We start from the raw sequence: 133,305 nt of genomic DNA, 5'->3' as shown, positions 1-133,305 counted from the left end.
TTTTCATGCAATATATTTTGATCATGATTCCCTTTCCTCAACCCCTTCCACCCCTGCCCCGCCCCACCCACCTTTGCATCTACCCGATTCCATGTCATCTTTCTTTCTCAGAATTATTTTAAAAATCAGAGTCTCACCACATAGTCCTGGAACTCACTATGTAGACAAGTCTGAACTCACAGAGATTTGCCTGCGTCTGCCTCCTGAGTGTTGGGATTAAATTAAATTAAATTAAAAATGTGTGCACCACCATATCCAGCCATAAGAGTGTTCTCATATAAACGTCACACTAACTACCATATCACAAAGCAATTCGATGTCAGATGTATTCTTTACCAATTTTCAAGCCAGCTTTAAATTCTCATTGGAGTCCTGTGGGACAGGATGGCCCACAGCATCTTTATATAGGCAGGAGCTAAGCCTGATGCACATTTACGACGTACACCCCCAGCTTCTTTTCAGATTTTGATACAGGGAGTTAAAAACAAAACAATGAAAAGTCAATGCAATCAAACCTATTTAACAATGCCTCAGAGACTGACTAGGGTCTCACTTTGGTTCCTTTTTTGTGTGTCTGAAATATACCATTACCTGGCAATGAGAAATGGGGGAAAATTGCTCCAAATGTTTCCCGAGAAAACTATTCTTGCTTTCAATGGAGCAAGTCTTGAGTGAAGCAGAGAATAATGAGGTAGAGCTGGGACCTGCAGTGACTGTGTATGGCTCCCCCTGGCCAACGCAATGTGTTACACACCTTGATCTCTTAGACCTCCAGGAAGATTGGCATCCTGCTATTTCCAGACCAAGTCAGAACATGTTAGTGTTGAATCATATATATGAGTCATTGAGAAAAAAAAAATTATTGGAGGAGTCCTACACAGCTCACACTGTCTGTGGCAGTGTATTCTCCACATGGCATATTATGGCCTGTCTCATATAGATGTGGTCACATTAGGGCCCCAGAGCATTCATGAGAACTCATATTGCTCCTTTATCTCACAATCCATTCTAGAGATGCCTCAAACTGCTGGGCATTTGGTTGATCACGAGGAATGAAATGCCCCTGGAGACTCCTTCTCTGCTAGTAAAATCTGTATGATGAACCAAATATTTGTCAAAGGATTTCCTAGTAAGTAAGAAAGCCAGGCAAGGGAGTGAGGGGGGGTGGAACAGAAAGAACAGAATGTTTACAGGTGAAGGTTACACCAGACTGGGGCCAGGCCTCTCATCTGTCCGCAAGAAGGGATAGGGTGAATTTTTACGCTAGAACATTTCTCCTCTGAAAATTTCCTGTTCTGTTTGACATGACTAGGTTGGATAAGCACTGAAGTACTTCCCCTAGTATCTACACACCCATCACACCACCACCACCACCACCACCACCACCACCACCGCCTCCATACCACCACCACCACCACCACCACCACCACCACCACCACCACCACCACCGCCTCCATACTACCACCACCACCACCATACCACCACCACCACCACCACCACCACCACTGCCATACCACCGCCGCCGCCGCCGCCGCCGCTGCCGCTGCCATACCACCACCACCACCACCACCACCACCACCACCACCACCACCACCACCACCACCACCGGACACTGAACAGACACAGAAGAACAAACATAGCCCAGAGTCATGAAATGCCTTTACTCTCACTTAGCATTTCCAGGAGGAAGTGATCATCTTTCTGAAATATGATGCCAAGTGACTTTCCCTTATTCATTGTGAAGAAATAGAGGTGATGTTAAGGTAAGCCACAGATAACGGGAAGAAAAAGGTATGAAAGGGGAGGAGAGTTCCAAGCAGACAGGCTTTGATGTTATTTCATGATTTCATGCCTTATTTGTATGGAAAAAAGCTTATTTATTTATTTATTTATTTATTTATTTATTTATTTATTTATTTTTGAGACAGGTTCCTGCTATATAGTCCAGGCTGACCTTGAACTTGCAATCCTCCTGCCTCTGCCTCCAAGTGCTGGGGTTATAAGTGTATCCCACCACAGTGGGCTCGCTGTGAAGTTTTTTTGTTTCTGTGTTTCTTACAACATAGATACTGTCAGCAAGGCTAAACGCATCTAATACTTATAACTTGGTGCAATTAAGTGAATTGCTTTTTTTTAAGTGAGATCTAATACTTGATTTACTGAAGCTGATCATGAGAATGTTACATAAGAAGCCCGCACAACTGGTTAGAGACAGAGGCACACTGAGCTCGCTCTCCTTAGCTCTCCTTCTGAGTCTCCCTGCAGGTGACTCTTCTATCATCTTGTTGACATTTGTTGACATTTACCGAATAATAAGAAAGTGCTCTGGCTTGGAAGAGAGAGGACCAAGAGGACCTGTGTTGAGATTGAGATTTCATTAAGTACAAATGAACCCACAGTGAACCCCGAGGACAAGCCCATCGGTACAGAAAGGACCACATTGCAAATCTCCATGTCTGCAATCTTCATAGATTTGGCTGGCAGCTTCCAGGCTGGCCTTGTTTTGGTTTGCCATTTCAATCATGTTGACTTTAAACACTTGGTTTTAGCATCTTTAGTACATGAGAGAAAAACAGGATGGAAAAGAAGGCTGGGAGACTCTGGTTAACGTATACCTTTGGGAAATTAGTGATTTTATTCCATATTTATGGAGCTGCAAATAAGATATACAGCATGTCTAGCCCAGAGGACTCAGAGATGAAGAACATGGTTTATGCTTTCAAGAACTCGTAGTCCAATAGAGGAGGCTTTAATCATGCAGTCACAGTACTGAATACTCCAGTGCATGATCCAACCATGTTTAAAGTGCAGGGACGAAGTAGAAAGGGGAGTATAATCCTACTGGACTAGCAAGAAAGCTTTGACAGAAAAGGTGTTTTATGAGCTAGAGGAATCAGACAGCATGAATATAAAGAAAAAAGAAAGAAAGTGCAGAAGGGGCTGGAGAAACGGCTCAGTTAAAAGTGCTTGCTGCTCTTGCAGTGGACCTGAGTTTAGTTCTCAGCACCCAAATCGGGCAGCTCGCCACGGCTCATAACTATAGCCCAGAGGCCCCCACACCCTTGTCTCACCCCTGAAAGCATCTGTGTGCACATGGACTTACATACACATGCATTTTTAAAAATGAAGCAAGGGCTGGGTGGCATTGGAACATGTCTTTAATCCCAGCACTCGGGAGGCAAAGCCAGGTGGATCTCTGTGAGTTCGAGGCCAGCCTGGTGTACACAGTGAGATCCAGGACAGGCACCAAAACTACACAGAGAAACCCTGTCTCGAAAACAAACAAACAAACAAACAAACAAACAAACAAACAAACAAAAATAAAGATGCATAGGCTGTTGCTACAGAGAGCCTCATCTAGATGAGCATTTTTCTAAAACCATCTCCTCCCATTGATTCCCTTCATGATATTCATGATATCCATGTATTCATCTAGAGATGTATTACCATTTATTGAGTACCTACTGTGTACTGCTCTGAGTGGTGAAAGGTAAGTCAGAGTATATGCTTATCCGGAGGCAGTCACAACATACTGCAGCCGCTCCCAAATGGAGTGGCAGCTCAGAATCATCTGGAGAACTAAAAGGTGACAGTGCCAGACACCGAATCACAAAACCATTCTGCCCAGGCAATGCTGGGACTAATAAGAGACGACTTGTATAATGAAACAAGAATATGTTAGTGGATGCTTAGGGATGGCCTTGTGTGATAGATGTCACTGAAGTGCCTTGGAAATAACAAGGCAGGAGCCAGGAGCATGAGGAAGGTTTTCGAGTGAGGTGCATTGTGTGAGTTGAGTGGAGAAGGTTAACTACAGAGTCTTAGCTAGACAGATACTACGGGGTTAGAAATAGTCCAGTCTCTTATCTAAAAGAGGCCGGGCAAACGCATTTCTGATATTTCTACCTGCAATCTCCCTCACCTCCTACCCTGTTCACAAGCATCCCCTTAGTATTCACAATACCCTGACCCTTGGTGTCACCAGGCTGATCTTACTGTTCCCATCCAGTCACTTGGAGTTTATAGGTGTCTTCCCACTTGTAGAAGTGGCCTTCCTCTATCCCTGCAACAAAACATACTTGTCCTTGGAGGTCTATCTACAGTCTCATCCTTTAAGGCAAAGGTCAGAGAACTCTACGTCTGCAAGCCAATTCTGACCACCACATATTTAAAAACCAAGGCTTACTGGAACATGGCCATGCCCATTCATTTAAGCATTACCTATGGTTGCATTCAAAGCCAAGATGAGTAGTTTCAGAGATGCCGTGGCCTCCAAAGCTGTGTGTCCCCGAGATAGTGGTATTTAACCCGATGTGCCCCAGTTTTCTCAGCAGTCACATGGTAATCATTTGCAGCATGTCTTAAAATGACTGAGGAAGTCCATTGTGTTTGGAAGATGCTGGGGTGTGCTAGCCTGATTATTCTTATTTCCCCAGTTAAAAGATAATGCTTATCTGTCAGTCTTTTGCCATGTTGGGAGAGAGTGTCACTGAAGTTCATGATTTTTCCCGAGTTGTCCCACTAATGACTGAGTACCTTAGGGGTGTGTAAAGATTTGGCTCCCTAGCGCTCAATACAGATCGCTTCTGAAGAGCCCTCTTTGGCATCTTGGCTCCCTATGGTTATGGCAACCCAGGCTTTCCCTGAATCTCTTCCTCACCCCTGTCTCCAACAAGAGTAAATTCCAAGAACACTCAATAATAAGAATCCTGGATACCAAGCTCCTTCTCAGGGGCATACCCAGTAATCCTACTTGTGACAACAGGTACCAGGCTTAATCCGTGAGTGCAGACACTGAGTGGCACCTCAGAACTAATAGGTGGACCAGGGCTAGCCCAGGCAGCTGTACAATTGTTAAGGTTGTCACCAGTGTTGACCTGGAATGCAGGTCCATGGAAGGAAATCAGCAGGTCAGACATTTGAGAAAAGGTTGCTATACAAATCACAAGGACAGTGCAACAGGCTACCCGCTCTTCTGTTCCACAGATGCCCTGGGAAAAGTGTGCAGAGCTCTCTCCTCTATAACACACCCGTTTCCCAACCACCAAGTCAAGAAATGGCAGTTAAATAATAAAAATAACTCTTCCAAAAATATACTGGGACTGGTAAAAGAGGAAAAAGAATTCTATTCCCTCTTGTCCTGTTTCCAGACTAGGTAATGGGGACTATGCCTAGGGCTGGATTCCAAGGGAAGCAACCAAGGTGAGTGAAAGATAAATTTGGATAAGAGAATGCCAAAATGAGAGTACTCTCCCATGACACAGGATATAGTAATGCCCTGACGGTAACTTGAAAGAGGTCTGAGCATGCTCTTATAAGCATGGGAAAAGGTCTGAGCATGCTCTTATAAGCATGGATAAAGGTGTGCGCACACTAAGTGAGGTGGAAATAATGGGTAGTTGACAGGTAGCACTGTGCAATAGACACAAGGAAGAATATGTGTGTCTTTTCCCATTTTGACAGTGACTGGCAAGTGTGGCATTCTTACCCTGCACTTGCTGTTGTATCACTCTGAAGATTTCCAGGCCAGTCAAGTGAAAACTGCCATAGGATCCAGAAACACAGAGAGATTCCAATCCCGCTGAGAGTGTCCTGGTGTTCTGGACCCTCAGTAGTAACAGTTCTTAGTTACCTCATCTTTCACTACCCCAACTCCAACAGCAACAATATCCCTGTACCTGACTGAGGTGTCCAGAGCTTGCCTTCACTTCTGAGTCCTGGTAATGCTGAGTGAGGTCTGCACCTGACCAGGCAACCAGGCCCATTGTCAGCAAGAACAAAGGGCATGTAGCAGGGCAAACACGAGGCAAATAAGCGTCTCATGCTGATCACCAACTTAAGGAGAACTATGGCTCTCTGATAACAAGAAGCAGTTTTTGCCTAGCAAGCAATCAGTGAGCTTCCTGTTCCTGGCCCGGTCTGTATTATGTATTGATTTCTAGGTTCCAGCGTTGCAACTACGCCATTGCACAAATTCCCATTCCAAAGATCAGCAGAAAGATCCTGACATGATGTGGACTTCTCTTATCTGTGCGAACTAGTGCTTGGGATTATCTGAAAATGCTTGTTCTTAAGCTGAGTGACCTCAGGCCATGGAACAATGATCCTCCAATCATTTGCTCATTTAAACTCCAAAGTAGTCCTTCATCCTGATTTCTCCCTGGCAGAATAGATGTTCACTGTAGTTACGGCAGCAGGAGAGCCAGGAAAGCACCCCCATTACACTGAATGGCTTCCTATCAATATCGTAAAGGATGCTAGAGATTCCACATTAATAAAACATGCTGTAACTGTGTGAATGGGTCCAAAGTAGTTGCTTTGTGAATGTGGGGCTGCTTTACTGCAAGGGTCAGGGTATGTGTACCAGGGTCTGCTGTGAGGACTGAGGTGACTTTACAATCCTATTCTAAGAGGATTTGTGCCCTCACAGGAGTGTGCTAACATTAGATTTCAATGTTCAGTAATCATTCACAACAGGCTAGCTACCATGGCTGACCCTGTTGACAGTTGTTAAACCTAAATGTATAATTCTGAAGACTCTAGAGAAATGCCCTTGGCTGTTGCTAGGTTAGTGTAGGTACACACACTTATTCTAGAGCAGTGGTTCTCAACCTTCCTAATGCTGTGACTCTTTAATACAGTTCCAGATGTTGGGGTGACTCCCAACCATAAAATTATTTTTGTTACTATTTCATAACTATAATTTTGCTACTGTTATGGATCATAATGTAAATATTTTTGGAGGTTTTTTTTTTAAGAGATTTTGGAGATTTTGCCTAAGGGGTTGAGACGAACAGGTTGAGAACTGCTGATTTAGAACATCATGGAAGAGAGACTGTATGGAGCAAAGCTGCTCACTTCATGGAAATTGAGAAGTGGGGGGGGGAGGGAGGAGAAGGAAAGAGAGAAAGAGAGGGAGGAAGAGAGAAAAGGAGAAAGAGAGAGATTTTCCTCAAAGATATTCCCCCAGTGACTCCCAGTCAGCTCTGAGCCCATCAGTGGGCTAGCATCCCTCAATGAACACCCTCATGATCCAGTGATATCTCATTAGCCTCACCAACTGGGACCAAGCCTTCAGCAAACCAGTCTTTTGGTGGTATACTTCATATCTCTTCCATGACATCTGGAACCACTCAAACTCACCTTATATTCCACAAGTCACTCATATCCAAACTGGTACAAATTGGAACACGGTTTTGAAATGCAACTTTTAGCTCAGTGTAAGATACAAAGCACAATTAAAACTAACAAATTAAATGACCATCACCTAAAGAACAGAGTTCTTTGCCCTGGAAAGCTGATAGCAGACCATTTTCCAAGAATATGCTAAAAAGAACCACAATAGTTGAGGGATGGAGTCTAATTTAAAATCCTTTATAACTCGTTGATCATTTTCAGCTCCATCATTCTGTAAGATGGCATGGTCCTTCTCATAGCTCAAAGATCATTAAACCATTCCTAGCCGGCAGCTGAGCATTATCTCCTTGACAAGGCTTTCTCAGTATTAACAAATGGACAACTACTCCTGGCAGGGCTGTCCTTCATCTCAGATCATTCTTAGCAGCATCACCAGCCTCTGTCCACCAGATGCTAATCACAATTCCCACTTGTGACAATCAAAAGTATTTCCAGACCCTACCAAGTGTCCTCTGGGGAGCAGATTCACTCTCAATTGGAGCCACTGCTTCAGATCTATCTCTGTCTATGCAACCACTCTCTTAAGATAAAACTCAATAAGGAATTTATTAAATATTTATATTGTAAGCATTACAAACTCATCACATTACTTGGTAGTGGGTGGGTGGTGTCTTAAAAAACATCTATTGTGTATCTACAGCATGCCAAGTACTGCATTAAGTTCTGTGGTCAAAGGAGGAAAGGCCGCACTGTGGTGGATGCCAAGATGGGGGTGAGGGATGGCAGAGGGGATGGGTCAAATCTTGCACACAGTTCCTCTTAGCTCCCCATGTGCCGTCCATTTTCAGCTTTGTTTTGGGAGCCTTTGAGGTGTGAAAGCTGTGACTTTTTTATTCCCAATGTCTAGCAGAATGCCCAGAACACAGAAAAGTGTTCGCTGATGGAATCTGTGAAAAGGTAAATGATTGAGAAATGATGGCAAGTGGAATAATATGCAGCACTGACAATAAATTGACCACATGTAGTTGACTGAGGGAAAAGCTGAATCTACATAATGACGTTTTCATTGCATCTTGCTCTACCTTCCTATGAATTTCACAGTATATGGTTTCTGTAGGCATACTCCCTCATGCTGACACATCTAAGTATATCTAGACCTGCTGTTCTTCCATGAAGCCCTTTACCTTATGGTTATCAGGGAAAAATTCCATGATCAGAAATGATCAAAGTCGAGGATTCTAATGTGGTTCATTCAAATCAAGCATTTTGGAGTAACTACTCAGTTAAATGCAGATTTACTCGATTTTATAGGTAGTTTGAGTTTGAATATAGTGAGAAAAAGAGGTAAAGATTGTAAAGATTGATGATAAATGTAAATTGACATTTTTCTACTATATGTTTCAGGGCATTGAATATTCCTCTACAGATATATGACGCTAGGGAATAATGCTGTTCCCAGAAGACATGGGTTATAAAATCTCAGGGCTGGGCACATGTCCCTCCCTATGAGTTTTTAGTCAGGGATATCGCAGAGTCACCCAAAACAATATGAACTTTTGTATTTGCCCTTGGTTGTCTGTGATAACTAGATGGTAAGACACTATTACTGAAGACATCACACACTTTGATTGCAGGACACAGAGAAATCGATCTTGAATCTGCCAGAAAACTCTCTCCCCTCTGGGTAGCTTTCATAGTGCTGGAAGGTGCTACTCAGGCTTCTGGGGGAGAAAATACAGTAATCCAGGGATGGACCCTGCATGCTATAAAATTAATATTGCAGGCAAGATGTGCCCACAGGCACAGTGGTGAATCTCAGCCGTTCGCTTGATTGGATGAGGAGAAAATTTGTGCCTGGTACTCTACACACCGTCAAAACCTAAGACAGTCATGAGCCCTAGGGGAGAAACCACTGATGTTCCTTTTCTAGATGGTCATGCTGTCAAACTGCCTGAAATGTTAGTGTTTATATCTGTGAACTCATGCTGTTCCCAATCTTGGTTACAGAAGTCTCTTACTGCGGAGACTCATGACTGTCCAAAGCGCTGAGAATAAACAGGACTCGGAGTGATCGCCGTAGATGGGTCATCTACACCACCTGTTCCCTCACACCAGGAAAGATGGGGTGGAAAGGAGGTAAAAGCCAAAGGAGGGGAGGAAGGCTATGAAATGCCATCCTCCAAACGCGACATGACTGTCCCACACATGAATCCACAGCAACTGTGCTTACCTGGACAATATCAAACTAGTTAAGCATTCCAGGAAAGGAAAACAAAGTTGTGAGTGAGATGTGAAAGGGGATCATAGGAGGGCTTGGAGGAAGGGTGTGGGGATGGCTACGATCAAGGTACATTACATACATGTATGACATTTTCAAAGAATGAATAAAAAGAGAACAAAAACAACAGTAACAGCACAAAGTAAAATGGAGAAAAAGGAAATAATCACATTACCATTTCTGTACACAGACAGTACTCTAACTCACCAAAAGGAAGCCCATGGCAAAATGAAGGAAAAGTTCCTCACATCACAGAAATGTCAGGCCTACATCTAAGCCACTGTGAATAACCCTCTTATCCAAATTCCCGTATTCATGCCTGAGATACAAAGGCAGGAAGTGTCTAAAGGTCCTTTAGGAGTCATTACACTCAGTACTTTTGACTCTTTTCTGGGGACTCCCTCATAATCAGTTTTATGTCTTACACAAAAACGCAGCACATTGCATTATACTTTCTAGACAGAAAATTCGATTTGTTGAGGGATAAAAAGCAAGTCTTGTAATTATTTTGTGTACTTCAAGTGTTCTATTAGACTTTATCAACATTTATGCTCATTTGACTTGTGATTGTGTGCAGTTAAGCCAACAACTTATGTTGTTAAGGACACCTGCACTCATCATACCCTAATAAATATTTGCTGGTTTTGGCACCTAGCATCTATCTTCAGAATATAGTATCCTTGTTTGTCTGGGGTAACACTCCCTTCTTGCTTTCAGCTCCTATACTTCAGCCCCTGGCACCCCAACCACAACTGATAACTGAGACATGAAGTGAGGCCACAGTATCACCATTCACATTGCCCTGCTGATAGAAGATTATTTTATTATTTTAGACTGAGTATGCAGTCCAATTGAGGCAAGTAGTGTGATGGCTAAAATAAAGACACAAGCAGAAACATACACACACATACATACTCACATACCCATATGCACACATACACATAAACACACATGTACACATACACATGCAAATATGCACACACACATGTACACATAAACACACACGCAGTACCTTGGAACTTTCGGAAGTCAATTGTTTCATTTATTTCCCTTTAACTTGAATTGGACAGGATATAAAGTCTGGTGCTGAGGCTGCCATTTTGAATTTATGAGGAAAACAGAGGTCTGGAAAGGGTAATGTTGTGGAGGAGAAATGGGAAGAGAGGGAGCAAGAAAAGAGAAAGGAAGAGGCACATGGACAGGGAGAGGGAGACAAGGACAGAGAGACAGACAGGGACAGAGTGAAAGACGGATGCAGAGTTGCAGATATGGATTGGAGCTGCACCAGGATGGGGTGGCCAGCATGCAGTGTGACTGTGTGTGCATTGGCTGTAAGCCAGCGTGGCGGTTTCCTGTCTCCAAGTGGCCTGCAGAGTTTGGGCTCATTTTCTGAGACTTTCGGTTCATTTCTGCCCCCAGTCACAATGACACATTCCTACTTCCCCAGAGTATTTCCCAGGAGTATTATGTGCACTGTGGCTATTTAAATGTTCCAGAGGGAAAATGAACCCCTGATTTGGAGTTTCAGCAGAGCTAAAATCGCGTTAACTCACCTACAATTTACTGAGCCTTTTCCCTACTATGCCTCACTCCACATTTCTGAAAACACACACTGAAATTAAAAAAGGCAACAACTAAAATTTCCTTTCAGAAATGTTTTCTCCTTTCCATTAAGGTTAGATTATTATAATTAACGACTTTTAAGTATAATGTGAAAGAGTCATCTGTAAATGACATTAAAAATCAAACCTGTAAAAATATCCCAAGAAGTCTTGAAATTCACTTATAGTCATCCAAGTTAGTTTGATTTAATTTTTTAAAAAGTAATAGTGTGACAACTCCTCAGATTTTTCTTTAACAAAACTGTCATGTGATTGGTTGGTCTTTACATTTTTTTGTTAATTTCCTACCTTCCTATGCATAGGGGGCACTGAATCACAGCTTCTACTGTGACAGCAGTGTGTCTGGCTTTCTGCTAGGCTGGAGGCCAAATTCAACGTGGTTTCTACGAATGTGAAGTTCAGGTGCATGCAGAAGCAACTCAGCATGTTGACCATCCCGGCTTGTTAGCTAGCTGAGCATCTTTCACTTCAGAATGACTGTTGTCTTGACCTGGTTGATGTATGTGCTTGAGCTGGTTAATAAAGTCTAACTGACCTCTCTCCACTGTCTCAAAACTTAGCACCAAGAAGCATTTGTGTCATCATGAAGAGTTTAGTTGTCAATGTGACACAGTGGAAGTGGATACATTCTTCTATTTTAAGGCAGGAAGATTCACAACTAGTCCCCAAAATGTGAGAATCCATGCTAGTGTCTTCCCTAACCTACTTCAGTGTTTATGGAACTAGTGTCCAGAATGCTGAGGAGGTTTATCGCATAGATTCTATTTTATCTATTTTGTATTACCTTCTTTGATGGACAACATGCTCTTGAAAAATAATGTCTGAGCCAGAAAAAGGAGAATGAGGGTCCCAGGGATGGAAGAAGTATGTGGAGCCAGTGGCAATGTGTGACTTCCAGTCTTGTAAGTACAGACTCCACTCGTCTAGCACATGGGATGACTTTCCCAAGTAGTACTGGCCAGTTAGAATGGGGATCTGAAGGTACTATTGATTGTTTGCCCCTTGTCAGTAGAAACAGCTCCTTATTGGAGCACAAACATGCACAAGGTGACCCTGAGCCATGACATTTACTTCAAGCTTGCGGTCATACTGGGAAAGGCAAAAGCAGAGCTTTGCCGAGCTGTCTCCTGAGCCTCACCAACAACAACGAGTTGGTCAGGAGACCTCTGTTTATTGAGTCCCTACAGCCCTCTAGCCTGGAAAAATCCCCTCTACTTGGGGTGAAATAAGTTTGAATCACAACTCAATACTCTCATTGAGAAATTTCCTTTCCTTTGTAAAAATTCAGGCAAATGTAGCCATTTCTATAACTTCATCGCCCTTCTCCAAACTAGAGGTGGCTTTTCCTCTAGTCTACTTTCCTCTTTCATGAACTTAAACTGTGTTGTCTTATCTTTTCTGAGAAAGGGATGAGGGTGCTAACACAGATGGGACATCTGGGTGGTGAGACAGTGGGTGCTATCTTTTATACTCAACTCTTAAAAAAATACACACACTCCAATTTGACAAAAGTGACGAAGTGACTCCTCAAACATCAGACTTCTTTAAAATGGTAAAAAGCACATGTCTACATTGTTATCAGTATGCCACTTCAGCTCTAAGTGCCTGCTATGGTCATTATGTTCACGTCATTTAGAAGTTGGCACGGAGGCATTTCTGATATTACACCATCCTCCAGTTGTGCTAGAGCAATGCTATGGTGACATGAAGAAAACCACTCATTTTCCTTGTGGAGACGGCACAGAGAAGGAAGGCTAGTGGACATTCCGCATGGACAGGACAATATTGGGAACACACAGGTTGTAGCCATATTACTTAGCAGCACTCAGGGGTAGGGAGGCCCCATAAAGGCTCCCTGAACAATATATTTAGGCATTTGTACCATTGTCTCGCAAAAATCAGCAAGGTGGAGATTGGGCCACCCCTCTACTAGCAGTAACCAAGCACGTGAGATAGATACTGGCACATCTACTGTCAAATACAGCAATGGGGGAGGGCTCAGGATAGGTAAACCTGTGCTCTTACTTCAAAACTGGAAAATCAAAGGCATTATGATTCGCTCCTCATCAAAGCTTCCCACTCAGAAGAATACAGTTTTAAAAGGAATCCATTTATCCCACCTCAAATTTTTTGGTGTATCTTTTTTTTTCCTCCTTTAAAACATAATGAGCTTGTCAGAGTTTCCATGGTGACCACAGGGTGCCATGGAAACTGATAGATTTAGCTACACTAAAAGAATAAATAAAATAGGCAGGCATTTACTTGACCGCGATGGCAACTCTCCTAGATAAGAGAAGAGATGCAGCTAACATTTGACCTGCTTGCTCTTCTCAATCTGCACCTCATGAAAACATGAATTCTTCTTCCTGGATGCTCCTACTGACCTGTGCTGACTGCAGTGCTGTGCTCAAGACTTAACTGTTCACACATTCGTTTCCCTTCCAGCTAGCTAGCTGTGTGTTACCAGTAACTGGTAGAAATGCAATACAGTGTGAAGCCTGGAGATGGTACAACATACCACAGTGACCAAGGGAACTTCGGCTGAACCTAATGTGCCATCCCAGAGTTGACCACAGCAAGTCTGTGGGAGGAAACTGGGAGTCATCTATGTAGGTCCATTCTGTGCTAACTGCATAGCAACCTCCAGGTTCCCCTGTAACATGTTCAAACATGTTACATGTCTTGATACTTCACAGGGTTGTTGTGAGACCCAAATGGGGTAGCAGAAGGCAAGCCTTTCTGAACAGTCAGGCTCTAGCTCCCAGGAGGGAGCTGCAGGGATAATCACACAGCCAGATGTCATATTCAATTACGCTTCGATCTAGCACTTTGCCTGCACAACTTAAAGGTTTAGAACACACTTAAACCAACTTTTGAAGATTTTAGGGGAACATCTGACTCCATGTAAACTAAGGAGGATTGTGATCTTGAGAAATGATGCATTTCAGTTTATGTGTTTGAAATTTTTCATTATGAAACGCTAAAAAAATGAATAAATGAAATCCAGGCGTGTCTTAAGTGGTAATGATGATAAGTTGCTCACCATTAGCCTGAACTCATTGCTTTGCCTGTTAACATTTAGTCACCACAACATGGGCAGCGGAACCTTCTTCAGACATTCACATACTTAACCTTCTGAGCACTTCATATTGACCAGGCACCATTTAAAGGAGATCAATGGAAAGGACAGAAGGGCAGAGATATGGTCCTTGTTTTCTGAAGATAGTGAGGAAAGAAAAGCAACATCCTAAAGGGACCACTTACCATATGAGAGAGCAGAAGTACAGATGCCCTGGAGGAGAGGGGTTGGGTGCTTAACTCAGTGGAAGCATTTAGAAGTGGGGAGTCATGAGCCGTGATGTCAGCTGGGAAAGGGGTACAAAAAACAGGGGAAATACGAGCAGGGCAGATCCATGACCTGTGGGAGAGGGAAGGGAAATGATTCTGAAAATGTGACCAGTGGCTACTTCAGGAATGTTCCCTATCAATGCAGAGGACTTTTTTTTTTTCCTGAAAGGAAGTGAAATATGGGACTGTCTTAGTTAGGTTTCTATTGCTGTGATAAAACACCATGACAAAAAGCAGTTTGGGGATTAAAGGGTTTATTTCAGTTTATGGTTCCACATCACAGTCTGTTATCAAAGTCAGGGCAGGAGCCTGTAGTCAGGAACTTAAGTAGAGGTTATGGAAGGACATTGTTTACTGGCTTGCTCTTCATGGCTTGCTCAGTTTGCTTTCTTATACATTCCGAATGTCCAGGGATGGCATCACCCATAGTGGGCTGGGCCCTCCCACATCAATCTTTGATGGAAAAAATAAAGCCAAATAGACTTTCCCACAAGCCAATCTGGTGAGGGCATTCTCTCAACTGAGGTTGCTGCTTCCCAAATGACTCTAGCCTATGTCAAATTAACATAAACGCAGTCATCACAAGGGCTTGGACCCAGAGATACTAAGACTATGTTCTGAAGGCAAGTAGGATATTTTTGTACTCCTTTCTTCCTCCAAACCTCAGTATCCTGGAGACACCAGGATGAGATCCAAAATTGCAGGGAGCCCCCAAGTCTGAGGGTGGAGAGTCAGAAATGAGTGGGAAGATCATGACTTCTGGGCTGGCTTTTGGGTTTCTGCATCCTGAGCCTGTGTGCCAACAACATGCCTGAGAATAGAATGGAACCATGCACTGCTCAAGGAGCTAACACTTAACTCATCTTGTAGGATGATAACTCATGATACCTAGGGACCCATGCCATTCCTCTGTTTAAGATTCACTGTGTATAAAGCCACCCAAAGTTTATTCATCCTATAAAGCACATGACAACGGCATGATGAGTGTCAAAACAAAATGCTATGTTGATTCTATTATCTCAGCAGAATATTTTCCATTGTTCTGATGTTCCTCTCCAATTCTACATGCTCAGAGCCTTCCATGACTTGAATTACAGCACAGACAGCATTTTATAAACTTAGCATGGTAGTACAATTCACATGTGATTACATATTTACCTATTATATTAACAACTGTATAATACATTGTATTTAGGCTGGTCTTGAGTTGAGGAGTTCAAAGGATCCTCCTCTCTGGGATTGCAGGCTTGTGTCCTTGTGCCCAGCTACAGTGTATATTACATGATAAGTTACAAATATAGTCTTAACTTTTGGAACTGAGGATTCTTTCACTGAAAAACTAACTGATTTACTGTATCTGTTTTAGGGAACAAGTGCATGTGTTGGAAACATCAAACAAACCTTATTTCAAACTAAATCCAGACATTTTCTGCATCTTTCCTGCTGAGGTTTGTGTTTGCACCAGCTTAGGGTGAGGGAATGTTTCCAGTGTCCTAGATTTTGGGACCCAAGGAGGCCTGGTGGCTTTCAGAGTGAAGAGAAAGTAAGGGTGCCATAGCTGGAGTCCCCAAGAAGTAGGCATAAGGAGTGCGGCCTGGAGGGTTCTGAATTCTGAGTCTGCTGAAGTCCACCTTCAGAGGGGTTTGGTTTAGGTTCTGAAGAGGAGGTGTGGAGGCAGAGGAGGAAGAAGTGGATGGCCACATATCTGAGAGTTCAGCAGCTCTTGCTCCCAACCAGAGACACTTTTTGTTTAGCATATTTACAGCATAAGTCATTTTGGCAAGCATCATGTGTTTCATCTATGATTCCAAGAAAGGGAGGTTTCATCTAACAGAACCCCGGATCCCCTTTTCACTTCCTCATTAAATATCCAGGGTGAAAAAGTAAAGTACAGAACAGTCTTATCTGAAACATCTTCGGACAGCATCTGTCAATTCAGAAGTTACAAGTTTCTCAAAGCATAGACCTACTTTTACAGCCGGTGTTCAAATGGTTACAATGTGTTAGACAGTCTGAAACTTTTTTTTTAACCTTAACCAAGTTACCTGTAGAATCATTTAATGTCTTCCAAAATGCCAGCCTTACAATATGTCTTATAATAAGCATTTAACTGGCTGACTATAACATTTCTCTGTTCCTTAGTTTCACAATAGGGGCCTGCTTTTTTCAGATGCTCCCAGAAAGGAAGATCCTGGTACTGATTCTTTTTCCATCAACCCACACCATTCTTATTTCCTCTATATAGGCTCCAGTATAGGGCAATGGTGCATCCAAATCAGGAAGATGAGCAACTGAGTTTTTTCCTCTTGGAGGAAGGAACCCATACCCTGCCATCCATCTTACATGCTTCATACCCTAGGTAAAGGGGTTTTATAGTGCGAACAGGTTTATGGGGGCCCAAGCAGCCCATGGTGACATTTCTGACCTAATTGTCCTTGTCAGCTCCACAGAGGAGGATATAGTTGTAACATCTTGTATCCAGAAATGAACAAGAAATTTCTCAGAATCGACCTGATTGGTATCACAGTCCTTGGGGCATAAGGAAGACTCTTCTGTGACTTTCCTTTTAGGTCACGACCCTGTCTTCAAAGTTTCCCCCAGGGCCTGCATAAGCACAAAACTCCCCATCATGCAAGCAACTTCTCCTAAACCTGAAAGCAAAAGACTTTCACTTTTAGAGCAGTTGCAAACAAGGGCTCCTGAAAGTGAAAGCATGCAGGCGACTGAAGTTTCAGTTAAGTTTTCCCGGAATTTGTCAAGCAGCATCCTCTGCCTCATGATTCGAGCGGTCCCTTGTGCCACGGCCTGCACCCCGAGTCATTGGCAGGTGACCAACCATCTCCATGTGCCTGGAGCTGAGAGTTTTCTCAAGTCTTAAGACTTCAGGGACTGAAACCAGGGAAGTTCAGTGTAAGTGGGGATGAATTTGTAACTGTTACCTTAGTGGAGAGGAAGTGAAGGGACTGAATAAATAAATGAATAATTTCTATGAAAGCCAGCATCATGTCATAGAAAGCTCACTTCGGTGGGAACCAGCTCAGGCGCTGCAGGGAGGGCTCACCCTTTCTAAGGGAGTCAGAGTAGATACGTATCTTCACTGGTGTTCTGCTTACAGGAAGAGGAAAGTACATCCATTCATTTAATAAATATGCAAGGAACACCAGCCATCATTCAAGCATTGGACAGTCCCTTTGTTCTTCTGGCGGTTTCTGTAATGTGCACCAGTACACACACATGTGGATGGTAGAAATGGAAATAAATTACCAGGCATGAGAAACCTCTTTTCAAGTTGTTGTTCAGGGAGTCCAGGAGACCTCATAAAAGCCAAAACAGTTTAGGCTATTGCATTGTTCCTGGCTGCCTCCCAGATTTGAAGTTAAGTGCCTGTTGCTAAAGACACTGCACTGTTTGGACACAGGAGCTGAAGGGATAAAGCTGGCTTGACCTGGAAGCCTTCTCTTTGAGGACTGCCTCTCATAGTACCAAAAGGTGCTGTGCAAGCTGCCGACTGAGAAACAGTCCTATCCAGCTGTGATGCCCACAAACTACAACAATGACCAGCATGACAAGATATACCCGAAGGTGCGAAAGTGGCACTTGTATTTTGGAGACAACCAACAGCTAGCTGTCTGATAGGACTGAAGGCCCACTCAATAGGAGGTAATTCAGGTTTGATCCTGTAAAGCTGGCCAAATATTGATTGCTGGGGAGGCCATGTACCCTAGAGGAGAAGCTATTATCACCACTTTCCTAAACCAGTAAAATTTTTAACTACGTTCTAAATACTTATCCTTATATCCACAGATACGCATAACTCTCACTTTTCATCAAGGAGGCTTCTTCTTGCAGCAGAGATCATTACAGAAATCTACAACTGACCATAATGCAGAGAACAATTGTGGGGTGTCCAGCCCCAACTAATATATCCACAACACAACTCTTGCATCAATGATTCAGGGAACATGAGGGAAAGGGGATGGAGAGATTTGTAAGAGCCAGAGGAGCGAGAGGTCTGCTTGAAGATCATGTCTTCTATATTGCAGGAAAGTTGCACCCAGGAGATTTCAGCAATATAGTAGCCTAGGTCAGACCTGAACAACAACATCAGTTATTGGATGAGCAAGCTTGGATGGGGAACATATCAGAAGGCCTCTCCTCTAGATGAAGAGCTCCAGGCAATTAATGGGAGCTGAGAGGGAGAGTCAGTCTTTCCCAGGGATGAGCCTGTAATTAGTTATCTAGTACCAAGTAGTCACTCCTAAAAACATATACATATGAGCAAAACTAAATGGACTCATAAGGTGGAGGACACTGCTTTATACGTATATACACACATAGCAATAATATTAAAGAGAAAAGGGAAACAGAGAGGGCATGGGTAGATCTGGGAGGAGTTAAGAGCAAGAATGGGGTAGTGGGTAGATATGATTGAAGTACATTGCATGATATTCTCAAAGAAATAACTATATTAACATTAAAAAGAGATGGCGACAAGCAAATGAAAATAATATGAAATTCCTGAGGATGGATATGAAGATTAAAGTAGTAGGAAAACCTTCCGGGTAGGAGGCAGCTATCTCTTGGGTAGGGACAGTCACTGCATGGAGCTATTATTTGAGGCAAAGTCATGATAAGACAGCTCCCCTTCAGGTTCACAGGAAGCCCATTGCTGTGGGGAGCAGCAGCGAGAACTTAGTATCCACACCCTCCAGGCAACCAAATATCCTGAGCCTGCAACCAAACTACAAGAGCCTGCTCCTGTCTGAGGAGGGAACCGGGACAGGCTTTCTAGTGACTTGCCCCAAGTCCTGTTTTCACGAAAGAGGAATTGAGGACCTCAGGCTCACAGCCTTGCAGATGGTCTCTAGATTCCTATCCACGCACTTCAGCTCACAGCTGCTATTTAGGCTGGGAACCTCGTTTTCTCCTCTTGTACAACTGAATAAATCAAACGAGTCATCTACCTTAGACGAGAAAAGTTAGCCTGGATATTGTATGTGGGTGGGCGCAAGGACTAAAATATTGACCCCAGTTGAAGAGAGGGACTTTAAGATCCAGATTAACTCTTGGTGGTAGGGTTCCCTGTAGGGTTCTGTAAGACAAGCTTCCCGAACCCCAGCAAAGAATGAACACATCCTGCGTCCTGCAGACTCGGAAAAGGAAACTGGCCACAAGGTAGACCGCTCCAACCGACCTTTCACTTATCACCGCGTTTGTGCCAGTTCAGAACCTGGTGCTCAAGTTGAGGCTATGAATGGTCCTACGAGTGTAGAAGGCTCATTGATGACTCTTAGGTGTGCCATGAAAGCGAGGTAGAGCAGCTTGATTTCGGTAACTCAAGGAGTTAACACATCCAAAACCAACGCAGGGGTGGGGAGGAAAACCACACCCCACGGGGAGCCGGAGCCAACTCACAGGAGAAAAAATCCTATTGGCATCGAAGAGGCAGAGAGCCAGCCCCTGGGCGCGGCCTGCAGGGGGCAGGCGATCGCCCGGGGAAGCGGGGGGGGGGGGGGGGGGGGGGGGGGCAGGACGAGGGCCCGAGCCCCAGCAGCTCCCGCTCGCTCCGCAGTTGCAGGGACCGCTCTGCGCCCGCCCGGTGCGCTCTCCTTGGCCCGTGGACTCGCGCTGCCCCGCCGCTGCCATGTGTGCGTCTCGGACGCCGCCGCTGGCGCACATCTTCCGAGGGACTTTCGTCCACTCCACCTGGACCTGCCCCATGGAGGTGCTTCGCGATCACCTCCTCGGCGTGAGCGACAGCGGCAAAGTGAGTGGACGCGGGGTCCTGCGCACCGCGGACAGGTGGAGGGACCCTGGCGCGATGCTGCGCATTCTGGGTTCTTCGCTCCGGCACAGAGTGACCACCATGGCTCTGGAGTTGAACTTGAGAGTTTGGCTCCTAGGGAATGCAGACAGCCTGGTCACTAGGTTCGTAGCCTGGCTAGGGTGGAATGACACCCCGGAAGCCAGGAGCGGTGGAGTACTCGCACCGCACTGTAGGAACCCTTAGAAAATGTGGTTGGATTTCTTGCCATAGAGCTGACAGAGTGGGGGTGGGAGATATCATTGGATTAGTGTTGTTTACTGAATTCAGCAGGTAGAATAAGCAAAAACACCTGGTTTCATTCACAGGCTCGTTTATCAAACAATGCATTAACGCTACAGGCTACACACATTTAATGCTGGAGAGGATAGAACTGGAAAATTCTCTCTCTCTCTCTCTCTCTCTCTCTCTCTCTCTCTCTCTCTCTCTCTCTCTCTCTCTCTCCACACACACACACACACACACACAGCCATATGCATCAAAACAATCGGTTTCATTTTCAAATTCAAAATGCCTTCTATGATTATAGGTTTTATAACCCCCCCCAATTAGGTTTCCACAAGTGTTATATGATGTCTGATGCCTACTTCCTTGTTCATACAGATGGTAACTATGTACATTAGCAATGTCCTGGACAGTTTGGTAGGTAAAGTCATTTCATTTTGGGGAAGAACGGGATATGTTTAACTCTTTCTGAAAGTATACCAGTTTGTGGTCTGCCAGGTTGAAGACTGTAGGTACCACTGAGTCACTGACAGTATTGAATTATAACTCGTATTTGGGAATAACAAGATCTGATATTCTTAAAAATTTGTTAGCATTAGTTTGTGTGTGTGTGTGTGTGTGTGTGTGTGTGTGTGTGTGTGTGTGTGTACATGTGCCAAGTAGAATGTGTGGTCAGAGAACAACTTGTGGGACTTGGCTGTCTCTTTCCTCCATGTGGAGTCCAGGGACTGAACTCAGGTTCTCAGGCTTGGTGGCATGCACCTTTACCTGCTAAGTCACCACACAGGCTCCTCAAACCTTGTTTTCTCATGGTACTTGATTTTGTTGTTGTTGTTGTTACATTGAGAAGCATAATGTTGTGTTTCCAATGTGATGAAAGTCCCAGAGCTCACCTAATGGAGACTCCGATAAACCTGGGGACCTGCACATCCGCTCCACGTATAGGGCCATGACCCTCAATTTCAGTGAACTCCTACCTGGTATAAGCCTCAAGAAACCAAATACAGGCGCTGGGAGACTGTGACAGGGAGGAGATGCTAGTTTGACCACAAGAGCTTTCGGTTAGCTTTCGTTTTGCAATTCACCTCCTATTTCCTCAGTTCTAATAGATGTGTAACTGATGTGGTGAAAGTATGGGGACATGATGGAAATAAGGAGGAAAAGGGAGTAAGCTATCAGAAAATTAATCTTTCCGTGAGTTTATACAGAAGAATAAGTGTGTCCTGAACATGCAATTAGTGGTTGAGTCAGAGAATGTGCTTCTCTTGGAGCATGCTGAGGCTCTCAGTTTGCTCAGGGTGCCATTCTCACATGAGACAAAATGAACTAGCAATCAGCCACAGAGCAAAGCCAGTCAAGATTTCAGGTGAGCCCCCCACCCCTTGCTGGTGGATTGTTAATTGTTGGTCTCTCTTCTGGGTGCAAGACAGTTACTTACCCCTTCCCTAGCCTATATCTGATTCAAACAATGTCTGCACTTAATTGATACTGATCTCGAACTGTGGTCATCTCGGCTCCTTCCTTTCCTCTGCCCCTAGTAAACCCTAAGCCTCTTGCTCAGCGTGGCTGTTTTGCCCCTCTCCCCGTGGTGACACTTGTGCAGCTATGTGGTAGAGAAGAAAGCTGCAGCCTGGGGCAAGCCTTGTGGGAAGAGGCACAGTTGCTGGACCTCAGCTGTGCATTTTTGTGATTGTGTCAGCCATCATGCATCGTGAACACATAAAGCTGTACCTGGGAAAGGTCCCAGGATCCTCAGCTGCTAGGTCACTGGGCCATTATTGTCAATGTTACTCCCACTACAGTGAAGAAGCTGGTTAGAGAAATTGCACATCAGAGGATGTGATAGTTTAGCCAGATTTTGAAACACGGACCAAAGATAGCTACAGTGGTTTAGCAGTAGCAGAATGTTTCATGAACTCCTAAGACTGCCTCTGTTACCTACTCCTATGTGAATCTGGTCAACTCAACATTTCAACTTCTAGGTCTTCTTTCTTTCTTTCTTTCTTTCTTTCTTTCTTTCTTTCTTTCTTTCTTTCTTTCTTTCTTTCTTTCTTTCTTTCTTCCTTCCTTCCTTCCTTCCTTCCTTCCTTCCTTCCTTCCTTCCTTCCTTCCTTCCTTTCTTTCTTTTTTGTTTTTTGAGACAGGGTTTCTCTGTGTAGCTTTGTGCCTTTCTGGATCTCGCTTTCTAGACCAGGCTGGCCTTGAACTCACAGAGATCCACCTGCTTCTGCCTCCTGAGTGCTGAGATTAAAGGCATGTGCCACCACTGCCCGGCAGGTTTTCTTATATATAAAATAATTCATGAGGTGGTGGGAAGTATTAAAATATTTTATAAGTGTAAACTATGTGGAATAATGCATGACAGAGCAGTTATCCAGGGTCAGTTTACACCAGCAGTTATCATCCAAGGAGGAGGAAGATGTGGACAGAACGAGGAGCTATTTGGCTCTAGTCAGCTGGATTGGATGATGGCTTGTGCATATAGTCTTATTTCTAACTTCTGGAGCCCAGAGTGGTGTCTATAAATGCATGTGAACCTCACATAACCAGGTTACCAAGCATATGCACATGTGTATGAAAATCAGGAGGCAGCATCTACCCAGTCATGGAAGGATTGTTGAGCTGGATCTGAAAGAAAAGAGGATTTTTCTGAACATGCAGAGAAAGGGTCAGTAGCCCTGGCAAAGGTTTCTTCAGTTCCCCAGATTGGCAGGATGAGGAAATCCTACTTCATCTGAGACTGCTTTGCCATCTTGCTTTGATAGAGTTCTTGTTCTAAATAACAAATCCCTGGCTCTGAGTCATCCATTCTTCCTGCTTGGGAGGGTGAAGATCCACCTTCCTGCCAAGTTCACAAATCCAGAATATTGTCTTAGTCTTGAAGGGAGAAATTGGACTTAACTACCCCTTATGAGGCTGCTGGAATAGGAATATGGGTTTCATAAAATGATGCATTCATGCCCAAGCATCACAGGATTATCCTCTGATTTCTGTAGTCTTGAAAGCCATTTTCTTCATCTAAAATATTCACAGCAGGGCTTGTTTGCCCAAGTTCAAATCCCCAGCACCTACATAAAAATGTGGGCATGGCTGCACGTGCCTGTAACCCCAGCATTGGGGTTGGGAGTAGGGTAGAGACAGGCAGATCCTAGGAGCTTGCTGACCAACCAGACTAACCCAGAGTGGACTTCCAGTTCAATGAGAGGACTTGCTTCAAACAATGCAATGGAAAGAGATCAAGAAAGATACAACTTCTTCTATAGATCACATCTAGAGCATGCTCCCACATACTTGGCCTGCAACACTTAATATAACACACATGGGTATGTACGAGTGTGGCGCACACACACACACACACACACACACACACACACACATTCACACACAAAAAGTATTTGTGGCAAAAATTCAAGAGCCACGACTACTTAAGGTTTAACTAACACCTCCTGAATTTGATCAGCCTCTAATGTACTTGGCTTGTGGATACACCATGGTGGTAGCCAGCAAGGGAAAGTCTGTTAGCCTGGAATCGTGGTCCCCTTTTATGGATTCTTGGTCTCATTGATAAAAAACAAAATTTTTTTAATGGGTTCTGAAGGGAGTTCAAGGACCATGTTATTAGTTTGAGAGGAATGGAGCAGTCAAGCTGTGAATGCCGGCAGCTGCTGGGAGGTGAGGAAGGAGAGAGAATGGTACCTTTTGAATCAGGGTCCAAGAAAGCTGCAGACTCAGTAACGGAGATGAGCCAACAACTGTTTTGGAGGAGGGTGGGATGAGTGTCTCCAGTCAAACTGTGAGAACATCTTGTGTGTCAGGGCAAGTGTGCTTAGGATCTTGGCCTGTATCAAAAGGGATGGAAGGAGCAAGGGAAAGTTTATGCCCTTTGGTTAGAACCCGGAAAGTAGGCGAAGGGTGATCTGTGAGCAGTAGCATGGAGAAATGGGTTCTTGAAATGTGTAAGTACATTATCTGGTCAATTATTTCTCCAATTTCTTTAGTAGGTTGCTTGGCTCTTAAGGAAGTACATTATGTGCATGCCTTGGCAACTGGTTTGAGCCAATTTCCTCGACCCTATGGGCCTGTCCCACTACAGTAGGTCTTCAGGGTGTGCCAGCTTTTGTGAATGTCTCCTATGGAGGTCATTGTCAGATTCAGTTGGGTTAATCTCTTAGAGGAGGAGATAGTCAAATGCAATGTTCTAAATTTGGGGCCAGTTTGGAATGTCAAGTCTTTACCCAGAGCTAGAGGTAGAATTCAGTTCTCCTTCTTTTGACCAATAGATAACAACTGTCTCTTAATTGGCCTTAGGAAATCCCTGGTAATTCCTCCCTCTCATATAGCATTTTAAATCTCAAGGAGGAGCCATTAGGATGCTTCTCTTAAAATTGATATTACCCAGAAAAGGGGCAATGAAGTCCAAAGCTGACTCTGGGCCAAGGGTCCATCCTTACTGGCCTCTAAGCCTGCTGATACCCAGGTAGCTACCTAACAATCCTATTTCCAGTTATCAGGTCCTTATTTTCCTGGCTTTCTTGGTAGCTAAGGGTGGCTGCTGCTGATGTCCTGGTACATAGGAAGTGGACCCAGAAGTTTCCAGGATGTGGGAAGAGAAGCCCTTTCTTTCTTTAGATGCTCTCATGTGAGGAAGGATACCTGGAGATGTTGTTGCCACCATCTGAGACTATGACTGTGCTAGACTATTTCATCACTGTGACAAAATATCAGAGAAAGCCAACTTAAAGGGAAAGATATATTTGGTTCATGGCTCCAGAGGTTCAGTACATGGTTGGCTAACTTCATTGTCATTAGGTCCATGGTGAAGTATACTATGGTGGGAGGGGCATGAGTTAGGTAAGGCCAGAAGGCTAATCACCTAGTGGTGGCAGTGAAGCAGAAAGAGAGAGAGAGAGAGAGAGAGAGAGAGAGAGAGAGAGAGAGAGAGAGAGAGATTGATTCCCCCCCCCCATGGTTAAATCTCCAGAAATCCCCTCACAGACACACTCAGAAGGCTCTGCTATCTTTGAAGAGTTAACTACTCTGAAACTCCCTACTTTCCACTTCCTTTGTGAGCTAGTGAAGTGTCTTCATTATGTGAACCTCTGGACACTTTATTCTTTACTGAGCTATACTCCTCAAAGAGTCATATTATTATCACAAGCAAAGGTCCAGACTGTCTTGGGAGGCAAGTGTTGGAAGGAAGGCAATATGAAGAAGCTAGAGCGTAGTTACTTTCTCAAGTCTCTGTTCTCCTGGGCTCAGGGACCCTAAGGTCCTTTACTGGGGTGTGGGGGAAAGGAGGTCCAACAAGGTTTGGGGAGGAACTAGTCATCTGGACTATGTGCCTTCTCCCAAACATCTTAGGTGACATCTACCTCCTGGGGTCAGCTCCCAAATCTGCTTCTCAGACAGCTAGACACAAGTTCTTTGTTTTAGAGAGTGAAACAGTGAGCAATTTTTGTCAGAGAGATAAAGAAACAAAGAACTAAAGAAGGGAGGAATAATTGGCCTTTGAGATGGCTAAGTAGGTGATGGCATCTGCTGCCAAGGCTCACGACCTGAGTCCAATCCCTGGGACCCATACACTGTAAGGGAAGACTAGAATCCCCTACATTGCTCTCTGACCTTCACATGTACAGTGTCATATGTGTGCATGGGCATACATGTGTACAGATACACACATGACAATTAACTAAAAGCGTATTTTTTTAATGGAAAGGCATTTCAGGGCTCATTGGATATTCTGAAGTTTAGAGAGAGGTCATTCAATAATTAAGATCTTAACTCTCCAGGCATAGCCTCTCTGTAGATTTAGAATAACAAGCAAGAGAGGGGAGATGTTAAAGGTTAACTTGAGGACGGAGTCTAAAGTACCCACTTCTAGAAAGTTCACATCTCTGGTATTTAGAATGCCAGTTACACTGGGGGCTGTTAAGTAATCCTGCTAAGGACACCTTCCTGAATAGGTGGCTCTGTGGCATTACTTTCAAAGGATTAACAGTTGCTTTCGCCACTGTCTTCTTCTGGCTGGCCCCAACATCAATGTCTTTTCAGGCATTCATACCCAGTCATGCCCAGCTATGTTTCCCAGGGCTGTTCATTCATATCCATTTCGACCACTGGTCTCCCAACTCTTCTTTGTCTCTTGACTAAAACATCAGAGTATCTTGTTTTTCTCCCTATTCTAGTGTTTCCTCCACATGACTGACTGCTATTTTCTTGGATCATGGGTAGTTCTTCTGCAGCCATCTGTGGCTTACTATTTATTGATTGTAAGGTCCAAATGTCTTTGGAGGAATTCTAGACATGGAATTCTTTCTAATATTTTTCCATTGTCATCTCTCTGTAAAAGGGAATAGAATGAGTATGACTTGCTCACACCATGATGCATCCCTGAGCTGAGGATGATCAGATAAATTTCCCATGGTTCCCTAGCATACCATGTCCTTTTATGTCTCCATGTTTGGGGCATTGGTCTCTCAGTCTGGAATCACCCTCCTTTTTTATATCCCATTTCCCCTCTACCTGTGTCAAATTGAAATCACATTCTTTTAAAGCTCAGCCTTGGTATCTCCAAAGTTTCTCTGGCCATCACTTCCCAATGGATAAAAGTTTCTGCCTCAGCCCATACAATTTTTCATACACTTTAAATAGGTATTTTCTTAGTAATTAAGAGATACCTTCTAAAGCTAGACTGTGAATTCAACTCTTAGCTCTTTCATTTACCTGGAACAAATGTCCTTATATACCTAAGCCCCTACAACCAAGGGTTTATATTTTGAAGTTTAATGCCCATTGTGAGATACTGAGAGGCAGATACTTGATGTGAAGATGAGGTTTAGAAGGTGGGGTCCTTGGTATGTGAATCAGATTAGAGTACAGGTCTCATTACAAAACTGGTGTCTTTATAAGTAAGAGATAACATGCACACACACACACACACACACACACACACACACACACACACACAGTCTCACTCTGTGGTGCTCTGCACTACCTCAGGACTCTGTCAAGTGTGTTTTTTTAATAGCTTCCATATTCATGGTGATGCGGAACCAGCAGCAGAAATGGACTAAGCTGAAAGGTATGTCAGCTCTGAGCTGAGCTGTTTGTCTCCCTTCTGCTTATGCTCAAGGTTCAACTCAAACACCATCACAAATCTTTTCATCATTTGTAAATTACTTCTTCCTCTGTTTGGTGGCCTTTATTGTCTGTTTTTCTGATAGAGAATTCATGTGAATTTGCTGTATCTGATTTGTGTATGTTCTAGTTCGAATTTTAAATTTCTGTTCATGTTGCATCTGTAAAAAGCAGAAAGTATCTAATACTTCCTAGCAAACCCAGCCTTTTTCAAATAGTATAGGTGTTCAGTAAATATTTATTCAGTGTTCTGAAAAATTGTAGCAACCGTTACACAGTTTGTCTTCCTCTTGTACCTTAATAAGAACAACATCGGATGTAATTTAGTATGGTCTCAGAAGTGATTTTTATTGAACAAAATACAAATGTTCAGAAGCTGTGATGATGATTAAATCCATTCTGCTTTGGAAATGATGTTGTTTTTAAGAGGATTTTGTTTTATGGTGAAACATAAGAATTGAAGATTACTTTCCTTAATTCCACTACCTATAAATATATTAGACTTTCAACAGTTTCTTCTGCAGATATTGAGTGCCTGCTGTATGTATGCTACATGGTCAGGACACTAAATAACTGGGTTCTATGGCTAATGCCTCAGAAGCAGCACCTTCCAACTTCAGTGCACTACAAATTTTCCATGACAGCTCAGGCAAAAGCCTTACCCTTTCCTTTGATGAAAGTTAGACTTCAACTTCAATACCATCATTGGGGACCACGGCAAGTAACATAAAGTCCAAAGAAATGCTGTGGCTTTCCCAGTGGGATACAGAAGGAAGCTGTTTGAATCCAAATCCGTTTCCTCTTCAGCATTCAGATCTCTCTGGGTCTGATTAAAAGTCCCCTGCAGGGCTGGGTTATGGCTTCACAGTTTCAGCACATGCCTCCTAAGCCTGATGACCTGAGTTTGGATCCCCAGAACCCAGGAGAAGCATGAAGAAGTAGCACAAGCGTCTGTAATCCCAGCCAAGTCTCTGGGATTCATCTACCTAGAGATGGCAAGTCCCCACCAGGAGAATGGACATTGGGCTTGCTTCTCTACTGTAAACAGCAGAAAAACAAGAGGCCCTGTTCTCAAACAAGGCTGAAGACAAGGATACCTCAGGTCACCTGACTTCTACAACCCCTCCCTGTATCATGACATGTGTGCACATACTCACTCATAAACATGAACACACACACACACACACTCACTCATAAACATGAACACACACACACACACACACACACACACACACACACACACACACACACACAAGCACACACTACCCTAGGTATATTTCAACCACTGAAACATTAACCTTCTCTTTCAGCTCTGTCTCCTTGGTCCCATCCCTTTGAACTCCGGACAGAGAGATCCATCCTTTATTCTGCCGTGGTGTCTGAGACCTCTGACCTGTCATTCCCCTTCTGGTTCCTTCTCCTTGGAACTGTTTCCTTTTGTTGTCAGTAAAGATACTCCTATTCATCTGTTCACAGACTTCATCAAATCTAAGTGACATCTGGATATATCAAAAACATCCACAGCCTTCTCATGGTCTTAGCCTCTCTAAGCCATGCAGAAATGATGGCCTTAGACCAATCTAACTGTGGCAGTCTTTATCATCAACTGTCTCTATTGAAAATCACCCAGGAGATACACCTTGAAGCATGCCCATGAGGAGGTTTCTGGAGAGGTTTAACTGAAGACCTATCCAGGGTGTGGGTAGCAATATCCCCCGGGCTGGGATCTTGAACTGAATAAAGGAGACAAAGACAAGAAGTATGTTCATTTCTCTCCTCTGCTTGACTGTGGGTACAGTGTGGCAGCTCCGTGCCCCTCTTGCCACTGTGAATTTCCATGTCCTCTGTTCTTCTTTCATTTCCACTGCTGTGGTGAAATACTGCGACACAAAGCAACTCAGGGAAGAAAGGGTTGTTTCGCAATTCCAGCTTATGGTTCATCGCTGTGGAAAGTCAGAGCAGGGACGTGAAGCAGCCAGTCACATCCACAGTCAAGAGGAGAGAAGGAATGTGTGGCCCACCACTCAGCTCATCTTCCCCGCTTTACAGTCCAGGACCCAAACCTAGGAAATGATACTGCCTCCAGTGGGCTGGGTCTTCCCATATCAGTTAGCTGTAATCCAGACATTTCATCAGTTTGTTACAGCAACAAGTAAGTAACGAAAGCACTAACCACAATGCACGATTGGTTGAGAGAATGTGTGTGTGTGTGTGTGTGTGTGTGTGTGTGTGTGTGTGTGTGTGTGTGTGTTCTTTATGGAAAAGTTGATAAGAAGTTTCTTAAATAGATGAATTGAGCTAGATTCAAAGTGGGTCAAAAGGGAGACTCAGATTCTTCTTGCTTTTAAAGCCCATTCATCTCTATTTCTCCTTTGTCCTCTGCTCCTGCCTGTGGTGATATATTGTGTTCCCCAATATATAGTGCTTCCTAATAAACTTATCTGGGGTCAGAGGACAGAACAGCCACTAGATAGACATAAAGGGCAGAAAATGGTGGCACACACACATTTAATCCTATCACTTGGAGATCCATCTGGATCTCTGTGAGTTCAAAGCCACACTGGAAACAGCCAGGCATGGTGACTCACTCCTTTAATCCCAGGAAGTGATAGCAGGAAGCAGAAAGTTATATAAGATGTGAGGACCAGGAACTAGAGCCTGGTTAAGCTTTCCGGCTGTGAGTAGCAGTTCAGCTGAGATCCATTTGAATGAGGACTCAGAGGCATCCAGTCTGAGGAAACAGGATCAGCTGAGAAGTTGGCAAGGTAAGGTGGCTGTGGCTTGTTCTTCTTTTCTGATTTTTCAGCATTCACCCCAATACCTGGCCTCGGGTTTATTTTTATTAAGATTTGTGTTACACCTGTCTGCATAATTATTCCATTGTCCACAGGTGTGTTTTTCCTTGAAATGAATATTTTCACCAACTCTTCAAAGACTGGCATAAAATGACCATAACTTCTAGACTAATGCTCAACCCCATATAGAGCTCCTGCACCTGTGTCCTGCCCCTGGCTCTGTCTGGCCGCCATTTCACTGCTTTGATAGCTGATACTCATCATTGTTAGCTTCAGCTGTCAACTTGACAAACCTAGATCACCTGGAAAGAAAGAACTTCAACTGAAGAATTGCTCAGACTGGGCTGTGGGCACATCTTAAAGGCATTTTCTTGATTGCTGGTTGATGTGGGAGGGCCCAGACCACTGTGGACAGTGCCATTCCTGGGCAATTCTTAGGGCTCTAAGAAAGATAGCTAGGATAAGGGAAGCAAGCTGGTATAAGCAGGGTTCCTCCATGGTCTCTGCTTCATTTCTGCCTCCAGATTCCTGCTTGAGTTCCTGCCCTGCCTTCTCTTGATGGACTGTGACATGTAAGCCAAGTAAGCCCTTCCTTCTACTTGCCCTTGGTCATGTTATCACAGCAACAGAAAGCAAACTGGAAGGATACACTAGACGTGTACTGCTAAACCTAACTGAGTACTAATACTTCCACTTTTTAAACATTCCCCAGTGTTTAAGGGAATCAATTTGAGTTCCTATCCAATTGCAATTATTGGAAAATTAATGTCACTTGCTTTGGAACCTTGATTTCTTTTCTTTCCATGTGACAAAGATTTCTGGGGAATTTTATAATCCAATTATTCATTCATTCATTCATTCATTCATTCCATCCTAGGAAGTGATGGACTCTCCATGTCTAGGGTGCTGCTCTTATTTTAGGGCTGCATTTGTGAGCAGGATAGAGCTGCTACTGCCAGGGAGCTTTTCTTCACTTTTGAAAAGGATCTTTCAGTCATTTGGTTCTAAATGAGAACAGCCCCTTTCTTCTAAGTCCATGGTAGTCACTGCTGCCCATGTTCCTCATGGTCATACACATTCTGTAGCCACAGCATATCCCCATACATGGTCATATTAATATCTAGCTTCCCTTCTAGAAAGTAGAGCAATATTTCATCCTTTCCTGGTATACTTAAGACATTAAAAACAAGAATGCAAGGTAAATTCTCAGTTGATGATTGACCACAATGGAAACTTTTATATTTAAGATAAGATTTAAGAAATAGATCAGTTATAATATTAGTATCACATCTCTTATCTTGGGTAATTGTGCATTAAGTCACATGGTTAAAGACAATACATTCCATGCACACATTAGCTTCAAACATTGCATATAGTTTCTTGCTCATGACACTGGATGGCAACTCACAGGTACAAAGCAGACTGATGATGGTACAAATAATGTTAGCAGCAATAACATGTGCATGTTACCGAACACACATATTCTGGACTAGTGCTGAATGCTTTCCATGTGTATCTTAGGAGTCCCCATGACCACTGTCTGGGGAAGAAATGATGGTTTTCATCTTTTCTTAAAAAAGAAAAGACACAAGCTTAGAGTATTGACTTTACTTTTGTGATAACTGTCCAGTGACAGTAATTTGATTGATTTTTCTTTGTCTTGATATGGCCAAGCAATAGACTGACCTATGCTTCCTTACTTAATTCCAACATAGATCCATCTATTCTGATATACTTTCTAAAATTGATCAATATGTATGAATACTCCTCAAAGGAGCTTTCTTCCTGTAGCTTTGACCTTATGTCCTACCTTCCAAAGACCTTCCCCCCTGCCCCCTCTATCTTCAGTGGAAGCATTATTTAGTTACCTTAATCACATTCACTTACTAAGGTGAGAGGAGAAATTATATTAACTTTAACTTTTAATTAATATGTTTTCCGAAACCCTTTTGATTGTTGAAGTCTCTGCTTGTGAAGTGTTACCTTTCTCTGGTAGTGTATGACTGGAAAGTTGGTCACATGGAGAGTAATTTTAAGTCTTTGTGTTGTCAAACTGTTTTATTTATTTTTGAACCCTTGTATTTTTACTTTAGTCTTTGTGTTCTCTTGGTTTTTTAAATTATAGTAAAATATATGTAACATACATTTTAAAGAATGTTTAAAGTTTTGTTTTCTGTATTCAGAGCATTGGACATTTATCACTACCATCACCAGTATTTAGTTCTGTAATTGTTCACTCCCCCAGGGAAACTCATGACCTATTGAGCAGCTGCACCAAACTAACTTTCCTCATTCTCCAAGAGTCACTAATTTGCTTCCTTTATATTTGTATATGTGGGATTTTGTTAACAAATGAACATAAATAATTAATGACCTTTTGTGTACAGCTTTATTCACTTAGCACAGTTTCAAAGCTTATTGTGTCATGGCATGTGTTAAAAACTCATTCCTTTTTATAGCTCAATACCATTCCATTGTTTGGTAATGCCACATTTAAAAAAAAATCTGTTCTTCAGCCAAGGGACATTTAGATTGTTTACACCCTTTGGCTACTGTTTCTATGAACATTTTATCCACACGTTCTGAAAATCAACTTGTATAATATTATTTTAAGGTGTGTTATATTTGTTTATGCTGTGGAACATTTGTTTAATGATGCAAAGATGTGTTGCATTCTTTTGTTGCATTTGTTCAACTCTGTGAAGCTGTGTTACTTTGCCTGTCTAAAACACATGATGATCTAATAAGGAGCTGAATGGCCAATAGTGAAGCAGGAGAAAGGATAGGTGGGGCTGGCAGGCAGAGAGAATAAATAGAAGGAGAAATCAATCTGGGAGAAAGAAGAAAGAGGAGAGAACAAGGAGAGAGGGACATCAAGGGCCAGCTGCACAGCAAGCCATGGAGAAAGAAGTAATGAGAGCTATACAGAAATAGAGGAAGATAAAAGCCCAGAGACAAAAGATAGATGGCGTAATTTAAAGTTAAGAAAAGCTGGCTAGAGACAAGCCAAGCTAAGGCTCAGCATTCATAAGTAAGAAAAGCCTCTGTGTATTTATTTGGGAGCTGAGGGGTGGGCCTCCCAAAAGAGCAAAAACAACCAACAACATTTTGGTGTTACCATCATAGGTTGTATTTCCATATAGGGCCTGAGAAAGCAGAAAAAGAAAAAGAAAAGAAAAAGGATATGGCTCCTTTAAGAGGTGCTGATGTTCAATTGGTAGCACTAAATAAAAATGGCAAGCTAAGTAAAAAACAAAACAAAAAACAAACAAACAAACAAACAAACAAAACAAAACAAACAAAAATGCTTGTGGCAATGTAGATACCGACTTCCATAGCTAGAAAGATTTAATGCAGTTCTTGGTCACAAACCTCCTCCAGTTGGACCGTGAGCTTTAGGTCTGACTTTCCCAACCCCAAGAAGTATTTGGGGCCAGCCTCCAAAGCTGCGCAGAGGTCCTAGCCTCACTGCTTAGGAGATTTTTGCTCATGCAGAAAAAAAAATGCTGAAAGATACGCAATAAAAGAGGTCCAGACAGAATAACTCTGAAAAGGTCAGTGTTTTGCAATGTGCATAGGCTTAAGAAAGAAAAAGGGTATGGACAGTCATAGAAAGAAATAGTTCAAAAATAATAAACTCAAGCCGGGCAGTGGTGGCACATGCCTTTAATCCCAGCACTTGGGAGGAAGAACCAGGAGGATCTCTGTGAATTCAAGGCCAGCCTGGTCTACAGAGCAAGATCCAGGACAGACACCAAAACTACACAGAGAAACCCTGTCTCAAAAAAAAAAAAAATGAAGTCTTTAAAGAGAGAAGTTAAATAATAAAAATGAATAAGCCATGTAGAGACAGGAAATATACAGGGAGTCTGAATCCTGCATGTTATTCTGTTGATTTTGAATATTTTAAATGCTGACAAGCAAATGATAGCTGCTAAGAGACATGGGATTGTGAACTAGACTGTTAAGTTCAACCAATCTAGATATTTTAGAAATGTCTTAACTTTAAAAAAGAAGTTAAAAAAAAATCTATTTATCAAATGGAAATAAAAAATGTTTTGGAGTTTTATTTCCACAGAAAACAAGAGGCTGTGGATCGTTGCAGGTTAATATGGATCAGGTTTGATCAAGGGAGACCTCCTGAACCTTGACAGGTGATATTTATCAACAAAGGTTATAGCTGGTCTTCCCAGAACTTGGCCATTATCTCAAATTTTCTCTCTGGGACTCTAAAGATGCTTCATCTGCAGACAGCAGGAAGCAATTTAGAGAAAATGATGTCCACATTCCCAAGAGTTGGGTTGTAGGAGGCTTTAGGTTATTTGGTGGATCATGGATGTTTGTTATATTTAGGGGAATATAGAATAAAAAGACAACTATTAATCTCAGATATTTTGCACTGGCATGGATTTTGGAATATTGATACAAATTCAAAATTAATTTTGTTATACTGTATATACGTTTCTACTTTTGTTTGAGGTATTGTGCCTATACAGCTGATTTAAAAATGCAATGTATAAATAAGAAATGAGGTTAGTAGTTAATCTATAATAGTCAAACTTATAGTCACAATGGGTATGTTTTCTAAGTTCAACAGGTATATTTTAGATAAATAAATACTCTTCAAACACTTCAAAGACCACTAGATTATAGCATTTAAAATGTTTTGTTAACCTAAGGTTTTTCATGGCAATTAGACACATCTGCTCCTGGCAGCACCAATTTACTTCAGAGAAGATGATGGGATGGGCAATGAAGAAACTCCTAATGGAGTTTGCTTTCATTGTGGCAAGATTAGCCACTGGGCAAAGAAACTGCTCTTGCCTTTGACTGCTGACATTGTGCTGTGCAGACTTGATATGCAAGATATACAGGGAAAAGACTGTCAAAATTTGTCAAAACAAGACAGGACAGTCCTTCAAAATTCCTGCTTCACTGAAGAGTCTGACAGATATTCTGCAGGACACACAGGAAAGGGACTGATGAACTTTGCCAATACTAGGCAGGACAGTGCTTCAAATTTCCTGCTTCACTGAAAAGTTTGCCAGATATTCTGGACCTGTAGGCTGAAGATGGATGCCCCAACATTGCAAAGGCTTTGGGTAACTGTCCAGGTAGCCAAATGTCTCTGTTGTTAGATAATATTACATCCTTCTTGGTCTTTGATAGAGTTGAAGACTAGATAGTTATAAAAATGCAGTTTTCCTTAGATATGATAGAAAGTAAGTTAGGTATAAAATTTTGGATTCACTAAGATAAGATAAATAATGTATTATTTTCTCTGAATATGCTAACTACAAATGGACAGAATATTATAAATGTAATTCTTAAATGATAATTGTTCTTGTATACAGTCTTACTATGTTAAAATTAAAACCTTTCATTTTTGTTTAGATAAAAAGGGAAAAATGTTGTATAATATTATTTTAAGGTGTGTTATATTTGTTTATGCTATGGAACATTTGTTTAATGATGCAAAGATGTGTTGCATTCTTTTGTTGCATTTGTTTAACTCTGTGAAGCTGTGTTACTTTGCCTGTCTAAAACACATGATGATCTAATAAGGAGCTGAATGGCCAATAGTGAAGCAGGAGAAAGGATAGGTGGGGCTGGCAGGCAGAGAGAATAAATAGAAGGAGAAATCAATCTGGGAGAAAGAAGAAAGAGGAGAGAACAAGGAGAGAGGGACATCAGGGGCCAGCTGCACAGCAAGCCATGGAGAAAGAAGTAATGAGAGCTATACAGGAATAGAGGAAGATAAAAGCCCAGAGGCAAAAGATAGATGGCGTAATTTAAAGTTAAGAAAAGCTGGCTAGAAACAAGCCAAGCTAAGGCTGGGTATTTATAATTAAAATAGCCTCCATGTGTGACTTATTTAGGAGCTGGGTGGCGGGCCCTACAAAAGAGCAAAAACAACCAACAACATCAACTTGTTCTAGAAAACACTATGTCATGGCTCCCGGTTGCCTCACCATGGGATACATCTAGCTTTAGTAATTTCCCAGCCTTCCATATGTTATGCCTTTGTCTCTTTGTTCATATCCCTTTACCTTCTGCCTACTGTAAAAATGCATCTTTAAGGAGTCAACTTGAGATGAGCCTAGTTATATACACCTGTAATCTCAGCAATCAGGACATGGAGGCAGGAGGATCAGGAAGAGTTCAAAACCAGCCTCAGTCTCAACTATATAGTGGATTTGAGACTAGCCTGGTCTACATAGGACCTTATTGCAAACAGCACAGCACAACATTCACTAATGTAAGTGTCACTTCTGTAATGAAGTCCTTGCTGACAGCACTCTTGCCCTTCAGCTCACAGGCAAGCTGACCCCTGGCTTCTTTGCATCTCCTATTTCTGCTCACAATCTTTTATGGCCTTTCTTTGACCTCAGGAATCTTCCCCATAGCCTAATCTCAAAGACAGGTCCTTAGCTTTGTCACTTTTGTGTAGACAGTACTTGAATCTGGTAGGCATTTAGATGAGTATATGTTGGATAAATGATGGTTAGAGTTTTCTTTGTTGTTGTTTGTTTTTTGTTTTTGCCATGGGTTAACCAGATCAGAAAAGTTGACTTTCGATATCAGTCAAATGTACAATGGCAAAAATATCTTCCAAATGACTTGAATGAGAATTCTGGGATTTTCCACTCTAGATACTCAATAATGGAATACTTAGCAAGGGGAGCTCTTGTTAGTCTCATGTCCTGTTACATAATTAAGACCCCTAGAAGAGTAGATTTTAATTAGACCCTGAAACCACACAATTCTCAGTGCTTTGGACTTGGCTTAAGTAAAAGGCACAATGTAAGTCACAAAGGCCTGCTTACTCCTTTAGTTTCACATTGTTGTGGAGGCTTTGATTCTCCGTGAAAGGGCAATTTACTTGGAGTGCTGCTTGCAAATTGCTACTTAACAATTTCTGGTCCTGGAACATGGTACACCCTCTACAAATAGGAGCTCTTATTAGCCATCTCCTTTTCCTTACAGAATTTGACAGTGCTTTTGCAAAAAAACAAAACCAAAAACTGGCATCCAATGAGTGCCTTGGAATGAAAGAATGGATAGAATGGACTGCAATTCTGAGTACAGAGTAGACGAGGAATAGTTACTAGTCTTAGCTGGTTGTGATCACCGTGCTTACCCTCAGGGAGTAGCATAGTTAGTGCCTTCTGCACAGCAAGGTGGGTATTTTTGTTCTGTACTATATAACCCAGTAATTGTTTTCTTTCTGCGCGTGGGGAGCAGGTGCATGTGAGGAGTGGATGCTTGAGAGCCTGGACTCCCCCCTTTAAAAAAAAAACATGAAAGTTATTTTGAGTCTCTAGCTCAGTAGGTCCATTTATACTTTATGTTCCTGCAAAGCCCGTGGAGCCATTATGCTCCTACTTCTTGAAGGCTGACAACAGCTGATGAAAAGGCAGGAGGTTGGGATGATAGGAAAAAAATGACAAGCAAAAGAGACACGGTACTCTTCTTTTTTCTTTTTCTCTTTCTCTCTCTCTCTCTCTCTCTCTCTCTCTCTCTCCCTCCCTCCCTCCCTCCCTCCCTCCCTTCCTTCCTTCTTTCCTTTCTTTCTTTCTTCATTTTTTTTATGTACTCAGAATCAACAGTTGTGGTGGGTAGTGGTTTGAAGAAGAATGGCTTCCATAGGCTATTAAATGATTAATCACCAGGGATTGGCACTCTTTAAAAAAGATTAGAAGGTATGGCCTCTTTGGAGGAGGTTTGTTACTGGAGGGTGAGCTTTGAGGGTTCAAAAGCCACACCAGGCTGAGGCTCTCTCTCTGCCCACAGATCGGGATGTAGCTCTCAGCTACTGCTCAGTGCCTGCCTGCATGCCTCCATGCTCCCTGCCATGGTGGTAATGTACTAAACCTCTGAAACTCTAAGCAAGCCCCCAATTAAATGCTTTCTTTTATAACAGTTGCTGTGGTCATGGCGTCTCTTCAGAGCAATAGAACATTGACTAAGACAGTAGTCAAATGCATGTAGGCCAGTATATAACAGCTATCAAGGGAAAAGGTGCTGAATATTGTGTAGATTTAAAACCAGAGGTCTTAGCTTTTTTTGAGGCACTTCAAGGATATATTTAAGCTTTGCTTGAAGGTTATGTAGATATTAATTGGAAAAAGAGAGATGGGAAAGGCCCAGGCAAAGACCCAGGGGGGAGAGGAACCAGGAACTTGTAATAAACCATAAAGAAACAGAAAGGCTAGAAATAAATGGGGCGGAAGAGATAAGGCAAGCTACATCAGTGTCCCAGTGCTTATCAAAGGACTTTGATGCAAATGTTGGTGCTGATACCATTCTGGGGTCACAGTACCTACCTTCCTGCCCTGGAGACTTCGAACACTCTGCAAATGTTTTATGGATCTTTTCATTTCAAGTGACACACATATGTTTAAACCACTGATTATAAATTCCTTTGACATAGTCCTAGTTCACACAATGTGTCCCAGTCTTCCTGTGCTGTGTAGGGAAATTTCTGTCCAAGGACACTTTAGAAATTAAGATGCTGCTTTTGGTACTAATTTGACTCCATGGAATATATATGTACATATAAAATAATTTAAAAAAAAAAAGAGGGCCTGAAGTTGGGAGGGAGTCCTGGTGGGGGGTCTTGGAGGGACAGTGGGTAGGGATATGATAAAAATACATCGTATGCATGCATAAAATTCTCAAAGAATAGATTAATATCTGTTTTTTTTTTTTTTTTTTTTTTTTTTTTTGGTTTTTCGAGACAGGGTTTCTCTGTGTAGCTTTGCGCCTTTCCTGGAACTCACTTGGTAGCCCAGGCTGGCCTCGAACTCACAGAGATCCGCCTGCCTCTGCCTCCCGAGTGCTGGGATTAAAGGCGTGCACCACCACCGCCCGGCTAATATCTGTTTTAAAATGCTGCTTTCCCCCCATTTACAAATCTTTAACTTGAATGGATGCCACAGCATTGACAAACTTAAGTGTCAGAGTTTAGAGCTAGTTGAAGCCCTGTTACACATTAAATGATGGGGCTGGAGAGTGGCTCAGCAGCTAAGAGCACTGGCTGCTCTTGCAGGGGACCAAGTTCCCGGCACCCATACGGAGCCTGATAGTGAACCACCGCCTGAAACTCCAGTTCCTGTGGCCCCACCACTGCCTTCTGCCCTCCACAGGTCCTCCGTGCATACGGTGCAAGGACATACATTCAGACAAAACACTTACAAACATCAAATTGTAAAAATCTTACTGCTGTACCTCAGAAATAGAATTCAGTATCTCTATGTCACTCAAATGCTAGATACAGTCTGCTTCTTTGTTTCAAAAAAAACAGGATGCTTCACTTCTTAGGGTCAAACTGGCATGCTTTTTCTACAGAATTGAGATTTTTTTCAAAGAATGAAATAAATAAAACTAAGTAAGATGATAGAATTAGATGTTTTCATTGCTCAGAATTGCAGAGCTGGGGGATGTGGCTCGGGGCCAGAGGACTTGCCTAGCATGTGCTGAACCCTATGTTCAGTCCTTAGCACTGAGAACAAACACCGCATCAAAACAAAAACCTGTGGTTCCGGGGAAGCATTTGAAAATGAGAAGAGCCTCCCCAGCCTCTCCTCCTTCCCTCTCAAGTGATGACTGTACATGGAAAATGATTTAATTCGGTTGAACAAAACAACATGTCAATGACTCATATTAAGGAGGAAATCACAACCTTTGGCTGCATGAATGGAGGCCTCTATGATCATTCTTACCCTCCCTCCACACACACACCCGCCCCCATCTGTCCAAACAGTCAGTGGGAAAGAAGAGGAACACAGGATTTGTGCTAGCTTTATGGCGATTGAAATCAGAATAAGGAAAAGTCTCTTGCAATCCAGACAGGATTGGGAGCTTTGGAAGGGGCATGTGGGTAGGCAGAGGGAGAGAGAGGACAAGAGGAGGAGGGACATAATGGGGCATGCCAGGCAAGGTCAATGTTGTTGTACCCACTTACATTTTTTTTCATATTTTTGAACTTCCCATATTTTGGTCCACACCCTCTGTCAACTTTCACCAACCTGTGCGGATCTGTTTGCTGGACCTGGGATCAGAGGACCTGAAAGAATGGGGTGGGCTAATGCTGTAGACAAACATCCTTCAGTTTTGGTGTGCTATTACACATGAATGAAGCAAAGAAAGCTGCGATCCAAGAAAGGTTATTTGAGTTCAGAAAAACATGTAATTTATTTACTCCAGTAAGCACACACTAGATATGAAGGAAGCAGCCCTCTCCCAGAACCTTCTCAGGAAGTTTAAACACAATTGTCTGGCACATAGTACAGTTGATATCTGGGAAAGCTTGAAAACAAGGCAGAAGGCCTTATCCAGATTCAGGGAACCGGGGACAGCACTCAGCATAGCCTTTCACCAGATTGGGTTTTAGAGCTGTGTTCTGACATCCAACAAGAATAGACATGTCTTATAAATTGAGTGTAAATGTTCAGCACGAGGCATGAAATCACATCCAAGACCAATCCAGGGAACAAAATTCACATGAGGTGAAAGGCCATTGCCTTTTCTTCCTGGAGCCTCCCTCACAGTTCCCTGGGGTGTTGTTCACCATGGGCCATTGTTTGTTTTGACCGTGTTCTGACAACTCCCAGCGTTCTCTCTCACCCCTCCCTATACTCACCTCACTCTTCATCTCCCCAAAACACCCCACTGTCTTTTCTCAGAGCGTTCACATCTCACTCAGCCCAGGACGCCAATCAGAAGCACACAAAAGTGCCTCCATGCATTAGCCTCAATTTCAAATATTTATGAGAATTTCATTTCCTCAACCAGAAAGTCAACCTTCAAGATGATTTCTTGAACATTTACTTGAACTTTTAGCAATTTGATGGCCATGTGATGTAACTTAAATAATACCTGATGCCTCGATGTGCTGCTTTTCTGGGCATAGCAAAAACTGATCTAAGAGCATGTCAGTCCTCCATCTGTCCAGTCTTGGCATCTCTGCTCCCAGGCTCTCGATGTGATGATTTTGGTGTCACCCTGTCACACACAGGTGTGACTGTCCCACAGAACAACCTCACAGACAATCTACAGTTTTGTTTGACTGTGTGTGCTGGTCAATGTTCCATCCTTAGCTGTCGAGTTGAAGTGTCTTTGTGTGCCACCTCACCCTGGCATATATGTGGTAACTCTCAAGAGGGTATTGAAAGGGCTGGAGAGATGATGGTTCAGTGGATCAGACCACTTGCTGCCAAACACTAGGCCGAGCTCAGGGAATCCTGCTGAAGAGAAGGAGGAAGGATTGTAGGAGTCAGAGGGGTCAAGGACATCACAGGAAAACTCACAGAAGCAACTAGCCTGGCTCAGAGGAGTTCAGAGTCTGAACCAACAATCAGGGAGCCTGCATGGGACTGACCTCGGCCCTCTAGCTATATGTGACATTTGTGTAGCTTGGCTTTCTTGCAGGGCTCCTAACAATGGGAGCAGGGGCTGTCCCTAATGCTTTAGTTGGCTCTTGGGAACAGGTTCCTCCTACTGGGTATCCTTGCCCAGCCTTAATACAAGGGTGGTGCTTTAGTCTTACTGCAACTTGATATGCCATGCTTTGTTGACAGCCATGGGAGGCCTTATCCTTTCTGAATAGAAACAGAGGAGGAGTGGATGGGAAGAGGTGGAGGGCAGGGGAGGGAAAAGGAGAGGAGGGAGGGGAAACTGTGGTTGGGATGAAAAATAAATAAATGAATAAAAATTTAAAAAATCACAACTTTATAAAAACAAAACAAAACAGGTTACATTACCTACATCAGGAACTCACTGCTACCTGTAAACCCAGCTCTAAGGGATTAGATGCACTCTCTGGCTTCTGAGGGCACCTGCACACACACACACACACACACACACACTAAAGCTTAGAAAATGCAGTTGAAAAACCACCAAAGCTTAGCGTTTTAATGAAACATAGTATTTTTGGAGAAAATTTGTGAATAAGAAATATGTACTCTTATAAAAGTAGTTTATTTTCACAGGTGTTGTTACTGCTGTGGTCTATGGATTCTGTGAGTACACATTGATCACACCATGTTTTACAGCTGGGTTGTGTAATTTAGATATAGAATGTGCTCTGCAAATGTTTGTGGAATGGGTTAGAAAATGATTATTGCTAGTAACGATAAATCATTGTGTGACCCCGTGTCCCTCAAAGACTGAATGGTACTGGATGGTAATGGAAGCTTTAGGAAAGGTCTAGTGGGTAAAATCTCAGATCATGCCTTGAAGGAGATATTGTTACCCCCGTCCTTTCATCCTTTCTTTTCTTTCTCTTTGCTTCTTGGTCACTATGAAGTGAGCATGGCTTCTCTACCACACACTCAGACCCACAATGCACTGCACCTTCCTTATAAGCTGATTATCCTGGGTATTTTGTCACAGTGATAGAAGGCTGGTGAATACAGTTACTGGATGCCAGGCACGAATCCAAAATTTAATTTATTATCTCGTTGATGGGTCCTGGTAAGCTAAATGTTATTTATATCCATTTTTTTTTTTAGATGAAGAAACAGTCGCTGATAGTTTGAGTTCCTTATTGAAGGTACTTTCAGTCTAACAGCCTGATTCTACAGGCTATTTATAGCTGTTCTGCTATGGGAAAAATTGAACATTGTACTGGTATTTAAATGTTTGGAGGTGCATGATAGTCTTAGGATATAGTCACCAGTCCTTGTATACTTTCATTGTCTTTTGGCTTATTGTCTTGCCATGGCAAACTTCCGAGGCATTATGTCAATATGTCAGTGAACTTGCTGAAGAATTATGGGATCCTTCAAAGGTCATTGATTTTCTGAAAAAAAAAAATCAAATTTCTAATTATTCACAATGACACTGTTCATGTTGTTACATGTTAGAGCCATCTGCCATCATCTATTTACTTTGTCTTTGTAGTGGTGCTGAGGGACAAACCCAGGATCTCATACCTGCTAGATAACAACTCTAGTCACAGACTGAGTCCCCCCCCCCCCCCCCCCCCGTTAGAACATTAGAGTTAGTTGAGGTGGGCTTAAGATTCCGGAAGTGTAGGAGAGTCAACTAAAAGTTATATGTGGCCAGGACTTTCACATAGGGGGAGAATTTGCAAGGCCAGAATCTGGTTGTGTTCTGCATTTCGTTTCTTAGCTGCAGGAGTTGAACTAAGGAGATCATTTAATAAAGCCTACAAAGTGTGGATGTTGTGACACCCAGCACCAAGCCTAGTTTAGAACCATCATGAAGAGAACATAAACAAAGAGACAGTATCATGTCACATGAAATATTTCTTATTGTAATACACTGGTCAGAAAAAAAAAAAAGATAAAAAAAGAGTTTGTATTCCAGACCTGAGGACAGGTAAGAGTTCCTTGTATCTGAATTTTCAGGAGGAAATGGTCTCTGTTATTTTTTTAAATATTCAGAATAAAATAAAATCTACTCTTGGGTCTGGAGAGATGACTCAATGGGTTTAATTCCTAGCACCCACATGGCAGTTCACAGCCATCTGTAAAGCCAGTCCCAGGGCTCTGGTGCCCTCTTCTGGCCTCGTGAGACTACTACATGCACTATGATGCACAGATATACATGCAGGCAAAACACCCCTCATAAAATTTTAAAAATCTATTCTTTTATAAATGGAGTTATAATTTTACTTAATTTGGCTATTCTGAGGATGTTCTCCCCAGATAGCTAGCATAATTTCTTTTTATGTTGCTGTCGACTTCATAAGCAGGATCCATAAATCAAATTGGAATGAGTTTCCTCAAGTGACTTAGATAAAGACTGTCTGCAAATCACAGGCACAAAGCCTTTGGAGTTCTGCTGAGTAGAAACAAATGGGACCACATTTAGCTTTTCTGCCATCTCTTAGCTCCTCAGATGCATTTGCCAGATAAAAATAAGCTAATATAAAGTGTTTGATTTTTCCAGAGAACTGGGAATGGCTTTGTGATTAACGTGGCCGGCATCCACAGATTCAAGGCTTGGCTGCAACTGGTGGCATTGTTGGGAGTTGGTGGAACCTTCTGGAGGTCGGGCCTGGTGTCAAAAGCTAGGTCACTGAGGGCTGACTCTTGAAGAGGACACTGGAACTCTGCCACACAGTTGTTTCCCCAGCCAGCATTCCTAACTGTCCTAGTTAGGGTCACTCTTACTGTGAAGAAACAGCATGGCCAAAGAACTTGGGGAGGAAAGGGTTTATTTAGCTTACACTTCCACATCACAGTTCATCATCGGAGGAGTCAGGACTGCAGTAGAATATTATTTTAAGCTGTGTTTCTTTTGTTGATGTTGCATTTGTTTAACTCTGTGAAGCTGTGTTACAGTGCCTGTCTAAAACACCTGATGGTTTAATAAAGAACTGAACGGCCAATAGCAAGGCAGGGAAAGGATAGGTGGGGCTGGCTGGCAGGCAGAGAGAATATATAGAAGGACAAAACTGTGAGGAGGGATCTGAGATCTAGAAGTAGCCAGAGAAGGAGGAGGACTCTATGGGCCAGCCACCCAGCTACACAGCAAGCCATGGAATAAGAGTAAGTTACAGAAATAAGAAAATGGGAAAAGCCCAGAGGCAAAAGGTAGATGGGATAAGTTATGAAAAGCTGGCTAGAAACTAAGCCAAGCTAAGGCTGGGCAATCATAAGTAAGAATAAGACCCCATGTGTGATTTATTTGGGACCTGGGTGGAGGGCCCCCCAAAAAAGAGTTTAAAAAACCCTACAACACAGGACAGGAACCCAAACAGGGCAGGAACTGATGCAGAGGCTATGGAGGAGTGCTGCTCGCTGGTTTACTCTTCATGGCTTGCTCAGCCTGCTTTCTTATAGGATCCAGGACCACCCATGGACTGGACTCCCCCCATCAATCACTAATCAAGAAAATGCCCTATAGGCTTGCCTATAGCCAGATCTTATGAAGACATTTTCTCAGTTGAGGCTCCCTCCTCTCTGATGACTCTAGCCTGTGCCAAGTTGACATAAAACTAGCCAGCACACTGGCCCTGATGGAAAGCCTTGCCATGGTCCCAAAAGTTATGGAGCTAGTGACTACAGGAACTCCACAGACAGGAAGGACCCTTGTACCAGAACTCTGGGAGGGAGTGTTCTTTGTTAGTCTGTACAGCTGTGTCTCAGTGACCAAGCAGGTTGAAAAGAGAAAAATGACAAACAGGTGGGACAATAAGATGCATTTTCATTTTAATATTGAGGAATAGACATCAAAGATCATTTTTTGGTATCTGCAAGAAAAATGTATTGGGTATGACTAGTGAATGCTGTTGTGTGTGAACATGCACGTACTAAGTGCTGAACTCACAATTAGCTTGGAGATCTTGGGATGGGACATTTATACACAGTGACTTTGGAGGTAGAGTGCTGGTTGGTGGAGGGGACCCTCCAAGAGGATGCAGGTGGTACCTGGAGAAATAAAGATGCACATGAAAGATCAGAACAGCCAAGCTTAGCTGCTGCCTTTACACCAAAACAGGTTTTCTCAATACCCAATAATGGTTTTTTTTTTTCAAATTGAATATAAAGGAGAGTTTATAAGTTAAATAATACAGGAAAACCTCTCAGCTTACAAGTTGGGATAGCTGGGCGCTAGAAGGGATTCTGTTTTTCAGAGGATTATGTGAGCATGACTTGGCAACATCTTACACATTGGTGAAATGGGCACCAGAAGAGCCATTTCAGTTGGCTCTCCGCTCATCCCTTTGTCTGAGCTTTAGAAAACATTTTCTATTGAGAGCAAATCAGCAAGAGCTTCGAATCTGTAATTATGTATCGAGTGTTTACTGTGTGCTGGACTGTGATGGGTGATAGGGTCACAAAGATAAAGACATACTGTCTCCTCTCCTGTGAGTTCCTGTGCATTGCACATGGCTGATGGTGACACAGATTATCTGTGATAGACATTTCAATGGTGAGGTAAGACAGCATATGTGAAAATGTTCTGCCCACCTCCAACATTTTAATTAAAAATTATTTAAGAATGCTGTTGATTAGGGGGCTGGGGACCACACTTTTTAAACAAATTTAAAAATACTATGGAATGAGGCTATAATTAAAACCTTCACGATGCCCTCCTTAAAATGATATAGATATAATTGGGATATATTGTGTATATACAAATATATAATTTATATTATTCATACTTTATGCAAAATTTGAAGACTCATGCTGATAATTTTTTTGAGTTTGAAAGAATATTTATTTTGTATTATGTTTCAACCTATAAATTATAATGATGAATATAATCATCTTGGGTCTTATTCATTTTTAATTTTGATCCTTAAAGCAATTTAAATATTTGTGGGTTACTGGAATATAAAGGGCCCCAAATTATCTTATGCCTACCTGCTTATTGTCTTTAACAGACAGAGGTGGCCTACTAAGAACAAAGGAGCTGCCAGGAAGTATGGAATTGAGGAAGCTAGTCCTGCCAGGCTTATTTTAATAGAACTGCACAGATGAGGAGGCATCTGAGTTAGGACTTGCAGCCTGTCCAAAGTTGGGCAGGAAATGGCATTCTGAGGCAGGGAGAGCACCAGCAGAGAGCTGAGGCATTGCGTGGTCCATGCTTGGGAGGACAGGTGGTTAGACACAGACTGAAGAGAAGGCCAGAGCCTGTGAAGCCTACAAATGGGGCCTGTTACTCTCTGTCTTCTCCATTTATGAAATTTTCTTCAGCCTAATCTAGTGGTTTTTCTGATTCATTAACATTGTAGATGATAATATTCATAATATTCGTGCCTCAAACTTGGAGCTTATCAGTTTTGATTCTCCAGGCATTCTACTGCTCTCTTCGTAATGTCTGACTTTGTGGAGATAGTTTGAAATCCACCTTCTAGAATTCCCTTAATGTGTAGGCTTGCTGCTCTCAGCAATTCCTTTAGAATTTGTTCAGTTAGTTTTGCTCAGGCAGGGTCTTGGTATCTAGTTCAAGCTGGCCGGGAACTCACTATGCAGCCCCAAACAGCCTCGCGTTTGTGATCCTCCTGCCTGTGTCTCCCGAGTGCTGAAGTGGCAGGTGCTTGCCTTTCTCCAACCTCAGATCCGTCGCCTCCCTTAGCTTTTAAAATCAAACAGCTTCTTTCTTGTGCTCTTGTCCTTGAAAAGTAGTTCTGCTGGAGACAGCATCTCAGACAGTAATTGTCCTCTGAGCATTTGGAAAGCCGTTGTCGGCTGTTCCCGGACTTCTATTATTGCTTCTGAGACGACATGCCTGTCCTTCACCTCCCTTTCTACAGTTCATTCTGCTCGGTAGGATGAAGCATGTGCGTTCTGCTTTCTGTGGTCTTGGGTTGGATCTGTGTCTTACATCGGTTCTGACAAACTTGGCCATTTTCTTTCCTGATCCTGCCTCCCTCATACCCTCTCTTTTTTTTGGGGGGGGGAACTTACATTAGATAAGGGTAGGTGCTGAGGGCCATGGCAGTATACAGCAGGTGACAACTAGTGTTTGACAAGTCAACCCACCAGATGTGTAACTCCCTAATGGGGAACCCCACCTGGCACAACTGTGGGGGTCACTGGCTATGGAAACTGGTTGTTTTCTGTCTGTAACTTTCTCGGGCGTCACCATTATACTTCCCTAATAAGAACAGCTGTGGGTGCTTTCCACAGCCCTTTGGTGGTGTGTTTTCTATCTCTGGGCACACATTTAGCTGTGGATTTCTGTTTAAGCTGTATGACTCTGATGAACAGAAATATTACCAGGATAGTCTTCTTTACTGACACAGGAAAATAACAGTATTCTTGGTCTCAAAAACAGCCTTTTTATACATTTTGCAAAGACCTTAGAACAAATCCAAAACAGACTGAGCTGCCCCTACAGAAAATGCACAGACTGATTCCCAGTGTTGTTTATTGCTACATCAAGGCCGGGCTGTTTACATCAAGACACAGTCCTTGAAGTAGCTCTCTTCCTACGCTTATCCTGACCACTCACGGTTCAACCAATTGTTTAATGTCTGGGACTCCTCACCAACTTAGAGCTATGTGCATGGGTCAATGGAACATTACTAGCCTGAGAGAAACTATGTGCCTTATCTTGTGTTTTGAGAACGAGTAGGAACCTGAAAATGTAACTTATAATTGTCCAGGGTTTGGCTGAGTGAGCAGCAGTGTGGAGAGAGATGGCTGTGGAGAGCTATGTGAGAACTGCTGCAGAATGTGTGTGTGTGTGTGTGTGCATGTGTGTGTGTGTGTGTGTGTGTGTGTGTGTGCGCGCGCGCGCGCGCGCGCGCGCGCGCTGGGAGATGAAGAAGCATGAGAGAAGTATGAGTGAGTGGGTGAAAGAGTAAGTAAAGGGTGAGTGAATAATGTAGAAGAAAGATATGTAGACATGTGAAAACAGATGTAGCTATGTATAGAGATGTGTGGTGTATGTATGTAAAGAAAGACATATAGCTATATGTACAGACAATGTGGAGATATGTAGCTGTGTGGAGACAGAGTCAGAGACCGTTCTTTTTTCTTTTCTTTTCTTTTTTTTTAACCAAGGACATACTTTATTAGCTCCCGAGTACTAGCCCTCCTTATCCTGTATAGTTTTGGTTACGCGTAGTTGCCCAGTCGGGCGGGCAGCAATGAGACCATTTCGTGCCTAGCAGAGGCATCTCTTTGGATAGTGGAGGGTTTGCCAAGGTGCTGGGGGTTACCACCTCCAAAGGGATGCTCCACAGGATTCATGGCCACACCCTGGACACGTGGCCAGCAGTTCCTCTTGGCGTTGTACTTGTGGTAGGCATGGCCAGCCTTTAAGGTAGGTTTGTCAATTCTGCTTCCACCATCCACAACACCAACAACAGCTCTGTTGGCTGAGGAAATGACCTTCTTGGACCCTAAAGGCAGCTTCACTCGAGTCTTCTTGGTCTCTGGGTTGTGGGAGATGACTGTGGCATAGTTCCTGGAAGTTCCTGCCACCTTGCCCCTGTCCCCCGGCTTCTCCTCCAGACAACACACGATAGTACCCTCAGGCATGGTGCCCACGGGCAAAACATTGCCGATGTTCAGCGGGGCCTTCTTGCTGCAGTACGCAAACTGCCCAGTGTGGATTCCCTTTGCTGCGATGAACAGCTCTGTCTGCTTCTTAAATCGGTAGGGATCACGAAAGACCACCTTCACAAGGGGAGGGGAGCGCCGTGACCAGGGTCACAAATGATATCTTTTACGGCCCTTAATTTAGCCGTGCTGCTCAGCGAAGTCCACAGCATGCAGGCATGCTGCGCCCTTAAGGTATTTCACATGTGCCCGGAACACAGAATCCGCACCTTTCCGCGGCCCTTGGATCACACGGCCTATGGCGGCGAGTGTGCCAGCAAGCATGGCCGAAAGAGGAAATCGCGACCATTCTTAAGAGCATGTAAAAGAGAAAGTTAACATCAGAAAGCACGTGTGTTTCCTTATTTCACCTGTCATAGATGAAAACTCACTCCTAATTACCCTCAGATAGGAAAAGTCTAGTCCTCGCCACCTTTGTGGATTTTCTTGCATTACCCTGGAGGTGGCCTTGGAGCAGCCTCTCCATAGGCCCCTGGTAGGTAGAGCTGGTGACTTTCTGATCTGACTGAACCTTTTTCATTTCTTTCCAGCGCCCTTCGCTCTTCTAAACTGTAAACCGGAAGTGTTACGTTAGCCGTTCTCTAGATGTACCGCATCTTGTTACAGCTCACCTCTGTACCGGTGACTCCTGCCTGCAGACCCGGCTGTTCTGAGAGCTGCAGGCTGTGTTCACACGTGCTGCAGCCTGGCTCTGCTCCACATGCCACCGTTTTGATAATCCCAAAGCCCACTTGCTTTTCCTCCCTTAGCGCTGACCGTTGGTCTTGGTTTTCATTCAAAGATTTTGGCACCTCTTTCTTCCCTCTCGGCTCTTCTTCTCCACGCTGACTTTGCACCTGACCATTCACATGATCAGCAAAGGGCTGTCCCTAAGCTTCCCACTTAACCTACCTTACAATCACTCCTTTTCATCTGTGACTCTTGTTTGAAACTATCTAGGAAGCGTGTCCATCTTTTTGACACTATCAATACTGTCATCTACAAAGTTCAGTCTTGAGAATTGTGCAACCAAGTCACAAAAAAAACCTCTTTAAAAACATCTCAGAGTGTTGAAACTTTACAGCAAGTTTAAGATTTTGTGTTCAAGGTGGAAAACTGGCTCAGTAGTTAAGAGCACTGGCTGCTCTTCGAGAGGATGAGGGTTCAATTCTCAGCACCAACATGGCAGCTCACAACTGTCTGTGACACTAGTTCCAAAGAATCCAACAACCTCTTCTGGTCTCTGTAAGCACTGTGTATATGTGGTAAAACATTCACACAATACAAAAATAACAAAATAGACATCTATAAAATAATTTTGTGTTAGATTATATCCATAGCTATCCTGAAATGCATGTGGCCGTAGGCAACTGGTTGGTAATGTCAAGTAGAGAATACATTCTAAGCACTTTAGTGTTACATTTCAAAATCTTCCAGAGCCAAAGCTTTTCACAGTTCGTTTCTCACCTGTTGATACTGCATCAGGCCTAGGGGGTGTGACATGACTAGACACAAGCATTTCATCTTATGAAATGTTCCACCCAATGGGACAGACATATATGAACCAAATATTTGCAAAACTGTGAAATAATGAAATTGAATACATAAGAAAATCGGAAGTTCTGAGCTACGTGATGCCCGTCATGGATGAGCACTGTCCTAAGAGCTTCACATGTACTGTCTCATTTCATTCTCATACTTCACAAGTATTATTTCCGGTTTCTGGGTAAGAAAACAGGCATCAGTGGACTGGCAAGGTGACTCAGTCCATATTGCTCTACAAAAATGACTTCTTGAAGTTGAATCCCTAACACCTAGACAGTTAGGTATGGTTGTGTATACCTGTAACTCTAACATCAGGGGAGGAGACAGGAGGATTCCCATGGTTCGCTGGCCAACTGGCCTCGCCAAAAAAGTCAGCTTCTACCTCAGTGAGAGATTCTGTCCCAAGACAATAAGGCTGAAGGGGATATAAGGACACACTCACCATGTTGCTCTGGAGTTGAGTGTACCCATGTGAATGCACCCTCACACTTGGATGCACACACCACACACAAACAGATACTGAGAAGTGTCGGTGCTGTGAGGACCTTTAGTGAAGAGTGGGTGTGAATGAAGGTGAGGTGTGGTATCAAGTGATACTGCATGGCAGAGAGAGAGCAAAGTGTGAGATTAGGCAAATGTAGGCTAGAGAGGCAGGTAAGGGACAAGCCAATTCCGGCCTGTGAACCATGTCTTGGACATTTTTTTTTTTTTGTCCTAAATGCAATGAAAAGCCACTGAAATTTTATGCTGGGAATAAGAGATGACTGCATCATAGGTCTCTGGATGGTGCCCTGAGTGGACCATGGTTTTGTTCTTTAGACCAGGAGTTCTGGAAATAGGTCAACTTTAGGAAGAAAACATGGCCCTGGCTTTAGACACACTGACTTGGGTGTCATGTGAATCACTTTCCTGTGACCAATGTGCCTAACAGAAACAAGGGAGGAAAGATTTATTTTGGGTCAGGGTTTCAGAGAGTTTAGTCTATGGTTCTTGAGCAGAACATCATGGAGGCGATGTTCTAGTTTGTCTTCCTGGTAGATAAGAAGCAGAGAAGGGTCATAGAAAAAAAGGCCATGGAAAGACAGACACCTACTTCCTCCATCAAGGCCCCACATCTTACCTTTCACCAGGTCTCAATAATACCATCATATGAACTCAACAAGGGATTAAGGTCAGAGACCTCATTATCTGAATATCTCTAGAAACAACCTCACAGATGCACAGATTTGTGCTTCATTAATCTAGTAGGTACTCCTTAACCCAATCGATTTCACAATTGAAGTTGGGCCTCACAGGAGCCTTGGGAGAAAGAAAACTACATAAGATATCAAGGCAATTGTCAAATATATGGACATGAAGTCCATGGGGGAAGGCTGGGCAGGATTTATGCATGTATGTGTGAGTGCATGCCTCATGTGTGCAGGTGCCCACAGAGGCCAGAAGAGGGTGTTGAATCTCCTTGGAGCTGGAGTTACAGGTGGCTGTGAACCACCTGACAGGGATTCTGGGAACTGAACTTGGGTCTTTTGGAAGAGCAGCAAGTGCTTGCTGAGAACTGCTGAGACATCTCTTCAAACCCCTAGCCTGTGGTGGACTTCTAAGTCTGAGTTGGGTAGACGGTGCCCAACTGAACAAAATGGGACTTTAACATGGAGTGGAAAGGAGCCCAGCCCTTGTTTCAGTGACTTTTGACAATTGGAAGATAAACCTGTTGAAGGTGTCTTTGCTGCTGGAAGGAATTTTAGATCCTGTTTGTGAGGTCTGCTTTAATCTTTTGTAGAAGATTTGAACACAGGGTGAAGGCAGAGTGGGAGGAATTAATTATAGATTCCTCTACAGAACACCACTGGATAATCATTGGTCTTTTATCAATAGGAGCTAGTTTTGGAAATCGTGGTTTGAATCTATTAAATGGAGGGGGAGGGCAGACAGAGAGACACATACAGAGTAGGCACATACAGACACACACTCATTGTTATTTCAAACTGAAGTGCAAAAATGTTAAACTAGTATTCATTTGGTACACTATAACTTGAAACATTGGAAGCATAGAAAATTCAATTTTCTTTGTAGAAACAAACCACAAGTTCTACGAATAGCGTGAACAGTGCTCACTACCACCGTCTTGCTTATAGAGCGAGCATCTTTTCATTGCCTTAGCAAATTGTCATCTTGCTTTACAAATCTGGATGGCTTTCCCACATGATATCCTGTGATTTTCAGTATTTCTTGAGATATTTCTGAGATACCTATAAAATATCTCCAAAATAGTTATCTGGGAATTCCTTTAATGTGGTGTGTGTGTGTGTGTGTGTGTGTGTGTGTGTGTGTGTGTGTGTGTGTGTGTTTTCACATGTATGCATGCTTGTAGAGGCCAGAAAAGAATCATTGTACGTATTGCTCCTTAGGTACTGCCCATCTTCTTGTTTTTTTAGACAGGACTCCCCTCTGGCCTGTAACTCACGAAGTAGGCTATGTTGTCTGGCCAGAGTCCCACAGATCTGTTTGCCTCTGTCTCCCCAGTGATGGAGTTGCAAGTTCGTGCAACCACTCCTGGCTTTGGGGGATTGAATTCGGGTCTTGCAGACACTTTTCTAACTGAGCTGTCACTGCATTCCCAAGGCCGAGGTCCTCACTCTTAGCAAGTTTCTTACATCATTATCCTGTACACCTGCATTTTATAAAGTGTCAAAGTAGGATTTTATTTACATCTATTAAATGCCCTCTTATTAGACTTAGCTTATAGCTGTCTTAAAGGCGAGATTGTGCTATTTATGGAATAAACCATCCTTTCCCAACTGCAACTCCTTTTATATTGAAGCTAGCATCAAGAACATGGTGTGGTATATGTTCCTGGAGCCCTACAAGAGTCTGTGACCATACTTTCCTCACCTCATCTGATGTTCCTTTGAGCAGAAAGTGACAGTGTTTGTAGTTGAAGGTGGTAGATTATTATCACATTTTAATGAATAATAAATGGGAAGTTTAAGGATTGCTTGTGTTAACAGAGCCAGTAAAAAAGAGAGCCTCAATTCTCATGTAAATTCAGCATGATTTTGCCGCCTCAAACTCTCAAATGAGGTCCCTACAGGGAAGTAAAAAGGAATGTCCACAGTATCTATCCTTTGCTGAGTTGTTAGATTGGACTAGAATTAGAATTTACCTTCCTGTAGGGTATGTACTAGTTTCAAGGCAGCTGTGATGAAGTACCACACATGGAGTGGCTTAAATAACAGGAAGCTTTTGTTGTCTAGGAAGTCCAAGCAAGGCAAAGGAGTCAGCGGCTGGACTTGTTCCTTCTGAGGTCATGCAGAAAAGGATGTGTTCCTAGCTTCCTCCTTGCTTGGAGTAGGCTGGCTTCTCTCTGTGTCCTTTGCATCATCTTGCCTTCACATGTCTCTGGATCCAAAAGGACACCAGTCATATTAGAACCAAGTTCACCCCCAATGACTTTAGTTTAACTTGATTAGCATTACAAATACCTTATTGTTAAACAAGGTCACATTCCTCACTGGGGGTTTAGGACTTCCACCTATGATCTGGAAAGAGGGCACATAATCCAACCTATAACGGAGCTGTAAGGCAAATTTCATCTCTTAAAAACATGACCATAAGAGCAGTTATGTAAGGGGACCTTTGATCCAAGGCCCAATTTCCTACCAAGATCATTGTGCTGGTGTGGTCTACTGTGTGGTCATTTCATGTCATCATTTAGTTTTCAAGTGACAGACTCAGTGCTTTTCCCAGCTCACTCTCAGCTGCAACTTGCTGAATATAGTCTCTGAAGATCTTTTATTTTGGGAGGGAGGGGAGGCAGCTGCTGGATTTATTCCCTTGTTTAATGATTTCAGGATTCAAATGCATTGTTTAACTTTGTGTCTGACTTGTGTGGTGAATTTTGCTCAATGCTTGGTGCTAATTTGATATGATCTGAGCAGTTTCCTTCTTCCATAGTTGGTTAAGGCATCAAGGGATTCCAAATGCAGGAAACAAAAATTAGAGTGTAGTATTTTGTATGTCAAAGTGATTTGCAGTATGTGAAGTGCATCTGAGTGTTCAGTGGAGTTCCACCTGCTTGGAAAGCCGAGGGGCAGAACATGAGCTGACTGTAGGTGGCTGGAGCCAGAACGCTGTAAATGTTAGAGCTTTTCTGTCACTTGCTTCCTCATTGTGTATCCCCCTCCTGTGGTTTTCTCATATGGGTATATGGGTATTCAATAGATAGATTTATGCTCATATATTTATAATATTGGTAAATTTATTTGATATTTCTTTCTTGTTTGTTTTTTGTTCTTCAAGACAAGGGTTTTCTCTATAGCCTTGGTTGTCCTGGAACTTGCTCTGTAGACTAGGCTGGCCTTGAACTCACAGAGATCCACCTGCCTCTGATTACCCAGTGCTGGGATTAAAGGCATATACCACCACTGCCTGGGTTGTTTGATTTTTTTAAAAGTGAGTATTCTTTTCAATTAATTCATTTAATAGAAGAAGGAACTCTTTCTGTTAGTGTTAGGTGCAATTACTGAAGATGGAAGCAGCTCTCCATCATCTGAGACACTCCCAGTGTACCCTCCCGTCTCTACTCTCCTAACCATCCGTATATTTTCAGCTCTCCATCATCTGAGACACTCCCAGTGTGTCCTCCCATCTCTACTCTCCTAACCATCCATATATTTTCAGCTCTCCATCATCTGAGACACTCCCAGTGTACCCTCCCGTCTCTACTCTCCTAACCATCCGTATATTTTCAGCTCTCCATCATCTGAGACACTCCCAGTGTACCCTCCCGTCTCTACTCTCCTAACCATCCGTATATTTTCAGCTCTCCATCATCTGAGACACTCCCAGTGTGCCCTCCCATCTCTACTCTCCTAACCATCCATATATTTTCAGCTCTCCATCATCTGAGACACTCCCAGTGTACCCTCCCGTCTCTACTCTCCTAACCATCCGTATATTTTCAGCTCTCCATCATCTGAGACACTCCCAGTGTACCCTCCAGTCTCTACTCTCCTAACTACTCATATATTTTCAGCTCTCCATCATCTGAGACACTCCCAATGTACCCTCCTGTCTCTACTCTCCTAACTACTCATATATTTTCAGCTCTCCATCATCTGAGACACTCCCAATGTACCCTCCTGTCTCTATTATCCTAACCACTCATATATTTTCAGCTCTCAATCTTCTGAGACACTCCCAATGTACCCTCCTGTCTCTATTATCCTAACCACTCATATTTTTTCTGTAATGCTGTTAGTCATGTTTATATATTCACTTTATATATTTATGTTTCTATGTAACATTGTTTAGTTTTAAAGTAAAAATAATCTTAAACTACTGAGAATTCATAAAAAATTGTAAGAATTGTACAAATAACTCTCATGTGTTTTCCTAGGGTTAACATTTTGCCAACTTTATATATTTCCTCTATCTCTAGACCAGTGGTTCTCAACCTTCCTATTGCTGGGACCCTTTAATACAGTTCCTCATGTGGTGGTGACCCTTGAGCATAAAGTTATTTTCATTGCTTCTTCATAACTGTAATTTTGCTACTGTTATAAATCATACTGTAAATATCCACTATGCACTTCTGTGGGGTTTGTGACCCCCAGGTTGAGAACCACAACTCTAGAGAGATGTGCATACCCACATAAGCTATGTTTCTCTGAGCTAAGAGTAAGTTATAGCTAGACATAGCATTTGTGATAATTAAGAGGGTCTCTGCCCATGTTGGGGGCTGGACTTCTGATGGCCTGGATAGAATCTGGTCCAGCAGGGGGTTGTTGCCCAAGTTTGGGGCTGGCATTTGGAGATGTATGTGGCCTCTCATCTGGCTGGGGGTCCTCTGGGGTTCAGGATGCTGGTCTGGCTTCTGGTGGGGTAGGAGTCTTCTGCCAGAGGTGTGGGCTGTGATACAGTGATGAGGAAAGGAGAGGGAGCAGTTGGGGTTATGCTGAGTGGGTGAGTGCAGGGCAGGGGGTGAGGGGTGGGGTGGTGGCTTACCTGGTTTTCAGGGAGCTGGCCTGGCTTCTGATGGGGTAGAAGGCTTCTGCAGAGGTGTGGGCTGGGATGTGATGGCAAGGAGAGGAGGGGTGGTTAGAGTTATGCTGGGCAGATGCATGCAGGGTGGGGAGGGGCATGCAGGGTGGGCAGGTGCATGCAGGGTGGGCAGGTGAATGCAGGGTGGGGAGGGGCATGCAGGGTGGGCAGGTGCATGCAGGGTGGGGAGGGGTATGCAGGGTGGGGAGGGGCATGCAGGGTGGAGAGGGGCATGCAGGGTGGGCAGGTACATGCAGGGTGGGCAGGTGCATGCAGGGTGGGGAGGGGCAGTCTTATTTTGGATTCAGGAAGCTAGGCTGGTATCTGGGGAAGGAGGCTTCCACCAGAGGTGTATGGGGAAAATTTCTATCCCTTCTGGTTTATATGATCAGACAAGCAAGTCAACTGCCTGGAAAACCTCCAGGCAGATGGATTGCACAGCAAATACTCCTGTTTGCTCTGCACCTGGGATGATCACACCGCCTGATCTGTTCTCTTATTCACAAAAAGAATGTGGGATCAGAAAACCTAAGCCCTTCATGGTGTTCTTTGGTGCTTTTTTGCTAAATTTTACCCCACTCTGCCTTGGTAGGCTGACTTTCGTTTTTCACACCAATGTCATTTTTCCTTTAACCAGTTTGACATGAATTATGCTAATATACAAATGTCTGTCTTTGCCAGGGGCCTCAGGAATCCCTAAAGTGAATACTTTTTGTCTGGTCTTATATCCCATCACAGCGACTGAGTAGGTTTGCATGATGAGTATAGACAGAAGCTACTCCCTTTTGCTGTATAGCTGAGCTATTGCACAGTTGTCCAGAAGTTTACTCTACTCCATGGCAACAAGTGTTTTGCTCAAATTTTCCATCTGGTGTTTGAAGCGTGTATCTTGCAGAGACTTGTGTCATACGCTGACAGTCATTATCCATCTGCCTTTGGCTTTAGTATTTCTGACATTATCGTTATTGCTCATCCTAATCGGCCCTCGTTTCATGTGAGAGACACTTGGGCTTATTTGCTTAGCAGAAGGAACTTTAGTTCCTCATCTGGAAAACTAAGGGTTTGGCTGAGAAAGCCCCTGCCAGCTGGAACTCTCTATGGTTTTAGGAAACCTTGTTTTTAATGATTTGTGCATGTGATTGACAGCTTGCCTAGATGGAGACCATGGCCTGTGAGGAGGAAGGCTTGAGGACCATGCCAGGCACTTGAATGAACAATCGAGTGAATGGCATCATGAACCCAGACTGCCTAGGGGTGAGGAGGTCCTTTAACCATGAAGGATGCATCAAATGTATTTTTCACCAGATTTTTAGAGATTTCCTAAAAATAAGTCTGAACATGACTTAGAAACTCCTGATTATTTTTGGTCTGGAGTATTCCTTCCACTCTTTTCTAGTGCCTGTGCTGGGTCTCCACTGGTATGTTTGGTGTTTCTGAACATACCAAACACATCCTGTGTTGATCTTTTGATGCTTTCAGAATATTCCAGTTGTTCACCCCAACCTCCCCCCTCAAAAAGCAATGCTTCAATAGCATCTCTCTGAGAGACCACCACACACCACCTTTAGTCCATTCATCATTCATTTTCTATAACAACATTCCCTATGTCATCCGTGTTATGTTCACTATAAGTCAATTGCTCCCAATCCCTGTGGTGATGCTGTCTAACAAGAGGTCCACAGACAGTGCTGGATGAACAAATATGCAAATAAGAGCAAGGAAAAAAATGAAGCACTTGGATTGTGAATTCAAGTTCTTCAGCCTGATGCTCCAATGCCATCGACGCAGGCCTTTCTCTGTGGTGCCTCTGGTGGTTTTTGCTTCCTCACCTTGGTTCCTGTTATGACCCTTCTCATTCCTTTTCATCTACCCGGTTTATTTATCAAGTACCAATTCCTTTCTATCACTGTCGGATTCTGGCATGTCTTCGAGACCTTGTCTGCCCACACTACTGTTTCTCCCCCTGATGTAGTGGGGGAAACCCTCAGCAGGCTCCTCCTCTCCATGCTCATCTTATCCATCACCTGTCTGGTGTATTTTAACTCCCCAGCCACAGGCTCTGCATGTGGAGACTAGACTTTAGTAGTGGGGATTTATATGTTATATTTTTCTATGCATTGTAAGTAGAATTAGCTTTATGGTGAGGAGAAGAAAGTGAAACCACCATCAACTTTTTTCTATCAAGAGATGACTACTACTAATACACACACAATCCCTTCAACATACATGTTCGTGTGTGCACCTATACTATACCCATTCCCATATTATTATCAAAAATGACATTATACATGAAGTGTATCTAGTAACCTGGGCTTTTAAAAAAGATACTTTAACATTACATAAAGGATACTTTTCCATTCAGTAAATCTGTCTTCATTATTTTAATCATCATTCTGTTTAGTTGTCTCCAGTCCTTTCTGACCTTGAGATTACAGTCTTTGACTATGTGTGTGCACTTTGAGGATAGATGGAGTGAGAGTTTTGGAGAGAAGGTAGATACAAAATCAGTGCTATGAATGCCTAAACTATGAGGTGCCTGGAGAAATACTCTTCATACTTAAAACAAAAACTTCATGCCTTCCTAAAAGAATTTTGAAAACCAGTATAAGTTTTCAAACCTTTAAAAGCTGGTGGTATATATGACTTGTTGAATGTAAATATGTACAGAGCCAATTATTTCTAGAAAATTTTAAATATACACTCCTTCAAATTAAACCATGATATTAATCTTTAAAATGTTCTGGATGGAGCCAGGAGCAGCATGATAACCTGTGCCTGTAATCCCAGCACATGGAAGGCAGCGGCAGGCAAATCTCTATGAGCTCAAGGCCAGCGTAGTCAACATAGCAATTCTTGACCTGCTGGGGTGACATAGTGAGACCCAAATATGAACTTCCTCCTTTTTAAGGGTCTGAAATGCTATACAGCCCCCCTTTCCCTACTGAGCTGTGAATTCTGGTCTAATCCCTTACACAGTTTTAATCTAATGTAGTATATTTTCTTCGTGGAAGTCTTATTAAACATCTATTAGTATATCATTTATGGGCATTAATTTAAACATTTAAAATTTCCCAGAAGACATGTGGTGGTGGCACATGCCTTTAATCTCAGCACTTGGGAGGCAGAGGCAGGCAGATCTCTGTGAGTTTGAGGCCAGCCTGTTCTCCAAAGTGAGTTCCAGGAAAGGCACAAAGCTACACAGAGAAACCCTGTCTCAAAAAACAAACAAACAAAAATTCCCAGGAACATGAGGAAGTTTTAAAATGTCTGTTGTATTAATTGAAAGGTTATATGCAAATAAAGAGATATTTCCTATAATTACATAATGGGTTGGTAAGTATTACTGGTTGTAGGCATGAAATAGGGCAGTATAATTTTTCTTATTTTTTATTTTCATAGATATCAATGTTGAAAACCATTCTCAAATAAATAAAAAGCATGGGGATAGGAACAGTTTTATTATAGTAGTATTGACCAGTTCTTTGCACTTTAAAATTATTTAGTTAAAATGTGTATTAATTGTCAGTTATTTTAATAGTATATTATTAGGTGATAAGCAATTAATTCATCTGCCATGCAGTTGGTTCTGTTGACAGCAAAGGCCACAGTACTAGAGAAATATCACAAGGTGTCAGGTATAGGGGTTGTGTATTATGTCATGTATTATTTCATAAGGATTTACATCTATGAAGCATGTGTTTATCACAGAAATCCACTGTTGATCATGAGCTTCCCACAAGGGTAGCAAAATGGCCTTAGTTTCTCTATTTTGTTTACATCTCTCCAGAATAAACTTTCTTCATTTTTATTTTGCTCAAAAACACTTATTCCTAATGTATTTCAAATATGTGTATAGAAGTGTTACATCATATTACTTATTTATGAAGTTTATAATAAATCGCTTTTGAAAAAATTGATAAATCCTAATTTTATGGCTTTTAAAATAATTATGTATAGGCTCTGGTGAGTGTTGATTCCTCCTTTTTAACATTTATTGATTCAAGTATATCTTTATAATCATTGAATAATTTTAATTTAGGAATCACTTCTGGTCAATACCATAATTTTTAGGTGTGTCTCAATGAACCAAGAAGCCAATGTTTTCTTTTCAGTTACACAATTATTTTTTCCCTGAGGTACATCACCTTAATTTTCACTTCACTAGGTAGACAATTTCTGTTTTCTAAAGGCTTTTCAAAATGTAATTTTTAATGAAATATTTTTTTCTCATATTGCATCTAAAATGAAAACAGGAAGTGCTTTGGGATCTGGCTCAGTGGTAGAGCACTTGCCTATCATGCCAGGCCCTATCACAGCAAAACAAAGCGAGCCAAGAAACCAGACAGACAGGGGCTGTTTCCTGCATCCTAACCTCGTGACTTCCTCTTCTCTTGTTGAGCAATCTACTTACAAAGAAAGCAGCCACAGTGTGCAAAATAGCAATAGAGACACTTGATCATTTACTGTATTCCAGGCATATGCTAATTTCATCACCAGAATTACCGTATTTAGTCTCCACAGTAGCCTTGTAAAGCATGAGTTAGTACTTCCTCTAACAGGCTAACAGCAATCAATCTCTTATTAGATTGAAGATGGGTGTTTTTGCACAACACTGTTTCCTTTAATCATGTTAATGAAGCAGAAATGATACTCCTTGTTCCCATCAGTGTGAGTCTTCAGAAGAATACATGTTGAAGACTCAAGTCTACATTTTTGTGGATGAAAAGTTCTATGTACTTTACTTTTATGGATGACCAAATGCAAACTATTGTCATTTTTTTTTTCCTCCAAACTCAATCCCATTTGGTACCAAGTATCTTTTTTTTTTGGTTAGGTTTGGTTTTTCCAAGACAGGGTTTCTCTGTGTAGCTTTGTGCCTTTCCTGGAACTCACTCTGTAGCCCAGGCTGGCCTCGAACTCACAGAGATCCACCTGCCTCTGCCTCCCGAGTGCTGGGATTAAAGGCATGTGCCGCCGCCGCTGCCGCCGCCGCTGCAGCCACAACCAGGCCCAAATATCTTTTAAAATTCACTCAGCATCACTAAAGTCTCCTTTGAAAACATTTGTGTGTTTAGTGTCAACAAATGGCTATGATTTGGTCATATCTGATTCTTTTTCTTTTTTTTCTCTTAAAGATAGTGTTTTTAGAAGAATCATCTCAGCAAGAAAAACTGGCCAAAGAATGGTGCTTCAAACCGTGTGAGATCAGAGAGCTGAGCCACCAGTAAGTCTCTGCCAACATCTTCCCCTTTGCTGGGAGCCAGAACCAAGGGTCAAGTGATGAGAAATGTGCATTGAGAGAAGGAGGCTTTCCAATGAAGCACTTGGCCATCAGTGGGGAGGATGGGAAGGGGAAAGCAATCTGAAGGATAGAAACTTTGAGGACCAGAGGTTGCTATCATTACTTTGTTAAATATCTGTTGGGTATTTTGTGTGCAGTGTTAGAATCTTGACAAGTCTTTAGCCCCATAATATAAGCATGGGGGAGGGTGGGGACCAAACAGGGAAACCATCAGGGAACGGAGTCTGAGAAACAACTACTCAGATGCCGTGCTTAGGGATGCGCCTGTGTCCAGAGTACATTTGAGTTGACATGTTTATGGTCTTTACTATCTGTATAGAAGGTGTTTTCTGTGGTAGGCTGTCTTCCCAGCCTGGCTGATTTCTTTTATACAAATGAGAACACTTGTCTTAAGCTCAAGTATTTTTTATCTAATTTCAGAAGGCTGTGTTTTCAAATCCAATAACAGTGGCACCACCGTTTTTATTCTGAAAATACATTTAAAATTGGAAAGTGACCTTAGGGTGAAATAGTGAGAAGTTCATTTAACTAGTGATGATTTTCAAACAGAGCAGGTGACAGGGGCCTTAGCCTGCACTCAACTGTTCTGATCCTGTGGCTTCTTTCAGTGTTTGCCATTTCCTTAGAACATGAGTGGATGGGTGGGAAGTGCCAGCACATGCTGTAATCCCAGCACTTGGAGGCTGAGGGAGGAGAATTGCAAATTCAAGGCTGGTCTGGGTTACATATTGAGACCACACCTCAAAAAGAAAATGAGAAGCAGGGGGTGGGTCATGAAACTGTGGATGTAGATTAGAGATAAAAGACATGCTTATTATGTATGAAGTCCTTGGGTTTAATTCCCAGCAGTGCGAAAATCAAGTTAAATAAAAATAAAGAAATATGGAAGATGGGTGGGTGTTCTGATTACTATTTATAGGGTTGTATACTATTCTTTTTCTTGAGTTTTGTAAGGCTAAGCTACTATTCCAGGTTTAATATGTGAAGTTGATGTTCTAAGGGAATTATACTGACTAATATGGGGTGGGAAAAGTTGAGAAGTGATCAGAAGAGAGCTATTTCACTTCCTCCTGGTGCAGCAGTAGACCACCTCTTGGTTCTGTCTGAAGTCAGCTCTTGATAGTGACCATCTAGTTCCAAGTCATTTTATGAATGGAGAACTGACTTCTAACCTTGGCCAGGGCATTGACCAGTTGCAAGTCTGTAACCAACCCTGAGCTACATCTTGCTCTCTGGAAAATGAGGTGGTGTACTTAAGGACTTTGTTCCACCTGCTTCTCTCACATTCTACACTCTTGTGTCTTTATCTCATCAAACTCAAGGGTGAGTCTGCAGACTTCGCTAACGTCACATCCCAGTGCTTCCTGTGTTGGGTCAAGGCCACTTGCGCCTCAGTGAGTCCTTCCTACCCCTTCTTTTGCTCTTGAAGGCTGCACCCTCAAACACCTCCTTTGCTCTTGTCTCTGCTCGTGATAACACACACATGTTTCCCTTGCATTAAAAAATAATGAAGTCTCACGTACTCATCCCATCCTGACTTTTGCTGTGCCCAGTTCTCTATCACCCACATCTAGAGCACATCACTCCTCAGCACCTTGGACAGAAGTAAAGCAGCCAGAGACTCAGGGAGTGAATTCCTTTCACATTGAATGACAGGGGTTCACTGTATTAGAAGTCCTATAGTTTCTCTGAGGCTTCATGTATCCTGCCTTCAGATTTTTGGCACTGGTCACTTCCCTGCCTCCTTTGTTTCTCTCTCTCTCTGATGTCTCTGTGTCACGGGTCCCCTCTATTTTCTTTCCTTTTTGGGGGGGGGGGGTTTCAAGAGTTTTGCCAATGTCAATCATTGCCACCTTCTCTTCCTCTGTCCTTCTTAAGTGGATGCTGCTGCTCAAGATTTAGCTTTGTTTATTTCCACAGAAATTTCTGGCATTAGCAACTTGTAGAGAAGCTTCTCAACACTGAATCCCATCTTTAACTCTTGTGTGACCAGTTATCCCACATCTTCAGTAACTTCTTAGACACCTAGAGGCCACACGATAGAGACTAGATATGGATTTGAGTATGCCCTTCAAAGGCTCATATGCTGGAAGTTGGACCCTGTGCAAAGATGTTGAGAAGTGGTGGGACTTTTGAGAGGTGGGACCTGGTTGAGATGATTGATAGTGATCTTGCAGAGTGAAGGAGTTCTTCCAAGAGTGTATTGTATTAAAGCGAGTCTATCTCATACAGTTGGCTTATTCTATATGCAGCTAGTTATTGTATAGTTCTCTGTGTGTTGTCATGCAGGAAAGCATGCTCTGGCCTAGATCAGGCATATACATTTTTAGAAGTGTGAACTAAATAAACCTCTTTTAAAAGTAAAGTATCTACCCTTAGGTAGTTCGTTACAGAAACATGAAACAGTCTACTGCATCATACTTTGTTATTTGGCTTAAGCTGACATCATGAGACCCCGCACACCTGACTCTCCAACCAGGTTCTCTGTACTTTGTGTGCTCACCCTTGTATGCTCAAACTATCTCTCTGGCTCATCTCATTTGCCTCTAGGGACTGATAACTTATTAAAATCTTCCTCTCATATTTGTCATTTGATTTTCTCTTCTCATTACCGTGATCTTTATTCAGAAACTTTGTGCAGGTAATATTGCAGGAGTCTCCTAATTCATGTTTCCCCCTTTGGGTGTGTTTGTATAGGGATGTGTGCATGTGCACATGCATGCATACATGTAGAAGCCAGAGTTTGCCATTCCCCACCTTCTTTGTTGAGGCAGGGCCCTTTTATTGAAATCCAGAGCTTATCAGTTCAGCTAGTTTACTCAGCTAGCATGTCCTGGGGGCCTCTTATTATTGCCTCCCCTGTGCTGGGATTAAAGGTGAGCCACCTTGCTCTCCTGATATTTATGTGGGTGTTAGAGATTCGAACTCTGGTCCTTATGCTTGCCCAGGGAATACTTTAATCACTGAACCATCTCTCTGGCCCTCAACATCATGTTTTGGTGATGATTCATATTATTCTAAGAGTAGTTGCTTTTTGTTTTCCTGTTGCCCATAGGACATAGTTGGCTTATCTGTATTTTCCAATGACAGTTATTTATAGTGCATCCAATTTGGGTTTATGTTATGAACAAAGCTGCTGCAAAAATTCTTGCACAATCTGTTTCTATAAACTAAAGTTTTATTTCTGAGTAGACATTTAGGGGTAAACTTATTTGCTAAGAGCCTCTGTGTGACATGATCTCTCTCTCTGTATCTCTCTCTGTCTCATCTCTGTCTCTCTCTCTCTCCATGTCTATCTCTATGTCTGTCTGTTTGTCTGTTCCTCTCTGAAACACACATGTCCCTAATATCTTGAGCTATTATGAAGGCAGGAAGATGCCTTATTTCTCTGTAGACTCCCCACAAGTCTTAGCAGAGTTTCCTAAACATGTTTGGGAAACATCATCTGACGAGCACCTAACTGCATGTGAACTCAACACTGTTTCACTTCGTGGTGGTAGAGGAAGGAAGAGCCCCAAGGACAAAGGTACCCAGAGAGGACACTGACTGCACATTTCACACTGTAGACTCCCTTAGCACTTCTTACAAACTCAGAAGTTGTCACTGCTTTTTGTCTGTCACATGGAGTATAGCGAAGAAGAGTGCTGAGCCTAGAGGGGAGCTGCCAAGGTCAAGGCTCCCCTCCAAAGCTCACAAGTTAATGGTTCACTTTTTTGAGTTGAGGACATCTCCAGAGCCTACATTTATTGCTCTACAAGTGAGGACACCACTTTCCTAATCAATATGATGAGAACATCACCTTATCACCACCACTGGCATTTACTGATGCTTTCAATTGCTAGGCTCCAGTCTTGTATGCAGTAACTCAGTCCCCACGATTCTATGGTATAACACTCTCCTCACTTTTCATATAGTGAAAATGAGAAACAGAGAGACTAGATCACATGCCACATATCCTACTGCTGCTTAATGGTGGGTCCTCATTCAGGCGGTCTGGAGGTCTATCTGTAGCTGCTATAGCAAGGTGCCTACCACAAGTGATGCAATGCTCTGAGGAAACTGTCCAGCTCTAGGACACATACACATCCAGCAAGTGTTAGCTGCTCTCACTTTCTTACCATTTCTAGTGCCCTTTTTAGAACAGAGCGTTTGAAAGCTGCTCATGGCTGCACCTTACATCTGGATGTATGGATGCCTAGCCTTTACTGGCTGAGAATTTCTTTCTTGTGTCAAGTGGCTGGGTTCAAGTTCCTTGGGTGATTTTCCAGTTGTTCTAGGTGAAAGCAGCGGAGTAGATATCATCTGCTAATAGATATGTGTTTGGATGAGTTGATACAATGAATACCCAAGGGAACTGAATTAGCTTTTTAGATGAGCTTTGTGTGTCTACTAGCATTTGCCTTCCTCCCTTCTGTGGATAGTGCTTCTGAAAACTTAAAATATCTATCCAGAACTTGTTGGTATAAAAATAAATAGAAATATGGGTGGGGAGGCTCAGCTGATCAGAATCATGAATGGTAAACTGGGCAGAGTGATGCATACCTACCATCTCAGCACTTAGAAGGTGGAATCAGGAGAAACATAAGTTCAGTGCCAGCCTGGGCTATACATCAAAATCATGTCTCAAAAAAGGAAGAAAAAAAGAAGAAGAAGAACTGAAGCAGGAATGGTGGTTACAGCATCATACTCCTCTCATTACTTCACCTTCAGACCAACAGTTTATTTCTACACTTTCCTGGCAAAGCTCAAGGATCTCAAATTAGACAGGCATGTTCTTGAAGCTTCTGTTGAGAGCTTAGCCTTTGAACACATGGAGAAGGACAGGATTTCTTGTGGCCTCCTAAGATGAAGTAGACCACTGAGCCTTAAGTCACTTTTTCACCTTTCTCTCTCTCTCTGATGTGTGTCCTTGTCCCTCAGCCTAGTTCTTGCAACTTGAAGAACCTATTCCCACCTCTACTCTCTGTCCAGTTGTAGGAACAGAGTCAGAGGATGTGGCCATGGCTTCTTCCTTTTCTGCTGCCACAGCAGTTTGGCGTCTGTGCCTTCCTTCACTCCACAGTCTCTAGAGCTGTGCTCATTGCAATTTAGGCTCTCTCTCTTCTAGTAGAGTTTTATTCTTATTTTCTGAACTCTCTAAAATAAGAAAACTTAGAATTGTAAATGTGTAGAATAAATGAAAACCTTGTCTAAGGTGCTCTGAAATGCTTTTCTTCTCCCCTTACTTCCCAGTGAGTTCTTCATGCCAGGCCTTGTTGATGCGCACATCCATGCTCCTCAGTACGCCTTTTCTGGAAGCAACGTCGACCTGCCGCTTTTGGAGTGGTTGACCAAGTACACATTCCCTACAGAACTAAAGTTCCAGAGCACTGAGCTTGCTGAAGAAGTCTACACCAGAGTTGTCGTGAGTATTGTATGAGTGGGTGCTGTGTAATGCCTGATCATCTATGCGAACATTCATTTCTAGGACCAATTTTCAGTTATCAAAACATTAAGGTTGAGATGAAATGTGGCAACATTCTTAAGTCCTTTCATAATCCGCTGAACATGCCATCCTCATAGTGGCAAGGAAAGAATATGTGTGTGGTGACCCTAGTCTCAGTTTGGTGGGGTCTACTACAGCACACTCTTCTCCTCATCTTCTGGGTGTGGTCTCTCACTGCAGCTAATTCGTAGTGCTGTTCTGGGGAACCATATGGAATATCCATGTGACCTTTAAAGGGCTCTGTGACTCACTGTCCTCCATCTGTAAAACACAGAGATAATGATAGAACCTACTTGATGGATTGTTATGATAATTCATGAAGTTAATATTTGGGAGGTCCTTTAAATAGTGCCTAGCACATGGTAAGAGCTGTGTTTTATTATTTTTTAAATGTTCAAGGAAAAATTAAATTTCAAATTGCTTTTAGAAGAATATCACATTGTTTTAGTGGGTTTGCAAGGAGGGACGGTAGGATGGCCCCACATTGCAGAACAGGTGGGAATGTGATGTGAGGACTGACAGTGTTAGTGGGGACTCTGGAGCCAAGTCAGTTCCTGATCAGTGGCTGCTGTGTATGCCCCCTGTATGTTGATGGCTGGCAAAATGGGATGCTTCCTCCTCTTTTACAAAAAACTAGCTCCAGAATAAGAGCACACTCCGAAACTGGAAAACCATCTGCAGCAAAAGAGGTAGAATGCAAACGCTCTTTCCTGGCCTCTGCCTCCTGCGGTGAACTCTTCAGACTGTGTTGTTCCTCGATTCTTGTAGGACTCACTGGTGGTTCTTCTATGATACTGGCTCCACATCTTCTGCACGAACTGGCCCAGCCACCCTGCCAGCTCCTTGTCTTGTGTCATTCCAGCCTTAAAGAGCAGCAGCAAGTGATTACATTCAGTGTCTTGCTTAATTATAATTGTGGGCTTACATTTTTGGCCTGCATCCGCGTGACACTAGAAAAGCAGAGAAGGGCTAAAAGCTGGTTATGAATTGGCTAGCACACTGTGTTAATGAATTGTGTTAACCACACCAAATCTTTATCTTCAAAATGTATTTATACCTCACATTGTTCTAAAAAGGGTTTGAAATTGCTTAAAATTGCATAGTATGAAACAAAAGAAAATGAGTCATCAAATCACAGAAAAGGAAAAAGAGGAGAATGGAGAAATAAAACCCCAAAGTCAGTGCACACTCTTGGGAGAATCTGTCACAAATTTTGCTCTGGGTGTCTAGCACATGATGTAGACAGGGAAATCAGAAATGAAATTCACACTGTGTGTGTGATTTTGAGAGCCACATCTGTCAGAATAAAAGCACATCTATTCTTTATACTGAAGTTAGAAAAATTAATTCTGACATTGCTTAATGTGGATGGATATTATGCTGTCAAACTACATTTGTAAAAATGATTAGGGGTAGGAGAGAAAGAGAGGAGAGAGAGAGAGAGAGAGAGAGAGAGAGAGAGAGAGAGAGAGAGAGAGAGAGGAGAAAGGAAGAGAAAATTCCACTGTATCAGACCTTTAAACTTGAGATAGAGAATCAAAAACTATATATATATCCTTCAGGCATATAAAGGATATCTATCTGTCTATCTATCTATCTATCTATCTATCTATCTATCTATCTATCTATCTATCTATCTATCTATCTATCTATCTATATCCTTCAGGCAATGTCCATACATATTTCTTCATCAGAAATGTAGGTATTTAAAGTCAGTGAGCTCAAAATGGTCTATTCCTGACAAGTATTTATTTGCCGGACATGTCCTATGGTTCTGATTGTGAGCAGGCCTACACATGCTCAGAGCCATTAGGATGGAGTTTACCTCTGCTTAAGAGAGTTGGCTTTCCTCCCCTCCCTCCCCCTTCCTCTTTCCCCTTTCCTCCCTGTGTTCTTCTGTCTGGTCACTTGACTATACTTTGAATAGATTTCTGAATTTTCTAGTATGTTTAGTTCATTCCAGTCAAATTTGAAACCATAGTTTCTCATCCAGTTCAAGTTTTTCCTCATGAGAACCCAGGCTGGAGGGTTTTCCTCACACCACATCAGCACTGACTGACTGGTGAACCTCGCTACAGGGTGAACTTTGGAGTGAGGAAACAGGCCCAGGCGTCACCATGAGAACAGACCTTCTAGCCATTCATTTTCTCCAGGAAGGAATTCTGCAGCCTCTTCAGGAGCTGTGGGAGTGGCATACTTACTCGGTGTTCTGGTGAAAGTGACTGAGAACACTAGACAACAGCTAGATCTCCACTTCATCCCTTTCTTCATCTTGTTTCTGTGGGATTTGTGCCCTTCCCACACCTACCAGTCTCCACAGAGAGTGACTCCCTGCACAGGGAAGGAGAGGAGTGGTCGGGTGACTTCTACAGGGAGGAGGAAGTGGCCGCGTAGCCTCCAGCCAGTTTCCTGGGAGCACACCCATGTATCCACCCTCTTCTTAAGGGTTCCGGGTTCTTCTCCGTGTTCTCTTCTGCAGTTGTCTCATCTTGTGTTTTTTAGGGCTTAATCCATTGCTCTCACTTACTGTTGTGCAAGTGACAAATCTCCTAAGGACAAAAGAGACATAATGATCACTGTTCCTCCAGGTGGAAGCAGATGTGAGGCTAAATGAATTTATTTTGTCATACAGGGAAAAATCCCATTCGTACACTCACAGATAAATAAAATTAGAATATCCCCAAACAATCCTGAGGAAAAAGGAGTTAACCAGTACCACATTTTATGACCTCTGAAACACACACCCATAAAATAGAAGTATCAATTTTTCCTTAAGCTCACACTTTTAGAATATAAATACCTTTGCCATTTACTTAGGTCTCTTCCACATCAAGATGGCATACCTTTAAATAAACACATTTTAAAATTAAAAAGCAGACTTCTATTTTCATCTATGTATGCCATGTGACTTTTCCGAGCACATGCGATTCAGGATTTTTGTGGTTTATTTTTAGAGGAGAACACTAAAGAATGGTACAACCACGGCTTGCTACTTTGGAACAATTCACACTGACTCATCCCTGCTTCTTGCGGAAATTACAGGTGAGCAGCTGAAAGCAGGATTTATGGGCACATCAAGCAAAGACAACCAGACCATGCCTGGCAATAGTTCATACTCAGTAGGAAGTCGTGCCTTTGGATCTAGAATTTGAGCATTTGCACTTAGTAATTTTTGCAAGTAACTTTGTGTCTGGGAATATCCTTGACCCCTGCGTAGTTTTTATTGTTTAAAGGATTTAATTATTTCTATATGGATTCTGGTTCCAGGATAATGTTTATAGATCTTAATTTTGTATATTGATTTGGAGACATTTAGAGCACATTTATCAATGTAGCCATGGCAAGAGTTAATTACACTATAATTAACAGATAGGTCTTGGTGGTTAGCTAGATTCAGGGCATTGTGCTAGATGCTAGGAGCACAGTGTTAGTTTAGTAACACCTGTAATTCTATTACTAGATACCAAACAATTTGCAAAATACTCCACTCTAAATAGCCTTCTGACATCTACTGATGCCCTCATTGCACAGACAGGTTAACTAAAGCTCAAAGATGCTTACATATCCAAGACCTCAGAGCTGGGAAGCAAAATGAAGACTGGATTTAGGTCAATGATTCCACACATACCCAGTACAGTGCCTGGCATTTAGTGGGCACTTGGCAAACTGTTGGCTGATGATGTATTTACCCTGCTGTTAGGTTCCATGGTAGTTCATACCAAAGGCCTAATGGCTAACATTGAAAACAAAGATGCAAGTTCTCAGAAGAGGCAAAGGCAGATGTCTGGAATGATTCCATGGAAGACAAAATGGGGAGAGACTAAAATGAGGAAATGAGATGGACAAAGGAGTTGGGAGCAGAGATGTTGATGATGGAGGCAGGAAATAGCATGGCTTAAAGGAAGGTGGGGATTCACTGCATGGTCAGGATGGAGAGGAGGATGAGCAGGTTCAGACCACAGAAGGGCTTGAATATGCATCAGAAACTCCAAGGAAGTTTTCAGGTCAGGTGAGTTATATGATGAGAATGACATGTTAAGCAATTGATCTGATGACTAGATGTTAAAATAACTTCCAGGGCGAGAGTGGCAGAAAGCCCTTTGAAAGACTTATGACAGCAAGGAAACATTGGAAAATAGCCCCACCTGCTTAGCTCAACTGAAGTAAGAGTTCCTCCAGCACATGTGATAAAGGTCCTTCGTTGCCAGCAGCTGCTAGGCATTCAGTCAATGATAGCAATATCTATGCTGTTATAGTCAGGAAGAGGAGTAACACATCATCTGAGAACCATGAGCCTTGGGCATCATTCTTGGTGTATTTCTTACAATCCTGCACAGAGCAGAGGACTTTGGGACACTGGAGTCTAGATCTCAGATGATAGCTACCATCTGGGAATAATCACAGGGGCAAGGAATCAAACCCAAGGCCATCACCCAGTATCTGTGTTCTTAACATTTCATATGCTGTCCTTTATCCAGAAAAGGGACATGACATGCATGGGGAGGAACTTGGTCCAGTGATGGCAGGAGAGTAGCAGATGGGAGAGAAATGAATGGGGGAAAAAGAGAAAAATTGGTATATCAAGAATATTAATGTATTTTCTAGGATCTGAGGTTATCCCCTCTTATACTATGAGAGAAGATGAGTGTCAAGATAATTATGACATTGGTAGAAATATAAACAAAGTATATAAGCAAAAGGAAAAGGTTAATAAGAGGTATAAGATACCCAATAATTTTCTGGCAGGCTGGGAGTGGGCTGGGGGCTGAGTGGAAGCCATTTACTAGTCATTGAATTTAGTGGCTTTGCTATTGTCACAGTGTAAGACAGAGAGATGATTCTTAACATTCTCATGTATTTTTTAGGATAATTTTAATTTAAAAGCATTTTTAGATTCCTCAGAAAAAAGTTAAGTGTTGAAAAGAAACACATCTTCAGATTCTTTCTCTGTGTGCTTCACAGATAAATTTGGACAGCGAGCATTTGTGGGCAAAGTATGCATGGACATGAACGACACTGTTCCAGAATACAAGGAGACCACTGAGGAATCAGTCAAGGAGACAGAGAGGTAATGTGCCTGGGGCTTTTCATCTGTATTTTAGATGAGTCATCTGCTAGGCTGATGGAGTTTGAAACAGAGAAGAAAGTGTACACCATCAGGACCCAGTTGGGATCTGAACGTGGTGACAGCCTAGTCCAATTGTTGTATTACCTAGTTAGCCCACAGAACTCAAATAGATGGCATTGGTCAGTGGGTGACTCGCAGAGCTTTTCTCTGTAGACCATTCTTGACCTTCATAGAAAGCTCCACAAGATGTCTTTTTTTTATGTTAAGAAAACTGAGCCTTACATAACCTGGGTGACTTGCCCACAGCCATTGGAGTAGTCCACTTACCATAACTCTGACATAAAATCAGAGATAACCATCTTATAGAGAGATGGGATTATTCTTTGAGGTTATTGTTCTAGAGGTTCCAGTACATGATCTAGTGGTCACATGCCCTTGATGAGGTAGGAGTGAGTATAGGATACACTGCTCACCTCATGAGTCAGGAAAGACAATTAGAAAGAGAAAACTGGCCAGAATTCCAAATACCTCTTGGGGGCACATGCCCACTGACTTAAAGATCCAGCAGGCCCCCTTCGTAAGATACCCCACTTGCTAATAGCATCAACCTGGGAACCAAACTTTGGCACATGGACCTTTGTAGGACACTCATCCAAACCATTTTATTAGTGTAGATTGAAGCATCAGAGCCAGGATTTAGTAGAGTGAAAAATCTCAATGACTTAAAAATGTAGAGTTCCTTATAGCTTGACATGGATCTCATTCATTGACATGAGCTTAGTGTGAAAAGAAGAGGCAGGAGGTATATACCAGCATTCATTATTCATGTACATGCTCAAGAATAATAGTGGGAGGAGTCACTTACAGAAAACATATGAGAGGCTATGGGAAAATGTTCCATTTATAGATGAGTGAAAGACATTTCAGTAAAGATGACTCAGTCAGGCACAGTGGTGCACAGCTGCAATCCAAATATGTGGGAGACTGAGAAGGAAGCATCATGAGTTCTAAGCCAGCCTTAGCCACATAATAAAACATTCTCTTAAAAAAACAAAACAAAGGTATTTTTTAGTAACCAAAAATGTGCTTCTCTGTCATAAAGCATAAAGAAGTACAGAGGTGCAAAGCAGAGATATTGTCACTGTGAGATTTTACCCTATATCCTTTCAGTGGGCTTTAAAACACTTTTTATTGATGCTTTGTGGTTTTTACATTATGTACACAGATCTCACTCATCTCCCCGTCCCATCACCTCCACCCTCTTCCCTTATAGCATTCCCCCCAAACAAAACAAAATTTAAAAGTATACCCTAAAAACAAAACCAGAGAGAGAGAGAGAGAGAGAGAGAGAGAGAGAGAGAGAGAGAGAGAGAGAGAGAGAGAGAGAGAGAGAGAGATTTTGCCATGGAAGCTGCAGTGTGTGGCCCAGTGAGTCACACAGTATACTTCTTAGTCCATACATCTTTACTTGTAAGTGTTCTTTACAATGGATCAATGTGTTATAACCACCTAGCACAACCCTTTTATCTTGCCTTAAGATAAGGGAAAAAATCTGTATGCATTCTGGAATGACCACAACATATGCAAACACGGAACTAGAATATCTCCTCCTCAGAACTTTTATATGAGGAGGTGAAATGCAGACACACAGCAGGAAGGCTGTATTCCTTATACGCCTTTATTCCACATCTGTGGACTTGTGGAAAATAGACCTTTTACAACAAAAGGTCTAGACACATTCAACAATGACACATGGGCAAGAGAAACACTGAACAGTAGAGACCAAGGCCTATTCTAGAGCCATTAGGCATAGAGTGAGTTCACCAGGGGATGTGAACAGCCTGTTTTAGGGTGATCTGTACCTTAAAGGATAGAACACCATGTGCAGACAGAAATGTCAAAACATGGTGTGGACAGAGACTATGCAACAGGTCTACATGAAGACTCTAATGTGACTGGTCCTCAAGCCACCACTCACAGATGCCAAATATGAAGCAGGTGTCCTGGATACTCCAGTGTCAATCTCAGGACAGGACTCCAAGAAATCTGCTTGCAAGAGTGCAGGGATAATCAATGCTGTCCTCCAAGTTCAGCACAGCAGGACTCCAGGCAAGCTAGTTTGCAAGGCTTAGCAGAGCTGCCCAGGATGAGTGGAGTCTCATCTACATGCCCCAAATTGCACCACAGTAGGGAACCCTGAAAACGCACTCCAGCTGAGGTTTTATTCCAGGTGGACGCTTGGCTCACTGAATTGAAGAGTTGTAGGACAGGGCTAGAGAGATGGCTCAGCAATGCAAGGTTTGGCTTTGGTTCCCAGCACATACATGGCTGCTCACACACCTTGACTCCAGTCCCAGGAAATCCAGTGCCCTTTGATCTCCACAGGCACCACATATAGATGGTATACTCATGCATGCAGGCAAATACACACATATAACAAAAGAACCACAAGGTCTGTTCTGGGAGGAACCAGGATGAGCCCAGGCTATGTGTCCAGTCCCTCTGATCTCCAGATGTCAGATTTACAGCCCTTCTTCAGTTACTCCGGGAGTCACAAGAAAGAAAGAGCCAGAGGGCCGTGTCACCGAGGCTTTCAGAGGACTTGTCCCACACCTAACATGTCTACCAAATGGTGTGAGGATGCAGGAAATGTGCTATACAATAAAATTGATCAGCTAGGAGAAAAAAACAAAGTTCTGACAACATGATGAGCTTTAAAACTACTACTCTAAGAAGAGCAAATCAAACACAAAAGGGAACACATTATAAACTTTCATTTATATTGACTATATAGAAACTGTAAGTTCATAAGACAGAAAATGGAGAAGTTTGCTGGTGCTGGAGGCAGGGGGAGGGGAGATGATACTGCCCATCTCCTGCCTATAGAACCAGGGGATATCACTCTGGTGATGAGAATTCAAAGACTCTACAACCCAGTAAATTGACTACAGTTATTGAATAGAGCACTTAAATGGGTGAACTTTATGATATGTAAATTATACTTCACCAAAATCTGTTTTGAAAAAATGGAAATATGTTCCAGTGCACAATCTCTTTAAGAGTTGAGTAGGAAAGGTTAGATTTTTAAGTGCCTATTTTTTGAAGGGTTGCTTTTAAATTCACAAGAAAGTGATTCTTGACAAAGACATTAAGAGAATAGAGCGGAGCATATTCCAGATTCCTGAACCACGTGACTCTCTTATGTACTATGTTGCTTCTCTCTTCTCTTCTAGCACACATCCTCCCATTTTTGCCCCCACGAAACTGAAGCAATCTCTTTTAAAGTCCAAGAATCTTCAGATGTATTGGCATACTCTAGAGTCTTCTTAGGATGTAGAATCAGAGTTAAAAAAACAAATTAAGTCCCTCTTCTAATATGCCAATGTCACTAAGTGGCTTTAGCCCATTTCATAAACTTGGTATGCTCCTTTAAAAAAATGTATATTTGTGCATGTTTGCACATGTGTGTGTGTACAGGTGCATGTACTAGTGCACACACCCGTGGAGGCCAGAAAAGGATGTTGGGTGTCCTGCTCTGCCACTCCCCACCTTACTCCCTTGAGTCAGGGTCTCTCACTGAACTGCAAGTTTTCAGCTGGGCTGGAACTCCCAGCATCCACCTGGCTCTGACCCAACACCGGGGTTACAGGCATGCAGAGCTTTTTATGTCTTTTCTTTCTTTCTTTTTTTTTTTTTACATTGGTTCCAGGAATTCAAATTCAGATCTTCATGCTTGCATAGCAAGTGTTCCTACCCATTGCACCATCTCCTCTGCCCCACAAATGAAGAATCTTTTATTTTAAAATATTACCCACTGAGTATCCTGTATTAGGCTAGGGCTTCTCCAGGAGACCTGATTTGTTAAGTATGGTGCCCTGCTCATTAAATCACGTTTAAAACATTAATTGCACAGAGTAGTAGCTTTCACTGTGACATTTCTATATGTGCATCTGAAATACTGAGATCATATCTACAACTCCCTCAATAACTTTTGATTATGGTTATTCCATGAATTTTCATTATGTTCAATTTCATATAACATTGAGGGAACTTATTGATCATTTAAGTACTTTTCTTACAATTATCTTTGATGGCTTTTTCATGGTATCTTGAATATTTAACAAGGAATTTCATGGTATTGTATTCCACATCAAGAGATACACAGAAGAAATTTCCTTAGATTTATTCTTTTTGGGTGTATGTTTAGATTTCAGCTTTGCTTCTATTTTCTGGGATTCTCCCACCTCAAGTGTGTTTCCTCTGAAATGCTGAGGTGAGAGCATCCTGCATGGTCATGGGAAGAGGAGTGTACCTCTGACCTTCAGCACTGGCCATGCAATCACCTCCTGCACAATCTACTGTTGTAGTCACTTTACCTTAATTCACAATTTGTTTCCCTGGGGCTAAAAATGGAGCCCAGGGCTTTGTACCTTTATGCCTGGCAAGTGTCTATCACAGAGCTACATCTCCAGGCTCCCAATTCACACTTGAAGTCTGAAATAGTCTTTTCTGGCCAGGGCAGAAATAACCATGACATGGGACAGCTGTCACTGTTCAAGTAGGCAGAAGTTCACCACTTGTCCCATTCCATGCACACTTCAGAGACACCTCTGTCATAGTCTTCCACCTTCCTCCAATATCTGCCCCCTGCCAGGCCCTGTCCTCGGAGACTGATGATGATACTGTGTGCATACGCAGCTTCCACATAAGAGGAGATTAGAAGAGCAGTGTCTCAGGCCCCAAGTGCTTGTGTGTGCCCAAGAGTCCATAGCCCTGTCATCCATGGAACACACTGGAACCACTAGCACAGCCTGGGGGCTGTGTGGATGCTCGTAATGGCCCACAAGATGCCACAGGACCATATTCCCCATGATTTTCCTCTCCCTCATTTGCTATTAAAGAAAAAGCTGAGCAATTATTGCTTGCTAATCTCCGATTAGTGGTGGTGAAACCCACACGGTTAGAAACGTTTGCGTGGAAATCAGGACATGGAAGGGTCACGTTTCCACCCCATCTGAAATGTTTATTTAAAAAGATTCACTTTCCTAACTTGACATCTATCACTTCTTTTCAGATTTGTGTCAGAGATGCTTCAGAGGAACGTAAGTGGATTTGTCCAGGTTTCACCAGAGTGCTGCTGTGTTAGCGGTGGCATCTGCGAAGTTGTTTGATAGATTAGTCTGTGTGCCTATGGCTTAGTCTGTACATGAGAGGTATTCTCCTGGAACCTTGACTGTTGACACGGGGTACCCAGTGGCTCAGCTCAGAGAGGTCAGATATTTTAAAACTGAAAACATCTGACAGAGACTGTGAGTACCGAGGTGTGGAGTGTGATGGCTTGTCGCACATACGCAGTGTCAGATGGTGATCACAGTGAGATCCATTCACACGTGTCAAAAGAAATAAAATGGGTACAGGAACCAAAAAAAAAAAAAGGTACACACAATATCTCTGAAGCTGTAAACAAGTTCAGTAAACATAAAGTGTGCAGCATGTTTAATAGTGAATAATTAGATAATTGTTCCTGACTACAAAACTGTGCTAAAACAAAACATAACAAGAGAGGTCCAAATACAGTGTCCTATAAGCCTTCACTGGAAAGCAAAAACCAGAAGTTTCTATGAATTCGACTTTTTTGAATTGCACATACAAATGAGAACCTGCAGTATTTCTCTTCTGAATTGGATTTATTTAATTTAAAATAATATAGTGCAGGTTCATCTATGCTGTCTCAAATAGCAAGATCTTTTTTTATGAGTGAATAGTATCTCATTACACATGTACATGTGTATACATACATACATACTCATGGGATGTGGGAGACATATTTAGATTGTATACACATCCCACATGTGTACATATATGTATATGCAGACATGTATGTATAGTTTTCTTTTATAAATGTATATTATATAAAATGTACAAATGAATAAAATTAGTTTTATCTATTCACCCATAGACTCCTAGGTTGTTTCCATATTTGAGGCTATGCTGACTCAAGCTGCATTTAAAATGCAAACCATCATTTAAGGTGTGACAGTCCAGTCACTGTCCTCAAGAGTTGCCCTCTCACCCCAGCCTTCCCATTCTCACTGTGTTTCCTCTTCAGGTCTGGGGCTTTTAATTTTATAACATTGGTCTCTGTAGAGGTGGTGCTCCATGATCTGAGGAGATGGGGGACATGTGCACACTGAGGACCTGTTTGGTGCCTCCTCTTTCATTGGTTCTGTCCACTGCTGGTCTCCAGTGTGGACTGAGAAACAGGCTAAGTTCAGACTCAGTGCCCTGGTGTAGATGTAACCAACTGTCTTAATAAATAAGAAACACAGAACCAATGTAAAAGAGAAAGCCGAGAGGTCAGAGCTCAGAGCTAAAACCTTACCCTTCCTGCGGTGCTCCTACATCCCTGAAAGAGGAGGTGGCCACAGGGTGCCTTGCTCTGTAAACGTGTGGCACACAAGGTCCATATAATAGTCAGCCAGGCATCTGCTTTGCTCTGGCATTGTGGGGCCCATGAAAACCATGCTATCTCTTGCCTCCAAACACAGTGTGAACCTGGTTTATGGCTCCAGAGGTCAATTAAGACTATTAGGTCAACAAGCATAGTCCTTCCTCCCCATATGATTCTTCGCTGTCACACTGGAAGCCACAGGAATGTTCAGAATTTCTTGCAATTTAACCCCGGGTGAGTTATGGGTAATGCTTATAAACCCTCTTCCTTACTCCCTGTAGGAGTGATTTTATCCTGCCAGCCAGTCACTGACATGTTACTCAAGGGTTCTGAGTGAGGATGTAGCAGCACACCTCCTCGAGACGTAGGCAGGGAAACAAGCCACCATCTCACATGTGGTGTCCCCACCCCAGGTCTCAGCTGAGGTCACGAGAAGGGAACAACTATCAACAGAAATAGAACTTTCTTCTGTGAACTTGATCTTGAAGAAAGTGCTGTTCTCAGTCATGAATTGTTTTTTGGAACCTAGAGCATCCGTCTTTTTTAAATTGGAGATTTTCCCTCCATATTGAAACTGTAAAGTCACAAATGTGCTGTGTTCCTAACTTTCATGTTTTCCTCACGAGTTTCTTTTATTATTTCCAGTACTCAAGAGTGAAACCCATAGTGACCCCACGCTTTTCCCTTTCTTGCACGGAGACCCTGATGAGTAAACTTGGCAACATCGCCCAGACCCACGATCTGCACATCCAGGTAGGCGTTTTTCTTTGGTTTGTGCCTCTGTCTACACCTGCAAGATCTCTCAGTGCCCTCAGGTCATCTCTAATAATCTGTAATTTGTCTGCTGAGATCTCCTAGAGTCAAAGAATTTCAGAGCAGGAGGTGCCCTGACTGATGTCACCAGGAGGCGCCCTACCTTAAGTCACCTAATTCAGTTGGTCAGTTTTGCAGGTCAGGAGCCTGAAGTTGTTTTCATCCTCTGTATTCTCTGATCCGTCTTAGACAGGCCAAGACAGCTTTGTATAGGGTAGCAAAGTCAACATCAGACTACCCATTCTTGGTAAATGCGTTTAATGCATTTCTTTCCTACTTTTATTTGATGCTTTCCTGGTGTTCTAGACCTTCATTTGCAGAGGAACCAATTATTATTTGAAAAGTAAAAAAGAACTTAATTTCCACCTTACAAAAGTGCACTTAAAATTCTTTTGTTCTGAGTTTCTTAATTTAAAACCAGGAACAAAAAGAGTATCTTCCTTTATCATTAAGTTGTTGCAATTTAGCAATAAAATGCTTTTAAAATCTCACAGCTGGGTTAAAATTAGGCGCTCCCCTCCCCCACTCAAGCTAAATTACACACTGCACTAAAATTTCCCCCTTTTCGGAGCTGATAGTCTTAGAAGGAAGAGAAAGTTAGGGTGAAGGCAACATATTGATTTCTTACTTTTATTTATTTAATTTTAAAATGCATGTTCATAGGCCCCATTAGTGTGTCTCCCCTATGATTATTGTTTGTGGTTTCTGATATTTGGACTTTGAATCCAGTCCCCCACAATTATGCTCTGGTGATAAAATTCCAAATTTGGATAATATTTCCACTTTGGAAACAGTATGTTTTATTCTTAAAAAAAAAAAAAAAGAAACGGAAAAGAAAAATGTAAATAATATTAAAAACTACATGAAAATACAATGAAAAAGATGTAAAAAGTCTATCTTTGGGCGGGAGATGCAGTGCAGTGGACAGAGTGCTTGCCTGGCATGCACAAAACCCTGAGGTCGATTGCCAGCATAACCTGGGCCTGGGGGCATAGCACTCAGAAGGCAGATGCAGAAGAATCAGAAGTGCAAGGTGATCCTTGGCTAGAAATCTAGTTCATGGCCATTTTGGGAAACAGGAGACCAGTTCTGCTTAGAGGGATGGAAGATAATCATTTGTTTGTATTATCCAATGCATTCATCCCTTGGTCTGAAATGTTTTTTTTCTAGAGACTTGTGTGGCTACTCTAGTGTAAGACACTGTGTCCCCTCAGATTTCAGGTGCCCCCATGAAAGGTTGGTGTGGCTGACTCCGACTCACTCAGCTTGTGTGTGAGTTCCCATGAGCTCCTTCCTGACGAAGGCAGGATTGCTCAGCTGTGTCATCGCACATTCTTTTCTGCAAAACCATCATCAGAAGGCTAAGAAGAGAGGCAGTAGAGGACAGGCCCTGAGCCCAGTCTTCCTTCTGCCCCTGATGCTCTAGGTTCTGTAAAATCTCACACCTGAAATATGACTAACACATCTGCATAAGAGATAGAAAATGACCTAACTAGCCCAACACTTTTATTGAGCAATGAGAAATGGAAGCTTAAAGAAGAGAACTGACTTGCTCTAAGATATCTAACTAGGCTCAGAATTCAGCTCTCTTTGTTCACATTTTAGTTATTTTCTGAGTGAACTGTAGGTTCATCTTCTGATGGCCATTGAATTCTTACAAGCAAGGCACTGGATGTTCTTTAAAGAGTACTTAATGTTTGTTCTTGCTATATATTAGAGTTTCAGAACACAAGAGAAAGATCTCTCTCTCTCTCTCTCTCTCTCTCTCTCTCTCTCTCTCTGTGTGTGTGTGTGTGTCTGAGAGAGAGAGAGAGAGAGAGAGAGAGAGAGAGAGAGAGAGAGAGCGCCATGCTCAGGATATTCAGTTTCTTTGTCATGTATATTGTCATAGAAGATGCATATAAGCATGTTGCGACAGGAGATATAATGTCAAATGTTTTACAGAAAGAAAAATGAAAACATTATTTCTTTGTTTGCAGAGCCATATAAGTGAAAATCGTGAAGAAGTTGAAGTTGTGAAAAACTTGTACCCTGGTTACAAAAACTACACAGATGTCTATGATAAAAACAATCTTCTCACAAGCAAGGTAAGTTCAGTATCATGATATAATCTATGTAAAGCAGGCTGCACCCTTTAAAATTCAAAATCTCAGAAGTGATCACTGTTCTTCAGCTCACATGCATTTTCCAAACTAAAGTAAACCCAGTGTGTGTGTGTGTGTCTATGTGTGTGTGTACACAGTATATGTGTGTATATGTGTGTGTATTTGTGTTTGTGTGTGCATGTGTGTATAGATATATGTATGTGTAGATATGTATGTGTCTATATATGTGTGTGTTTATATTTGTGTGTATGCATGTATGTATGTAGATATGTGTGTGTCTCTATGTGTGTGTGTGTTTGTATGCATGCGTGTGTATGTGTGTGTGTGTAGATATATGTGTGTGACTATATATGTGTGTGCATGGTATGTGTGTATCTATCATCTGTGTGTGTGTGTGTGTGTGTGTGTGTGTGGTGTGTGTGTGTGTGTGTATTATGTGTGTGTGCTAATATAGACCTGATGTTTTATCACCATCCTTAAATCTAAGTCTTTGATTGGATGGTAAGAATGATCTTTTCCCAGTGATGCTTTCACAGTTAGTACATCAGTGGGTTTTTCTTCAAGTCAGCAGAACCATTCCCAAGGATAACTGTTTAATGAGTATAAAAAGAAGTGTGCTGATAACACAGGAAAGTTTGAAAATAACCATCCACAAGGAATTGGTTCAGTCATAGAATTTACATCATTAGAATTCCATCCAGCATTCACAAAGAGCAAAATATGCATGCTTCCTCAGAAGAACATTCAATATAGTCAGATATGCATGTGCATATGTGTTGGTGTGTTTTCACACTTCAAAACTGTCCAGAGATACACAGAGGATGTTAAAAGCTATTTTTTAACTCTGGAGTTTAGAAAAATGAGTATGTATTACTTCTGTAATTAAATAAAATTAACGTGAGTGGCAAGAGACCTCATTAAAGCAGTATGCCCTTTGGCCTCAGACTTCCATGAAATGAACACACTGCCTTGAGAGTATACTGCAGCAAGTCCCTTCTTAGTGACTATACAAAAGGAGATATGAATACAAGTGATTTGAAAGGTTAATACTTTGCATAAGTAATGTAAATTTTAAATAGGAAGTTTCATCATCCTCTCTATATATTACCATACGATTAATAAATTAACCTTAAATTTTCATGTTAATTTTATTTGCATGGAGGTTGAGAAAATTTTTTATTTTAATGATGATTTTTGCCCATTGAACTATGCCTCACAAAGGAGAAAGCAATTGGTTGTAGGTTTTATATTAAAGTAACAAAAATTAGAGAATTATATGTTACTTGAAAACCCACAAATCTTACCAAGACGAGAGTTTAGAGAGGTTTCAAACTTGTGGGACCTATTTTTTTAAATAAATTTAACCTCCTTAACTAAAAGCTACTATGATATGACATATCTTTATTTTATGTCCATGTCAAGAACCATGGTATCTATATTGAAATTAGTAACAGAAATGAAGAACAATTCTCTCAGATATGGTGGCTTATGCCCCATATCCCAGTATTCCAAAGGCTGAGGCAGGGAAATTATGAATATGAGGCTAGCTTGGGCTCTATAGTGAGTTCAAGACCAGCCTTAGCTATATAGACAGATTCCCATCTCCAAAACAAACCATCTACAAAAATTAACCCATTGTTGTTTACAAAATCATATTTACAATTTCCATGTACTTTTAGAAAGTTCTGATTGGAATAAAGGCTAGTATCAGCCTACTGGAAGCACATCATATAGATTTAGAAAAGAAAGCAACTTGTAAATTTTCTATAGTAGAGATGATAAAACCATAATGTGTTCAATCTGGCTCGATTTCCTATGCTGTGGATGAGCTGGTTGACCCTGTATTGCATTGTAAATCAGCCAAAAGAATTAAAATCAAGAGCCAGGGCTAGGATGATGTTCAGTGGTAGAGTACTGGGCTTGATTACCAGTACTACAACAAACAACAAACAAACAAAAAAACCAAATAAATAGTTAAAACATACAAATTTGTTGAGACTTTTTAAATATATATTTGGATGCAGGGATTTTTTTTTCCTTTCAAATAATAGCAACTATATTTGCAAAGATCACTGTAGCCAAGCTGTTGCTTCTGTATCTTCTTCTAATACATTGTCATGAATATTAGTACAAGCATTTTTAGTAGTAAACTTCATGCTGGCTATTCTTTTCTCTAGACAGTCATGGCACATGGCTGCTACCTTTCTGAAGAAGAGCTTAACATCTTCAGTGAAAGAGGAGCATCCATTGCACATTGTCCCAACTCTAATTTATCGTAAGTAGACAATAATTGCTTGGTGGTATTGATATGTAGTGTGGATAGGCATTTTCTTTTTTCTCAGATGGTCCTTCTTCTAGGGTCTGTTTCCATAGCTGGTTTGAGTGGGGAAGGAACCAGGTAGATGGGTGCTCACCTGTGCTTAGGTAAAGAAGGCATTTGAAAGACGGCATTGCTGTAGAATGTACATTTAAGGAGTTCCACATCTTTGCAAGTCTCTATGTTTACACAGACATGAAGCAAGGGGAAGTAGAACAGAGTTTAAAATCAATAGCATTCAAGTTTTACAGTTGAGAACAGACTGAAAGAATGCATGTCCTGGGGAGACAGTCTGCTCCAGAGTTTAGAAGGGAGTTATGGCTCTATAACACTTGGTCATGCTGCTGAATGTGTTGAGATGCAACTCATATAGGAGAATCCAGGAGGGATTCATCTTATTTAATTCCCAAAATATGAAACATGTCCTTAATCTTTTTTTTTTGAGACAGGGTTTCTCTGTGTAACAGTTCTGGTTGTCTTGGAACTCCTTCTTGTAGACCAGACTGACCTTGAACTCACAGTGCCATCACCTGGTGTCCTTAACCTTCTTAAAGGCTATGAATTCATAAATGAGTCCATTGAAAGTTATGGCTTGTATCTCCAGCAAGACAAAAAGGCCCATAGACATAAAAATGTTGTGTCTAAGTTTAGGAAACTTGTGGATAACGTGATCTAGACTGTAGATGCTGAGTTAGAAACTTAGGGTTGTACAAGTAGTGTATTTGCGTGGGAGCTGATCTTAGAGAGTGCTTTTGGAGAGTTCAAATACAGGGAAGAAGTCAATAACATCAAACCACTTACCACAGTGGGATCCTGGAGTCTAATTCTTCTAGACTCAAAGAACTGTCAGTTGTCCATCTCAAGAAGTGATGGCACAGGGACAGGAACAAACACTCTACAGTGGCAGAAAGGCTGGAGTGACTGGAGGAGCACCCCTTCTGACCTTCTCCCAACAAGGACAGAGCAGCCTCCAGAAGTGGGTCAAGCACCTCAGAAAAGAGCTGGAGGTATTAGTAAGCTTCGAGACTTTGTGAATGACACAGATGTGCATCCATGGTAGTGTAAGAAACGCTCCTAGAGACATGGGACATTTTTCCAGTTGTTTGAAAGGTCTCAGAAGACCCTGAGTTTTCCAACAGTAAATGCACAGGACTTGGTGACCTTAATTCCAGCCTAGGAACAAGAATTTAACATTAAACTGAACAGTAAAATAGCCTCTAAATTAAAACATGATCCACCTTTTCAAATAAATGCCCATCTTCAAGAGTTTCAGGTTTTCCTCGTGCACACTTGGGCTTTGGAAATTATAGTTTAGTGCATCCTTAAGCAGAGCAATTTAGCCACTGTATCTTCTTGAACTTCTGATTACAGGCTTCAGCTTTCCTCTGTCTTTTCCTTGATCAAATGGAATGAAGATGATGAGGCTCAAAATTCAGGCCAGGATCCTAGTTACTACCCTAGGAAGCAGCATTTGAACTACCAGACCCCCATTTCAATGGCTTCCTTCCTTTTTGGTTGTATCATCTTTGACCCTGTAAGCACAGGAGAGGAAAAACGCGAGGGAGGATTACCTCTCCTTTTCTGTCAGAAGGTCATCACCAGCCTTCTAAAATAAGATACATCGATGAGGGAAAAGCCCAGCAAACATGTGTACTCAGAGTTTTATGTGCACATGACCATTAGATGAAGACCACAGGCACAGAGAGATCTCCCTATTTGCTTCGATGTGATGGAACATGGCAACCGCACAGATGTGCAATTGGACAAAGAGGCTTTGATCTCATGCCAAGCTATGAAGTTGGGATCCTGGGGAAGGCATCTCCAGATCTTCTTGGTCCTTGTGCCATACTGTTTTCCTTCTGTGAACAGAGCAGGACCTCTTCCAAAATAGAATCACGTGACAGTCTGTCAAACAAAGTATGTCTGAGAACTCCTTCCTGGCCAGCATAAGACATAAGGATGGTGGATTAGAACAATTTCATTAGGGTTTGTGGCTTGCATAGGGAAAAAGGATAGAAATTTTAGTTGGTCTATTGTTGTTGTTGGGGACGAACTAGGGCCCTATGTATGCTAAACAAACACTCTACCACTGAGTTAGACCACAGCCCTGAGAAATCCTGGCCTGTATGATTTGGAGACTTGGAGGAGGAGGTCTGATTTTGGGGGCTGCTTCTAAGGCCCAAAGCATCATACAGTGGGCTATTATTTTGTGCCCTAATACAAAGCTTCTCCTTTGGGTAATAGGTAAATTGTTCTGGATATAGAGGAATGTGATGCTTTATAAGTTATATTTTCTGTCATAGAAGGAGGAGTTGAGTAGAAAGCCTATTAGATTTACAGACTAACTAAAAGACTTAATTCTTCAGTATTTTCCATTGAATGACCCACCCCTACCCCCACCCCCAATTCCTTGCTGCTTTGCACCCTCCCAAGAGTGACCTCACACCAGGAAGCAGGAAGTAGTTTTTTTTATGGGCTTCTCTACTCCACCACTCTTCTGGCCTGGTCTAACTGACTGTTGGCCTTAGGGCTGATAATCACAGCTTTTAGTGATGTTGCCATCTTTGACAGTGTTCCTGTGCTGTTACACCACCTGGATCTCCTTGTTCTGCATCTCCTCTCTCTCCAGGCTGAGCAGTGGCTTACTGAATGTGCTTGACGTCCTGAAGAACAAAGTGAAGATAGGGCTGGGGACAGGTAAGCTGCCTCCATCTGGAGCTGAATTGATGAAGAACCGTTCTGATGGAGCCGAGTTGTAGGTATTGGATCTGTGCTTAGGGCACATGAGCTTTATTGGTTGCTAGGACAGATGTCTTAATAATAAACATCAACCAAATAGGGAGAAGTTTTGAAGTCATTACCCCCACCCTCCAAAGCCATTTTCCCTGTTCGTTGTTTAGAATCTGGGCACCCATGTCTAAGAGCTCACTACTGCCTGCTCCAGCTGCCGGGGGCCTAACATCTTCTTCTGGCCTACACAAGCACTTGCACTCACATGTACAAACTCACACAGAGACATACAATTTAAAAAACAAATTCTTAAGAAAGGGATTAAATTACTCTTGCTGAAAATTTCATCAGCAATGCAGAGAACAAAACCAAGAGAGAGAGAGAGCACATGAGTGTTCAGGATGGGGTGGAGGGCAGAAATTGAGCAAAGAGTATGAGAAAGGGCTGAGAGCATAGGCCTGAGACAGATGTTCCTGGCTCATGAGGAACTGAGATAGATACAGTAGGTCATAGTCAGAGCTGGAGAAAGAACAGTGTTGAGAGAACTTTCACCCCTGTATGCTAAATCATAACCGAACACACTGTGGCAAACTATTTTAATTTTAAGAAAAACAAAAATGCTCATAAAGCATTGACTCTGGGAATAAAATGTTACCAACAAAACAATTAAGAGCTAGTTTTCTTTCAGATGATTATTTTATTGGTGGTGGTGCAAATAATACCAAAGGCAAAGTAATTATGAATCTAAAATACTATTTATATATCTGGCCGTCTCCATGTGTAAAAGCAGCAAACTTCTCAGCTGAATAAAGGCTTGGAAAATATTCTGCTTGTGATCCCTTTGAAAAGAATTACTTGAAGGTCTCTACCATTGGTGATGAGTCAAAATGAAGGGTCATTACATAGGAATATGGGTACAACTGAGAAGTTAAGGGAAGCTGTCCCCAGCTAGGCACCGAGTTACAGGAAGCAAGGTCACATGTCTTCCCACATGTGGAAACCAACAGATGAAAAAACAAAACCAGCGCTGACCTGAGGGTAGAAAACAGACTATCAGGGTCTGGGAGAGGGGTCACGAGGATAGGGAGGACGGGAGAAGAAGGGAAGAGGGACATGACCGAAGATTGAGAAGATATATGCATGTGTAGAATTGCCATACCAAAATCCATTCAGTTGTGCAGTTAATATGTGTCAATGATACTAACAGCAACAATGGAAGAGTGACCAGAGCAAGTGACACCCTCCTGCTCAAGTTGATAGCAGTGACAGTGTCCAGGGCATTTAGAGAAGCAGATTTGTATTCAGAGTACTATTAAAGTTTCTTGAATAAATTATTTTAGGAGTTGTAAAGAGAAAATGCTAATACTGTTTAAAAATGTACCTTTTTTTTTTTTAAGTAAGCCATGATAATCAAAAAGATTTTCCTTTGGTGGAAACACATAGTATTGTTTTTGAAGCCGAGCATTAGAATCTTGAGTTTTGGTTCTGTATTCCTTGCATTATTTGTATATTTTTAACATGTCATAAAACTTTTAAGTGATGTGTGCTATGTAATAAAGAGATATTTAGGGTAATGGACTTAAGTCTTCCCCTAGAATTAATTTATGTTTCATGTAGCTCATACACATAGACTGGGGTAATTTTATCATGTATTTTAAGCACACTTGTGTCACATGACATCAGATATGGAATTTTCTAGTGTGTTGTCACCTGCATTTGAGATTTCAGACTTTTGGATCTAGAGTGATTACACTGTATAAAGAAAACTACCTGAAGAATTGTGAAAATGGGACCTCTCCCCTCTAAAATATGGGGGGGGGGGAAGGCAAAATAAACAGTGAAGAAGCCTGAATGGAAAGTTTCATAGAACAAATACACATGGCATGGTGTACAAACTCGTTAAATAATCTACATGGAGTCACTCTCCCGCTTCCCGGGACTGTTCCCCACCCTAACCTGATGGTGCTGTCACTCCCTCGGCTGGTTAGCTTTTTTCAATTGGGCACAAGCTACAGTAACCTAAGACAAGGGAACTTCAGCTGAGAAATTGCATCCATGACACTGACTTGTAGAAAAGTCTCTGGGGCATTTTCTTGATTATTGATTCACATAGGAGGGTTCCAGCCACTGTGGGCAGTACCACCCTGGGCAGATGGTCTAGGGTTGTATAAGAAAGAAAACTGAGCTAGCCGTGTGGAGTAAGCCAGAAAGCAACCTTCCTCCATTGTTCTGTGTTAGCTCCTGTCTCCAGGTTCCTGCCCTGAGGTCCTGCCCTGGCTTCCCTTGATTATGAACTATGACCTGTGAGCCAAATAAACCCTCTCCTCCACAAGGTGATCTTGCCATGGTCTTTATCACAGCAATAGAAACCTAACTAAAACAGTCCCTGAGCCACAGCCTCCGATCTTCTTGTGGATGTCAGTCTAGTAATGCCTTGTTTTCTCAGTCCTTCCTGCCTTCCTGATGCAGCCCTCTTGGATGCCAGCAGATATCATAACATCCCTTCTTCCCTTTCACAAGTCCTCATTTTCTATGTGTTCACTTTGCAAAAGCCCAGCCCTAGATGACCCCAACAGTTCCCTTTTCTATGCCTACAGCTGGGTGTTTAGGAGTTACTGGAGAGAACATTTGGTTTCAATGTTAAGTTTTGTGCTCAAATTCCAAGCAGCTCTCAACATTGGCAACAGAGATAATTATATTTCTCTAATAAGTATCTGTCTCCTTAATCCAAGACAGGCTTTTATCTCTCTTGTTTTTCCTAAAACTTTCTATTTGTAACTCAAGTCCTCCTCATTCCCAACTCATAATCTCTTCTGATAGATCATTACAAGGATAGAAAAATCAGAAATCTTTGTTTCAGTTTCCCATCACCAAATTTGCATACATTCTTGCCCATCATTAGGTGCTGTCTACTGGACTATTGCTACCAATACACAAGCATCTAAAATATCTCCTGACCCTTTTAGGTCATGATATGTAACTGTTCTCTTACCCAGACACCCCCATCTGCTTCCTGTCCCATTTTGCTGCCTTTCTTCACAGCAAAACAAGTGTGAGCATCCATACAGCTTTTGCTCCCCTCACCCAGTCCTGATTCTTGACCAGCCAGCAAGGCAGCCATCTTGTTTTTCTTGCTGTGACTCTGAACCGTGATCTCTTTGCCATCTGAAAAGATGCCATTCTCTTGTGACTCTGGATGCCTCTGTGGTCTGTTGTGGCTTACATGGGAGTCAGCAAAATTGCATTGAATTTTTTTTCTTCTTCCTCTGTTGCTGGCCATTCTTTCTTCTCTGAAGGTTTGCTCTCTTTTTTCTGGCTATTCTGAAAAGCTGTTTTCAAAGCTCAATAAGTCAATCTCTTTTTTATACTTCACTTCTTTCCTCCTTAGGGGTTTTTATCCTCAGCTATGGCCTCACATGCTTCTCAGTTTTTATGTGCATTCCAACTCCTCTAACAAAAGTCCCCGAGAAAAATTTGAGAAAATTTCATGTTTAAGAGCCTCTGCTGTTAGCAGCTGTATGCATTATCACATTACCACTAGCTGGTGTGGCATGGTACCTTGGTTGAATAGTAAGCTACCTTGACCATGGACCTCGATATTCTTGTCTCTAAGTGGAGTTGATAATAGCAGATACCCTACATATTTATGTTGAGGGTTGGTTAAGTCAATGTCATGTTGTTCTTGTAATGATTCTTGGTATGCTATGGCACTGGTTTGTGACAATTAGCTATTCAGCATTGCTTTTTAATTTTATAATTAATTCACTTCTTTTTAATTAACATAAAAATTATACACAAAAAGTCTAAATGGGTGCTTGTTATTTATTTGTGTGTGTCCAAATGTTTTTGCTTATGGTGTGTGTGTGTGTGTTTGTGTATGTGTGTTTGTGTGTGTGTGTTAATGTTAGTGTACATGCATGTGTTTACATATACATATAGGGACCAGATGTCAACCTCAAGTATCATTCCTTAGGCGCTGTGATAGGGTCTTCGAATGGCACCTGGGACTTGCCAGTTCGGCTGCATGAGTGTCCAGAAAGCCCTGGGGATCTGTGTGTCTCTGCCTTCCCAGCATGCCAACACACACACAGTTTTTTACATAGGTCTTGGGGATCAAACTCAGACCCTAATGCTTGCATGGCAAGCACCTTACTGACTGAGCTACCTCCCCAGCCCTAATTATTTCCTAATCATACAGACTAATAACTTAAGCAGCTGAAATAAAACCTTTCAGGGAACTAGATGATCCTCTAGCAAGACTGTTCTAGCTGAAGAAAAGCACTCTATTAAAAAAAAAAAAAAACCAAAAAAAAAAAAAACCCCGCACAAGTTTACCTAAGGACATACAAGACAGTTGAACATAAAACTCAGCTGCAATCCAGAACTGCTACTAAATAACCAATTACTTTTGATAATTGCAATATTTATAGGCACTAATAATCATATAGCCCTCCCAGAAATGACAGGAACATTTAAAACTACAATGGATATTTGATTAGCTAAAAAAAAAATGTATTCTCCAATAAAACATGCTATCGCATTTGATATTGCAGCAGCTAATTTCATAACACATATTTGTTCCTGCCGAAGGCAGCGTTTCAATGCATTATGACTAGGGGCTTAATCTGAGTCACTAAAACTCTCAGTTCTCATTCATGGATGCCAACCAGTATGGAAAGCTGTCCATATCAGCTTTGCTTATTTATTGAACTAAGTTTCCAAAACTTGTGTTCATTCTAAAGCTTTCTAAAGAATTATTGTTTTTTAAAAAATAGCTTTTTAATTTTCTAAAGTTTTCATCTATATTGGAATAACACTCAGACACTTTCTTAAATGTATGCAATTGTGAGTTTATGTTAAATCACATCATAAACTTTTCACAGCCATATTTAAAGTAATTTCTGTGAGTGTTCAAGAAATAGATATATAGCTCCTTATTAGCCATGTGGATGTTATAGTGGGTTGAGTTGTGGTCCCCAAAAGAAGTCTTGAGTTGTGGTCCCCAAAAGAAGTCTACTAGAACCTGTAACTGTGACCATATTAGGACTAAAGGTTTCTGTAGAAAGAATCAAGGTCAGGCTGGCAAGATGAACTCGTTCTGAAATGGCGTGGTTCCTCAGCTCAATGATCAATGCTTAGAAGAGACAGAAAGGGAAAGCCACAAAGACCCAAGAGAGGAAGGCAATGAGAACACGGCTCAGAGAATGGAATTACTGTGACAAGCCAAAATCTCCAGGAGGTGTGAGAAGCAGGAAGGAGCAAGTCAGGATTCTTCCTGGAGTGTCTGTAGGGTTGGGGTTATGGCTGACACTTTCAGTGGTGCAAGAGTCTGAAGCCCTGGCCTTGTATGATCTCAGCACACACTCTGGCCCTGAGCTCCACACCCCAGCTAGCCCTGCCAACACTTGGATTTTACACTTCTGTCCTCTAAAACTGTGAGAGTGGGCATTTCAATTGTGTTAAGTTACAAGTCTTCAATGTTTTGAGCAATCCCAGAAGCTAATTCTGGAATATATTTGATTTTAATGAAAGATGGTTTTTTAAAATTGGCATGCAAAGAAATGGGTTTGGTTCTAGCCTTTATATCAAAAGGAATTGTGTGTTGTCATTTACCGTGTTCTCATTTGTGCCCCTTCTCATGCTTCCTTCCCATTTGTCCCTTTCCTTCCCCTAAATAGTGGCCCCTTCTGCTTTTATGCGAATGACATATTTTGAGTTTGTTTGAATGTTGGCTTATAGTTATATGTTTACAGATGAGAACTTTTTAGAAATTTAAAAACAGAATGTTTGTCATTAAAACCAGAGGAAGAAAACAACATAGATACCTGTTATTCCATCCATCTTCATAAAGCTACTGTTTGGGCTTTGTCTCTCCTACCATAGATGTGGCTGGTGGTTACTCCTATTCCATGCTTGATGCTATCAGAAGGGCAGTGATGGTTTCCAACATCCTCCTAATCAATAAGGTGAATGAGAAAAGCCTCACCCTCAAAGAAGTCTTCAGACTAGCCACTCTTGGAGGAAGCCAAGGTAATGACTAGTTTCTTCCTCTCTCACACCAAGTACAGTCATGCCTATCTATGTCTTTGGCTATAGTGTAAAGGTGCACCCTAGTGAACTAAGGTAAATCCTGTATTAATGACTGATATATGTCATATAACAACATACCCATACCATGTGGTGGCACAGCCATTCTTTCAATGAATTCACTCTTTGGTGGGTGACTATTTAATGCACTATTGCCATATAGAATATTTTAATGAATATTCACACTAGGCATATGCATATGAGTCAAGATAATTCACCCTTCCATTGAATCAAGTACTTTCTTTTTTTGAATGATAATGCTGTCAATAAAAGTTATTGCCAAGACAGCTGAAGTCTTTCCATGGAGCAGTGTGGTGAATGCCCTGCATGTGTGCTGTCGTTCAGTCCTCACAACCACTGTTGTTAATTTCATTTTACAGAAAAGGAACCTGAGTGGCACATGGCTGCCAAGGTGAAGTATGCCATGTTTTGAATTTGGAAAACATAAATCCAGAGTGCAGAGTCTAACCTCCATTATGCTATCTTCCTGTATAAACTCCTGCCTAGTCCATGCACTGACAACTTAAACCTCTTTAAATGAAGAAAGATACAACAGTGTAGTTGATGGATAGAAAAGTATTGCTCATCATCTTTTCTTAAGTTTTCATGTGTGACTGCAATATAAATAATCACTTTGATTTGTTTTGCAAATATGGTATAATGAAAATAGCTTCATACCACTGGCCGCTCCAGAACAATTAAAATACACATGCACATATCTATGTAGATTTATGATAGACACCTCAAATTATAAATGGAAGGCCAGGAATATCTCCTTTGAATGTTCCAAAATATGATGAACACCAAAAGAACATTTCCAGAAAGAAAAAAATCACAGTTACATCCTTTGTGCTTTCCTAGGCCATCTATTTCATTTCTGAAATTCTTAAGTGTGGCCCCTCCCCCACAACACCATTATATATGTTATATATTAGCTCCACGGTCTGCTACTCACCCCCTGATAAAAACAACTTGAGCTGAAGTGATGTGTTTTTGTTTGTTTTTTATCCGAGGCTCTGTGTGTTGTTCTACTATGTTGTTTCTGATTAAACTGCTGTGGGAACTTGGCCAATCATTCTACCTGGGAGAAAAGCTTTTAAATCAGTGCTGTTGTGCCACGAGTTACTGTTATGGAGCTTATGTTTGTAGTATAGCCTAAGTGAAATGGGTTGAAGAAATCCCTGTTGAAAGTGTGACACTCCAAAGCTCTGCCATACTTTACACTCACTCCCCATCAGTCATCTTCACACAGGCAGCATTCCAAAAGTAGCAAGTGCATTTCCTGAAGCCATTGGAGTTGCTGACCAATCTGGATAGGTCCATAGAAAGATTTACACCCATTTGAATGTTCACTGAAAGGCCTCATCTGTTTCTTGGTTGGCTCACTTTTGAACTCTCCATGTTCTGAAGAATAGTTTAGATATGCTAGATTCAGACCCTCTGGGGCCCTCTCAACTGGGGCCTTCTCTGGCCTACTAAGCACACACAACTTCATGTTTAATACAGTCATTAAAAGCTCATGGTATGGTGCTCCATTAGAAATGACAAGAAACAGCGTGTAACCAGTACAGGAGAAAAGTACCAGTGTTTTAGTTCACGCCAAGCTCCCGCCCCGCCTCCCCCATGAAGTCATATACCTGCTTTGAACAGTTAATATTTCCACACCACCCTCAGGCTGAGACTTCCTTAGGTTAAAAAACCTTTTCTTTTCTGAGAGTGAAAAAGAGTCACTATTTAAGTAATGTATTAAGAGTGAGTATGATTTCTAATTTGGTGTTCTGATAATTACCAAGTTATCAGAATACCTGTGCATAGAAATGTCACGGATCAGATATTGTGATACACCAGAAAAGAAAAGAAAAGTCTATTCAATATCTCCATACCATAAAAATACCCTGGCAATGACAGGATGCACCAGGCACAAGTAGATCTTGGAATAGACAGTACAGCAGTGACCTCAATGCAATGACCTCAATGTCATTCTCAGAACACAGGCTTTAAGGAGATGCCAATCAAACAGCACCATTGGCAACAAAACCTGACATCTGCACATTCTTTAATACATTATAAAAATGAGACATGTTCTCCCTTGGCATCCATTTACCATGGACATGAGTTACAGCTGTAAGATGGCCTGTGCTCTATTTCAGGAAACCATTCTTGGGCAACCAGAAAACCTTGGAAGTTACAGAGTGACTTCCTTTCAAAATCACTGGCACTCTTGAGTTACAGGATATGTGTATATATATACATATATATACATATATATATTCCAATGATTTAACTAAAGAATTCATGATGGGTATGACTGTATTAGAAAGTTTGCAAAGATTTTTTTAAATTTGAGTTTCAGTTCACTGCAATGAAAATAAATACCACCAACTATTTCACAGAAAAAAAAGAGAAAGCTAGGAGTGTTGGGGAAGGGGGAAGAGGATGAGTAGATAGATTTGTGTCAAATGTTCAGTGGAGTACACTGGCAGGGCTGAAATTGAGACCTCGTCAGAATTATGACAGAGCATTTGCTTTCCTGTCCTTTACTTTCTATACAGAGGTCATGTGACCTGTTGGGATGAGATTACTTCTCTGCTTAACTATTAAGATACTACTTGGGGGGAGGGGTTTAGTTACATGTTGGCAGGACATCAGAATGATTCAATGGTAATTCTGACTGCTATTCACTTCCATTTGTAGCCCTTGGGCTAGATAGTGAGATTGGAAACTTTGAAGTTGGCAAGGAATTTGATGCCCTCTTGATCAACCCCAAAGCATCAGACTCTCCCATTGATCTGTTCTATGGGGATTTTGTTGGTGATATTTCCGAGGTAAGAAAAGAAAGTTAAATAAAATGTCATTTTGTTGTTTTTTTTTTGGGGGGGGGGACTATTTTTAAAACAATCATTATTATGGTAAGATGTATTCATTTAGTTTATTTATAAGAAATGTCCTAATGTTTTGTAAATTATTTTGTTTTTCTATTATTAGAGTAAGTTTCTGAGAAATAGGCTTCATCTCATTTATTTAGTCATTTTCTTCTGTAATACACCTTTTGAAGTATTTGGATCATTTTTATATAGATTTCTTTGATTTATGCAATACTTTACATCTGACAATTTCAAGGTTGTTTTTCAAGAATATTCCAGTAGTAGTCAGGGAATGGTGGTACACACCTTTAATCCCAGCACTTGGGAGGCAGAGGCAGGTGAATCTCTGTGAGTTTGAGGCCAGCCTGGTCTACAGAGCAAGTTTCAGGATAGGCACCAAAACTACACAGAGAAACCCTGTCTTGAAAAAAAAAGGAGGAGGAGGAGGGGGGAGGAGGAGGAGGAGAAGGAGAAGGAGGAGAAGAAGGAGAAGAAGAAAAAGAAGAAGAAGAGGAGGAGGAGGAGGAGGAGGAGGAGGAGGAGGAGGAGGAAGCAGCAGCAAGGGCAGGAATATGTCCTGGAGTTTGAGGCCAGCCTGGTCTAAATAGTAAGTTCCAGGACTATGTAGAGAGACCCTGTCTCAAAAATGAATAAATAATATCCTAATAAGGATAAACATTTGTTAATAGCTACTAGACTGTGATTTTTGTTTGTTTGCTTGCTTTGGGCTTAGGTTTTCATTTATTCCTTTGTTTTTGGAAAGACCATTTTTTATTAAAGTGTAAATTTTGGCATTAAGAAGTAAATTTCAATTTCTGCACTTTGCCAATGGCGTTTTCCTGTCAATTTCATTTCTAAATGTACAAAGGACTATTTCTCACCACCTTTATTTTCCATTTTAGGCCGTTATCCAGAAGTTCCTCTACCTAGGTAGGTAGATATGTTTCTGGGATATAAACACTATCTTTTTCTTGGTCAGGACTCTCTGGTCTTGGAACATTACATTAAGCTTTATGAATGTTAGATTGTGTTAATTCATTTTTAAACAGTTCTCAGCACTGAGCTTGCTCTATGGCACAATGCCTAACAATTCCCCAAGAACGTACTTAAGTTCTGAGCTGGGGCATAGAGGGAAAGAGAGCTTCATGCCAAGATCTCTTATGCCCCTCTGTGCCCACAATCTTCCTGTTCTGGGATAGAACTGAACTCACAGAGTTCTATTCCCTGGAATATAATTGGGTCAGGAAAGTCTAGAGTAGACTCCCTTCTCATTGCGTGAGTTCGGTGCTGGGTGAAGTTGAGCTTTGAGAGGGCGCATTCTGCAGACTGCTCATCTCAATGAGTTGAGTGTGATTCTTCGAGTAAATATAGGCATGCCTTTACACCTGGGACAGGAAATGCCAGCCAGCCCCTTCAGCAGAAAGTTCAGAGAAAGGGGTTTATTGAATATTGATTGATTTCCACCTCAGATACAGAATGGTCTCCCCGATCTACAATGAGCTATGATGCTGTTTCTTGATCAAGTCATTCCAAGGAGATTATAAATGATTTAGGGGAAATAAAGGTTCTACCTGTTTTGCTTGTGTTTTTTGCTTAAAATCTCTTTCAAAGGAAATTAAGGCAATCATAGACCCAAAAGCACAGTACAACTGATTCTTTGGTTTTTCTTTCAGGAGATGACCGGAATATTGAGGAGGTTTATGTGGGTGGAAAGCAGGTGGTACCATTCTCCAGCTCAGTGTAAGACCCTTGGGCATCCATGATGTTCTCCTGGGATGACATGGTTCTGCATCTTCCTTGTGCCCAGGTGCTGGTTAGAAAGTATATTTTTTAAAAAAAAGCACTGCGTTCTTTGGATGGCTTCTGTTTCTTTGTCTACTTCCAGTGCTCACTTGGCAAATTGCGCAAAGGAAGTGCACTGCTTCTCAACTCGGTTGGGAGCATTCATAATTTCATGACAGTGCCTCCTTCAGGGCTGCTTAAATTTGTGTTAAGCTCATGCAGAAGGCAGTGTTAACAGCTGGCGCTATGCTTCTAATATTGAAGTAAAACCTTTATGTATAGGGAAATACGGTGCAAAGAAATATCCCTATGTTAGACATTCTGAGCTAAGTGAAAAGTAGGAAATACTGGGTGTGCCATGGAGTAGATTTTTATGAGAAGGCACATGCTAGACTGTGAACAGATGTTGGAAAAACCAATGACTGTGCTTGGAAATTAAATCCTGAGAACACTCGTGTAAAAAGAGAACTCACTGGATTTTAAAATGTGCTTCTAGGTTGACCTTATCTATGGAAATTCGCACTTCATGGAATTTGCATTTCAGAGATGTGTTATTGTTATAATTTGCCTTCTTTAGGGATGAATGTCAGAACCCGAATGCCACATGCTTTTCAAATATAGTTCTGTGCTTCAAAGTGTTTGACAGAAGTTGAGTATTAAAGATTTAAAGTCTCTTAGGGATAGTATTCATATAGCCACATGGCATAAATAGTTGTGTTTTTGTGTACTTCAAAGTCACCTTGATTTCTGGCTGTGTGGTGTTACAATTGCTTCTATTTTATTAGATGAGAAACAAGACCCATGTACCGCTGCTGTGTAGACTGGGGTCTGCATCCCTCAGAGCTGTTAACAGTAACAAGACAAGGTTCTTTGCAATGCTGAATCTACTCAACATAATGTGTACAATGTGTCAATGTTGCTGTAAAGTTCACCCTTCTATCAATGTGCTAGAACTTAAAAGCTAAGTGCAAGTCCTTTAAAGAACTATGGATAAGGCTCTGTAAGGCCTCTAGATTGAAAGTACTCTTTTTTTTTCTAATTTATCAAATTGTCGCTTGAATTCCTTAAGATTTTTCTGGCATTAAAATCTTAGGATAATGAAAAGGTTGTAGAAATCCCATTTAGTGTTTATATTAGTAGGACTTACTGTACTAGACATGAAGGAATATTAAACAAAAGAGGGGATTTTAGCTTTCCTAACTAACATAATGTCCCTTCTTATAACAATTAAAACCAGATTATAACCACATGGCAGATTCTTAGGAAGCAGTGATGTGAGTTCTACTTGAAATACAACATTTGTCTTCATTTATTCCATGCCCCATAAACAATGAAAAACAGGGAAAAGGTTTTGTTAACATATACTTTCATTTCCAGTGTTTAGGTGAGTTTTCATATTATCTTACAACAGAAAAACCTTAGGCAATAGAGTTAATTCTGTGTTTTCAAGCCTGAGAGCACACAGTTCCTCTACTGCCCTGTAAACCTCAGTTTCACATGCTAACTCGGCAGTAATTTCTCCAGATCTATTTTCTTGGTAGAAGCACTTTTCGATTTGGTTGTGTATACATTGCATCTAAAGATTACAAGGCCAAATGTACAAATATTTGGCCTTACTTAGTTTTATTTTTAAAAAAGACAGTTTGTTTTGTGGGATAGAAGTGAATGCATCCAACTTCTGGTCTTAGTCTGAATGTCCAGTGTATCTAGCACATCAGCCACATCAAAATGATCTGCCAAATCCCCTGCTCCATTTCTCTCTGAGGTTGGCAAGTGTTTTCTGCTGTAACTTTTGACTTTTGCCAAAGGAACTTAGTAACAGGGCATCCAACCTGAATGATGAGGGTTGGGTAGCCTAAGCATGTGTTGAGTAAGAGCTCTGCCAGCCAGCAGCTGCTTCCAGCCTCCGCAGATCCCACACTCGTCTTCCGTAAGGGTGTGCATTTTGATATTGAGCATCGGCTTTTATTTAAACTTAAGATTCACACACAGTAATATAAATAAGTGTAATTCTGGAAGCAGGAATAACAGTCATTCAACACCATCCTGTCAAGCATCCAGATTAGTCCTGATAGTATGCTAGAAGCTGAGTAACTTCTAATAAGAACAATGTGTTGAAGTGTTTACATGTACCTTGATCTCCCTGCATCCCTTATAACTTATGTGTTCTATTTTCCCAAGTGAAGTGTTCCTGAGTGTTATGTATGCTGTTTTAGTGCCCCACATATGGGGCCAGATGTCCTGCACTTTGAAATGTTGCCTCTGCCTAATGTAGGTTGACTTTCTGAATTACAGACAGGCACTATTTCTAGCCTATCCCAGTTGTCACTTTTTGTTGGAATGGTTTCCTCTCTTTAGAAGAAAGAGAGAAAAAAAGAGAGAGGAGAAAGGAAGGAAGTGAGGAAGGAAGGAAAGAAGTGAGGGAAGGAAGGAAGAAAGGAAGAAAGGAAGGAAGGAAGGAAGGAAGGAAGGAAGGAAGGAAGGAAGGAAGGAAGGAAGGAAGGAAGGAAGATAGGTTGAAGAAGTATCCTTCCCTCCTACTCCATTCCGCTTATCTCATTTCTCTAGAATTTTTGATGGACTTCATTGTAAAAGGTTAAAAAGCATTAAAAATTATCATGTGTATTATATTTTTAAAATTTCTTGCAACCAAAACACAAAAGTAGGTTAATCAAGTTGAATTTGATTTGGTGGGGAGCATTGAAAATAAGAGATTAGGACCTGAAATGTTGTTCTAATCTTTTCCTGAGTCAAAGAGACTGGACTCCTCTGTTGTTTTATCTTAGCTGGTTCTTTACTTGCACCGTCAAAGACTTTAGAATCCAAAAGGATATCTACCTTCATGCCAGGAGGGGCCCTCTCTAAATTAATTCTGTGAACACTGAATCTCTTTTCTTCTTCAGTGAGAAATTTCCAACTTCAAGGAAAGGAAATGGTAGGAAACCCCTTCTTCACTGTTTAACTGATTTTGAAGTGTGCCCTTGAATATCCCTGTTGGCAAATGCTCTGAAATTTCATAGAGGAAACATAATGGCTGTGAGATCTAGCAATGTGTGGTGATTCTTCACTCCCTACCAGATTATTCCTATTTTTAAGCTTTTTCACTTCAGAAGCAGACATATGGAAAGCCTTCAAGGCATGCTGGAAAGCACATTGTATCAGTTCCACCTTATGTATACATATGTGGAAGATACCCAGAACTGGATGCTTCTGGAGCTTGATGGGCATCTTTTAAAGTTGTTGCTGCTGCTAGAATATTCAAATATTTCAAGAGAGTTACCTTAGCTATTTATAGATAGAATGAGAAGCATATCAAGGGCAATGCTTGAAATAATTTTTAAATCACAGGGACTCTATATGACTTTTTTTAAGACCAAAAGGAGATGTTTGCAATTTCTAATCTTACTAGCCACCGCAGGTATGATGTCGCACATTACACTTTATAATGTCTCCAGAGAAGGTATGAAAATTTTTCTAAAGACCTGGGAAGAAGCAGACAGGTGAAGAGTCACTGTGGACAAAAAAATTAAAAACAAAAACAAAACTTGGCACTCATTGACATTCATGTTTCCAAGGCTATCCCAACCTTCCTGCCCATTTCCAGCGCTGAGTGTGAGAGATGGAGAGTTGAAGGGATAGTTTGTAGATCTAGTCCAAATTTAGCGACATGCAAAAGCCAACCAATGATGAAATGAAATGTAAATCTTGAGCAGGCTTTCCCAGGTTACTTGAGTAACTGATACCATTATTAACCTTTGTTACTTGGCAGTGACTTATCTGTCTGCTTCTTACCCCAAAAGCCTATCAGAAAGCATTCCTGACATTATTGTTAACCTCTTGATGGCTGTTCTTAAGAATATATACATATATGTGAATGTAGTCAAGGGGACACCCTTCCCCCTAGTATTTGTATGATTTGCTTATTGTTACTGTACTGAGTGAACTCCTTTGTGCATCAGGAAAAAAATAAATGAGATCTTGTGTTTATATCAGTGTTTGTTGTGTTTGCTGTTTGTTTTTGTTGCAAGTTCTATCAGTATGATGAAGAGAGGATGAATCTGATAATACCTTTTTCTTTACCTTATAATTGATTAAAAAACAGACTAGAATATTTAGCTGTGGATTAACATACATCTTCCATCATATCACTATACCTGGCTTTTTGAATTAAGCTCGTGTGATGGTTCTAGACTGGCAGCATGTTTGGATTGATTAGGGAATTAGTAAAAACATATTCTAGTTGTGTCTGTGAGGAAGTACAAGAGATGAATAGATCATGAAGGCTGTGACCTAAATGAATATTCTAATCCACTAATGGATTTGAAATTCAACTAGAGTTTTGGGAGGTGAGGCCTGGTTGGAGGAAGTAGATCACTACAGACATGTTATTTCTATTACTGTTCACTCAACTTCCTGTCTGCCATGATGTAAGTCATTCTACCATGTCCTCCTTGCCATGATGAATTGAAACCTCTGGTATGATGAGGAAAATAAATGAATCCTTGATTAAATTGTTTATATCAGCTAACACTGCTATCATTCTCATCCCTTTAGAATCAGATCACTGTTATGGTTTTAGCGTAGGTAATGTTTCTTATTATTTAAAATGTATTTGTTTTTAATCTGTGTGTGTAAGTGCCTGCTATGTGTACCATATGTGTGCAGGTGCTTGTAAAGGCCAGAAGAAAATGTCATATCTCCTGGAACAGGACTTACAGGTGGTTGTGAGGCTCCTGGTGTGGGTGCTAGGAACTGAACTCACATCCTCTGCAAGAGCAGCAAGGGTTTTTTAACTGTTGATCCATCTCTCCAGCTCTGTTTGTCATGTTTTTAAAGCTATAACCCAGAATAAGAACTATACCTCACATCAATAATCAGTTCATTGGGATGTAGGAAAGGCAGATCTAAGAGGAAGCTATGAGTACCTACATTTTAAAAACCAGGGAGCTTTCAACATTACATCTTTGAGATGTAATGATACATCTCAGAGCCTTAGAAAATCAAGAATAAAATAAATCTAAGACCATAGAAGGAAAAAAATAGTAAAAATGATAGTTGAAGCTAATGAGCTAACAACTAAAAAATCAATAAAGAGTATCAATTAAAGAGTTGATTTTTTTGAAAAAAAAGGACAAACCCTTCACCAACTAAAAGAAAAAGACATAAATTAATAAAATATGATGAAATTGAGATATTTCAGCAGATACTACTGAAAACAAGAGGATCATTAATACCTAATGATCCTCTTGAAATTTTACATTCTTACAAACTGGAAAAATATAGAAGAATTTTCTAAAAACATATGCTTACTGCTTGAGCAAAGAATATATATACTCAATCTAAACAAACAGTTGCCAAAAATGAAACTGAACAAAAAGTCTCCCATCAGAGGAATGCCCAGGACCAGAGACATTCACGGGTGAATTTTGCCAGGCATTTAAAGAACTATCAATAGTCCTCTTCAAACTATTCAGTAAAATAGAAATGGGAAAAACAAATACTCATTTTATGAAGGAAAATGCACTGATACCAAGGCCAGGTCACAATAAAAATCAATTTATTTGATTACAAAGATGCAAAAATAATCAACAAAATGCTGCAAAATTAGTTCAATAACACATTACAACCATATCTAAGTTGGTCTCATTCTAGGGAAGAAAGAATGGTCCAACATCCATTAATCAATAAACATGTTAGAGTCCATAGATAGAATCAAGAAGAAAAATTGTATGATCATCTCAATAGATACAGAAAAAGAGTTAGATGATTTTCAACACTGCTTCAAGGTAATGACTCTAAAGAAATTAGGAATGGAAAAATCATAATAAAGGCCACATTCATTAAACCTATAACCAATATTTTACTGAAGGGCAAACTGGAATTCATTGCCTCTAAAATTAAGAACAAGTTGAGATTTCTAACCTTACCCCTCTTATTGCAGGGCATTTACCCACCAACCCCAAAGCTCCCCAGAGTTTTTTCTTTCTTTTCTTTTCTTTTTTCTTTTCTTTCTTTCTTTCTTTTTTTTTTTTTTTTTTTTTGAGACAGGGTTTCTCTGTGTAGCTTTGTGCCTTTCCTGGATCTCACACTGTAGACCAGGTTGGCCTCAAACTCACAAAGATCCACTTGCCTCTGCTTCCCGAGTGCTGGGATTAAAGGCATGCACCAACACTGCCCGACTTCTTGAGTGTGAACAGCAGGAAATATTAGAAGTGTTTAGATTGTGGGATAAACAGATAGAAAATAAAGGATAGCCTTGAGAGGGCCTGGAACCTATTCCAAAAGACCCTGACTGTCTCTGCCCCAGGGTATTTATAGAGATGCCAAGGGATGGAGCAAAAGACCTCCCTCCAGCAAAGCCAAGTGCAAATCATCTCAGACACCTGCACTCAGACCCGTGGTTCTAATCATCCTCTCTATGCGGACCTCCTGGGTAAAGCCACGAGGAACCTGAAAATGCGGGCTCCCACATCTTATTCAATATATAACTGGAAATCTTAGTTGAAGTAACAAGACAAGAGAAGGAAATAAAAGAGATACAAATGAGAAAAAGAGAAGTCCATTTGTCCCTATTTGTAAGTGATATGATTGTATACTTAAAATACCTTAGAGTCTACCAGAAGACTCTCAGATTTGATAAATGCTTCCAGCAAAGTATCAGGGTACAAAATCATTAGTTAAAAAATAAATACATAAAAAACAAAGTCACCAACCAAGAAATCAGAAAAACAATCCCATTCACAATGGCCAAGAAGGAAACAACTAACCCACTAGGAGGAAACCTAATCAAGGAGGTTAAAAACCTCTATGATAAAAACTTGAAAACACCGGGGAAAGTAAGTCCCTAAAGATGGAAGAATTTCCTATGTTTACAGATTAGCAACATTTTTAAAATTCTAGAAATGAGGGGCTGGAGAGATGACTCAGCAGTCAATATCCCTTGAGGTTCTTGCGGAAGACTTGGGATGGGTTCCCAGCACCCACATGGTGGCTCACAACCATCCATAGCTCCAGTTCCAGGGGAGCTGGTGCCTTCTTTTGGTTGTTGCAGCCCCCTGCCCACCACACACACAGTCATGCACATAAATATAAATAAATAGTTTTTAAAGGTTCTAAAAATGACTATATCACTAAAAGAAGCCCACAGAGTCAATATACTTCTCATCAAAATTTTAATAACATGCTTTAAAGAGCTCAAAATTCATATAGAAACATAAAATGCTGTTTTGAGCAGAAAAATCAATGTGAGAGGTGTCACAGTGCCTGCTTTAAAGCTGTGCTGCAGAACCACACTTAGAAGAACAGTATGATATTGGCACAAAAAGTATTGTCTTAGTCAGTGTTCTATTGCTGTGAAGAGACACCATGACCAGGGCAACTCTCATAAAAGATAACATTTAATTGGGCTTGCATACAGTTTCGGAAGTTCAGTTCATTATCATCATGGTGGGAAGGAAGCATGGCAGCACACAGGCAGATAAAGTGCTGGTGAAGGAACTGAGAGTTCTACATCAGAATCTGCAGGCCTCGGGCAGAGAGAGCCACAGGGCCGGGCTTCAACTTTGGAAACCTCAAAGCCCAACCTCAGTGACACACATCCTCCAATAAGGCCCCACCTCCTAATCCTTCTCAAGTAGTGCAACTTCTTGATGACTAAGCATTCAAATATATGAGTCTATAGGAGTCATTCTTATTCAAACTACCACAGATGTACAGACCAATGAGACAGAAGAGAGGACACAGAAATAAACTCATGTAGCTATGAATCTTGACAAAGGTGGCAAAAACATGCATTAGAAGTGAGATAGCCACTGGGCTGGATAGACAGCTCAGTGGTTAAGAGCACTTGCTGCTGTTGTAAAGAGAACTGAAATTCAGTTTCCAGCATCCACACCGGGCAGCCCACAACCTCCTGTAACCTCAGCTCCAGGGAATATGATACTCTTATGGCTTCTGAAGACACCCACATACATGTGTGCTCTCACAACAACTAAATAAATGAATTATTACTATTCAGAATATTCTTATTCAGAATGAAGAAAGAAAGAATACAGACTCTTTAAGAGTTAGTGCCAGAAAAACTGGATATCCATGTGTGAAAGAACAAAATTAGATCCCTACTTTTTACACTCTATGAAAATCAGTTCAGCGGCTCAAAGACCTTACTGTAAGAGCCCAAATTCCGAAACTACTAGAGGAAAATGTAAGATAAACATGTCAATACATAGGCATAGGCAATGGCGTTCTTGAATAGGACTTCTGTAGCTCAGTGAATAATAGCAAGGACTGATGAATGGGATTGTATGGGATTTAAAATCTTATGTACAGAAAAGGAAACAACAGCCTGCAGTAGAAGGATGTCTTAGCCAGCTATTCATGTAACAGAGGAGTAAACTCTCAGGATATACAGACATCCAGAAAAACGAACATCAAAAGAGAGAAGTAATTTAAAGCTAGAAGTGGACAAATGTACTGAGCACACTTTTCAAATGAAGAAATACAAACAGTCAGTGACCACAAGACTCAAAATGTGCAACATCTTTAGCCACAAGGGAAGTGTAAATTGAAACAGCATTAACAGTACATGTTCCCCTGGTCAGAATGACCATCACCAGGAAAACAAGAACACATGCTAGAGAAGGAAAAGGGACACTAATAGGTGGTTGGATAGATGGTAAACGAGTACAGCCATTCATGGGAATCAGTATGGAGGTATCTCAAAGACTAAAAATGTAACTACCACATGATCCAGCTATCCTGCTCCGGGATGTGTACCCAAAGCACTCCAAGTCAACTTATAAAAGAGCCACCCACACAGCTGCTTTATTGTAGCACTATTCACAATAGCCAAGGTATATATACAAAGACTTCAGTCATAAAAAGAACAAAGTCATTCTGGTATGGCAGGGTGCACCTTTGATCCTAGCACTCAGGAGGCAGAGGTAGGTGGGTCTCTGTGAGTTCGAGGCTAGCCTTGTCTACACAGCAAGTTCTAGATCAGCCAGGGACACATTGTGAGACCCTGTCTTAAAACACCAAAAGAAGGAAAATAGAGGGCATGAAAAGCATGTTGCTCCTTAGGTAAATAAATGGAATTCGAGATCATCTTGGCAGGGAAAGTTAGCCAGACTCAGGAAGACAATGGTTGCTTGTGTTTCCTCATATGTGGAATCAAGACAAAAGACCAAAATGGCACAAAGGGAGAAGGGGGACTGCTGGGAGAAAGAAGGGGTCAAGAGGAGGGGAGAGGAAGGAGGAGGGCAGTGGTGAGGATGTACAAAATACATCGTGTGCACGGAAGAAAATGTCAGGCAAACTACTGTGTGCACAGGATGAAAGAATCAGTTCACACATAGAAATGGACATGAAAATTTAAAACACAATTTTGTGAAAGAATACTTTTATCTGTGATGTCCTGGGCTATTTTCAATACTATTACATTCTATTTTGTTTTCCAAATTTTATTCCATGTTTGTATTTCTCTGTAACTTTTAGGATGATGGTTACTTGAGCACCTGATGAGGTGTCAGATCCATGACCTCCGTATCAGCACTGTGCCAATGTCTGAGTCTTGGCCACACCCTGTAGGAGGAAGGGGCAGAGCTAGGCAAATCACTGTAACTCTCCACGGCTCCAGTGTTTTGTTTTTTTGTTTTTTAGTTTAAGGGTGACAACAGTGCCCATCCTTAGGTCATGAGGATTAAATAATGAGGTACTTAGATAATGAGTAAGACAGCAGCCAGTCACCTGGGTACCCACAGTTTAGTAGATAGAACCAGAAAAATTGAATACACACTGAAGATGAATGAAACTATTAAAATATTTATCAATTTTTCAATATTAATCAAGTAATGTTAAGGTAAGGGTCTAAAATTTTCCACATGTAATTTCTCAATACTATTCCGTGTTCATGTTTCTAGCTTTCAGCTTGAAACCTACAGTCAGTCATAGATTTGGTCTATAAATTTATCCCTAGCCCCAATGCCTGAGCAGCTCTCAGGACAAGTCTGCATGACTTCTCTCTCTTCCTCAGAACAGCTGTAGGGGGCTGGAAGGGCAACATATATGAGTATTGAGGAACTGCCTGGTTTCCTAAGACATCAAGTTGCTTGGATAGAAAGCCTGAGGACCTTCAGCTGAGGTACATGTCAAACAAATGTACCCACCATAATAAAGTCCCTTCGTTTGACTTACTGTGTGGTTGTTTTGTATTGCCTGACTCATGCATGTACTGCAGCCACAGTGGACTGGGTACTCTGCTGGCTGGCTAGTTTTATGTCAACTTGGCACAGAGTAGAGTCATTTGGGAAGTGGGAGTGTAGTACGAATCTTAAAGGGTCTTAATAAAAACAAACCTAAGGCCAGTTATTGGGGTGAATGCTGGAAGATCAGAGAAGCAGAACAAGCCACAGCCAACCTCACCTGGCCAACTTCTCAGCTGATCCTCTTTCCTCAGATTGGAAGCCTGTGTCCTTATCCAAATGGATCTCAGCTGAACTGCTGCTCAAAAGCCTGAAAGCTTAACCAGCATCTAGTTCCTCGTCCTCACGCCTTAAATACCTTTCTGCTTTCTGCCACCAGTTCCTGGGATTAAAGACATGAGTCACCATGCCTAGCTGTTTCCAGTGTGGCCTTGAACTCACAGAGATCCAGGCAGATCTCTGCCTCTGGAATGCTAGGATTAAAGGCGTGTGTGCCACCATTTTCTGGCCTCTATATCTAGTGGCTGTTGTGTTCTCTGACCCCAGATAAGTTTATTAGGGTGCACAATATTTTGGGGGAACACAATACCACCACATGGGAGGCTCAAAGGAGAAAATGTCCCTACCAGAGTGGCCCATGGGCAAGCCTGTGCTGCATTTTCTTGACTGATGATGGATGTGGGAGGACCCAGCTCACTGTGGGTGGTGCCATGCCTGGGCAGGTGGTTCTGGGTTGTATAAGAAAGCAGGTTGAGCAAGTCATGAGGAACAAAGCCAGCAAGCAACATTCCTTCATGTCCTCTGCTTCAGTTCCTGCATCCAGGTAAATGCCTTAAGATCCTGCCCTGACGTCCCCAGGAGATGCGCTACATGCTATAAGATGAAATAAACCTTTTTCTCCAGACTACTTCCTTCGTGGTGTTTTATCACAGGAATAGAGACCCTTATACAACTTTTGGGGGGAGTGTGGAGGGTTGAGACAGTTTCATGTAGCCCAGGCTGACCTGTGTAGCTGACACTCACTGTGTACCTGAGAATGACCTGATCCTCTTTGCCTCCACTTTCCAAGGACTGTGATGACATGAATAAACAGCCATACCCAACTCTGGCTTTGTTTTTTTGTTTGTTTGTTTGTTTTTTGTTTTGTTTTTAAAGAGCACTTAAGGCAAAATATCCAGGAGAGAAACTTCATGTACATGAATTAGCAATAATAATAATAATGCCCAATTTGAGGGCACCATGTTCTGTAATAGCAATTAATAGACACTTGCAAATTATGTTATGGTACTGAATTAAAGATTTGAGTAAAGTGAGGTTTACACATAAAAGAAATACAGAACTGTGATGAGGCACTTCAGGGATCCTTGAAGAAATTATTCAGTGGAACAGAACAGTAAGTTTTTGTTGCCAGCAAAAGCAGGTTTATTTTGTTTAAATCTTTTCAAGAATGGGAGTAGTAAATGGGGAGAAGGGTGAGAGGCCAGGGTAAAGGAGAGAATGTGGGGACAAGGAACACCAAAGGCCTTTTGAAAAGCCCTTTGGAAACTTACTACCATAGACGCTTCCTAAGATACATGTATGTGTGTCTGCGTGCATGTATGTGTGTATGTATATATAAATTCTAAATATATATTTAATCATAAAGCACACACATACATATGTATATGTATATTGACTCACCATATAATGGGAGAGAGAATGCCACAACTAGGTATGCTATACCACCAGGTAAAACATACAGTGCAAGGAACAGGTTATATCTTGTTAGTCATTGGCCAAAGGGTCCCATAGATGCCCCTAAGCATCACAGGCTATTGCCAAGGCTATTGGTTACTCTCTATAACCTAAAGGCAAGGTCCTATTACTGAAGACACAATTTATTTATATCATCAGGAGAAATCAAGTTGGTGCCCAACTAGAAGCTTCATGCCTACTGACTAGTGTCCATGGTACGCTGCATGCTGCTGGAGGAGAAAAGTAGTCATCAACATAGTCGTCAAGTAGCTACAAACCCCTGGGTCTAGAACAGAAAGTTGCCTGCAAGACACAATACTTGTGTCATTGTGACACAAACCATGAAAGTAACAAAACACTCTTTGACTGGATTTAAAGCCCACTCCATAAGATGGGACCCAGACCAGACACTGCTGGAGTCGCCAAAAACCTGAGACTAGATAGGTCATTAGCCCTCAGGAAAACATACCACCCTTATTCAACTATAGGAGCATAGCAATAAAATGACTCCTAATTATCTATGGCTATACCCATAGGTTAGAGCATTACCCAAGAGGCCCCTTCTTGCAGTAGACAGTAATAAAACAGAAACCCACAGATGGGCAATATCAAGAAAGGGAAAAACTCTGCATCACTCAGCCCTAAATGGGATGCCATTATCAAGCCCCTCTCCTCAATGCTCCGGGATCTATGTAGAAGGGGGTGGTGGGGTAGAAAGAATGTAAGAGCCAGTGGTGGCGAATGACTCCAATTACACAGCGTCATCAGGACATAACAGGACTGATACACATTATGAATTTACAGAGACTGTGACAGCACACACAAGACCTGCACAGGTTCAAACCAGACACAACCTTAACACAGAGAAGGGGAAGTCAACACGGGGTCCCACCCCAGCCAAGTAGCTATTTGATTGATACCTGCTGGTAAGGGGAAATCAGTTTTCTTCGGTGGAGTGCCACTGGTTCTATCAAAGACACTCCAGGGCAGGCCAGGAATAGCTGGCTAACAACAAATGAACTCCACTTTTTGTTGTTTGCTTTTTTATTTTCTTTTGACATTTTTTTATATTCAGCATAACAAAAATACTAAATTTGTATCAATATAACAAAATCTATGCCAATGCAAAGTATCTGAGATAATAGTTGTCTTTTTATCTTATATTCCTACATTCCCCTAAATGATAACAAATATCCATAAGCCAACAAATAACCAACAACCACCCACCCCATCTCTTGGGAATATGAGCATCATCTTCTCTAGACTGCTTCCTGTTGTCTGTGGGTGAAGGAACCTTTGAGGGTCCCTGAAAAAATTGAGATAATGGCCAAGTTCTGACCAGTTGTAACCTTTGTTGATATATATCACCTGTCTTTTGACATTTTTAATCACTTTTTTTGAGAGAAAGAACATGAAGTTGAGTGGGTAGGGAAGTGGGGAAGATCAGGGAGGTTGGGTGAGGGGAGAGAATATGATCAAAATCTATTGTGTGAAAAATTTTAATTAAAAATGGATAAAGGGGACAGATTCTCTGTTCTTTAAATGAATAAAATGGCATTTTAAAAAGCAATGCGTGTTTCCCCCACTGAGTCAGGTATCACTTTTATCTCTAACCATGACCCCAATATACACCATTTTGGGGGTGGCAAGGATTGTATGTGAGCTGCTCAAGAAAAGTGCAGGGATTTCTGAGTCCAGAAATTGTGTTTTGTGTGCAGCAAAGGTCATTCTGCCATCACTGGGCAGAAAACTTGTTAGTAAATTTTGCAGAAGTTTCCACCATCAGGTAACAAGAGCAGCACTGGTCATAATGCTACTCATAAACACCCAGGGCTCTCTCCTGACCCTGAAATCTGAGACTGTAGAGTTTGTGAGTGGTGACTACTGATTCCCACCATGCTCCCAGGGCCATAGAGACTCCTGTTGCTTTGATATTCTATGGGCTACTTTATTATTTTTTTAAGATTTATTTATTTATTATGTATACAGTGTTTTATCTGCATGCATGCCTGAGTGCCAGAAGAGGGCACCAGTTGTCATTATAGATGGTTGTGAGTCACCATGTGGTTGCCGGGAATTGAACTCAGGACCTCTGGAAGAACAGGCAGTGCTCATAACCTCTGAGCCATCTCTCCAGCCCCTATGGACTGCTGATGTTGGCATGAGCTACTTCTGTATTGTTTCTGATGAGCGCAAACTCAAGAGACTAAACACCTTTAATTTTCTTGTGCCATCTCACTATTGAATTCTTTAGAGACCAGACATTATCTTTCAAAGGACCATTTTCTTTTAGAATGAATGGATGAAGACTACACAACAAAACAGCTATCTCTTAGGAACTTTGTTGTTTCCCATATCATCCCTGTCCTTCAGGGTCTCTGACCTCCACACCTGTAAGGTAACTGCCACTCAGACCTAGCTCTTCAGGATCCCAGAGCAGCTTCCAGCTTCCTTCCATATGGTAAATGTCCTAGCAACTAGTCACTCATGATTCAGGCTTGGCAGAGAAATACAAAGATCATAAGACTTCATTTATAGAAATAAGTGAGGGCAAATTCAGCCGATGAAATGGCCAGTTCCCTGTGCAGAAGCAATTGCCCATGGACTGAAGACTAATTCCAAGAAAACTTGGGAAGCCTTGAACTAAATATGCTGGGAGACATGGTGAAAGTCTGTGCTCCTCAGTCACAACTGGGGAACTCTTCCTCAGCCAGGAGGACATGAAAGGTAAGAGGACATTTGGCCCCAAAGACAATCAGTAAAACATTTAGACACTGTTAGTGTAGTATTCAAATCCAAGGCTGTGTGTGCGCCTCCAGAGGCCGCTCAGTGCTGTGTTCTATCCAGACTATCCGAGTGGAAGAGCTTCACATGCAGGGAGATCCTGGGGCCTCCACAGGATGAAGTGTCCTTTTTTCTGAAGAACACTTGAACTCAGGACACTGAGTCTCACCCCAGGGTATGCCTCCTAGGATCCTCCACAGCAATGTGCCTCACGATCATGCCTTGACATGCACACACTCACAGAACAGCAATTCCATAGCATGGCTTTGTTCTTTCTATAGTGCCAATCTGGGACAGAAGTGGAACAGCTCTCACATCTGGCTGGTCTCCTGCTCCGGCTGGCAGTGTCTCCATGTGCCACATGCATTCCACAAATCAAAGCACTTTCTATGTGTACAACGATGAAAGACAAGTTAGATGATACTGTTACAGACCTTGATTTCCCCCCTGCTGCTGGCCTGGCTTGGAGGCCAGACTCCTTTAGGGTTGGAAGCGAAATGGTGCACAGCCGCATGCTTTTATGGTTGACTGTAGTCCCTGTAGCATGAATCTTAACAGGTCTTATTAATAAAATCAAACCTGGAGCTGGGTTTTGGGGTGAATGCTGGAAGATCAGAGAAGCAGAACAAGCCACAGCCACCTCACTTCGCCAATTCCTCAGCTGATTCTGTTTCCTCAGACTGGAAGCTTCTGTGTCCTCATCCAAATGGATCTCAGCTGAACTGCTACTCAAAGCCTAAAAGTTTAACCAGCTCTAGTTCCTGGTCCTCACACCTTATATACCTTTCTGCTTCCTGCCATCACTTCCTGGGATTAAAGGCTCGTGTCACCATGCCTGGCTATTTCTGGTGTGGCCTTGAACTCACAGAGCTCCAGACAGATCTCTGCCTCTGGAATGCTAGGATTAAAGGCATGTGTGCCACCATTTTCTGGCCTCTATATCTAGTGGCTGTTGTGTTCTCTGACCCCAGATAAGTTTATTAGGGTACACAATATTTTGAGGAACACAATATCACTACAGTAATCTCTGGGATGCTGACAAATGGGGGCAGAGTAGCAGTGTCCTTTGAAGCCATGGAGGGCTGGTAACTCCCACAAAAATGTCTTCCCAGCCAGCTTGTCCTACAGCCACTGCACAGTGCTTGTGTGGAGGTATATGTCTGCTCTAAATACTCTTAGTTCCCTTGAGTCTCTCTGGGAGATTCTGGCATAGGATGTTCTGATTGTTATTATAGCAAAGAGCCAACACATTTAAGGAGGAAAATATTGAAATGTTTCCTGATGCTGGGCATGAGAGTACACTCCTATAGTCCCAGCACTTCAGAGGCAGAGACAGGAAGGTCGCAAGATCCCAGCCAGTCTTAGTAAGACCCTGTTTGACAAAACAAAACAAAATATTTTATAACAAGGTGTAACACAGTGGTAAAATTGTTGCCTACTGTGCACAAGGTTCTAGGTTCAATTCCAGACACACACACACACACACACACACACACACACACACACACTCACACACACACACACTCACACACACAGACACACATTCACAAACACAGGTTCACACACACACACACACTCACACAGACTCACACACACACATTCATGCACACATACACACATATTCATGCACACACACACACACTCACACAGACATACACACATTCACACACACACACACACACACACACACACACATTTTGCTGCTCAAGGTATAAGTGCAGTATAATTAATTTGGCAAATTACATACCAAGCTGTGAAGCACCCCCTCTAAGAGGAGAACAAGAGAATAATCATCTAAGAGTTTTATGTTAATTTAAAAGTGTTCATAAATATTATATTAATATTATGTCAGAATTCAAGTGAGTTTTAAAAATTGTAACTAGCCAGGCATGATAACTCACAAGTGCACTCCCAGCACTAAGAAGGCTGAGGTAAAAGGAGAGACACCAAAAGTTTGAGGCTATCCTGGGCTACATAGTAAGTTCCAGGTTAGCCTAAGCTACAGAATGCAATCCAGTCTCAAAGAACAAAAACACAAATATTATGAACAGAGCTAAACAATCTCTGGTTACTTTGGAAAAAAAAAAGAGTACAGCTCCTGTCATGGAAGAATTTTCTCAAATCATAAAGTCTATAAATATCAGAATTTTTTTTTTTTCCGAGACAGGGTTTCTCCGTGTAGTTTTGGTGCCTGTCCTGGATCTCACTCTGTAGACCAGGCTGGCCTCAAACTCACAGAAATCTGCCTGGCTTTGCCTTCTGAGTGCTGGGATTAAAGGCATGCACCACCACCACCCAGCTTAATTATTCTTTAAAATCAGTCAAAGGATAGAAGCAGAAAATTCTCAGGAAACTGCATTTGAATCTTCATAAGAAATGGTGTTCATCTTTGCTAATAATAAGTGTAGATGAAAGTTTCTGTCCTGCAAGCTATTCCCAAGAATCTACACAGAGGCTTAATACTTATTATAAATGCTTGGTCAATAGCTCAGGCTTGTTACTAGTTATCTATTACATTTAAATTAACCCATATTTCTTATCTATGCTTTGCCACATGGGCTTGGTACCTTTTCTCAGTACAGCATGCCCATTTTGCTTCTCTCTGCATCTGTTTGCAACTCCAACAACTCTGCCCTTCTTCTTCCCAACATTCTCTGTTTGGCTCTCCCCCTAAGCTTATCTTGCCCAGCTATTGACCAGTTAGCTTCTTTATTAAACCAATCTCAGTGACATATATTCATTCACACAGAGTAAAGGAATATTCCACAAATAAGAGCCATTGAAATTAAAATATAGTTCTTCAAACTCAAATAGTAATCTCAATGAGACCTTGCAATATACTACAGTAATCAATCATTTGTCTAGTACATATGAAACTGCAGTTCCAACCACACACACACACACACACACACACACACACACACACACACACACACACACTTTATAGTTCAGCTCTGGGAAATTTATTCTATACATAACCACAAAAATATTTCTGTAATTGAAGTAGCAGAAGATTACAAACAGCCTGCAAGCCCACCCAGAGACCTAGCCCCTATGGAGCTGCCTGCAGTTTTCTGAGGCAGTTGCCTCTGCAGGAACTGGGGACTCAATTTACAGCTCACAGCCTTCTCTTTTGCATTTGTAGTATCTAAATTTTGTGGTGATCTTATGTATTGCTTACTGAAATATATGCATATTTTAAAATGAAAAGTAAAACCAGGACTGAAGCAACAGAATGCTGATTCTACTCACAAAGCAGCATTCCAGAGGCTGATTGTATTGACTCAATTAATCTTCACAAAAATCTAAGGAAAAGAGGTATCAACTTCTCAGACAATAGAAGTTAAGCCACTAGGTTGGATCCTATACCACATACGGGACATTAGAAGGGAAGTTAGCAAGATTTGGTCAAGGTTTACAGGTTAGCTCAGAGACCTGAAAACAGCCTTTTAAAGAGGACAAGAGAACATGTTTTGAGTTCTGTAGATGAAGTGAGAACCTCAGAGGGTCCCTGGCCAGCTGCTCAGCTCTGTGACGTCAGCACAAAAGCAGATGGAGATAATGAGCATGTGCGGTCTGAAAAAAATTAATTCACAAACATTGAAATGTGAACTTCATGTGTTAAATGGTTCTTAACTAACTCATTCTTAGCTAGAGGGCTCTACAGAAAGAGGTGGCGATCCTGATGTCACTCTCTGGTCACAGTGTAACCTTTGGGTAAGAAAGCAGTATTAACTCTTGTGCTTCAGACATTCAAGACAACCCCCTTATTTTCAGAATATACACATGGAAATAGAGTTAAAATATCTGTCTGTTACTAATTTTCCTGTGCCAAATGGTTGCTCGGCTTCTACTTCCATACATCCACTGACGGGAAATTCATTTTATCTAACTCATTTCACTATAGGACAACATAAATTATTAGAAAAGCCTTTACCGAATTGAAAGGAGGTATTCCATGTAAGCCAGAGGCTAGGGAAAAAAAAAATATTTGAAAGTGAATGAAACCAGTGTTTGCTACATGTAAAATAGGCGTTTTTCAGGAGCAATCCTTGGAGGTGAAGATAATGTTTAACCAGTGTGCCACCTAGTGGCCAAGGCATGAATAGACGCACCGGGGGCGAAGGTGGGGAGTGGAAGGTGTTCCTCATGTCTCTTTTAATCTTTATAAAAACTTTGCTACTAGGTGGTTGTTATTTGAAAATGGTGATGATTCTGAGTCAGGCAATATTAATCCCGTTTTATAGAAAACAGATGGTTAAGCCTGTCATTCAAAGACCACATCCAACCGAGTTGAACTCCCAGTGTGTGGCTGCTCTGTAGTCATGGAACACACGAAATCTGGGCTACACCTGGGGCTCACTTCAGCCAATAGAGTTCAGCAGAAGTGACGTGCTGATTTGGGGCCTAAGCTTTTGAGACAGCCTGGAAACGTCTGCTTTTGGAAGGCGTAAGCCACGATTTAAGAAGTCTAGATGGAAAGGCCTATTATTGAAGAGGCTGTGTAGACCGAACACCTGAGAAGGTACATAGAGATGAGTTAGTCCTAGTGTTGCGTGGAGAGTGAGCGAAAAGACAGGGGAGAGAAGAAGGGGAAGGCAGAGGGGAAGGGGGGAACACCTCTCTACACAGCCCTGCCTTCCAGGTATCTCTGCCAGAGCCATATTTGCAAGCGATTTTAGCAATAGGCCAGTTGGAACTCTATGTATTTAGTCCTCCAGGTCACATTAGACTCAGCTAAGTTCTACGGCGTATGTAGTCACATTAGACTCAGCTAAGTTCTATGGCGTACCGACTCATGGGAAAACTATTGTTCAAAGGCACTCCGTTTGAGACACTTCTCTTCGGTCCAATAGATAACTGAAAGAGAGGATCCATAAGTAGAGTGTGGTGCGAGTATCAGCTTCCTGCCTTGCCCCATCCAGGGCGCCCTTGTTTGGCGGGATCTGTGAAGATGTAGAGAAGCCCTTGACAGAGCCTTTCCTTGACATCTAGGGTAAGGCTCAGTTTTATCAGCAGAGGACTCCAGAGAGATGCTCCAAGAAGGAAGGCTCCCCGCGTGGGTGCTTTCACTAGGCTCCCGAAGAGCGATTCCTGTGGCAAAGATTTCTCCACAGTTGTGCACTAGGTGCTTTCTCAACCTTCTCAGGAAAGCGGTGGTCACGTGGCTAAGGGTCTCAGACAGTGCGAAGCTACACATAGGCCTGGAGTTTTGTCTCCTGCGCCCTTTCATTAGACCAACAGTTCTAGGGGCCTGCCAATCTAGTGAGCCCGCCTCCCGATTCTTGTTCTACCCACAGCCTCGGGCAGCCCTGCTCAGGGGAGAATCCTCTCTAACTCCTGGTCCCAACAGCATCTTCAAGAGTGCCATACTCCCTCTGGATGGGCAGCCAGCCTCATCTTACTCTTGACTTGCTGCTATGAACTCTATCTAGGCCTTGTAACCGCTTCCCTCCGTGTCTGCTACTATTGTTAATGGGGCCACATGCTGGAAAACTGCATTCTGTTTGCCTGGTGACTAGAGACCAGATCTGACCCAGGCAACCGAGTGAACTTCTCTGTTCAGTGAAGCCAAACGAGTTCTTCCTCAGTAGGATCTTCATACATCTCCCAAGGTTGTCTGGAGGGCTATTAGTTTTACTTTCTAGGTTCCCTTGCTGTTTGAATGACTAGTTGCCTGCACTGAGTGGCTGTGATGTGGGCTCAAACTGATTACAGGGCTTCTCTGCAGGTTGATACTGATACACGTTTTTTTTTAAAGATTTATTTTTAATTACATGTGTCTTGAGTATGCACATGTGAGTATAGGTACTCATTGAAGCCAGAAGAGGGCATCAGAACCCTTGGAACTGGAGTTAAGAGTCAATCATGATGAGCTATAGAGAGGGCTTAATAGTTAAAGGCCTGGGTTCAATTCCCAGTATCCACATGGTAGCTCACAAGCACCTGTAACTTTAAATTAAAGCAAAACACCAAACCAGTAATTGTTGAAAACAAAAAAAAGTTTAAGAAATAAAAACAAAAATAAAAAATTTAAACACAGAGACACCCTGTTTTAACCCCCCCACACACACACACAAAGGTCAATCCTGAGCTGCCTGATATGGGTAGAAAAATGCTTTTAACCACTGAGCCCTCTCTCCCACCCCATATTTTTGCTTTTTATGACCACATATAAACTTTTCCTTATCAACAATACACAAATAGTTAATATCCTACTAGTAATAATAAAGCAGATGTATGCATAATCATCCATACACACTCAACAGCAGAGAGGATCCAAAACCACGTCTCATAAATGCCACTGGGATCATGTTCTTGGGAAAAGCAATAACAAGGTAAAGAGAAACCATCTTTTGCCCAGCCTAAGCAGACTGGGTTTGAAAGTTTGGCGTTCACTTTTCTAGGTCAAATGTGACTTATCATCTTTTGAGTCAAATCATTTATCTAGTAATGAGCACAACAAATGTCCTCCCACCTAAGAAGTGGCTGGCACACCCACCGTACTAAATAATGCTAGCAACAAGGCAGAACTGCTAAGTATTTTATAGGCAAAATGTAAATGAGAGCACATCTGAACATTACGTTCAATTGGGCTCGAACCCAGTGCTAATCTCAGAAACTAAACGAAGCATGCTAAATTGATTTGTCTCTGCAAATTTCAGTGTGTCTGACCAGATCTGCCCATATCCGAAGACTCATCAGCAGCGTCTCTATCCAATTATACACATTTCAGAGGCAGCTTGCTGTGACAATAATTGAAAAACAATACCAATTGCTTTGTTTTCCTTACATTACTGTATCACTAGGTCAATAAAAATGTTTTCACATTTCTAATTCATGGATTCTTTTTTTTCTGCCCACCAAGAGAAAAGTTTGACAAATACACTATTATCCTAATGGGAATTGCCATTATAATTCAAGTATTAATAGTCCTTGGAAAGAATTTGTCTCTAGGGAACAAAAACTGGTTCTGCCTGTGTTTTAAGATTGTGAAAAACAGATCTGAGTTTGCTGAAAACAAGTAAAAATTTGCAATTTTGGACAAACAGTGTGTGTTGGGGGAGTATTCATTGCAAACAACTCAGGCTAATTGAAGGAGAGCTGCTTTAAAAATCAAGATGTTGAACAACCCGACAACCAGATAACAGTCTGGCCCAGTGTGGTCTGACTGTGGGTGACCACAACCAAAACAAGGCTGAGAACAGCCAGTGCTGAGCCCGCCAGCAGCAGCTCTGGTCAACACAGCCAGTGTCGAGCACCAGGGCCACTAGATGCTGCTCTTCCATGAAGCTTGTCCTCACTTCTCATCTGATTGTTCAGTGTGGATCAGAGGCCACGTTATAGTTCAGATGCAATTTGTTTTATGAATGGAAATCTAACTCCCACCTATTGTGAGGCATTAAGAAGGTGGGAACTTAATCTCACTGTGATGTTTCAAGGTGAGACATTTAGCAAGTGATTAGAATAGAAAATGGATTCTGGTGCCCCTAGGACTGACTTCTGGTGGCTTGTAAGAAGAAGAGAACCCAGAACACACATACGTGCACACATGAAACATGAACATGGAACATGCTTTGCACTATGATGCTCAGAGCCATGTTGGGACTCTGCTGACAAGAAGACCATTGGTAGATATGGATCGTAAACCTACGGATCTAAAAGCTAAAGAACCTGTTTTTCTTTAGAAAGCTGCCCAGCCTCAGATGCTTTATTATGAAGATGCTAAATGAAGTAACACACGGTTTCATTTCTGTAATGGAAGTAAAGAAGGAGGATTTTATCCTGAGTTTTCTTAGTAAGGGTTGGGTAACACATCCCACCAACACCATGTAGATTGGAGAATTCCTAGAAATGAGACAGATGGACTGGGTATGGGGCCTGAGTTAAAATTAAAACTTTACAATATCCATTTCTGCCATAGGCAGGTTCTAGCTTCTGCCTCCTGAGTCCCAGACAATTTTGTTCTAAAAAAAAAAAAAAAAATCCTGTCTCAGTTTATTTTCCTGTTCCTATCTTGTCCCAATATTTCATCTAAATTTTCATGATCCATCACTAACTCTGCTCCCTAACCCACTTCTGCAATCCCCTTCCTCTTCCAGGTAAACTTTTCTCCTCGGGTCAAGTGAGGGACTCATCACAGTGGCATTTAAAGAGGTAGAGCAACATCGGGAAGAGGTGAGGCAAAAAGTGTTCTTATTGTCAAGAGAAAAAAATGGAGTAATCTATGCATTGGTACCCATGGCCAGAAGTCTGAGTGTGTGAGTCACATAAAGAGGCCAAGGATGGGCCCTGCATATCAGCCTCCATGTCATTGACTTCTTCATGCAGGCTGAGATTGTCAGGGAGAAGCCTGTCAGTACCAGACACAATGCTTTCCACCCGCTGCCTGGATATGCCCCAGAAGAAGCACACATGTGGCCACTCAGAGCCTGCCTGCATTGCATACGCTACAGAACTCCACCTGACGTCTGCGAGTCACACAGAAGACACTTAAAAAACCCAACAGAGGGGCTGAGGGTGTCGCTCTGTGACAGGGTACTTGTCTGCCAGGTTCGAGGCACAGTGCCCACCCCACCACACGCACAGTCCAACATAGCACCGCCCCTTGGTGCTTTCTGAGGTAGACACTCTTTTTGAGGGATGTTGCCTAAACATAGAAGCCACCCCTCCAATTCGAATCTCTCCTGAGGATCCCCCGATCTCGTCCCCTTTCTTGTGATGGTCCTGTGTTCCGCGCTGTCTTTGGAAGAGACCCCGCTATGAAACATTTCTTTCCTTAGTTACCCTTGTCTCAGCAAGTTCTCTGTGAAATATTATCACCTCATCTTTTCCTTGGCTGGTTTGGAAATACTCACTCACTACATATCTAAACTTGTCTTTTCCATGACTCAGGAAGTATCTGAGACCCAGAGTAAATTTTTAGCTGTATCAAAGATTATTGGGCTCCGGAGAACTAGCTAAGAAATAGAAATATCGAGTGTGATGTGATGGACTGTCTTAGTTTCTGAAGCCTGAGGGTGTTTGGGGACTTGGGATATTAGTGCTACGAGCTGATTACCGTAGAAATAGCTGCTTCTATGGTAAAAACACATTCTACACGCTTACCACCTGATTATCACTGGCGAACCTTTGGAGAAAGCCTGTTGGAAAGCACGTTGATTCCTTCATTCATCATGGCTGGTCTCAGTAGACTCAACATGGCAGTGTAATGTGCTTTGCTGAGAGCTCCCACCAAAACCTTCATGTTCTCCAGACTTTCCAAAGATCAAACCAAGGCTACCAAGGACAGCAAGAGAATATTCCTGACCTAGCTAAAGGCCAAAGGAAGAGGTGGCTGTGGCCCCAGGAAGAAACTGAGAATCTCTACAGTAAGTCTATAGAACCTGTTTTCTGTTGTTGTTGTTGTTGTTAAAACAAAAACAAACAAAAAGAACCCAGGTGGTGACACATTCCTTTAATCCCAGCACTCAGGAAGCAGAGGCAGATGGATCTCTATGAGTTTGAGACCAACTTGATCTACAGAGTGAGTTCCAGGACAGCCAGGCCGACACAGAGAAATCCAATCTAGAAAAACCAAAAACAAATGAAGAAAAAAACAAACTTGATTCTTCCTTACAGAGTGTGTGTGGTGTGTGCTTTTTTGTTTGTTTGTTTGTTTGTTTGAGACAGAGTCTTGCTGTGTGTGTGTGTGTGTGTGTGTGTGTGTGTGTGTGTGTGTGTGTGTGTGTGTGTTTGTGTGTGGTGTTGTATTTGTTTGAGACAGGGTCTCACTATGTAGCTTTGACTGTCATGGAATTCTCACTAGGTAGACCAGGCTGGCCTCAAACTCATGGAGATCAGCCTATCTCTGTCTCCCAAGTGCTGGGATTATAGGGGTTCACCACTGTGACAGCAAATTCAGCTTGTTTTTCATAAAATACCATGTGGATGTACAAAAACAAACCAAGTTTATCGTGTTTGTGTTTGTTAGGATTCTCCCAAGAATGGCAGCCTGAGAAAAGAACGTGGCTGTAAAAAGTTTATTTGGGAAGTGATCCCAAGAAACAAAAGTGAGGGAATTGAGACAGAGAAAAGGGGGGGAAAATCCATTAGGAGGACGTCTGTGTTGTTTCCATAAGTAATGCTGATTCCGTTCTGTTAAAACCAACAAAAAGCAAGAGGATTCTGTGAGCCGAGGGCTTGGGACAGGGTTTGCTGGGTGTGTTAGCTGGAAGTCTTTCAAAAGGTTTGGATCTGGGCTGAGGCTGTAATCCTCTAGGTGGGGCTGTGATATTCTGCTGCCCGCTGGCCATTAACACCCTAAAATAGCTTTGAATACGGCCACACAAAATTGAACACCATGAAGTTTTTCATGTACTTTTTAAAAAAAAAATAGTTTAAATTATGTGTGTATGTAGACGAATTGCTAAATGGTCTTATTAAATAAAAAATACGGAGCCAGCTATAAGGGTGAAAACCTGAGAGATCAGGGAAACAGGAAAAGTCACAAGCTAATCTCACTTCACTGACACCTCAATCTCCAAAGCGAGCTACTTCCTGTCTACCCATGCCTATATGCCTTTCTGTTCTGTTCTCTCATTTGCTCTCTCAGCCCAGCCTCATCACTTCCTGCATAGCTCTGTCACTTCCTGTCTGTCTGTACAGACCTCCAGACCTCTATGGTTCTGGGATTAAAGGCATGTGTCACCACACCTGGCTCTGTTTCCAGTGTGGCCTTGACTCACAGAGATCCAGATGAATCCCTGCCTGTCAAGTGATAGGATTAAGGGCGTGTGCTACCATTGCCTGACCTCTATGTTTACTATAGTGGCTGGCTTTTTCCTCCGATCATCAGACAAATTTTATTGGGGGACACAGTATATTGAGGGACACAATATATCACCACATGTATACGTGTGCATGTATGTTTGGGTTTGTTCATGTATGAGTGTAGTGTCTATTAAGAGGGCATCAAATCCTCTGGAATTGGAATTACAGGTGGTTGTGGCTGCCAGGATCGGGTGCTGGGAACTGAACTTAGTTCCGCTACAGAGTGGCATGCACTCTTAACCATGGTATAACATGATTATACAGTTCTCAAACATGAACCTTGGAAGTGACAGCATCCTGTTCTAATATCAGAAGGTTGGATATACTAAGAGCATCCTTTCTGGACAAGAGCATCCTTTCTCAAGGTGACTCACTTATGTAGCTGCAAGGCTAATGCTGGCCTTTGGTCCTCAGCAACCCTCCCTATGAGCCTCTCCCTGGGCTCCTTGAGTCTTCCTAGCGCAGTAGCTGGCTTGCCCCTGAGCCATGGAGTGCTGTATGCTGCTGAACCCTGAGCCAAAAATAGCTCCCCTCCCATTCAATTGTTTGCAGGTGTTTTGTCTCATTAGTGACAAAAGTAACTGACACATTCCCATTTCTCTGGCCTTTATCAGGCTCCTTTGGAGCCACATCGATATCCTGCTGATTTCTTTGATTTGATTCCTGTTCTGTAGGCTAACTGTATACATAGAGTCTTTTTACTTTATGTCCCCAGAACTGCTCAAATCCTCCTTCCCATGGTATTTTAATGTATGCAGTGGTATCTGAGTAAACTCAGCATTATTTGTAAAAAAAATTTCTTTGTGTAATTATTGGAGTTGTAAAGTATCCCCCTCATCCAGTTGCACACTGGGGATGAGTTGATGGCTCCCTGTTGGTTCATTACTCTTCTCGGCCCACTTGCTGTTAAGGAGTGTATTTGTGTTCTCAATACTTGTGTAGTGGTTTAAATGAGAAGTGTCCCCTACAGGCTCCTGTATTTGAACACTTGGCCCCCCCTATATCCCCCACTTGGGGATATAGGAGATACAGACTTGTGGGAGGAAGTATGTCACTGAGGGTAAGTTTAGAGCCTCAACCCACTTCCTGCTGGCTTTTTCCACTTCCTCTGTGTGGTTAAGATGTGATCTCTCAGCTTCTTGCTCTGGCTTCTTGCTACCATGCCTCCTCTTCCCTTATGAATTCTCCCTCTGGAACTGTAAGGAAAATAAACTCTTCCTTCTCTGTTTGGGCACAGCATTTGATCACATCAACGAAACAGTAACTGATATAGTTAACTGGCCACGGCCATGTTTATTTAGATAACCAATAAAAGCAGTGGTCCTCTTCTTTGGCTCTTCATTAGACTTGCCTGAAAGCTTTAAAAATGAATCTCCATATTCCCTGTTGTACAGCAGGTCATTGATGACAGACCTATGGGCATGGAATACAGGAACAGTGGTTTTTAAAGCTTTCTAGATGTCAGACCTATGGGCATGGACTACAAGAACAGTGGTTGTTAAAGCTTTCTAGACTGGTTCCAGTGCACAGCAAAGTTTAAATGCAATGAATTTTCAAACTTTTAAACCTTGAATCTGTTACCACTCTTAAAAATTATGGACTGTCCAGAGTTGCAGTTTATGTAGATGATATTTAGAATTTTACGTGTTTTAACATATGTTGGAGACAGACCCTTAGAGGATATATAATTTGAAAATATCTCTTACTCAGTGGATTGTCTTCCTATTTCTGGCAGTATTCTCTGAAGCACAAAAGCTTTTGTATCTATGCATGTATGTGTACGTGTTCACGTGTGTGCTTATGTGTGAGGAGGCAGTAAATTGAGATCAAGTACCTTCCTCAATTGCAGTCCACCTTATGTTTTGAGACAGAATATCTCCTTCAACCTCAGGGTCACTGATTGGGATGGACTGGCTGACCAGGAAGCCTCAGGGGTCCTCTTGTTTCTGCCTCCCCAGAGCTGGGATTACAAGCACTCAATTTTTTCTCATGGGTGCTAGGAATCAAATGAATGCCCACATGCTTGTGAAGCAAGCATTTTATTAACTGAACCATCTCCTCGACCCCAAAGTATTAATTTTGTTGGAATACAATTTTTAAAATTATTTTATCATTTTTACTTTTGCTGTTATATTTAAGAAATTGTTTCTTACCTAACCCAAGGTTTCTAATATTTACTTCTGTGAGTCTTTTTTGGAGGAAGATTCATTCTTTTAGGACTTTCATTTTAGTGTACAATCCATTTGAGTAAATCTTTGTATAGTGTATAAGGTAGAAGTTCAGTTTCATTCTTCTGTACATGTGTCTGCCGTTGCTTAAGAGACTTTCCTTTACTGAACTGTACAGCACCCCATTAAGAATCAATTGGCTTTAAATGTCAGAGTCCATTCAATTTCATTGATATTTCTATCTGCCTTCGTGTTAGGACCACACAGTCTTGGTTTCTGAATTACAGTAAGTTTAGAAACCATGATGCCTCAGTTCTCTGAATTTATTTTTTTTCCAGATTGTTTTGTGTATTTTTGATGCCTTGAACTTCCATATAAATTTTAGGCTTTCCAAAAGTCATGTGGAAGTGTGATGGAGCTTTCATGTAGTCCATAATCATCTAGAAATCACTGCCATTTTAACACTGTGCCTTTTGATGTATGAACATGGTATATTCGTTTCACTTGCATTTATTTATCTCCTCTTTAATCTCTTTCAACAATTCCTGTGCTCCCTCTCCTGAATTTATTTCTGTGTATTTTATTCTACTTGGTGCTGTGATAAATAGAATGATTCTTTAAATTTCACTTTCATATTTTCCTTATTAACATATACAAATCCAACTGCCTTTTGCATATTGATTTTGTATTCTGGAACATGCTGAACTTGTTGCTTAGTTTTTAGTAGTTTGTGATGCATCTGAAGTGAGCTGTTTGAAATGGTGTATTTCTTAGAAATTTTACATACAAAACCATGTCATCTGTGAAGGAAATAATTTTACTTATACTTTTCCAATCTAGATGTTTCTTTGTTTCTAATTCTTGCACAACACCCTGACCAGAAAAATGTTAAAGTATGAAGTTAAATGTAAGTGGTAAGTGTACTTATCTTATGAACTGAGGAGGAATCATGTAGTCTTTCACCACCTAAGGATGTGTGACTTGCAAGCTGTATCAGGCCTTAAAAGGTCCCCTTTAGTTCTAGTTGGTTGAGTATTTTTATCATGAAATGGTACTGAATTTTCTCAATGGTTTTTCTTTTTCTTCTTTTTAAAACCTTTGTTGTTTTGTTTTTCTTGTTTCTTTTGGGAGGTGGTTTCATGTAACGAGACTGGCCTCCAACTTACTCTGCAGTTGAGGCTACTCTTGGACCCTTGAGCCTCTTGCCTCCACTTCCCAGGTGTTGAGATTGTAGGTGTGTGCCAAACCCCCCTGCCCCAGCTGTCTTTCTGTATCTATTGAAATGATCGTGTACTTTTTCCCCATTTTATCAACTTACTGTGTTACGTGATTGATTTTCAGATATTAAACCAACCAGCATATTCATGGACAGAATCACACTTAGTCACAGTGTATAATCATTTTTATTTTTATTTTGTGTTGAGGATTGTACCTATATTATTGGTATATAGTTATTGAATAAATACATACACATATAAATGAGTGAGTTTTTAGAAGCAAAGGACTATGCTCTTATTTCTACCCTGTGAAAGGCTAAAGGTTAAACTGAATGGAAACACTGATTGGAACCAAAAGACAGGGCTAAGGTTCTTACTTTTCTCTTTCCTACATGAGGGAACTTACATAGTTGTAGTATGTGACAGGTTCTGCTTCTTCATCCATATAATGGAACCCAGCCCAGGGGCATGGCCAGTGTACTTGGAGTTACATTCCAGTCATGGTAAACTACAAGTCTCTAAAACATCACATGAAGTTCAGATTTTAAGAGAATATTTTACATGTTGTTTCACACCTCACTTAATGTCTCTGAGATTATTTGGGGGCAAAAGATAAGTAAATTAGTTCAACACAGCATGATCACACAAAGTTTATTTTGTGAAGCACAGAAAAGTGAGCAACCCTCTTTAAGAGAGTATGCCTAAGCGCTTAAAGAGGGATTGGAGCTGAGTTCTGAGAGGTGAATAGGAGTTTCTCAGTTATAGAGAGCAGGGTAGGGAGATAATTTGTGCATAATATATATATAATGTAAATATATTATATATACATATATACTATATACATATATAATATATATTCTTTATATAAGCTTTTATTTCAAAATTTTAAGAGGCAAACTTTTTACTTGCTTTTATAGTACCCTCACAAAATAATTTATGAGAGTAAGTATGTGATTGAGGTAACTTTAAATAGATGATAAGACCTGTAGTTCACAGAACTGAAAGTAATAAGGTCTTGCAAGTCGGTTTTCAATGATCCTTAATTAGAACCACACAGTCCTTTTGAATTTTTATCACCACCGTTGTCATGACACCACTATTCCAGCAGAGGACACAATTCAAATTACTTTTCTTCATAAAATTTAACATCCTCTTTCATAGACTTGAATTTTTAGTGTATTTACCATAATATTCTTGGGGTATTTGAAATAAGAAGGGAAGAAAATAAAGTTTATCCATGAATCATAAATTATTTAAGGAAAACTTCCCAACAGGCACAGGCAGATAGCTGTCAACAGCCATTGTCGGGGTTTTGTTCAACATGAACAATACTAGGGTGAGGATGAAGCAGTTACTCAGAACACCTAAGCCAAAGACAATGTCTTTTTTAAGTATTACACTCAACTAAAGTTTTCTTTGGTCTAATTAGAATCATTAGGGTTTTGTTGTTTGTTCTAGGTTTTGTCTTTACATTTAAAGATCGTTCTGCAGATAAGTAACAAGTAGGCAAGGACTTGATTATAGCTACAGACATTCATCTTGGTGGAGTTCATAGATCAGATGGGACTCAGGAGACCCACCTTTGATTTTTATCCATCCCCGATTACTGGTTTTAATCACTCTCTTTAGCTGGGTCTTAGTGTGTCAAGCACACAATAGAATCTCTTGCCTACTTCACAGGACCCATTGTCTACCCAAAGAAGGAAATTAGCTTCTCAAAAGAATTAAGTTGGGGTTGGAGAAGTGACTCTGTAACTGAGAGCACTTACTGTTCTTGCACAGGACCTGGGTTTGGTCCCCAATACCCACATGTGGCTAATAACTATTTGTAACTCTGGTTACAGGGGATCTGATGCCCACTTCTGGCCTCCAAGGGCACCCATTATACATTGTGCATAGGCATACATACAGGCAAAACACTCGTGCACATAAAATAAATATAAATAAATCTCTAAGTAATAATAAAGCTGGATACATGTAAGTTACTTTGAAAATAAGAAGCAGTTGGTCTTGCAGCTGATTGGATTAATAAATGTCTAGGGTATTAGTGAAGCATACATCTGGGAGAGTCTGGGATGTGTTTTCAGTGACAATTCTATCATGAGGACTCTGATCCTTGATGGAATCAGAACATGAGGTCATTATAGGCAGTGATGAAACCTAGGAGGTGAGGCCTACTTGAAGGATGGAGCTAATTGTGGGTATGCCCTTGGGGATGACATGTAGCCTGGACTTCTCGATTGTTCTTTCTCGGCTTCCCAGCCACCATGATATGCAGGGCTCTGCTGTGTCACATTTGTCCACCAGCTGGGACTGACATATGAACATAGAAGCTAAAATAAGTCTTCTCTTCTTTGACTCAGATCTTGAGTCAAGAAGACACATCTTTAACGTAGGCCACACCTTCTGCTGGACGCCTATATAAGAACATGGAAGAAAGAAGCTTTTGCTCTCTGCTTATTTGTTTTCTCCTTGATTGCAAGGCATTAGAGCCTACTTCTTTGGGAATTCCAGCATATACTGAATATCAGTTGAGACTTCCAGCCTTGTGGACTGACCAACTACTGATTCTCTCTCTCTTTCTTTTAATTAATTAATTAATTTAGTTTACATCCCGACCACAGTTTCCCCTCCCTCCTCTCCTTCCAGTCCCTCCCCCAACCTCTTCCCCTGCCCTGCCCCCCATCCACTCTTCCTCTGTTTCTGTTCAAGAAAGGGCAGGTCTCCCATGGATATCAACAAAACATGGCATAGCAAGTTGCGATAAGACTAAATACCTCCCCATGAATCAAGGCTGGGCACAGCGACTCAGTACCAGCAGTAGGGTCCCAAAAGCCAGTAAAAGAGTCAGAGACAGCCTCTGCTCCCACTGTCAGGAGTCCCACAAGAGAACCAAGCTACACAACTGTAACATATATGCAGAGTGCTAAAGATGGACATTGGTGGGTCTTCCAGTGAAGGCAGGGAAGAAATGAGGTTGTCACAAAGAAGCTAAACCAAAGAACAGAAAAAGCAGAAGCCGTGCGCATGCGTACATAGAGCATAGAAAGTTCCACCCTGGGTTAAGAGAACGTAAATTGAGCGTTTCTGCTTCCCTGTCCTTTTGCTTTCATTTGAATTCTATATCTAGATCTGCTACAAATACTGATAGTTTCCAGGAAGAGAAGATAAAAGGAATGAACATACTTTATATCAAGTAGTTATACTCCCTGAATATTTCTAAGTATTGTCTCAATATTTATAATTTGTACATAAAGCCATCTGATAAAAGCTGTACACTGACACTCATACTTTCTAGTCACCTAGCCTCATCTGAATGCTTGAGCTTGCCCCCCTGAACTCTGTCCACTTCACACAGCCAGATAATCTTTGGTTACCTGAAGCTAGAGATTTCACACCAGTGACGCCATCTTCTCCAAAGGTCAGATATGGAGACAAAGGCTGAAGAAACCCTCCAAATGACATCAGAATATTTGAAGAAGATAAAGAAGATTCCTGAATTCCAGATGGGGCAGTCAAAAGGAATGCCTGTGGATTCCCAGCTCCATAGAGAGGGATGTGGGACCCAAAGCAGGAGCTTTATTGTTATTAGTCCCAAGGCAGGGATCTTCCTTCCAGCTGTACCCTGGTCTGCACTCAATGTCCTAATCATGCAGAATACAAGGAATGTTCATCAACGGCCTTGGAGGTAGGAGCCGATGTGCTAGGATCCAACAAGAACTGCCACAGATGTGCTATCCCATTGTCTAGGTAAACTGTTCTGAAAAAGCATTTGTTGAATGAAATCCAATTCCCAGCAGGCTGTGCAGTCACGTAATAAAGCTGCTTTTTATTGTCTTAAAAAATTTGGTAGATTGTTTAAGGTCAAGAACAGTCAGTTTTGCCTTATTTTCAGCCATGATGGCTGGCTTCCCTTCCCTTGGCTTGTTTTGAAACCTTTGGACTTGCTTAGTCATTGGGTTAATGTAAAATTAATTGCAACCACGCCTTTGGTTGTTTTAGTAATATGCAGCTTGTCATTTTTAGACACTTTCAGGTTATAATTATGCAAAACACATTGAGAAACAGTAGTGCATTTTTATTCTCCCCAGGGACTTATTCTTTAAGCTGTTTAGAACAGAATTTTGGCCTGTGTGTCAAGATTCCTATTAGCCCTTGGGCAGCTTGATGTGGCCTGGCTGAGCCAGGGCTCCACACCATTAAAATCTTACTGTTTTCAAATGTGCCCTGAAGTTAAAGGCATTATGGAGCTTTACAAAATCAGTTTTGCTCTAAAGGCATCTGCCAATACGAATGTTTGGGGGTCATTATAAATTACTAATATGAACCATTTTGTTACTTCTTCCTATTTGGTAATTTTCTTATTCATACTAAATTTCTGACATCCCTTCAATGTATGCCTAATATTTCAACCATGAAACATTTACAAATCTTCCATGTTAGTTTCTTTTGTGTGGCTGTGACCAAATGCTTGAGAGAATACCTTAAGGGAAGAAATAGTCATACTGACTCATGATTTCAAAATTTCAGTCCAAGGTCACTCGGTCTCATGTGCTCGAGTAACATCACACTGGAAAAAGAAAAGGACGAGGTAGCTGCCAACTCATGGTGGACAGTGAGAGCAGAGAGGGAAACAGGAAGCAGCCAGGGACATAATCCCAAGGACCTTCCACCAGTTACCTACTTCCTTCAGCTAGACCCCACCCACAATTAAGTTTTATCTCCCCAAATGGCACCACCATCTGGGGACATACGCTTTAACACGCAAAGCTATGGGGACATGTTCTACTCAAACCTGAACAGCTCCTACGGCACGGGTATGATGCCCACCTATATGAAGCCTTCCTTCATGGACGACTGCGCTCACTATGAGCTGTCCCTCTTGGTCTTTGGAATTGAAAATGCATTTCATTCCCACTGTTTATTTGCATTTGGCGATTTGTTATTTTACTTCCTTTTTCATATATGTACATCTGATTTTCCCAACGAAGTTACAAGATCTAGATGAGTCACCCTGGCTGTTCAGGAGGCTGATGTAGGACCACTTTAGTTCAAAAGTCTGAGGTTGGCCTGAGCAGTATACTGAGACCCTATCTCTAAACTCTTAAGAAAAACATCACTTCTTATACATTTTTGTTCTCACTCCGCCTACTGAAATACATTTAACATCTATATAAAATCTGCTGACTAATTGGTCGTGACTAATAAATATCATTTTCTGAGTATGGTGGTTAGGAACACAGTGTGTAGGATCAGACTGGCCATAATCTCTCCAGGGAGGCCTGATAATCGGGAGATCCTGGGGTATAAACTTGACTGTTTCTCTACCCATAACATATAGACCAGAAAGCGGAACTTGTGGAACTATTTGAGAATGGAGAAAATACTGAAGAAAAAAAAACTGAAACAAGTTAGAATTCAGGAGAATGCTAGACAAAATAATAGATAAATTCTTTTATGTATGTTATTGATTTAACTCATTCATACCTATAAGGGAAAAACTATTATTTTTTTATATATAATATAGGTAAACTGAGATTTAAGATATTTACTTAAAGGCCATAAAAAAGGGTTTACCCTCAGGCGCTGACTGTAGAATCTGGCTGCTTAACTATACAGGACATTAAGTGCTAAAGAAGGTAGTATCAGAAACTAGTGACATTGTCTCCTTCAAGTTTCCCAATGAATACATCAGGAAGTGTGAGGGGTTGTAAGGGAATGGATGCTCTGGGGGTGGAACTGGTATCCAGATTTGTTGGGACATGAGAATGGCTGTGGGGGGAGCATTGTCAGAAGTCAATGACATTTTCAGCTGAGTGGGGAGTGGGAAAGGACAGGGTATAAGAAACAAGGGTGGTGTGAGGGTTTTTATCTCCCTTGTCGACCTGACTGGTTTGGAATCACCATGGAACCCTGCTTCTGAGTGTGTCTACAAGGGTGGTTGCAGAAAGGTTTAAAGGGGGAGGGGGGCTGCCCTGAAGGTGGGAGTGCCCCAAACTGAAGACAGGGGAAGATAAGTCCTTCACTCCTTAAGTTGCCTTTGGCAGGGATTTCGTCACAGCTACAATAACAGTCAGTAATACAAGGGGGGATACAGCAGACAGCTGGCTCTACACTGAATTCCGCACAAGAGGCTGCAGGCAGTTGACTAAGCAGCTGTGCTCAAGAAGGCCTCTGGGAAAGAAGCCCATACAGCCTGACTGGAGGCGAGGAACCTGCCTGATGCCATTTTGAAGGAGGGATCCATCATGCTGTATTGTTAAAAGTAAGTTTCTATTTACTGTAAGAGCTGAATTGCTCTCTGCTTCCTGGAACCTGACCTTCCCCAGTCGGCGACCTTGACTTGTTTTTGAGAATACCCTTACCCTCCTTGACCCTCCCTGACCTTTCCTGACCCTCC

The 133,305-nt window shown here is 41.7% G+C and overlaps 1 protein-coding gene and 1 pseudogene across 1 annotated transcript; one reads left to right on the top strand and one right to left on the bottom strand.

Annotated features, from left to right (window-relative positions):
• Positions 1-19,903: 19,903 nt before the first annotated feature.
• Positions 19,904-101,975, top strand: Gda (guanine deaminase). The gene is made up of 14 exons (XM_006985407.4): positions 19,904-20,152; positions 62,120-62,208; positions 67,519-67,690; positions 70,726-70,813; positions 72,734-72,839; positions 77,914-77,941; positions 79,936-80,043; positions 82,083-82,190; positions 84,386-84,483; positions 87,155-87,222; positions 93,139-93,285; positions 96,037-96,167; positions 97,109-97,136; positions 97,880-101,975. The coding sequence occupies exons 1-14, from the start codon at positions 20,030-20,032 to the stop codon at positions 97,948-97,950; spliced, it is 1,365 nt and encodes a 454-aa protein (XP_006985469.1). The 5' UTR covers positions 19,904-20,029; the 3' UTR covers positions 97,951-101,975.
• On the bottom strand, positions 48,883-49,682 carry LOC102925607 (large ribosomal subunit protein uL2 pseudogene; annotated as a pseudogene).
• Positions 101,976-133,305: the final 31,330 nt, after the last annotated feature.

The sequence above is a fragment of the Peromyscus maniculatus genome, chromosome 1 (genome assembly GCF_049852395.1).
Source record: "Peromyscus maniculatus bairdii isolate BWxNUB_F1_BW_parent chromosome 1, HU_Pman_BW_mat_3.1, whole genome shotgun sequence".
Classification (NCBI taxonomy): Eukaryota; Metazoa; Chordata; class Mammalia; order Rodentia; family Cricetidae; genus Peromyscus; species Peromyscus maniculatus.
This window is presented reverse-complemented; position numbering and strand designations above follow the sequence as displayed.

What these genes read in the sequence shown, in the direction of transcription:
- Gda (XM_006985407.4), top strand. Translation starts at nt 20,030, where the DNA reads ATGTGTGCGTCTCGGACGCCGCCGCTGGCGCACATCTTCCGAGGGACT. An exon ending in GCGTGAGCGACAGCGGCAAA is followed by an intron (nt 20,153 to 62,119) that starts GTGAGTGGACGC and finishes TTTCTCTTAAAG; the next exon opens with ATAGTGTTTTTAGAAGAATC. An exon ending in GAAGATAGGGCTGGGGACAG is followed by an intron (nt 87,223 to 93,138) that starts GTAAGCTGCCTC and finishes CTCCTACCATAG; the next exon opens with ATGTGGCTGGTGGTTACTCC.